General features: G+C 34.7%; 1 protein-coding gene and 1 pseudogene across 2 annotated transcripts; both read right to left on the reverse strand.

The window, feature by feature from the left end:
- Positions 1 to 2,033: 2,033 nt before the first annotated feature.
- NCKAP1 (NCK associated protein 1) lies at positions 2,034 to 105,008 on the reverse strand. Of its 2 annotated transcripts, XM_044242492.1 has the most exons (32): positions 104,797 to 105,008; positions 86,977 to 86,994; positions 85,803 to 85,913; positions 66,772 to 66,864; positions 66,526 to 66,582; positions 65,631 to 65,773; positions 65,459 to 65,549; positions 62,605 to 62,742; positions 61,417 to 61,465; positions 57,484 to 57,640; positions 54,799 to 54,855; positions 52,430 to 52,526; positions 51,899 to 52,005; positions 51,016 to 51,148; positions 48,515 to 48,596; positions 47,014 to 47,072; positions 41,002 to 41,147; positions 38,612 to 38,744; positions 35,154 to 35,273; positions 34,412 to 34,551; positions 33,374 to 33,505; positions 30,698 to 30,916; positions 30,386 to 30,516; positions 30,006 to 30,103; positions 18,452 to 18,545; positions 11,319 to 11,401; positions 10,615 to 10,695; positions 6,955 to 7,048; positions 5,092 to 5,208; positions 4,391 to 4,500; positions 3,925 to 4,014; positions 2,034 to 2,969 (listed from the first exon to the last, which is right to left on the reverse strand). In XM_044242492.1, the coding sequence occupies exons 1-32, from the start codon at positions 104,902 to 104,904 to the stop codon at positions 2,853 to 2,855; spliced, it is 3,405 nt and encodes a 1,134-aa protein (XP_044098427.1). In that variant the 5' UTR covers positions 104,905 to 105,008; the 3' UTR covers positions 2,034 to 2,852. The 2 variants fall into 2 exon arrangements, with proteins under 2 accessions (XP_044098427.1, XP_044098428.1); XM_044242493.1 differs by lacking the exon at positions 86,977 to 86,994 and having other exon boundaries at positions 104,797 to 105,007.
- LOC122903692 lies at positions 38,081 to 38,170 on the reverse strand (annotated as a pseudogene).
- Positions 105,009 to 121,068: the final 16,060 nt, after the last annotated feature.

The following is a 121,068-nucleotide window of genomic DNA, read 5'->3' on the forward strand; positions in this document are numbered from 1 at the left end:
CACACAATTATAGGAGTAAAACTGATATAATCTTACTGGATTATTATAATCTTATTGGGAACTAATATTATGTATCAAAGTTTAAAATTTGTACATCCTGGGGCGCCTGGGTGGCTCAGTGGTTTAAGCCTCTACCTCCAGCTGCGGGTCATGATCCCGGAGTCCTGGGATCAAGCCCCCATATCGGGCTCTCTGCTCAGCGGGGAGCCTGCTTCCCCCACTCCACCCCCGCCTTCCTCTCTGCCTACTTGTGATCTCTAAATAAAAACTTTAAAAAATAAAATAAATAAAATAAAATTTGTACATCCTTCCACCAAGCAATCTTACTTGTAAGAAATTATCCTAAGGAGATAATAGGCCAAATTCACCAAGATATAGACAGAAGATATTTAAAATGAAAAACAAGGAATTTCCTAAATGTTCACTAAATTACTAAATTAGTCATGGCATATATGAGGCATTGAAGAAAAAAAACAAAGACATCTTCTATTGCTGAGTGAAATAGCAGAGTATAGGACTAGCATCCATGACATGACATGATTGTGCAGAAAACAATAAAAACAGTGTGCTGTAAAGTTTAGAGTAAGAACATTACATTAATACAAAAAAAAAGTTAGGACAAACAAAATGTTAGAAATAGTACTGTCAGTTTACTTTTAATTCTCCAAGTTACCTTTTTTTTTTTTTTTTTTTGGTCTTTTTTTTTGAAAGAAAGATTGTCTTCAAAGAATAATCAGATACCACACCAGTCAGTCTGGGTATGTGAGAAAAAAACTGAGGCAAGAAAAACTTCACATGACTATGAAGGAGCCATCTTTTCTTGGCCTAAATAGGGTTCAATAATGGCATATGGACATCTTTATGGCCTACCACATTACCAATCTAAGTGCATATATTCAAATACCTACTTTACCTCTCAGGGTATCATTACCAACAAGTTACTATCACCCTAGGATACTAATATTTCAAAACAAACAATTTAATTTCAACTGTTCACTGAGTCATCAGGCTATTTCAAGTCTATAAAACCACTCCATTAAAAAATTTCTTTCCTTCTTCTTAAAAGATTTATTTTGAAAGAGAGAGAGAAAGAGCACATGCAAATGAAGGGAGAGGCAGAGGGAGAGAAAGAGAATCTCAAGTAGATTCCCCACTGAGTGTGCAGACTGATTTGGACTCAATCCCAGGCAGGACCTGGAGATCAATACCTGAGCCCAAATAAACAGTCAGACATTTAATCAACTGAGCCACCCAGGCAACCCAGAAAATTCCTTCCCTTTTCAAAAATCCTCACTGAACTACTGAAAATTCCCAACAGATAGTGATAACTATTCCCTGCTTTAAGTATAGACTGGAAAAAATCATATGCAAAATAGCAACATGATAATCTTGTGGCACCTCAATTTCATTCTACTCTTTATATCTGAACAAAGAAGAACATTATATAACTGTGTTCATAGTAGCTTTCTTTTCTCTTGAGATTTTACTAGGGTATGCTTAAGAAGCTGTGAGAAAAAGCTCTATTTGAGACCCAGATACAAAGCTGCTGAGTAGTAGTCTTTATAACGTCAATCAAAGAACAAAACATTTGGTTAGTTTTTAAACAAAATGAGCTGCTCTGCCCACCATGCCAACCCCTAAGCAATAGGTCTTTCCATTCATTACTCACTGATGTAGTTCTCAACAACATTTTATAGTTTCATATCATTCATTTTATTCCCATTCTTTCAAGTAACTCTGTCCATTTGGTCACATACACAACTGCAAGCTGATGGCACATGAGTTTCCTTTTAGTTCTTAATTCTTAAAAAATGTTATGTAATTTTATTTCCCAATTATATTTATTTAAAAATTTTTCCCAGTGGAATGTTTTTCAAAATATTTAATCAAATATTGTTCCAGCTGACCTAGTATCAAATGCTAAATTTAGACATTCCTAAACTAAAGCTTATTTTAAACTAAACTGACACTAAAATATTCATATTGAATAAATTTCTGGAGATCCAAAATTAAAGAAATAATTCAAAATGTGATACAGTCTAGTGTTTATTTTATGTTATGGCAGGTACACTTGAATTTCAAAAATTTAAAACATATAAAAAGTGGTTAGGGACTAACATTTGTATCAACAGTTGATAAATGTCTAAGATTGTTTATTATACAGCAGGGTACAATGGTAGTGCTAATGCCAGTAGGGCACTATGGAAGTTAGTCTAAAAATTATCACCAGGCTTTATACAAGCAACAACATATGCTGCTGTTTTAGAATTTCCGGACATAGTCTGCTTCTAATGTTAAGCAGTCCTTTAACATTTTTAATGTTATACAGTGTTACAGTATTTAGTTTGGCAAATGTTTCAAAATAAAGTAGAAATGTATTCATAACATCACAGAAATGCACATCCAGTTTTGTTTTCATTTAGAACCATAGGTACAGATCAGAACTCTTCCCTATATGAAATAATTTACACACAGATGAATGCTATAATATCACTATCTAAAATAATCACTAAATACAATTCTTTTTCAGAAATAAACAAGCAAAGATTTTTTTCTTCATTTTCAAATATCAAAAACATAGAGATAATGTATGTTTTTCAAACAATGATATTCTAAAATTATAGGAATAACTTTAGTGAATTCAGTGAATATGAAACCTAAATCAACCAAGTATATTGTAGTACAACCATATTAAATGAAACAAATGATCAGAAATACAACCGTATGAAAGAAATTTATAATCCACAAAACTGTTTTTCAGGCCTTAAGGTAAAATAGTTCCACAGTTTACAGGTAAAACCAGAGCAACAAAAAATGCGTGCTTGTCTTCAATAAGTAGATATTTTATGATTTTATGCAGAAGATGTCACACTTTGCTTGTAGACAGCATGGTATGCATTTCTCAGCAAGACATAAGGAAAACAAGATTCCAAAAGATCCATTGTCAGGAATGGGGATTCCTGCACAATCTGAAAAGTAGCAAAAATGCATCACAGAATTGAAATTATTTGTAATCAGAACATTACTCACAGCCACTAAATCATAATTTCTATACTGTTCTTACTAGAAATAGTTAGAAAATTATTTTCTTTTTACTTTAAAATGTGAAATTTAAATGTGCCAGTATTTTGCTATCAAAATCTTTAAAATCACCACTTTTCAATTAAGTCTACTAATCATAAGAAAAGATTGAGCACTTTCATTTGCCCTCAACTGTATTCTAGACATATAAAAGAATATAAACATATTTAAAAATATGGTCCATAGCATCAAGTTTAACTGGGTTCCCAAGATTAAGCCAAAAAGCCAAATCAAACATAAGACCAACTGTAACTAAGTGGAAAGCTAGAGGAGTTCAAAAGGGATGAAGATTAATGTGAGCCACAGTAATCAGGAAAGTCTATCTAGAAAAAGATTTTAGCTATGGGATATGCCAAATCATAGGATAGATACAGATCTCTGCAGGAAAAGGAAATTACTCTAAGCGAGGGAAGAGCCACAGTGTAGAAGCAAGCATAGCTGGTTCAGATAGTGAAGAGAAAGAGTTGGCCAGGCTCAGAGAGTCACAGCAAATTGTATTAGATGGGTGGAAGAGAGTCAAAATGTAGAAAATTCAGAAAAACTAGGCGAGTTGAAAATGACACACTAGGAAAATATAAGGCCTTAACTGATTCCCAGGTGGTTAAAAAACTATTTATAAAAGAATATCCAATAGGTAATACTTATCTTTCATTCTATTGTTTCCTGGTATGATTACCATATGATAAAATACAAGTAATGTTAGTCTTTCAAGTGGTATTTAGAAAGTGTGTAGCTTGAGTGGACTGAACAGAAGGTACTTCAGTTCATATTGTTATTGAAACACTACATGCCAAGAAGACTATCAAGAATGTTCTTGTTGATAAAAAATAAAATGAGACTTACCATATCTAGCAGTAAATAAACAGATTCTCTATTTCTTGTTGTTGTTTTATCTGTCTCCTGGCCAATCTTCAGTAGACTGGAAGATGCAAGCTTAAAAGTATATAAACATTTTAAGAAAGATTTAATGAAATGTTCATAAGTTACTTATTTTCACTATGCTTCAACCTAAAATAATACATTTCAATCGTTCAGTGTCTATATATAAGATAATGGGCAAAATTCAAGGCAGTACAAAGATCAGCTTAGAAAAAAAAAAAAGGTCATATTGCAGAGATTTAGAAATGAGAGATTTCTAAGGGAAAAAAAAATGCTAACTGGCTCCTTGATTTTAATGCCTGCCTTCTTCACCTGGTCCTCCTTACAGAGGGGGAAAAAAAAAAAAAGAATTTATTCTGTTATATCTGATAGTTATCATTTTAATTTTCCTTATAAAACATCGTAAGTTCTGCTATTTGACTACACCTACCGCCAGAAATTCTTTAAGACGGTCTTCAATGCTTCCCTTGTGAATTGTAAACAAAGCTGCAGCGATCTGGTTGATGGCCTTGGCCAAACAATGTATGTTGTTGCAGTGCCCTGAGAAAGTGCAAATAGGGTTTTTAGTTTTTCTGGATGACCCCAAAATTTCAAAGAATACATAAACAGCAAGTCTTTAATCATGTCACAACCTACATAAATAGTGACATTATTAAGAATTGGGAGATTACCTGCCTTGCTCTCCTTTCATTTTCAGGAGGATTAGTGCTTTTAAAAATATTATAGCAAAAAAAGTTATGAATGATGTTTGAATTAAAAAGGCAAATTTTCAAAAAATCCCAAGAGAAATCATATATCAATTTTATATTGTCTCTGAAACTAAAAAAGATGTTTTTAGCTGCTTTACATTTTGTCATTCAATCGTTAAAATAATCTTAGAGTTGGATACTCCTTCATCATCCCCTGCCACACACACCCAGGCACCCAAAAGCTCACACATACACGTTTCACTTATCAGGACACTGGGGCTTTTGAAAAAGAAAAGTCAATTATTCAAGGTTATAAAGCTAGTAGTAAATAGCTAGTAAGTTCATCTACATTCTATTATAAATGAACATTAATTACTTGAAGAGTATCTATTATATCAAAACTCTTGACTTCTTCATTACCAAAGCAATTTTAAACCATTACCTTCTATAGCAGGGCTATACTGAGACATCACATTACTAGCCAATGTTGGCAAAGAAACTGCCACAAAGACCATAAGGAGGCAGGCAATTTTATATTCTTCTTCCGGACTTATGTTTTCTAAGGGAGAAAATTAAAAATAAAACCAAGGTATTTCTTCAAGATCAGTTAAGAGCTATCAATCTAAACCAGAAAATGCAAATTTCAATTTTTATACTGAGCTTCTACAGAACTAATCACAACTTGGTTATAAGTGATACAGAAGTAAAATACATTATTATTGGCTATTATCAACTCCCCAAACATATTTCAAGGACCTCTAAAAAAAAACACTGAGGCAAAATAAAATTTTTAATTTTAAGATTATAGGGCAAAAAAATATGAGTAGGATAAGTGGAATCCTAAAATTTCCTAACTGAAAACTGATGATAAATTATTTTATAAAAATATTCTGTGTACTACAGTTTAGAAAATTATCGCATAAATTACTCTATGAAATAATCAAAAAAAGCCTTTTTTTTAAACATGTAAATGTGATCTAAAGTTACTATTAGTATTTGAAAGCTATAAATGTGGAAAGTGGACTAGATGTCCAACCTATTTTAGAAGACAGAAGGAACCAATGATAAAATGAAAATAACTAGCACCGCCATTAAGTCTTTTAAGACATAATCCTTTCTAAAATATTTACTATAACGTGTATTAAAATTCTAGGGTTACCTAGGCAGTTGAGTCTGGTACCTGGGAAATTCCAGGTATTCTATTATTCACCTACCACATACATGTAAGAACTGAACTTAAGAGCCAGAACATGTTTTAAAAATTTGGCTATGAAAAATATAGTTGTAGCCAAATGAGTAATAGTGGCAATTACCCATGTGACTATAATTAACATACTGCATGAATGATGAAACAAAAAGGAATGTTAAATAAAAAAAGAACTAATGAACCCAGACAAACATGCTAGATACAAGGGGATAGGGATGGTTATTTTAGTATCAGAAACAGGTAAAATGTTATTTACTTTGTAGACAAATCTAGAACATTCTGGGTACTACATTTCAAAGAGCTAGTTTTAAAATCTTTTAAATGTTTAACACAATACAATGATGCACTCATTCATGGTAAACAACTCTAGTCCAGTGAAAATAAGACACTCTTTCCTAGATACCAATTATGCTACCTACTGGACCATCTCCATCAGTATTCAAATTCTGTGACTCTGTCACCTGAAAAAAATCCTTCTCTTGATTTTATTCCTGCCTCTAGCTACTATCATTTCATTTCTTTGTTCCCCTTTACAGTAAAACTCTCTGACAGAGTTGTTTTATACTTATTATTTCCCATTTCTTTCCTCCTATTTTCTCTTAAGCCCTCTCTATTCAGCATTTTGCTCCAAAAATTCCACTGCCGCTCTTTTTATCAGCATTACCCAGTTCTACATAGCTGATCATTCCCTCTCCACTTTGCTGGAAGTGCCTCTTTCCTAGTTTTCCTTCTCTTTCACCCATCCTTCTCTCAGTTTCTTTTTTAGTAGTTCCTCCTCTTCTCCCTGAGTTCTTAAATTTGAAAGTGTCCTAAGGATCAGACCCTGATCCTCTTTCTTTTGCATCTATGTTAACTAACCTTGGAAATTCCATCTAGTCTTATGGTTTAAATATTGTCTGTATGATGACTACACTATAACATAAGCTCCAGATGACAGGGATTTTTGTCTTTTCTGCATTGCTATATTCCAACTACCCACCCCCACCCCCCAAAAATTTGACATTAAGCAGGCATTTGAATAAATAAGTACCACACCTGTATCTGTGTTGCCCTGGTAATTTTAACTAAGACTAATACATATTTACCAATGCATTTTACCTGATTTTTGTGAAGAGAGAGCTACCACCAAGGCAGGATCAATCTCACAAGGTAATCCAGCAGCTGAAGATAACTCATATACATTCATTGCAACCTGACAGAATATTTAAGAATTACAGAGTAAGAAATATTTTGCAAATTTCTAAGAAATCTCACTTTAGTAAGAAAAGACATTAAAATTAAAATCTACCTATGAGAACACTAGAGTATTTCAAACTTGGCTGAAACAGGAACTACAGCATAACTAACCTACAATGAAAAATTGAGTTATTATTTTATGATGTGCTGCTTATTAGAACTTCCCATTGTTAGGCCAAAGAAAATCTGTATACTCTCTGTGGCAAATGCCAATAAAATCATACTAACATTACTTTTCTTGGAAGCATAGATGTAAAAATATCAAGCCAAAAGAGACGAATAAAGGAACAAAGTGAATCAAAATTGCTCAACTTATATTTATATTCATACTTACTTAATGAAAAATTGTGGTGGTTCAATGACTCATCATATCATAGCTATAAATATGGTAAATTAATCTCTTTATAACAGATTTTTTTTTTTTTTTTAAAGCGAGCTCTAATGCCCAATATGGACCCTGAACTCACAATCCAGAGATCAAGAATCACATGCCCTATTGACCGAGCCATGCAGGGGTCCGGTCCCATGAGAGATTTTTAAGGAATATAAATTTAAAGTCTGATAAAGAAATTTCTAATGACTAAAATAATTCTTTTTGGTATCATATATCGATTTCAAGTATGGTATTCTGACTACTCAATACCTCAGTTAAAAACCAATTACATAGTTACATAGCATATCTTTGCTATCGCTACCAAAAAAACCTCAGTATAAAATGTGAAGTAAAACTGTGTATCTTAAAATAAATGGAAATTGCCATGGATTAAGTTCTAGAAAAACATTTTTTTGGGGAGGCGCCTGGGTGACTCGGTTGGTTAATCACCCAACTCTTGATTTTGGCTCAGGTTGTGATCTCAACATTGTGAGATCAAGCCCCCCCCCCATCAGCAGCAAGTTGGCTTGAGATTCTCTCCCTTTCCCTTTGCCCCTCTCCCTGCTCATTCACGTACTCTCTCAAATAAATCAATCTTTAAAAAAAAAAAAAGAACTTTTTTTGTGTGTGATCCAATACTCGCTTCCAACCCATAAATTAACTCAAAATGGATCATAAACCTAAACACAGAAGCTAAAATTATAAAATTCTTAGAAGAAAATGTAGATATAAATCTTTATGACTCAGGTAAGGCAATGGTTTCTTAGGACACCAAAAGGAAAGCCAACCAAAGGAAAAACAGACAAACTGGACTTCATCAAAACTAAAAACTTTTTGTGCCACAGAGGACGTTATTACAAAAATGAAAAAAAAACAAAAAAACAAGCCACCCACAGAATGAGATTTGCAAATTATGTCTATGTTAATGGACTTGTATCCAGAATATATAATGAACTCTTACAACTGAAAATTAAAAAGGCAAACAATCCAAATGAGCAAAGGATATGAAAAGAGATTTTTCCAAAGAAGATACACAAATAGTCAATAAGCACATGAAAAGGTATTCAACATTCATCATCTTAGGAAAATCTTTAACAAAACAATAAGATATCATTTCATACATACTAGCATGGCTATAATTAAGACAACAATAAATATTGACAGGATATCAAGAAACTTGATTATACTTAAATCCACTGAACTATATACTTTAAATGGGTAAATTTTAAGATAACTGAATTATATCTCAATAAAGCTATTAAAAATATATATATTTGGAGAACAGGTGGTTGCCAGAGGGGAGAGGGATTGGAAAACAGATAAAGGGGAGTAAGAGGTAAAAACTTTCAAATGTAAAATGAATCACATGAATGAAAAGTACAGCATGGAGAATACAGTCAACAATGTTTTGGACAGTTAGTCCCTGTATGTAGTGCAACACTGTAATAACTTTGTATGGTGACAGACAGTAGCTACACTATCACGGTGAGCACTTCATAATGTTTATAAATGCTGAATCACTATGTTGTACACCTGAAACTAGTATAATATTGTATAACAACTATACTTCAGTTAAAAATAAATGTTAAAAATATGTAAGTTTTAAAAAAATATTAGTGTTGTTGAAAGTTTGCTAAAGGGGCGCCTAGGTGGCTCAGTGGGTCCTGGGATCGAGCCCCGCATCGGGCTCTCTGCTCAATGGGAAGCCTGCTTCCCCCCTCTCTCTCTCTGCTTGCCTCTCTGCCTACTTGTGATCTCTGTCTTTTATATAAATAAATAAAATCTTAAAAAAGAAAGAAAGAAAGTTTGTTAAAAACTAAACGTAATTATGTCAGGTGCTCAGAGAACTGGATGGTTGCTCAGAATACTCTCATAATCCATATACCATTGTATTTTCAAGGAATGATTCATCTTTACTGTTTTCTTAACTTTTTTCTACAGTTTTTCCATTTAACAAGTTTGCACTAATCACACATGGTTTTCAAACATAAAATCATAGGACAGTCATTAATTTCAAATGTTTACACTATGTAAAGCACTGTAGGAGACAAAAAAAAATAAAACAAGGTCTTCAAAATGTTTATAATCTAGTAAAAATTTAAGAGAAAAAGCACAATTATAATACAAAGCAGAAAATATTTAACTCTGCAATGGATAAACAAAAAAGTTTCCTGATAACAGTAGGAAAAAAGAAATCCTTTTCTGCCTGGGGATCAAGGAATGTTTCTCAGAATACAGCAATTGACTCAGACCTGAAAACATAAGCAGGACTTCAAAAGGCGGAAATTAGAAAAGGGCAGGATTTTCAGGTAGAATAAATTGGAGGATGAAACAAACAGATGTGAGAATGCACACAGGAAGAACTAGTTACCTCATGGGATACATATGACAAGAAAGATAGAGTAAGAAAGGTAAAAGCATGGGAGAGGGATGGAACAAGCCATGGAAAATAAGCCTCAGAAAGTGAATAGCATCAATTTGAGAAAAAACTTGAGTGTCATACAAAAAAGAGTTTAGACATAACTTTTTTCAGACAGTGCATTTCAAAACACGTGAAACAGAAAATAAGATCTTTTCAAGACACATGAAAGCTTGGAAAACATACATATGAGGTCACTTACTGGATGTGTAACCACTGGTTAATTATTGCTGGGGGTTATATAAGTAAGTTGGATTTCACGATCAAAATATTTTCAAAACAAAAACTGTAAACTCACATATGGCTACTAATATTCTTTAATTTCTAAAACAGGGTATTAAAATTTTTTAAAATTATACCCTATAATTGAAATCCTTTTACACGACTTTTAACATTAATTTTAAAAAATTAAATTTTACTAAAACAACTCTTAGGTCACTGGCTTGTCTTTCTAATTCTGCTTATGTATGAACAGCTATCAGTATAAGAAAAGATCAATACCAACCCATTTTACATTGCTATAGGTGACCAAGGAAGATGAACTTTCAAAATGCCTATGTAGCATTTTGGTGCTGAGCTCTCAGAGATGCATTTGCAAAGGTAAGCATAATTAACTGATCACTCTAAAATATAAACTTCACAGGAGTTTTGAATTTATTAAATTTTACTTCATATGTAGCTCAAATATTTCATTTCAGAAACTGTAAAATCCAAATAGAAATTTTATTACCTTCATATCAGTTTCCCTTGGAATATGATCCTTGAAATCTTCAATTGAACTTACAAGAAAAGGAATGTGGTAAGATAAGACCTAGGCAGGGTAACAAATAAAAATGAATTGTTATTTTTAAATGATGAACCCTAGGGGCACCTGGGTGTCTCAGTTGATTAAGCAGCTGCCTTTGGCTTGGCTCATGATCCCAGAGTCCTGGGATCAAGCCCCACAGCAGGCTCCCTGCTCAGCGGAGAGCCTGCTCCTCCCTGTCCTTCTGCCTGCTGCTCTGCCTACTTGTGCATGCTCTCTCTCTGTCTCTCTCTCAAATAAATAAATCTTAAAAAAAAAAAAATGGTGAACCCCAAATTTAATTATAACCATTCAATTACTTCTAGTTTTCACAATCATTATTTAACTTTTCTATTTTCACATGATTTTCTGAAGTACTAAGAACAGTACTTAGAATGCCAAACTGAATATAGCTGAAATGGAAAACACTTCAATGAAGAGTAAAGTTGAAAAAGTAGTACAATATCCTGGCAAACTAAATCCCCACCCCAATTTCAATGCCAAGATAAAAAATAAGTTTAAATAACTCTTATTTCTATATATTTGATATTATATAATTATGAAAACTGGAATTTTAAGTAATGTTTAATTTCTGGGAAATTAAAAGGGATTATTTAACTATAGGATATGTACTTAAAATGGTTTCTTACATCTCTAAGTGCTTCCTGTGCCAATGATCGGAAGGATAAAATTACACCAATTATTGTCATCCTCTTCAAGACACTGTCAACAGCTAAATTGGAAGAAAAGAGAAGAGTATGAATTCAATTCTTCCTTAACGCTGAAGAAAACTCCTAGTCATAAAATTCCCAAGATAAAAGATATGACAGCAAACTGACTACAATAAATAATTAAAGAGGGAAAAGTACTGAATGATATTAAAGTAAGGAAATTACAGTTTACTTCATATGGAGCACATACTATTCTTTAAAATGGTTTAGATGGTACACCAGAATCTTGAAATAATCACTTAAGTAGCCACCTGTATAATCCTCTCAGAAATGGCAGAAGTAGGAGGAAGGAGAGAGAGACTAAGGGAGAAAGAGGAGTTGTCAGAGTGGACAGGAGTTAAGTCCTCAAATGGTCCCAGAACTCGGAGATGCTAAACTCTTAAACTGTTGAGGTCTGGAGAGTCAAGGAAAAAAAAAAAAAAATGGCTATTGAGATCACACACAGTTTGGGCAAGACCAGGTTGCTGAAGACTATAAATGACTTAATCATTCACGTTCTGGTTAAAAAGCATTATTCTGAAAATTATCATGATATATTCAATATTAAAACTTAGTTAACAAAATTAAGGGAAATTAGAATTGGAAGGATCAATACCTTCATATTTTAAAAAACCAACAAACATTTATTGAATTACTCCCAATATACATAGTACTGTATACTAAGAACACAAATATAAACAGAATAATAAACTAGACCATAACTAAAAGTCTAAATGAACTGTCAAGAAAACTAAGAAAATACAACCCTATTTATATGAGACAAAAAGATACACAACTCACCCATGAACCAACACAGATTTGAAGTGTGCAGGTCCACTTATACATGGATTTTACTTTGGTAAATACAGTAAATATAAATTCTCTTCCTTATAATTTTTGTAATAATATTTTCCCTTGCTTACTTTGTTGTAAGAATATAGTATATAATACATATAACATATAAAATATGTTAACTATTTTATCAGCAAGGCTTCCAGTAAACAGTAGGCTATTAGCAGTTGAGTTTTGGGGGAGTCAAAAATTACATGCAGATTTTTGACAGCACAGGGAATCAGCACCCTTAAACCCCATGTATTTCAAGAGTCAACAGTATATACATACATATATTTGTATATATATAACAAAACTCTAGAAAGATGTATAGATAACCATTAACCATAGCTACCTTTAAGGAGCAGGAATGGAGAGAATGTTTGGACTTTCTACCTCCTGTGTGGTTTGCTTAAACCCTGACCATACCATCTTTTATTAAAACAGTACTGTTAACAAAATGAGGTAAGGCACAAATATGTTATACCTCCCAGAGCAGAAACCAGTTGAATCAACCAATTTTTTTTTTTTTTTAAATCTTTCTCTGGTACTTAGTAGTGTGCCGGAGACTCAGAAGACTAGACGTTCAATGAAAAGGTTATTCAAGAAATGAGACTATGTTACCATCCAGAAAAGGAGAGAAGAAAGAAGGATGAAATGAACTATTTCTCTGGGATAATGTTATCGAAGCTGGTCATAAAGAAGACAAAAGCATTCCAGGCCAGGGAACAAAACAAAAGGGAAAATAGAAAAAGGAATGCAGAAAATAAGGTGAATAATCAGAAAATAAGTAGTGTGGCATAACCATATATTTTCCAAGGGATGATACTGAGAATTCAATCAAGTAATTTTGCCAGAATTATATCCTACAACCTTCTCTTGAATATATATAACAATAATGACACATTAAAAGTTCTGAGAAACTTCATTGTAAGAACTGTTGTTTAACTTATCATTAATGGATTACTTGGCATACCTTTTTAAGCACTGGTACCTCCTCTAATTCCCCAAAATTTCCATTAACATCTTGCTATGTTCTGAACGTTTATGTCCCTACAAAATTCATGTATTAAAAACTGAAGCCCCCAAAGCTGATGGTATTAGGAGGTGGGCCTTTGAAAGGTGCTCAAGCCATGAAGGTGAAGTCTCATGAACTTGACTGCTGCCTTACAGAGGCTTCAGAGAGAACCCTATCCCCTTTCAGTCACGTGAAAACACAGCGACCAAAATACTGCGACAAGTCAGCGACCCTGAGGAGGTCCCTCACCCAACCATGCCAGCACCATGATCTTGAACTTCTAGCCTCTAGAACGATGAGAAATAAATTTCTCTTGTTTATGTACTACCCAATCTGCGATATTTTGTTGTAGTAGCCCAAAGAGACTAAAGCATATCCCAAGGAACTACCACTTGAGTGGAGACTATGTGGATCTCAGGCCAGGCAAGCAAAAAACTGTAGCGGTAAAGAGAGGAAACAATGGCTGGATATAAGGTTATCCAAATAATTGCTTTTGAATGCCATTTTGATAGAGTTTTGACTATCCTCTAAGCAAGGAGAGGGTAGTTCAGGGGGGTTTTTTAAAATATAAAGAGTGATATGAAAAGAAATCTTTGGAAATATAACTGAATGTGGGAGAGGGTTAGACTGAACACATTAGGAAGCCAAGATTATAGTTCATGAAATGACAAAGCCTTAAATGAGAACCATGGGAATAAAAGGAACAGATTCAGGCATTACATTTAAGAGATGGGATCTGCAGCAGGAGTTACAAGTTCAGTATCTATAGCAAGTAACATAAAATAAAGAAGTAGTCTAAGTGAAAGACAGAATAGTGAGGGGGAAAAGCTGGAGAAAAACATTTCTGAAGGAGACAACTGCTCCTTAGCTCCAGGCAATCACTGCAATGTGGCAAAATACTGTCCAGGATTTGGGGGGAGGGAAAACCAAAAGTTTGGATATTTATGCAAAATCATCCATTTTTAAAATAATGATCAAAAAAATGTTTTGTTTTGTTTTGTTTTAACTTAATGGAGCACAGAGCCAAAAAAATTAAGTATCTCTGGGCCAAATATGACCCACCAACTTGCAAACTCTGATCTGGAGGACATAGCTACTAGATATGGAATACGACAGGAAAAAAGTCAGATAGCATAACCAAGTTTCCCTCTGAGAATCACTGGGTGAGTGGCATGGGAGCTAATATAATGGTCAATAACAGAATATCAGGCTTTCTCGCCCCACCCATTTGTATCTCCCATCAGAATATCATTCCTATTCCAGAGATGCTGCGAAGTATCTGTGCGTCAAACATCTAACAATATTTCCCAAACTTCAGTGCAAATCAGAATCACCTGCTGGGCCCCAGCAAACTGATTTAGTAAGTCTGGAGTGGAACCCTAATAATTTACATTCTTAACAAACTCCTATGTGGTGCTTTTGATTGTTGCTTCGGGTCCATAGACCACACTCTGATCAAATTAGCACTTGGTATTAAATACCTGAAGCGCCATAAGGAGAGTCAGGCTGGGGATGAATACTTTAAAGACACACTGATAAATAAGACTGGATACATTTCCCCAAAAGGATTATTTTTAAAAAGTCTTAAAAATTGTAAAAGTATTGACAAAGAGAATGAAATTTCAATAAAAAGGGGAATAAAAGAGAGAAAGACTATAGAGAAATCAAGTAGAATAAGAGGAAAGAGGACCAGATTTTAAAAATGGGTAGTCACTAATGATCTCTTCCAGAAAGGTTTCAGGCATAGCCACATTATAGTGTACTGAGAGTAGAGAACTGGAAAGACAAACAGTGAATACAAGCTAGTCAAAAATTTGGCAATATGAAGAATGGTAGAGTGAATAAGAGGAAGGCTTAACAACAGACTTTAACAAGTGTTACTTTGCAAGCAGTATCTGGCCTCCACGGAGCAGGAGATTTTTCTGGGATCAGAGAAATTGCTTAGAATGATGAATGTAGCAAAAAGTCAAAGAAGGGGCAGCTAGGTGGTTCAGACGGTTAAGCGTCTGCCTTCGGCTCAGGTCATGATCTCCAGGTCCTAAGATAGAGCCCCATGTCTGGCTCCCAGCTCAGCAGGGAGTCTGCTTCTCCCTCTCCCTCTGCCTCTCCCCTGCTTGTGCTCTCTCTCTCTCCATCTCTGTCTCTGTATCTCTCTCAAATGAATAAATAAAATCTTAAAAAAAAAAAAAGTTAAAGATATGATAGCACAAAGGAGAATGCAATTAAAATCACTAAGTTTTAAAGTCCATAATGGGTAAGGAAGTAAAGCCAGGAAGAGGCTGATTAGAAAACTAGAGAAACAATGTTTCAATGAACTAGAACAAAAAATTTAATAGGAGTGAAGGAGTGGGAAAGCTTGAAGACATGACTGAACTGAGAGTCAAGTTTCAAATTCAGGATCTTATCAGTGCAACAATTTAAGGTGATAATAACATTCAAAGTATTGCTAAAGTAAAGGTCTTTGGAGGCAACTTACAGATTTGTAGACGGTTGCAAGGTCAGGGCAAAAGTGTATGGAATGAATTTTAAAAAGGAAGATTTATTAAAGGAAAACTAGAAAAATTAAGGTCTATACTAAGGGAGTCAATAAAGTGATGAACCTAGACCCCAGAGACACACTGTCAGAAAACAGGAAGCAATACAGTATTAAATTTGCTCAAATAGCTTAAAAGTCTTAGAACTGAAAATTAATTACAGATTACCTCCCAATTCAGAGCAATTTTTTTAAAGATTAATTTATTTATTTGAGAGAGAGCAAGCATGGATGGGAGGGACAGAGGGAGAGAAAATCTCAAGCAGACTCTGTGCTGAGCATGGAGCCTGATGCAGAGCAGGCTCCCAGGACTCTGAGATCAAGACATGAGCAGAAATCAAGAGTCAGAGGCTTAACTGACTATACCATCTAGGTGCCCCAATTAGGGCTACTTTTAACAAATTACATGGCTTTTAAAAGGCATTAAAAAGAATATAGTTGTTGAATATGAAAATCAGACTCTTATAAAAATTTATCAACCTCTGGATATGGGATGAAGGAGGCACAAAGATGGGGATCTGAGACAAAAGAGTGTTTTGAAAAATATTTCAACTGAAAGAATAGCTTTCTCTACTCCCCTACATGAGCCATTCTCAAGCAGAATTTTTCTGTTTCCAAATCACAAAAAAGAATAAATAAATTCTATTTGAAGGCAAATTTGATATAGATGGGCCATTAGGGTTATGGATTTTATTCTGAAATTGTATGAACTTTGGAATTTTAACAAATTCCATTTTGTTTCAATTACACAAATAGGAGAGTTAAAGTAACAGTAAGCAGGCACTGAACAATGCAGTGGATTAAATGCCTTTAACCAGATGATACAGTCAAAATATTATTTACTAGTAAGAAGTTAAGTAGTTAAGCTGGTTGGGTGATCAACCGAGTATTAAAAAATAGGAGAAGCAGGAAAAAATAATTAAGAATAAAGAAAACAAGACTGGTAAATTTAAGTATATAGTAAAACAATGAACAAAAGAGATCAGGTAGAAATTTAAAAAAATAATTTCCTTCTAAGTATTTATGCATACTCTACCTCCCTAGAATACTACCAAATCAGTATTTTCATTTTTTTAAATTTTAATTTCATTTTTTAAAGTACCATACAGTAAACATGATGCTCTTTCCCCCTTTTGGTACAGCTCTAGGAAAAAATTTTAACATGTGTAGACTTGGGTTACCACCATTGCCCTTGTGGTCAACAAGTTTCATCACTTGTTGCTTTCCCAGTTCTGGCAACAACTGATCTGTTCTATAAGGCAACTATCATGTAGTTTAATTTTATACTAATTTTTATTATATAAGTTTATATTTTTGAAGCTGGATAAGATAGCCTAATAAAGTGATTCTCTAAATCATTTTATACTTTTAAAATCTGATATAGGGCACCTGGGTGGCTCAGAGGGTTAAGCCGCTGCCTTTGGCTCAGGTCATGATCTCAGGGTCCTGGGATCGAGGCCCGCATCGGGCTCTCTGCTCAGCAGGGAGCCTGGTTCCCTCTCTCTCTCTGCCTGCCTCTCCATCTACTTGTGATTTCTCTCTGTCAAATAAATAAATAAAATCTTTAAAAATAAATAAATAAATAAATAAATAAATAAAATCTGATATAGCTGCATAACATTTAAAAGAAAATTCTCCAGGGGGAAGTATTAAGTAAAATATACACATGGCTTTAATTTTTTTCAGGATTATTTTTTATTTGGGAGAATAAACTGTGGTTTTCTCAAATACAAAATTTTTTTTTGGTATTTCATTAATTTTTTAATGCTGGAAAAGCTTTTAAATGAATCAGTAAGAAGTATGACTTCAGAATAATTTTTAATTATACAAGTTCAAGTACAAAAGCAAATGAAAATAAAATTAATTCAAGTGCACCTAAAATAGTTACCTAACTACTATGTTTTCATACATTTTTAAGACTCACTGCTATTGCACAATATACCTCCTACAAAGAATCAATGTCAAGAAGACATTAAAAACGAGTTTTTTTTAGTTGTAGGGCTCAGATTTTCATGCAATGACTACTAGATCACAATAAAAAGAAACAGATTACTGATTCACATAACATAGCTGGGTGAATCTCAAAAACATACTAAGTGGAAAAAGACAGGCACAAGAGTATATACTGTGTGATTCCATTTATGTAGAGTTCTGTAACAGGCAAATTTAATCTATAGTGACAGAAATCAGATCAGTTTTTATCTATGGGGGATATCAAGAAACTGACTACAAAGGGACATGAGGCAACTTCCTGAGGTGATGGAAGTGCTGTATGTCTTGACTGTGGTTAACGGTTAAATGGATATATGCATTTGACAAAAATCCATCAAACTGTTCACTTACATGTGTAGATTTCATTGTATGCAAATTATACCACAATAAAGTTGATTTTTAGAAAGCTATAGACTCAAAAGTTAATTCTCCTTCAGTCTAAATTAATAGACTTACTTGTATTAAATGAGTTTATGAACTAATTGATAATACTCATTAAATATTTGATACATGGTATTAAAGCTATGGTAAAAAAAAATGTGAAATAGATAAGCCATATACTCAAAATATCCTTTGACTGCAACTATTTTCTGCTCTCTTCATAAGCTCAGGAGTAATTATATTTATGTTTAAGCAAAGGCTAAATACTGAGTGTCAAGGTCTTCTTAATGCTTATAGAAAGTTTCATGAGTTACCCACATGATAATCTTTTAAAGAGTGCGGCCATCTGGTCTGGTTTGTCAAAGCTGGTCCTCATTTGTGTTAGCACATCAACATTCTCCACCACAAGTTTCTAAAAAAAAAAAAAGAAAGAAAGAAAGAAAAAAAAATAAAGATCCTAGGTTAAGCATAGACCACCTTGCGTTAATGAGATAAGAGCATGCTTGGAAATCATAATCCAGCAAGTAGGAAATACAATTCATGAAATCCAGATGTTCTATGCTATATACTTTTGTTGTTGGCTTAATAAAAGAATCTAAAAATTATTTACATAGGATTAATGTTTTCCTTCAATTTTCAAATTCAAGAAGGGAGAGGATGGTTTAGGAAAAAGCAATAAAGATAAGCAGTAGGATAAGGGATTACCTAATGCTTAGACACAGAACAGCATCAATAATAAAAAACAGACACTGAAGAAGATATAGAGAGCAATAAATTCCAACCAAAATAAAAACAACTTGCTAAAGTTAAAGCTAGCCTACAGTTAAAGAGAGCCTACAGTTCATCACTGGATGTGTATAATCAGAGGGAGAATAACTTTTGTACTATTTCATATGTATGTACTCCTTCATGGGGCTTATAATAGAGCAAGATTTCCCACACAAATTATAAAATGGAAGTGTTAACTATCTACCTTCTCTTTCAGAGACCACAGAAAAAGGAAGAGAAGGAAGAGATACAAATAAGGGAAGGGAGTAAAGAATAGCTATTCAAGGAAAGTATAAGTCATTGAAGAATGTTTTTCTTAAAAGATGCTTTGGAAAAGTAATTAAGTTTGAAATTAAAATGAAAAAATAATTAATTTGATTCCGGCAGAGATAATGTCTCTATGTATATGGAGAGCCTGGATGTAATATTTAAATATCCAGGAATAAAGCCTGGGTATATTTCAAAATACATACAAATCCAACCTTCATCCTCAGATATTTCAATTTAGCAGGCCTGGTTGCAAAGACTTAACAGCAAGCATATTGTTAAAGTGCCATGAGGATTTTGTTACAAGCCAAAGGCTGATGACAACTGATTTAAGGGAGGATGAAAACCTATACAGAAAACTTATAAAAATCAGTTTTCCTATACTAGTATGAATTTTGTTTAGGTTACTTGATATTACAGGCATACCTCAGATATATTGCAGATTCGGTTCCAGACCACTGTAATAAAGCAAATACCGCAACAAAGCGAGTCAAATGAATTTTTCGGTTTCCCAGTACATGCAAAAAGTTATGCTGACACTACACTACAGTCTATAAATGTGCAACAGCATGTCTAAAAACCAATGTTTTAGATTATTAATTAAAAAATACTTTATTGCTAAAAACGCTAACCATCATCTGAGCATTCTGAGTTGTAATCACTGATCACAAATCATTATAATGAATATAATCGTACTGAAAAAGCATGAAACATTGGACGAATTACCAAAATGTGCCACCGACATGAACAAATACTACTGGAGAAATAGCACCAATATACTTGCTAGACACAGGGTTGGCCACAAACCCACAACTTGTAAAATTGCAGTATATACAAAGTGCAATAAAATGAGGTATTCCTGTACTTCAGATTATTTCTCTTTATGCTCCCAATCAAATATACACTTCCAGTCATATCTGTTTGCTAAATTCAACTTCTACAATGTATGATTAAAATGCCTACTTCTCCTGGGGCCAATTTAATACCTGTCCCAGGCTAAAACCTGATTCAATCAATACACACTCAAATACATGCTCAATCCTGACAGTGCTCCTATACCTTGAACATAATACCACACATATCACTGAATCAGACACCACTGAGTTTTAAATGCACCATTACCTACGCTCCATTAAGAGAGAAAAAAGAAAACTTTACCAAGTAAGCTGACACAATGTTTCCTATCACATGACTTTAAGATCCCTACAGTTATTAATACAGAATAACTGTGCTTGAGAATCAAAAATTATAGTATTTGTTTAATGGTAAGGATATAACAATCACTTTTTAGTTCCCATACCAGGCAATTTACAAACAACCCCATTTACTTGTTCTACACAAGAGAGGTGATATTCCAACTTTACAAACTGAGGAAACTAAACTAAGGCTTGGAGAAATTAGGTAAGCAGTCCAAAGTTATAAAGATATGAAATGGTGAATTTTGGAATTATAATTTAGATACATCTAATTTAAAAATCCATGCTCTTAATCCCTAAAGAAATGGTACCCGATTTTTAGTGTACGGAACAATCTAGAAGACTTATTAATTAAAACACACATTGCTGGGTCCTAGTCCCCACAGGTTTTAATACAGCGAGTCTGAGGCAGAACCAAAGGCAGAATTTGTACATCGTTAACAAGTTCTGAGGTAATGCAGCTGCCGCTGATCTAAAGACCATAATTCAAGAACCTAAAGTATTTGTTTGCACATTATTCCTTTAAAAAAAAAAAAAGTTAATACTGTCTCCACTTTAAAATAGTTTATATATTTAATTTTTTTTCTTTTCTCCCTCAATTGCATGCTAAAACAGAGCTCTCTAAACATTTTAAAGCCACTGATTAATATCACTGGCCAATGGACTATAAGCCGGAAGTAATACTAGTGAATACAAATCAGGCAAAACATACGAAGAGTACTAAAAATAAATTTGGTTTTCAGTTAATAAGAAAGTGTTAAATTCTTGGCACAATTCATATTTAAATTTCCTACTTCATTTGGGGGCGGGGAGGCTCTATGAGGGAACTAGAAGAACTGATCTGTAAAATGCCAAAAACGATTCTTTTGGCAGGATTAGAAGGAGACATTGTCTCAATGGGCACACCACCAAATGAAACACCTCAAGAATTTTAGTAGGAAAGAAGACTGGCTGTTTTCTTCTCCAGAGAGCAATGAATGCGCTTTACCATGAGTATGCATGCATAGTGTTGACTATGTCTGACACATGATTTATTCAGGATCATTAAATATAAAGAAGTTCTCCTTTTTTTCTGACACACAAACTTACTCTACGAAACAAAAAAGTCCCAAGCTAAAATAGAAACTAAAACGATGAACGTCATCTTTAAGATACAAAGAAAATATGCTGCCAAATATTTAGTTTATGTCAATTTAGATTAATTTTAAGAAATAAAAACAGAAAAAAATAAAAGCTAAGGAATCACAGAAATGATCTTTAAAATATTATAATTTCCCCCAAAATATTTTATGTAACTAGTTTCATAAAGTTTACTTTTAGTAATTTCTACACCCAATGTGAGGCTCAAACTCACAACGCTGAGATTAAGAGCTACATGCTCTCCTGAATGAACCAACCACATGCCCCTTTATGCACTAATTTAAAGACTAAAGTGGAGGGCATCTGGCTGGCTCAGTTGGTAGAGTTCCTGATTCTTAATCTCAGCATCTTGAGTTCAAGACCCACGCTGGGTGTTGAGCCTACTTGAAAAAAAAAAAAAGAAAGACCAAAATACTATTAGAGGCATAATCATATTTTAATATGAAGAGTGTGAGTTACAATCTCTTCAGAGGGATATTTGGCAATATTAGAAAATATGCAGACATCCATATCTTTTGAATCACTTTCAGAAATTTTTCCTATGCTCAAATAAGTTTGTAAACCATGTGAAGTGTTGCTTAAATGTTGAGTATTTTATACATATGTCTAAAACTCTTCTTCCAGAAATCCACTGAAGTGAAAGGAAAAGAATAAAAAAGAATAAACCTATAATAAAAAAGAAAACAATATAGGAAACAAGACCAAATGAGAGATGTCAACAAACTTCCAGAAGATGGAAAATGGAGCAAAGAGTAAGTAGAGGTAAGAAATGTGACCAGCAAATTCCTGCAGGGGAGATACAGTATGGAAGGCAAGCTGATGCAAGCCTTAGGACCCAGGCAGGGCACAGAAGTTGTAAGCAGTGGCATAGAAAGAAAGACTGGAAGATGAAAACAAGAGGGTTATTACATGTCTGTATTGGGAGCTGTTACACACCTCTCACCATCTTAAGAGGTGATGCCAACAAGGACAACAGTTGCAAATCAGGAGCAAAAGCTGGCAGTAGGGAGGCAGGGGGCAGAAAATGACCCAAGGCAGCCAGCCAGATGTATTGAACATCCTACCTCCACACTCAATCTCTGACAGATTTCCACTCTCTTGGTGGAGGTTACTGTTTTTGAAAAATGATTGTAGGACTCATTTGAAAACTATGATGAAGATTTCTCTAAAGAGTATTTGTTAGCTTCTTCCAAGCACTTTGTGGCACTACTAATCTAGGACAACCTCAATCCAGGTTTAAGACTATAGATTCCTTGGACAAAATGAGCAACACCAAAAGAGCTGGATATCCTGGGGAGGGGCAAATCATTTCCAGTCCATGATTACCCTGGAGATATAACCCTTTGGGGTATCTGTGTAAAAAGGGTGGAGAGGAATTTAAGTAGATTTCCCACTCCTCACTTTAGACAGGCTTCGGCTTTTATTACAGACTCCCCTACCCCTACCCCACAAGGCCATAAAACCTATGTATTACTCTTATAAATGTTGCTTCTGGATCAGCAAATGTCTTCAGATCAAAAGTGGCTTCTAGTACTAGGCTCATGTCTCTGAGTTCCCACATTCTTCTTGATTTTGGCCTACCTTTTTAGCTTGTTTAAAAGAAGAATCTTTCTTTATATATCTTGCCAACTTTTTAAGATGTCCTTAGGAGAAAAGATGGTCTAAATAACCTACCCTACCAATACTTGAAGCAAAAATCTGTATGTTATTTTGTTTCTATAATTTCATAAATTAGATCATTCTAAGGAAACTTAATAGGGCATTAAAAAATGCAAAACAATTAGAACCATCACTGACAGACTGAGTACTTTCGGAGATTTATCTCAATGAGATAGAATACGATACAATACACTGAACTTGTCGATATAAAATACCATTATATTATGACCATAAGATTGTAATGATATATGTAATAAAATACAAGAATACACATGGAAGCATGTCTCAGTATACAGAGGCTAAGAAATGGAAGATGGGGCACCTGGGTGGCTCAGTCAGTTAAGCATCCAACTATCCAACTCTTGGTTTCCACTCAGGTCATGATCTCAGGGTCCTGGGACTAAGCCCCACATATCCGGCTCCATGATGAGTAGGGAGGAGCTTGTTTGTCCCTCTTATACTCTCTCTCTCAAATAAATAAAATCCTTTTTTAAAAAAAGAAACTGAAGACAACACAAAGAAATGGAAGGACATCCATGCTCATATACTGAAAGAAAATTATTAAAATGTGTATTACTATCCAAAGCAATCTACACATTTAATGCAATCCCCATCAAAATACCAAGAACAGCGTTTTTCACAGAACTAGAGTAAACAATCCTAGAATTTATATGGAACCACAAAAGACCCCAATTTACTAAAGCAATTTTGAAAAAGTAAGGCAAAGCTGGAAGAATCACAGTTCCAGACTTCAAGTTATATTACAAAGCTACAGTGATCCAAACAGTAGGGTCTAAGAAACAAACACACAGATTAACAGAATAGAATGGAAAACCCAGAAACGAACCCACAATTGGTCACAATACGGTGAATTAATCTTTGACAAAGCAGGAAAGAATATCCAGTGGGAAAAAGACAATCTCTTCAACAAATGGTGTTGGGAAAACTGGACAGCAATATGTGAAAGAATGAAATTGGACCACTTTCTTACACCATACACAAAAATAAATTCAAAATGGATTAAAGACCTAAATATCAGACATGAAACAATTTAAATCCCAGAGGAGAATATAGGCAGTCACCTCTCTGACATCGTGTATAGCAACTTCTTTCTAGAAATGTCTCCTGAGGTAAGGGAAACAAAAGCAAACATAAACTACTGGGACTACATCAAAATAAAAAGCTTCTGCACAGTGAAGGAAACAACCAACAAAACTAAAAGGCAACCTACTGAATGGGAGAAGATATCAGCATATGACATATCTAATAAAGGGTTAGTATTGAAAACATATAAAGAACTTATATAAACCAACACCCAAAAACCAAAAAACCCAATTAAAAATGGACAAAAAAGCTGACATTTCTCCAAAGAATACAAACAGCCAACAGACACATGAAAAGATGCTTATCATCACTTATCATCAAGGAAATGCAAATCAAAACTACGAGATCTCACCTTACACCTATCAGAATGGCTAAAACCAAAAACACAAGAAACAACTGGTGTTAGCAAGTGTATGGAGAAAGGGGAATCCTCTTGCACTGTTTGTGGGAATGCCAACTGGTGCAGGTGGCCACTCTGGAAAACAGTTATGGAAGTTCCTTAAAAAGGTTAAAACTCCATGGTACCGTAATTGCCCTACTATTTGCCCAATAAATAAAAAAATACTAATTCAAAGAGATACATGCACCCCAATGTGACAGCAGCATTTTCGACAATAGCCAAATTATGGAAACAGCCCAAATATCCATCCTGATGAACAGATAAAGATGTTATGGTCTGTGTATACACACACACACACACACACACACACTCAAATATTACTCAGCCACAATAAAAAAAAAAAAAGAAAGAAAGAAATCTTGCCATTTGCAATTGTAATGCGGTGTAATGTGGATGGAGCCAGATAATATCAGGCTAAGCAAAATAAGTCAAAGAGAAACAAATACCATACGATTTCACTCATATGTGGAATTTAAGAAACAAAACAAATGAGCATGGGGGAAAGGGAGAGGCAAACCAAAAAAACGCACTCTTCACTATAGAGAACAAACTGACGGGGACCAGAGGGAAGGATAAATTAAACTGGCGATAGAGATGAAAGAGTGTATTGGTTGTGATGAGTACCAGGTATTATATGTAAGCGCTGAATCACTAAATTGTACAACTGAAATTAATATTACACTGTATATTCACTAACTGGAATTTAAATAAAAACTTAAAAAAATAAAAATGCTAAAATCAAAAGTTTTAGAAAAAAATGTTTAGTATTCTAAACCATCTTGGTTTTGGAGTATATTGTATTTAATGAGAAATCCAAGCTAACTTACATTCATGCACCTCAATTATTATGAATCTGAGTTCTTAACACAGAAAGTTTCTTTTGTCTAGGTTTTTCACTCAAGATTAATATTATCAAATATTCAAAAGAGGATCCACCCAAGAAACAACATTCTTGAGTCAGAAAATTCAATAGCATTAAAAGAAAGATGTCAACATTATTTATACTCTCATCAAAACCTTAAATTAAATTTTAATAACATTCAAGAAAAAAATAGTCACTCCACCATACAGACAGAAATGTTAGACTTAAGCTCCTCCCATTTCCTTTCAAAAGTAAGAATGTAGGTAGGGGTACCTGGGTGGCTCAGTGGGTTAAGTCTCTGCCTTTGGTTCAGGCCATGATCCCAGGGTCCTGGGATCAAGTCCCGCATCGGGCTCTCTGCTCGGCGGGAAGCCTGTTTCCCCCTCTATCTGCCTGCCTCTCTGCTTACTTGTGATCTCTATCTGTCAAATAAATAAATAAAATCTTTAAAAAAAACAAAAAAGAGTAAGAATGTATTTGAGAACAATACTTAAGGAAAGAGCTAAGAAAGTTAAGTTTATAAATAAAGTATTACTAAAAAATTATGACAAAATCTGAAGTCAAAGTGATCTGGAAATAATAGTACCTAAGAAGACAAAATTTTTAAAAGAACAATATCGCCAACACTTGGGTCTAAAGAAAAAAAACGTACAAAATCTAAGATGTGGAGAGCCATGGTTCAAGGTCAGTAAGTGAAAAGAAAGGAGAAAATTTATGATCACAAGTTGACATGAAAATATTATGGTATAGCTACCAAAAGTATCAATGCAATCTTAAACAGTACTAGTAAGTACAGTACCCAGAATAAGTGTACCTTCACTAACCAGATCTCTAGCTGAAGTTTATTCTCAGTTTCAAGGCACTATATCCAAGGGCTTTACACAAATAATTTCAATAGAATCTGTATAAAAGAAAGAAAGACTAACACGAATGTATTTCACATGGGGAAGACAAAGGCAAAACACTACAAAAGTTCTTAAATATGTAAAGGTAATCTTGTCAAAGGCAATCTCTACCTCTTGATGTAAGAATGAAAACCTGTGTGATCTTCCTGCATCAGGTAAGTATGTGTTAGATCGCTGCTTAGATCCTTTTTATTGCTAAAAACAGATAACATGGTACCAGTATAAGCTCTAGGTCTAGACTGACTACACAGGCTCAAGTTTTCGTTTCACCACTTTTAAGCATGAGAGTCCAGACAAGGTACTTAATATTTCTTGGTTTCGCTTTCCTAATTTGTGAAACAGGGACGATATCAGTTTTATGAAAGCAGCTTAGAAAAGTCCCAGGACAAAGTGAAGAGTCTACCTATTTTTACTTCTGCATCCAAGAAATATTAAGCAAGTATCTTCTATGTGTGGACACTAATTTAGTACCGAAGTTTTAAGCGAGCTTATACCTGAGTTTTTATTTGAGTGACAGTGACATAAACAAATACATGACATGAAAGGTCACAAGTAAGATACACAGAAAGCTGAATAAAGAGAATAAAAAGTGATGTTTGCTATTTTAGGAAGTGTGGTGAAGAAAGGAAATTCTGATAACACAACAATTTGAAAAATAAATGAATATTATGAAAAGGTAAGCTAAGACAATAACTCAGTGAAGAATATTTTGAGATAACAAGTAGGCCAAACAGGTTGGAGGAGTTATGGAGGTAAGAAAAGAGAAAGGCTAGGGACGCCTGGGTGGCTCAGTTGGTTAAGCAGCTGCCTTCGGCTCAGGTCATGATCCCAGCGTCCTGGGATCGAGTCCCGCATCGGGCTCCTTGCTCGGCAGGGAGCCTGCTTCTCCCTCTGCCTCTGCCTGCCATTCTGTCTGCCTGTGCTCGCTCTCTCCCTCTCTCTCTCTCTGATAAATAAATAAAAATCTTTAAATAAAAAAAAAAAAAAAAAAGAAAAGAGAAAGGCTAGATCTTCAGGGGCAGCCTTCCAGTACTGTTAAGGACATTAAATGCCTTTAAACTCTCATAGATATGGATACAGATACAGGCTAATTTGTGTTACTACATGACAATATTCAATCTACCACATTAAATGGCAAAGAAGCACTAAAAATACTTAACAATTCTAGCAGTCCCTATTATTCAGTCTGAAATTTTAAAAAAAAAAAAAAAAACAGCTGGTAAAAGCAAAATTCTTTTCTAGAAGTCAAGAAAAAAAATCTTGTCATAATTCTTCTTTCATACCAAAAAGAACATAAGAAAGTATAATGAGGATGAGAAATTTGTCACCTAAGAACAATAAGATAGGAGAAAGACTATGTATTTATAGGTGAATGAGTCTAATAAACAGCAATGATATTGCTTGTAAAGAACCACAACTGTCACTGCAATGTTTATGCATTCAAAACTATATAAAACATACAGTTTGTATATTTAAAATCCACATTATAAAGTATCAAAAAGTTGACTTTTATACAAGAATTACAGAACACTCTTTTGAAAAACAACATTAAGAGGATAATGGACATGCTGAATACCAAGTACTATTTTACTCAATGTTTATTGTGGGTCAAGAACTATGCTCAGTACCTAAGTGTTTGACAAGTATTATCTCATATAATTCTCTCAAAATAAAAGCTTATTTTTAAACTTTGCCCAAAGTCAAAGCTCTTAAATGAGAGGACTGAAATTCAGGATAATTAGTCTTTAAAGGTTTGAATTCTTAGGGTGGCTCAGTCAGCTGAGCATCTGACTCTTGGTTTTGGCAAAGGTCCTGATCTCAATGTCGTGAGATTGAGCCCTACACCAGGCTCCACACTGCACAGAGTTGACTTGAGATTCTCTCCCTCTCCCTCTGCCCCTCTCCCCATTCACGCACTCTCTCTCTAAAATAAAATTAATAAAAGCTTTCTAAAAAAAGTTTTAAATACTGGGTACTACCACCTCCTCTTGTCACACTCTTGCTACTTTTTTCTTTCAGCAAAATATTTCTCACCTTGCAGCAATCGACTTAAGCTATATATTTGTTAAATTTTCAGTATGTCAGATTGCCACATTTAGACTTCTAAGTGCTACATTTAAAATGCAAGCTACTTATCGGTGCTATAACCATATTCTTGAGAAATTAAAAATGCAAGGCACAAGTAACCAAAAAAATTCACAAAGAGCACATTATTAAATATTTTTTTTAAGATTTTATTCTATTTATTTATTTATTTATTTTTAAAGATTTTATTTATTTGACAGAGAGAAATCACAAGTAGGCAGAGAGGCAGGCAGAGAGAGAGAGAGGGGAGAAAGCAGGTTCCCCGCGGAGCAGAGAGCCCGATGTGGGGCTCGATCCCAGAACCCTGGGATCATGACCTGAGCCGAAGGCAGAGGATTTAACCCACTGAGCTACCCAAGCGCCCCTTAAGATTTTATTTTTAAATAAACCCAAAGTAGGGTTCACGCTTACAACCCTGAGATCAAGAGTCTCATGCTCCACCAACTGAGCTAGCTAGGTGTCCCTAAAAGGGCATATTTTAAAATATGCCTCTTCTATTCTGTTCTTAAGTTGAAAAGTCTTAATGGCTCAAATTCAAATTCTTTCAAAAACTTAATAGCTACTATATACACAGACTAATTCAATATAAATCACCTTAACACTGGGATATTTCTAAAAGGCTTTTTTAAAAAAAAGTCCTTTAAAATGCTGTTGCTTCAGCTCTTTTACATCTTTAATAAAATGCTAAGCATTCTAGGGGTGCCTGGGTGGCTCAGTGGGTTAAAGCCTCTGCCTTTGGCTCAGGTCATGATCCCAGGGTCTTGGGACCGAGCCCCGCATCAGGCTCTCTGCTCGGCGGGGAACTACTTCCCCCTCTCTGTCTGCCTCTCTGCCTACTTGTGATCTCTGTCTGTCAAATAAATAAATAAAATCTTTTTTTAAAAAATGCTAAGCATTCTAAAGACATTTTTTATCCAGCTTAAAGGGCATAAGATAATTTAAAAGATTACTTAAAAATAGAAAAAAACCAATGAGCTTAGGGGTGCATGGCAGGCTCAGTTGATAAAGCATGTGACTCCTGATCTCAGGGTCATGAGTTTGAGCCCCACATTGTGCATAGAGATTACTTAGGGAAAAGAAAAAACCCCAATGAGCCTAAAATTGTTTGTAATATAATCTGTATAAAGTAATACATTCAAACTACAAATTTAAATAAATGACTTTGGCCGGAATTTTGACCAGTCATTCAAAAGAACAGTGTCATGGTACAAAAGCATGAAAATATGACCAAAGGCCAAGAAATCAATCTGAGTTTTAGTCTCCTCTAGTAAATCATTTCACTTCTCTAGGCTCTCGGTTTTTTCAACTGTAAAAGAGAGTACTGAATGAAAATGCTACTGAAAGGCCATGCTAGCTCTACAATTTCATTCACATATGAGAACTTCCATGTTGGATTAAACTAAGATTCTAGGCTTGAGGTTCATATTTTTGAAATGTTTTTCAGGAGTTAACGTTTCAAAGCTAAAACTGATAAAAACTGTATTACCTTAAGTTCAGCAACTTGTGATGAAATATGCCACATTAGGCTCTCACTTAGGAACTTCATACCATATGGGCCTAGTAGTTCTGATAACGACCTCATTTCTGAAAGGAAATGTAGTTAATTTTATACTTTGACAGAGCAAACACTTTCAGAAAACGAATATTAACATACTGGAATGTTCCATTATAGAAGCAAATTATTAATACAAAAATCCTTAGACAAGTCTCCAGAATAAAAAAGGTAGTAACACAAAGGTAAGTCTAAGATATAATGTATGATGATTATGTACTGAATGAATGTAATTGAATGAACATAGTCATAATAATCAAAAGCCAAAAGAATCAAGGTTTCTTCACTCTATAAAACATGTCAGTTTCATTCACCTGATATGTCAGAATATTCCTCTGCATTGAATGTTAATTCATTTTCTGTAGGTAAGTTCACAAATGCTTTCATTGCAGGGAAATAAGCTATATGACCATTGCTGACTTGTCTTAACAAAGTTTCCAAATACCTAAGGAGAAAAAGTAAATTTATAAAAAGAAGAAATCAATTCAAAATTTATTATGGTATACATTCCTACATAAGTTGACTGATAATAAAAATGAGCACTCATTGATTAAAAAAAAATAACTTCCTTAAGCAGCTTATTTTGAAGTAACTTTTTATCACTCCTAATTTCTAAATGTGCTTACCAATTTGTATATAGACTTGTAATGGTTGGTTCTCCATGACTGTCTAAATGTTGTGTTTGTTGAAGAAGAACATTATTAAATACTCTTGTAATATCAATTTGCACATAGTTTTCTATTGACTGCAGTACAGTCATGTATGCTCTTACACTTGTCAGAAGCTCTGATGGTTTTGCAATTTCCTGTGTGGCTTGATTATACATAGTCATTCCAACAATTGACCTGGTGGGAAGGGAATAAAAGAACGGACATTGCATTTATGTAAAAGCCATTCAACATATTGATCTCTGATTATATAAACAATAACAATTTTAAATACAATTTGTTTCAAAGCCATGTAATTACTATCATTATCGTCCAAAAAAACAACCTTAAAAAAAAAAAATGAACACCTAAAAGCTAAAATGAGGTAGAAATATGATTTTAAAAATTCTAAGGATATCAATATTAAAATGATTTAACAATAAAGATGGTTTTAAAAAAACTTCTTTAACAGGATACACTGTCTGTAGTAGATACAATGAACTGTTTAATGCATAGCTCAAATTCATCTGGCACTATTACATGCCAGTAGTTTTTTTTTTACGCTTTATACAGATCATCCTCATATTTAATAACCCTATGGTGTAGTTATTATCACCGCCATTTCAAAAATTAAAAAAAAAAAAAAAAACAAAAAACACCTAAGGCTCAGAACTCAAGGAAACTGAGTAAGTTCACTCTTTTTGGAAGTAGTGGGTCTAGGGTTTAAGCCCACATCTGCCTATAGTGCTGCCACTCAACAAAATGCATGACAGTTAAAACAAGGCAATAAACAAAAAACTTCATGGTTTTTTAATCATTGGCAGCACATAAAACACAGCTGCATTATGTTTATATCCCAATAAACTGTACGCCTAAAAGGAAACACAAATTTTGAAAATATTTTCCAACCTGATCTTTTCCTCCATTGACCACCCCTATCTTACCATCTTTAAAACTCCCTAAGCGTTAGATATGTAAAGATCTTAAACTTGTATCTCTAAGGATAAATCCTTAAAGAGAACGACAAACTCCATCAATAGAAAATAATCCCAGACATGCACCTGGGTGGCTCAGTAGGTTAAAGCCTCTGCCTTCAGCTCAGGTCATGATGGAGTCCCCGCATCGGGCTCTCTGCTCAGCAGGGAGCCTGCTTTCTCCTCTCTCTGCCTGCCTCTCTGCCTACTTGTGATCTGCCTGTCAAATAAATAAATAAAATCTTTAAAAAAAAAAAATCCCAGAAGACCAACTCAAGGTTAGTAACTGCTATCTTTGTATATAACCCCTAAAGCCCTAAAACTGTGCTCAAGTGATCAGCAAATATCAACCAACTAATACGAGCTATTTGTTTTGGCATAAAAATCTTTCCCAGGTAAACAAGTTTATAGCCTGGCCTTGATTCTCATAACTAAGTAGATGTTTTGTCAAACGAGTATCTGTTTCTCTGTGGATTAACAGACCAGACTACGTACAGAGAAAAAAAAAGGGAGTGGAAAGTGAACCCTCTCTTCCACCCACCACTCTAACAACCCCCACCAAGTTGAGAATATTTAATAAATACCAGAGTGCATAATAACCTTTTGGTCTAAATGCTATTCTGGGTTTCACTGTCAGGATGCCTGTCTTACTAAAGGAAAGCAACAGAGAGTCTTAAACACCTGACTACGCAACTGATGACTTAACACACAATTTAGTGCCACTTATATATTCTCCTATTTTGCTCTCCAATTGTTGTAGTCTTCTCATGAACTGTAGCTCTAAGCTTTATACTAGTTCATTACTACTTATAGTACTTAACACAATGTCAAGCATATGGTACAAATACTACTTGTTAATGACTATAAAACTGTGAAAAATCCTTGGCTAAATTTTGTTTTATAAATTGCTCTAAGGCCTTCCAAGAAAAACTTCCCAAATCAATAGACATTTTCTTCAATAATTAAGTGTATAACTTTAGAAAAAAGGTTGGAGCAACATTTTTGAAATTGAAAGGTTTCTGATATCACAGACAGTATGACTTCAAGAAACATATATAAGACTTAAAAATCTCTAATTAGGAATGCCTCGAGAGTCTAGAATTCTACTGGTCTAAGAGCATACATGTGAATTCAGAAAAGATAAGAATTCACCTAGTCCTGATGTTTTCAAACATTTAACTGTAACCAACTAAAAGATAAGCATTTGGCATCACGACTCAGTACAAACATACACATGTGTAAGTGAAGAGTTTCAAGAGCAGTATTTATACTCACTTATGTGCAGTGCATGGATTTTTTTCTTCTATTCTTCCCTGTTTCTTTTTCTCCTTGCCTCTTCTTTCTTTTTTTAAACACTGACTGCAACTTTATACATTGACCTCATGACCCTACTTGGTTGTTACCTGTCAGGTGAAATACACTAATTTGCTCCAGTCTTCCCATTTAGCTTATAAGGAACCTAAAGCACACAAAGAGTAACTGGCTTATCCAGTGTTACAACTAGTTAATAACAAGAATGGGACAAGAATCTGTTCACTATTCTCTGTGGTTCCCCATTCATTACTCTTCGTACTGTATCAGTTCTAATACTTTTCCTCATAAAAGTAAACACTGTATGGATATGAAGAACATAACAAACTCATTAACTGAACCAACAAAAGTAGTTTATAGTCTTTCTTACTTAGTAAAGCGGATTTCCAGATGAGAAGTCAAATATTCTCGTGGGGTAAACGTATGCTCCCAAACTACCATGTTTGGTACATAATTTATAGAGAAACACAATTCAGAAAGTGCAGTGTGCAATTTATCAAGGCTGAAAAAATATTAATAAACAATAAAATTTTCAACATTTCATCATAGCAATACAAAATTACTTTTATAAACACATCAGACCTTATTTGGGGATAATAGTTGCAGAATTCAGTTTTCTTCTTTCCTAAACTGACAAGTTCAAAATCTTAAGGGATATTACTAACATGAGAGCAGCTTTTTAAAGACAGTGTCACTCATTTGTTTCTCCATTCGGATGATAATAACTATAATGATTTAATATAAATAAGAGCTATCACATGCTCATAAAAACGATCATTTCCAAACCTTGCTATAGTCTCTGTACCGGAGAAAGAAAGTTGTTTACAAAATAGCCAACAGCTTGCTCAACATAAAAAAAGCAATTAAGTAGGAAATTACTTTAAACAAAACACATGTTCATGTATTACTGCCCACCATGCCTACCCTCCAAACAAACAAACAATCTTTAATAATATCTAGTCTGATATATTCACTCTAAAAATGACGTAGGTTCTAATATAATGCATGCCAAAATAAAGTCTCAGGCTATCTGATTTTAAATAAATGGAAAACTATGGCTTGTTTTTATAGCATACCCCCCAAATTTTTAGACAAATTCTTTGCCTTCAGTATTCAGTATAGACAAATAAAGTATTCAGTACAAATAAAGTATACAAGTATAAATAAAGTATACAAATAAAGTATTTAGTAAAGGCAAATATTACCTACTACATGAATTTTCTTCAAAAATCCAAAATCTGTTTTTGGAAATAAGCATTAACTATTCGAGTTCACAAACATAAAATAATAATAATAAATGAGAAATTAAGAATTTACAATTACTAGCCTTCCCTCAGTACTAATGCCATACAAAAAATGAGAAACTTCTACCTGTAACAAAAAGATAAAATAAAAGTGGATGGCTTACTTGGTCACTACCAGCCTGTTTTTCCTCATACTCTCAACTCCTGGCTTTTCCCTTTCAGGTTCCCCTTTCTTACCAGTTTGTTTTTTTGACTTCTTATTCACTGCTTGACTAATGGTTTTGGCACAATGCTTGGGTAGCAACTATTTAAAAAGAAATGAAATCTTACATTAACTAATTATTTTGAAAAAGCACTAACAATTTAAGCAAACCTTACGTGAATCCAGACAATGTAGCAAATACCATCTAGCACTAAGGTGAGATGTAGTTCACCTAGCTAGCTTGGGGAGCTCACACAGTTTGGTAGAAAAGAGAAAATAGGTAAATCTTATGTGAAGAAAGCTTCATAGAGGAAGTTATTATCAAAGCAAAAGTTTAAAGGATAAGTAAAAACAGACTAAGCAAGCAAAGAATGAGAACATTTTACTGGAAGGAAAAGTTCAAAATTTAGTGAGAACTACTAGGTGGTAAAAAGCATCAAGTACAGGGTGAAGTAGACAGTTTGAGCTATGAGGAAGGTATATGAACACCAAGCTACGGGCTGTCTTTTAAATAGTAAATAATCCCAAAGACAGTGGCAATTTTTTTAAAAACCTAAAAATAGAGTTTTATAAGAATGAGGTAATGAGATTTACTAAGAGTTTAATGAAAAAGACAGAAAAATTTAAAAATAACTGGCTAACAGTTAATTTTCTTGACTTCACACACAAACTTCCTGTCTGTAAGAAAACATGTGAATTATTACCTGGTCACTAAGAGTACACTGTTCTGTGCAAATATCAGTGATGAGATTTCGAGCTTGTTTGGCCATTTCATCCAAGAACATATTACATAAGGAAAGACTGCGATCTCCAATATGATGTCGCTGTCAAAGCAGAATAATAACAACAATAATAAAAGTTATAAGAAAGCACTTTGAATTAAATATTTTTTAAATAAACATGGAAAATAAAGTCTATTGTACACTGAGGAGTGGGGGTAAGGAACATTCTAGATCACCTTTATCTCTTGGAACAACTAACCTACCATATTGTATTTATATAGCTGATGTAAAGTATTTGGTGACTGTACAAGTTTTAAGTATGATTAGAGGGATCTTAGAGTATTGGTATTTTCTTTAACATGAAAAAAAACTACTAACTTAATTTTCAGTTTTTGCAAGGTCCTACATCTGGGTCTTAAAAATTAAACTATCAAACAGAGGATGTGAAAGAACACATTTAGAGTAATGTTTTCTAATCTTAACTGATACACACATAAACACACATATATATTTATTACACATACATAAGATCTTGACACAACAAATAACTTCCTAGTTATAGAAAAGCTTCAATATTTAATTAAAATTGTTAGACATGAGGTCAGTAAAACAAAGAAATTCACAAAGCATTCAACTCCCTAAAATCAAACTCTCCAAACCAGAGGAGAAAAAAAGCTAACCATGCATTTTCTGAACACAACTTGGCGGGGGTGGGGGGTGGGGGGTGTGGGCAGGGAGCATTATTTTAATTTTCAAGAGATGAGATATGTGTACATAGACATATACTCAAATTCATCCATCTCTCTCTACAGGATTCTGTAACCAAAACCTTTAGTTTTGGTGGCTATCATAATAATTTAATAGGTTTTTCTTGTCAATGATAACTGGAAAGTTGAGTATATAATGCCATAAAATTTTGCACTCTCAAATTTATACTTCATACAGAGAGAAATTTTTTAAAGTTTACCTTACCAGATCTTCCATAATTACATAACAAATATACAGTTTACATATAGCATTTCTATGTTGCTAATAAATGTAAATATATAATATAAATATAAATATACAAATATGAATGTAAATATAAAATATATAAATAAATGTAATATATAAGAATATAAAAATACTTAAACATCTAAAGTAACTGTTCCTAGATGATCTATCATGATATTTTAATGTATTTTATTATAAATGCCCCTGAATACTTTAAAAGGAAGCCAAATCAAAAAGAATCCCCAGCTCAGATACAATTAAATATTGGTTCACTTTACTTAAGGAAAGTTTTCAAATTATAAACATTCAGGGCTTTATTTAATCAAATTCTGACTCCTGAACCCCTTGCTATCATTTATTCCTCAAAACAATACAAAACACTGAATTAGCATTTCTTCAAATTTACTAGACTTATTTAAAATACAAATCTGATATCACTATTCCCCTTCAATGCTCAGAAATGCTGAAATTGGATGAAAAACATAACAACTGAACTCTCTCCATGATCTTCCTCAGCCTCTGGCGACAATACTGAAAACAGATTTGGGGAGAACAATGTCAAAGCAGAAAGACCACTTAGGAAACTACAACAATAGTGCAGGAAAAAAGATGTGGCTTTGACAATAATGATAAGTGGTAGGAGTTTGGATATATGAAGCCCAAAGGCTGAAAAGGCTTCAAAGGATGGTGATGGGGTAACATGCAGAGTATCATGGACATGTTACATTTCAGATGGCTAAAAATACCTAAATTCCAGCAGAATATCCAGAAAATCAAGATCTGAAAGCTCTGGGATGGAGACAAAAATCTCGGAGACATTAGAAATACACTAAGTTAAATAAACCAGATACAAAAAGACAAATACTACATGGTTCCACCCATATAAACCACCTATACTAACCAAATTTTTTGACAGAAAACAGACTAGAGGATACCAAGAGTTGGAAGAATGAGAAATTACTACTTAATAATTATAAGGTTTCTGCTTGGGATGACAAAGTTTTGGAAATGATATTAGTGGTGGTTGCACAACACTGTGAAATTAATTAATGCCACTGTACTGCACATTTAAAAATAACACACGGCACACTTTTAGGCCATATATAACATTAAATATCTGTCTGTATGCAGACAGATACAGACAGATTTTAATCACAGTTTTTTAGAAGAAAAAAAATGGGAACAGAGTGCAAATTGTTGAAGATTTAAATGCCTGGGTGAGAAATTTTTACCTTTTCCATATGCAAGAGACAATCACTGAGGATTCTTCAAGAAGGAAAGAGACACTCTGGTGGTAGTGTATTAGACAGTCTTAAAGGCAGAAATACTGAAGGTAAGAGAATTATTTAGGAGTACATATGAAGAGTATTACAAATTTGAGCTACAAGAGTGACCAAAGCAACGGACAGTAGAAGACAGATTCAAGAAATGAAACCAGACAAATAAAATTAAGAGGACTTCATGGGTAATTTAATGGGAAGGATGATTATGAGGAAGAGTTAATATTATATCTTAGGTATAAAGCTTCAGGATAAAATCTATTATACCTAAAAACTGTATAAAAGTATTAAATTTGGTGGTGTTGATATCCTCACAGGTAACAACCCTAAAAGCAGTCCCTACTAAACTTCCTGCAGGTTAACCTTGTCTCAGAGTCCGCTTCCAAAGCGCTAGTGGAATACAATCTGCAACAGATGTTACCTAATGCTTCAAGATAATAATAATGCTACTGCTTGTCAGTTTCTTTTCTCCAAGTTCTGTAGTTCTAAGGAATTCAACACTAAGTTAAACTATAAAGAAACAGACCATTTAATTTTAATATATAGTCTCACCACGCTTACAAAGTAACATTTCTTCTTTAAAAATCAGAAGAAATACTGAGTACATATTTGATACTTATTATTGATAAAAATACTGAGTAGTCCAATTATTTAATAACTATGTGTGTCTGTGTGTATGTCTTACAAATACTACACTTGATCTGAGCCAAAAGGCCAAGAAGCAATTGTCTTACTAATGTTAATTTTGTTTACCATATCTATCATATTAACAAGTGAGTGAAATTCCTCTTTGACACGTTTATGTTTAGGCAGTAATCTATACACTCAATTTTCAACTCTTTTCAATTAACAGTTTAAGAGAAAAAGTAAGCATACAAAATCAATTACTGTATATAACTTTACCATAAATATGAATACCCTACCTGTCATTTAATAAATGTAATTCTAAGTGACATTATGATATGTTCTTAAAAATAAGTATGTGCATTTATCCATCCATGCAAATAAACACTACATTTATTTTAATCTAGTCAAACATCGTTCTGATTCTGCATAAAGAGAAATTAGGTAGGAAGCTAGATTAGGTAATTATGAAATCTAGCCAGAACATGTTTGGTCTAGTATACTCTGCATACCACATAAATCACAGTACTATCCTGAAATTACCTCTTCTGGACACAGTTCATGTGTGCAACTCATAAAATGAGTGCAAAGTAGTGGAAATGCAATTGAATATCTTGACTGAGAGGGTAACTCCAAACACTGTTGAAACATCTTCTCAAAAGCACGGCTATAAAAACTATATGAGGAAACAAATTAAAAATTAGAATCACCATTTTTACAGTTAAAAATTTTATGATACTATATTTAGTTAATTTAACTGGATTCCAGGGAACAAAAGTTATCAACTGGTAGCCTTTATTTCCTTAAGAAGAGAGTAGTTATTTTTCCAAAGAGTATCTTTTATATACCAACAATCATTACAGAGTAATAAAAATATAATTTTCATAATAGTTAAGTTTTAAAATAAAAAATATAAACAAAAAATAAACCATATCTATGGCTTATGAATACAGGACATTCAAATCTCACACTACCAAATCTTATCAAAGGCAAGTCACTATCAATTAGTAAGAAACACCACTATTTTATTGTACCACCAAGAAAGAAAAACACTGTTAATTAAACAATGCTGTACCATCAATTTCAAATTATTTCCCAATTTTGGAGATATTAAACATAAAAGAATATGAGTCAATAAAATATGTACATCTTGGAATAGTAAGACAACCAGAAGTAGTAAACATGTATTTATTTTGGATGTAACAGATAAAATAGGAAAGTGATGAGAAAAAAATGGATAAAAGTTACTTAGGGATAAAACTTAAGTATGACTGAAAATCACAAGTTTTAAACATTACTCAAAGTATTTTTATTTCCAAGGAAGGGGAACAGGATTTTTTAATTGCAGTAGCTTCCTTTTACCAAAAGGAACCTTTCTGCAGCTCAAATACATGTAAACATAAAATATTCCATTTTCTTTCCAAGTCAGACAACAGTATAGGATTCCAAATAATCTTAAAATTCTTGCAAATTTGTCATTGATATATTTTGTTTCAGTGACAAATTATGTTTCAGAGGTTTTTTTGTTTGTTTGTTTGTTTTGGTTTGTTTGTTTCAGTTTTTTTAAGAAACCTCTCATGCATTCCCTATCTGGTGATTTGGATTTCTTTTGCAATACTGCTAATTAAAGCTATTTTAACAAACTGCCCAAATCAATGTGGACTGGAGTATCTTCCAAAATAAAAAAAATGAGAAGCTGTTTGTAATAACAGCTTTTCAATACACACAAACAACTACCACTATCCACTGAGATTATCTCAGCATTGTAGAAATAAAGGAACACACTAGGTTACTCCAATTAGCTTCCATAGAGGGAAAAAAACCAAGAAGATGATACAGAGCTGATACTGCCCAGCTTTGGAGCCAGAATAATTATGTATGAAACCTGGTCCTACTCTTTATTAGTCTGATCACAATCAAGTTCATTTATTCATTTAAACATTTATTAAACACCTACTATGGTAGACACTAAAAAACCAAAAACCTGACCTGAACTTCCTTCAACGACCACCTTATGTGGGGGGAAAGAGAGGGAAGAAAAGGGGCGCCTTGGTGGCTCAGGGGGTTAAGCCTCTGCCTTCAGCTCAAGTCATGATCTCAGGGTCCTGTGATTGAGCCCCACATTGGGCTTTCTGCTCAGTTGGGAGCCTGCTTCCCCTTCTCTCTCTGCCTGCCTCTCTGCCTACTTGTGATCTCTCTCTCTCTGTCAAACAAATAAATAAAATCTTTGGAAAAAAAAGAGAGAGAGAGAAGGAAGAAAATAATTAAAGAGGCTATGACAGGAGCAAAGGAAAACAGAGGAAAATGGAGGGAGTAGTCACCACATCATCATAGCATTAATATCTAATTACTACAGAGTGAAATTACTTGTTATTTTATTTCCGACATTTGTTCTACTTAACCCTGAGTCACAACTTTTTTTTCCTTAATCTAACGATGCAAAAGAGGATCTTAAGGCAATCTGAAGTGACAGTTTTTTACCTCCACACAAAAAAGTGTAAAAATAAATTCACAACAGTAAGCACTGCTCTTACATAGAATTTTTTTTTTAAAAAAAGGTCCCTACTTGGTAGACTTCCTTTTGTTGTCAACTATTCCTTTTTTTTTTTTTTTTTAAGATTTATTTTTATGTAATCTCTACATCCAACATTGGGCTCAAACCCATATTAAGATCAAGAGTTGTATGAGCCAGCCAGACACCTCTATTCCCTTTATTCTTAAGAGTTTGTTACTGAGGGGCACATGGCTCTCTCTCTCTGCCTGCCTCTCTGCCTACTTGTGATGGCTGTTTGTCAAATAAATAAATAAAATATTTAAAAAAAAAGTCTATTACTGAAGGTCTCAAGGACAACACTATCATAACAACAATAAACAAAGGTATCTTTGCATACTAAAAATGTCAAATTCTGATACAAAAAAAAATTATCACATACCAAAATATGGAGAGATCTGATGTTTCCACCAACATTTCCACCAAGGAATCTACCATCTTTGTATGAAAAATTATTGTATTCATCATCTTTCCAAGTTCTCTGTGATCTGCAAGGCTAAGTGAAGCCTTAGAAACACTAGTATATGCCTGTGAAAGTAAAAAACAAAAGTAGTTTAAGCAAAGACCAATGACTTTGGCCTTGACATTCTACAGGGAAAAAAAAAAAACACATTATCAAAAATGTTTTGATGTTTATTTTGATGTTGTATCAGTAACATCACCTTTTTAAAGCTGTCAATAGTGACTCAAACTTGAAATTCCTATCAAAAAATTCCTTAAATAAATAGAAATACTACTGCCAATAAAGTAAAATCTAATATATGGGTCATTCATCTAGAACCCCAAAGGAACAGAAGTTATAATATCAAAAGTATAAAACAGTGCATTGTCAAGCTAGATCCACCGAAAGAAATTTTCAATCTAGTTTGAGAGAAAAAATACAGGTGATACACACTCACATGAAAGTAAATATTGTACATGTTAATTCACTGAGGTTTTAGATTATAGTAATTAAAACATACTATACTAATTGATGAATTCTAGAAAAGAAATGAAAATCGTAAAAATTAGTGTAGGTTGAGCAATGTGATAGAACTTAACCAAAACCATCACAATGGGTTTATAGGGAAATAAATTCTACTATAAGGGTACCAAATCAAGAGGGAAAAATCTGTCCACGGACAGTGGGCATTCCAGAAAGGCACAAAACAAGAAGAGAAAGAGTGTCTATAGAATAAATACTGTTCACTATGGCTACAATTAAAATGAAAAGAGGAGAAATAAAATGGTGTAAGAAGAGATTCAACCAGATCATGTAGACCCCTGCAAAACACATTAAAGAATTTAAACCTTTTGGTGAACCAAAGGTTCTGTGCAGTGGTTAATTTGTGTTTTAGAAACATTATTCTATGTGGAGGAGGGAACTAGGGAAAGGTGGACAGAAAGGGAATAGGAGGCAGTCGTGGCAATAATCCAGACAGGATTATGATGGTCTCTTCTACAATGGTGGTAGTTCAAAAGTTTCATCTGGGAAATCATTAGATAGGCGGGCAACAGAAGAATTATGAATGATGGCCAGGATTCTGGTGCTGTGAGATACTCCTTCATGGATCTCACGTATGCCTACCCATCTTCGATATGTAAGAATTCAAGGCTCACAGTACTCCCTACTCAGGCCATTTCTGAGAGTACTTGTACTTTGTACCTGCAAGTGGCTTTGTACTTGCAGCTGCAAAACTTGAGGAAATGAGGCAGTATCTACCTCTGGATCAAAGAGCTAGTATGCTTACTGTTGATACAACAGAGGGTTCATCAAATTCAGTGTTCCTTAGCTGCAACAGAAACCTACTGCATACATAGCATTCATCTGGGTCATGGAAGCTAGAGAAAAAAAAAATGATACATATATGTTGATGCTCATGCTGCTTCCTGTGCAATGAATAAAATCCTTTGTCCTTGATGCAGGGGCCCCATGTCTTCTGCCAATTTCTATCAAAGAGTAGAGACTAAATAATTATTTCCTTGTGAACTGTATAAAAATAAAATCTCAGCCCCTACAATGGCAACATGGATGGTGACAAAATGACAAAATTAATTTAGAAGACTCATTTGAAGTATTTAACAATAATGAAAGAGAAAACAGGTCATTTAAAAAAAAAAAAGGTTTAAATAAAAGTAAGGTAAGAACAACCTAAGTAAATTTAATGACAGAAGGGAAGAAGATAAATGAAAGTAACCAAAGATGATTAAGAGACTAGGGAATACATAAAGGAACGAGATGCCTGAGGAAGCAGGAAAAAAAAATGACAAAAAATACAGGGACAAAGAATTTTTCTTTAAAGACTAGAAAAAAGGAGAAAAATCAAAATGACCTAAAAAAGACCAATGACTTAAGGATTAAATTCGGACTCCAGCGGAAGGCAAAACGCAATTCTAAAATTCTCCAAAGGCTTACCCTTCTGGTCCTGCACTACTCAAGAATTACTGATATCTAGAGAACTGTGTACCTGTCTGGCCATGTGCTTATACTGAACTCTTATCCTTATATCTGATCATTGAGTCTGATCATTCATCGCTCTTGTAAAGATTTGTTCCTTCTTGTAGTAATATTTAACACTAGAAAGTTTCTTTACTTGTCCTTTCCTCATTGTTTGCCCTTTTCCTGTGTAAGCTTATTTTCCTATTCAATTTCTACCCATCTTTCAATGGGCAAAATGATGCTTTCTCTATAAAATTATTATTAGCAATTCCAACTTGAAAAAAGCTTTCTTCCTTCTAAGAAAACTACAGTTAATTTATAATCATATTCTGCCAGCATCATCTTTTAAGTTAATCTTTTAAATTTTCAACTGCTATTTAATTTTTCATTATCTTTAATGCCTGTTTCCACAACCAGATTTATAACATCCTTAAAAGAGGATCTGTACTCTTCTCCAGATTATCTAATACTGCTCAATATTTTATTTCTGGAATCCTATGGCCTAGTCTGTAGGTGTGGAACTTTTCTTCATCACCTCTGCTAACGTTCTGGATTCTGGCTACTACCTCACAACTTGCATTTTTATCCTTTCCCTCAGACAAGACTTCTCTGGCTTACTTATATGCCCCACTATTTTCTTCCTTAGTATGCTTTAGCCCGTTGTCACTAAAAATTAAGAGTTATGTAGTAGAAAGTGGCTATATGTCCCACTCATGATTATGAGCAATGTTATGGGTTAAATTGGGTCCACAAAAAATATGCTGAAGTCATAGTCCCCAGTTTCTCAGAATGTAACCGTATCTGGAAACAGGGTCTTTACAGAGGCAATCAAGCTAAAAATGAGGTCATAAGAGTGGACCCTAATCCATTATCACTGGAATCCTTATAAAAAAGGAAAAATTTGGGACACAGAGATATGCACAGAAGACTGTATAGAGACAGGGACAATGCGATTAGAGTGACTCATCTACCAGCCAAAACACATCAAAGTTTGCCAGCAAATTACCAGGAGCTAGAAAAAAGCCTGGAAAAGATTTTCCCTCATAGCCCTAAGAAAGAATCAACCCAGCTGACACCTTGATTTAGGACTTCCAGCTTCCAGAATTATAAAATAATAAATTTCTGTTGTTTAAGCTACCAGCTTTGGTACTCTGTTAGGGCAACCCTAGCAAACTAATAAAAGCAAGAATACAACACACGAAAGAATCATACAGCAGGTGATATTATTATAATAATCTCATAAAAATTTAGAAAAACTTAGATATACCAGTTCTATACTCTTAATGCTACAGAAATGTTTTATATTCTGCCATATAACTAAACAACAGATAAATTCTCAAGTGAATCCTTCAAATGAGTAAGTTAATAATCCCAAAAGTATTTAATAAGGGCAAATTCAAAATGTACCTTAACTCTCTAAAATTTTCTAAACCCAAATGTTGGTTTAGGCACTCTCACAAACTGACAGCAGGAGACTTAAATAGTTCAAGCTTTTTAATGATGAGTGACTTTCCAAATTTTTAAATGTGTACATCCTGTAGCACAGCAATTTTACTTTTATTTTCATTTTATATGCTCTTACTTCTATACTGTTTCACAGCTTTTGTTAAAATAAAATGTTAATATCTAAACTTTATTTTTTTTTAAGATTTTATTTATTTGACAGTGAGAGACAGCGAAAGAGGGAACACAAGCAGTGGGAGAGGAAGAAGTAGGATCCTACAGAGGAGGGAGCCCGATGCGGGGGGCTCGATCCCAGGATCACCCTGGTACCCCAAACTTTATTTTTAAAGGGGAAAAAAAAAACTATTATATATACACATTTAATATTTTGGGGTGGTGGTGTTTTAAGGAAATCCTCCCTGATTTCCCACTAACCAACTCTGCAAACTCAGGCAAGTTACTTAATACTAGTAGCCTCACTTATAAAATCACCTCCTAATGTATACAACCATAGAACAAAGAACAAGTGTGAGAAAAATTCCTTTGTATTTTGAGGTTGGAAGGAACCTAAGGGCAAAATTACCTCAGGTAATAGAAATGTATGCTCTTTCTAAGAGTCCTTCCTGAGACTGAGTTGATCTAAAAATCTCTTCCACCAACACATATTGGTTGATAAAAATCTCTTCCACCAACACATTTTACTTTTTAATTAAACAAATAAAAATTAATTTAAATTGCAGAACCATGGGTGTGTATAGTACAATTCCATTTACTATTTGAACACCTAACTGGATATAAACTACTTATTAAAAGCATTTCTGAGGTATGAAAGTGGGAAAAGTACAAACTACTTTACCTCTGGGTATTCTGACATCTTATAATGAGAACATACTACTATTATTTTAAAATACACAAAAAATATTCAGTTACTTAAAAACTGCGCCACAGTTTTCACATAATTACTAGAAGAATTTACAGGGAATTTAATTTCATTATGAAATTTACAGTTATAAAAGATTTTAAGCTTGAATTTTAAAAGTCCTCTAAAACTGGGGCACCTGGGTGGCTCAGTGGATTAAAGCCTCTGCCTTCGGCTCAGGTCATGATCTCTGGGTCCTGGGATTGTGCCCCGCTTCGGGCTCTCTGCTTGGCAGGGAGCCTGCATCTCCTCTCTCTCTGCCTGCCTCTTTGCCTACTTGTGATCTCTGTCTCTGTCAAAAAAAAAAAAAAAAAAAAAAAAAATTCTAAAAAATTAAAAAAAAAAAAAAAAGTCCTCTAAAACGATTTATGTGTTATATATTAAATGAAAACTTTTAAAGTCTACCACCATTTATTTCTGCATTTCAGAAAAATGAAGCTTTTGGCACTATATCAGGGGACAGTAAACTACAGCCTGTGAGCTGGATGCTTGTTCTTGCTCCTTCATAAAGACATCTAGATAGATCTAGATAGCTAACAAGAACATGAAAAGGTGCTCAACATCATTGATCATCAGGAAAATGCAAATCAAAAGTACAATGAGATGTCACATCACATCTATTAGAAAAGCTATTGACAAAAACACAAGGCAAAAATGTGGAGAAAAGGGAACCTTCATGCACTCCTGGTGGGAATGTAAATGGATGCTGCCACTATGGAAAACAGTATAGAGACTCCTCAAAAATTTAGAATTACCAAATGATCCAGTAATTCCATTTCTAGATATTTATCTGAAGGAAACGAAAACACTCACTCAAAAAGATATCTATAAACCCAAGTTCATATGCAGCACTATTTACAACAGCCAAGACATGGAAATAGCCTAAGTGGCAATCAATGGATAAACAGATGAAGAATTGGTGGTGTAAAAACACACACACACACGGGAATATTATTCCAACAAAAGAATGGGGTAATCCTGCCACCTGTGACAATATGGGTGGACCTGGAAGGCATTATACTAGGTGAAGAAAGTCAGACACAGAAAGTCAAAGACCAAATGAACTCATTTATATGTGGAATTTTAAAAAAAAAAAAACACCAAATACTTAAAACTAAATGTACAATAGACAACGGACTGCTGGTTGCCAAAGGTGGGGAGCCAGAGTTGGGCAATATGACTGAGGGTAACAAAAAGTTACAGACTCCCAGTTATAAAGTAAGTCCTGGAGATGTTATGTACAGTATGATGACTGTATCAGTAAAACTGTATTGCATATTTGGAAGTTGCTAAGAAAAGTAGATCTTAAAAGTTCTCAGAAGAAAAAAAATTCCTAATTATGTGTGGTGATAAATGTTAACTAGACTTATTATGATCATGTTGCAATATGAATGAATCATTATGTTGTAAACCTGAAACTAATATATTGTTATATGTTGATTATATCTTAATTAAGAAAACTGTTTCTTCTATGAGGTAAAAACTATAGTTAGTTAAACAAAACTAGTCTTTTCAACAGGTATACAACAATGAATATTTTTATTAGTATTTTCATGTTAGCTAAAATATCCACTACCCAAACGGAATGACAATGAAAATTAAGTTATTCTTACCTGTAATCTAAACCAATCTAATCTCATTCCTCTGAAATCAAATACTTCCCCATCTTCAACTACAACAGAAAAAATATTACAAAGAAAATTAATGTTTCACAAATATACAATCAGTTTTAAAATTTAAGATCTAAAACAATTCCACTTATGGCCATATTTACAAAAGAATTATAAGCAGAGTCTTAAAGAGGTATTTGCATACCATGTTCAAAGCAGCATTATTCACAACAGCCAAAAGGCAGAAGCAACCTAAATGTCTATCAATAGAGGATAGATGAAAGAAATGTGGTACATTATTCAGCCTTTAAAACGAAAGAAATTCTGACACATGCTATAGTGGGGCTGAACCCTGAGGACATTATGCTAGTGAAATAACTCAGTGACAAAAAGGCAAATACTGCACGATCCCACTTAATGAGGTACCTGGAGTAGTCAAACTCATAATGGTAGATGTCGGGGGCAAGAGGTTAACAGAAAGTGTTCTTTAATAGCTATGGAGTTTCAGTTTTCAAGATGAGAAAGTTCCAGAGATGGCTGCACTGCTATGTGAATATACTAAATACTATTAAACTGTACACTTAAAAAAACAAAAGTAATTGAATAGCTAAGAGTGAAGTCATTCTCAAATCCTATAATGATGTTGATATAAGGAGGGAGTTATGCTAAGAGAAGTGTAAAGTACAGACTTCTCTCCTAAACTATTTCTCAGTGTGCTTACATACCAATTTTGAAAAAAGCTAGAAGAAAGCTTGAGAAATCCTATAAACAGAAGCTATGGACAGCATGGTGAAACTCCTCAAAGTAACTCTTTGTACAACTTCACAATAACTTCACTACTTAAGTGTGATAAAGATTGATTAAACTAAAATGTATTTATTACTCAGAAATGTTCAAGGTTTTAGAATCTTTTACTCAAAGATTACAACACTGAAACATCAAAGCAATCTGCTGGAATGAAGTATTCAAATAATGAAGAGGCAGTCGAGTATACAACATTTGGGATTGATAGACCTGAAATTAAAATCCCTGCACTAGTAGGGACACTTAATAACTGTTAGAGCTTGGCAAAATCGAGTTAACTCTCAAACCTTGAGTTTTCAAATCTACCAAATACAACAGCTTTCTAAAACTGATGTGAATTAAATAGGATAATATTTGAGTGCCTGGTACTTTTTTAAATATAATTTCATCAGTGGTACCAACTACTGTCATAGGTGATGCTTAGACCGCATATATACTTCATTATATTTTGGGGTTTTTTTTCCCCCACCTACTGAATAATAAGAAATTTCAAGCCGTAATTCTCATTATTTTTATAAACATCATTATACACCTATTTTGGCAACTTTGCTTCAGAGAGAACAAAGCTAAGACAAAAGAAAACAGAGTAAATGTGTCCAAAATAAATGAGACTAGAAAAATTAACTGTTAAATTCCCCCCTTAATAATCAAATCTGAAAATCTAATTAGGAGAAAATATGCTTTTATTTGGAAGACTTACCTTGTTTTACACTCAGGGAAGTCATAGTGTTAACAAAAGAGGACATGATAATCGATTCATCCTCAGGGCAAACAGAAAGATTCTGAAAAAAAAATAATAATAATAATAATGTTAAAAACATCTAACTGGGGAAATAATTCATAGGTCCATCAAGTGGCAGATGGATAAACAAGCTGGTATATCCATACTGTATTTTTCAGCTTTAAACAAGAATGAAATGATACATACATTATATGAATCTCAGAAACACTATGCTAACTGAAAGAAATCACAAACAACAGATTATATAGTATATGATTCCATTTATATGAGAAAAAAATGTTTTTAAAGGCAAAAGTGACTAAAAGCAGATGAATAGTTGCCCGGGATTTAGAGAGAGAATCAATTATGAAGGTACACAAGAAAACCTTTAAGTAATGGAAACTTTCCATGTCTTGACTGTAGTAGTACTAACATGGACGTACAGCTGTCAAAATTCAAATGGTATGCTGAAAATAGAGGACTTTTATTGTGTGTAAATTATACTTCAACAAAATAGGACCAAAATATCCCTCTCAAGTCAGCTAGAAAAATGAGTACCTTAAAAACTGCATCTGAAGTTGATGCTGAATAATACAATTTTTTTAAAAGTGAATGCTTAGCTCACAAACAGTATAATTTTCAAAACCTACACAGCCATGTGAATATACATAATTTCACTACACTGTCCACTTGAAAATGGTTAGCAAAGAAAATTGTATGTTATGTATATTTTACCTCAATAAAAAAATTTAACACCCATTACAATGAACTATATTAGCAGGTTAATCTTGGTTCTAAATTTAAATCCTAGTAAATGGTTAAAAACACCATGCATGTACTTTACAACAGAAGAGGATATAAAAAGCTCAGACATTGGAGTAAGAGCCTGCACTCAAATACTGGCTCTATTACTCATGAACTCTATGATACTGAGCAAGTTATGTAAATTCTTCTTTCATCAACAAATGGTAACTACACCTAACCTCTGAGGATTGTTGCACAGACATAATAAAATACACTATCAATAAATCTGACAATTATTAATACTAGTATTACTGCTACTAATATTATAATTCCAGAAAAAAAAACATTAATTTCCCTAGTATTGTAAAATACAATTGATGCAAAAGACACCAAAAGAGATGGAATGACTTAAAATTTTAATATTATGTAACATAAATCTACATTTATTAATTAATATCCAACCAGCCACAGCAAGTTCCAAAATGACATGAAATCAGGAGTCTGGTTTATTTTTTAAATTGTGATAGCACAAAAGCCTCTGGTTTATCCAGTAAGTAGTAACTATTTAAATAAAAGTATAGCAAAGTTGGGGTGCCTGGGTAGCTCAGTGGGTTAAAGCCTCTGCCTTCAGCTCAGGTCATGGTCTCAGGGTCCTGGGATCGAGCCCTGCATCAGGCTCTCTGCTCAGCAGGGAGCCAGCTTCCTCCTCATTCTCTGCCTGCCTCTCTGACTACTTGTAATCTCTGTCTATCAAATAAATAAATAAAATCTTTTTTAAAAAGTACAGCAAAATAATAACATTTTAGGGATAAAAATCAGTTCTTCTATTCCTGTTTTTAATAGACATTCTAGACAGAAAGCATCTAAGCTCCATCTAGTGGATAAAGGAAAAAATACACCAGTTCAGGATAGTAACCTATGAGGTATATATATAATTCAAGGTAAACAATTACATGAACAATTTTTTATTTTCTTACTTGCACCTTTTAAGTAGGTTTGAAAAAAAAAATCAGGATATCAAGTATAGTTATTCGTCTGGGAAACCAGTAATTTTGGAATACAGAGAATTTGTGTTGTTCTTTACACTATATGTTAGTAAACTAACACATAGTATAAAGACATCTTGATTTATAAAATGAAGCAAAAAAAAAAAAAACCCCATTTCCCTTACAGTTAGCTTATTTGGAATAAAGATAAAATAAATTTATATTAAAATGAAAAAGACTGAATAAAGAAATTACAGACACACACAAAAAAATTAAGACTAAAAATCAACAGATGAAAATCCAAATTAAAAATAAAATTAGAACATTTAATCAAATTAGGACATCTAGATGAATTTAAAAAAATAAAAAGATCTTCTAACATAGTGTGCCAAAGGATTTATCTTCTGATTTTCCTCTAAAACTTAGTTGTATCTGATTTATTACTATCCTCTTTTGCAAGGTCCTCTTTAATTTGGTCACTGTACACCTCCACTGCCAAAATAAAGAAATATTCCCTGCAATGTGTTCACTCTGAACTTGGTACACATTTAAGCATAACACCTACTATACTCAACTACAACTAAGTGTTTTCTCCCCTCTAGATTATGATCCCCTTGACAAGACAGGACAATGACTTACTTACATTTGTAGCTCCACCACTTGGCACTAGATTATACTAAGCAAACAAATCAGTTACTAGAAAGAAGGGAAGCAAAGAACAATAGAGAGAATAGCATGATATAGATTTACCTGCACAAGTTCATTGAGAACAACAGCATCAAAGCCAGAAAGGTACTGCACATAATACCTCTGCATTACAGGTCCGTATTTTCTTACATGTGCTCTAAGCTCTTCCATATAAAATATTAACTCAGCAATGTGCCTTTTTAAAAAATTCAAGAAAAGTATTTCAAAAAAGAAATTCATCATTATTAAGGAAAATATAAAATGCCTTTGGTATTACTACAAGAAGATTTTTTTCTTAGAAAAAGCACTGCTAAATATCATTTTATGTCAATTACTTTCTAAAGACATTTCCATGATGGAAAACAAAAATAAAAAAAAAACAGCAAAACAACTATGACTAAAAAAGTTGATAAAGGAAAACCCAAAATGAAAATAAAACTAGGGTATCTCATAAACTACATCATTACCAAAAAATCACAAATGAAAGAGGATTAGAGGATTAGAAATAAGATTTTTCTGTATGCTCTTATTTCTCTGCTTCATTTATCTAAATCCTATTGAAAGACTGTGGACTAAAATGATAGACATTTCAAATCACACACTTGGTTGCAACTCTACTTCGGAAGGATTCTTTTTAAATTTTTGCATAGTAAGTCATCTTAAAAAATGAATTCCAAAGAAAACAGTACTGGTTATAACAAGAAAACAGGAATTTATGACAACCTAGAGTATTAGAAAGGAAACAATAAAACCCTAATATTAAGCTAAAGTAGACTCTGCATTCTAATTCATATCATCTAATGATATATTACAAATATTCCTTTATTATGAAATATGAAAAGCCCTTAAAAAGGTCTTTCAAAATAATCTAACCCCAAGTTCCCAAGTTCTACATCCCATACATCAAAATATTTAAAAAATAACTTTTTAAATGTTGCTAACTTACTTGTCTATAAAGTCATCTGCACTCTTCTTTGGCATGTTATCTGCATGACGAAGTAGCCAGATAATTTCATCACGGGCAAAGGATAATGCCATAAAAACAAAAAGTGCCTAATTAAAAAGAAATAAACAATGTTGCTTATTCTCATGCCAAGCTTCTAAGTTAAACCTACTCACAATCTTTCTCTAAGTGAAAAGTCACTGGCAAGAACTGATGAAATCAGGTTCAAAAGGCAAAAATGAAAATACAGAAGAAAACCTGGAGATATGTATCAAGAAAAGTACATATATAAGAAGTGAGAAAAATGGAGGAAGGTATGCTATATGTATCAAGTAAACAAATTCATTCTCAGTTATATGTAAGTTTTAGTAAAAGTTCAAATTCTAGTACAATTTCCCATAGAGAATATTTTTTAAATTTTAATACAGCACACATATAGTTAAGAAATTAAATCAAATTTTAATAAAACTTCACACAGAATTTTTCCTTTTAATATGGTGCACCTGTAGGTAGAACAAGAATTAAATCAGTTACCTTCGGACCTAGCAAGCCAGGTTGATCAGAGAGGACAGTAGCCAATTCTTTCAGTGCAGACCTTAAAAATTTACGTCTTTCTCTGTGCATTGAACCACTATAGGGAAAGACATCATTATAATTTATGTTTCCACTAAAATCATTATTGACAATTAAATAACTTATCACTTCAGGTCAATTTCCAAAGTTGTTTTAGGAAGAAGCCCCTACAAGTATCTTCTATGGTATGTCATTAAAGGACTTTCCAATCCTACGTTTATCCTTGCCTTTCTTATGCTGTTTTTTATGACCATCTTTATTCTGTTATTCTCCACCTATCAAAATCCTACCCAAACTTTAAGACCAATCCTTCAAAAAGCATTTCCCACTATCCAGATTTCCACTTCTAAATAATTTCTCCAACTCTAATACCATTTAGCCTAGCACTTTAAGAACTGGACTGTGAAATCCTTTGTATACTATGTATACTATGTATACATTTCTGTCATCTCCACAAAAAAATCAATGAACACAAGTTAATAAATATCTGATAATCCATATCCAATTTATTAACTACATTCCTATTAAATATATAAGACTTACTAAAGAAGAGCTATATACAATAAAGATATTGGGATGAGATCTCTTGGCACTCTTCAAAAACAGAAAAGATGAGAAAAGGAAAAGGTAATTATAAATATTTATTACTAGGTATTCTTTAAATGAAATACAAATTTTTAAAAAGAATTACTCTCACATAATAACATGGAAAAAAAAATCACAGAACGTTTTAAGTATTCCAACTTCTCACAGTATGAAAAATATACAGTCCCAATTTTAGGTTTTAAGATTTTGATAGGTACAAAAAATGGCACCACCGCCCTCCCACACACACACAATATATATATATGCCAGAAAAACAACTATAAGGGATATAGAATACCAGAAATTTGGCCAGGACCCAGTAGAAGACACCGATTAAAATCCAACCTCTGCCTAGCAATCTTAGGTTTCACCTCTCCTAGTATTAGCCACTCATCTATAAAGCAGGGACGATGATACCTGCCTCAAAAAATAAATCGTCCATAATGGCTGAAACACAACACTTTCACAATGTTAGGTTAATTCCAGTAACAAGCTCTTTTTTATCTGACAATAATAAAGTCATCTTATGCAATTTCCAAGAAAGGGGTCAATGTTATTTTGACTATTTTGCTACACAGAGTAGCTACAAGGTGCCTGTGGTATTATTTATACAGAGAGAAAATCTATAGATTTTGCAAAATCTATAAAGTCCTAAGCCTGGATTATGGGAATGAGAAATTCCTATGAAAAATTATTGCTTATTACTTATGGTTGCTTTATACAATAAATAAAGGGGGGGAACGTCTTACCTTTGGAAGAGTTTCATAAAAGATAGCTATGACACCATATATGTGCTTACAACAGTGTCTATCCAATGAAGTGATAATCATTTGTATGTCAAGATAGGAATTCTAACACACTCCAAAGTATGTTATTTATACTAGAAAATAACTTTTTAATAATATAAGCATTTCATTCGAGTGAAAAAATATGCATGAGGAAAATGATACAACACTGACAGCAATAAATAAAGATGGTTTAAATTCCAAACATCCATCCCATAGCTTAAACCTAAATTCTAAAACTTCTTGTGGTTTTATATTTTTATCAGTGGCGGTGATGCATTATCTTCTCTCTGGCTTATAGAAATACAGATGGCTCAAATAATAGGTAGGTAGGTAGGTAGAAATACAGATGGCTCAAATAATAGGTAGGTAGGTAGGTAGGTACTTCTACCTAAGTTCAGTAGAGAAAATTTTCTATACAAGTATACCATATATATCAATTAAGTTGAAATATCAAATTATTTATAATTCTTTCATGAGAAAATTGAAAAGCTATTCAAAGATCTTAAATATGCTAACTTTTAAGTTATTCTGTATATTTACTAATATAAAATATTTATTACAATTCAGGAAAGGCATATTTGAAAAGTAAATACTACTTAGGAGAGTGTGAAAATATGTCAATTTTCATGAAATAGTACAAAAATCATCACAATTTGCAAAGTATTGGCACAAAAGCATAGTAATGGTAAAAGACTTAAATGATACCTAAAATAAAAGACCTCTGTACAGTACTTTCTTAGAGCATTTATATCAACACTTCAAAAATATTTAAGATCTGTCTGTACAACTTGAAGCTTACTAGATACTAAGGACATATACCTATTTTTCATTGACTGTAAGTCTCTCACTTCTATCACATCTTGTACACATTAATCTGCCATCATTTCAACAAAATTGTGCTTTAAGAAAGAAATTCTTCTTGATTTTAAGTTCCACAGATAAGATAGAACTACTTACGCATGTGACACAGCTGCCTCTTTGCATTCTCTTATGTCATTAATACGCTTATTATAGCTATGTGAAAAAAAATTAAAACCACATTAATCTTAATTTCATCAGTAACAGTCAAAATGAGTTAGCCAAACACTAAAAGTCAATTAAAATTTTCTACTAGCAACAAGGAAAACTGGCCCTCAAACTAAAAATGCATGAAAGAAATCCACCCACCTCCTTTCCTGGTTCCTTATATTACTCAGTTAAGTCTTCTTAGAAAAAGAGTTCTCATATTATATTAAATCTAACAAAAAAATTAAAGCTCACTATGTAGATCTTGATTAACTATACCTCATTAAGCCCTCATGGAGTTATTAAAAATTATACTTCCAATGAAATTAACAGTGGTTTCCCAAAATCTAAAGCAATAACAAAGCTATTACTTCTGATTTTTATGCTATTTCATAAAAAAAAATTCGAAAGGACAGAGTGAGCAACACTAGTTAATGTTTGGAGATAGGGGTTTTGTGGCAGATAAAACTAGGGCAGGAAAGCATGAGACTACTTTAAATCAAAAGAAACAGGACACGAACATCAAAAACTTTAAAGATAACACTTGAAAAATAAATGCTAATAAATATATTATTTTCATAAATGCTATATACAAAAACTCAAAATTTCTAAAACGTTAAAGAAAAACTATATTCCTGACAACCCAGCTACGGCTAAAACCAGTTACATCAAGAATTCCAAACTCTAAATTAAATACTCTAAAATTTATGTGTTCTTTGAGCAAATGTTGAAAATAAGCTAATTCTGTAATCACTGCCCTTAATAATTCATAAGCCTTTATACTTAACGATCTGCCGTGTAACTACTGGAAGTCATATTTTAAATTGGTCACTTTTGATTTAATAAAAAAAATTAAGACTCCTCAACTCTAAATATGAAGATTCTTATATGGTTAAGTTTCTTATTAGAAAAGCATAAAAAAAAAAAAAGAAAAGAAAAGGAAAGCATAACATCAAAGCAATCAGTCTCATGGTGTCATTAAGTTTACGTGTATCATACATAAGTTTGCTCAATATATAGACTACCTGGTTCTAAATGCTTACATATATTTAAATACTATTCCACAGAGAAGCTATCAATATGCTAAAACAAAATACAAGTTTCATGACTTTCAACCTGAATCAATTACAAAATGAAAATCAATTAGAAGCTATCCCATATGGCATGGGGTATTTCCAGATATTTCACCACCTAAAATAAAAGCCGAATAAGAGCTGTAAAGTACATACAGCACTAGACCTCATTTTATGACCAAGAAACTACCACAAGAGAATGTCAGAAACAGCGAGCGCCTGGGTGGCTCAGTTGGTTATGCATTTGCCTTCAGCTCATGTCATGATCCTGGAGGCCTGGCATCAAGCCCCTGCTCACTGGGGAGCCTGCTTCTCCCTCTCCCTCTGCAGCTTCCCCTACCTGTGCTCTCTTTCTCTCTCTCTCTCTGTCAAATAAATAAATAAAATCTTTAAAAGAGAGAGAGAAACAGAGAAAGAATGTCAGAAACACCCAGAGAGAAAGAAATCAAAACAGGGGTCTCTTGACCAAAGGACTAGGAGGTAAATTACGGTGGCAGTAGTGACCAAAAGGGGCACAAATCAATTTTCTGGAGATGATGGAAATGTTCTGTATCTTGAGTAGGTGATCACCTAGAATATTCATAAACAAATTTGTTGACACCTAAAATTTATGCATTTTTGTCAGTAAATTTTACTTCAAAAATTAGTAGGGGAAAGAGGGCAGATTCCTTTAGCCTCTTCAAGATACAGATATAGGAAATACAACTTAGGGATGATGTCCAGGAACCTGTAATTCTTACACACACTAAAATGTGAGGCTTAAATTGATAGGTTAAACAGATCTTTATTTTTTAATAAATAACAGATGCTTCATCTCAATTTCATCAAGACATTTCTAAACTGGATATGAAATAAATGTAGGTAAACTTTATTTCTATCTGAAACTAAGAAGCCAAACATAATCATTCAACACCTTCAGGTAAAGGGGATCCCAGAATATTTTAGACACTCCTAATTTCAAAAGATTTCAAAATTGCTACCAAGTATGAGTTCAATCTGTCGTTAATATACTGTCTATAGAACCTCATGTGGAAAGAAATGTAGGCATTAAAAATTTCAAGGAAACAAATTTGTATGAACTGCTCGATTTACAGGGAATTAATATACATGAGTCACTTGAAACAACTTATTAAAAGGAAACATGTTTTCTTATGTGCCATGGTCTGACTTCTATAATTGTTATAACTAAGTAAGAGCTTTTGACTGATTCATGTACTTTTAAATAGCACTACAAAAATGTCAAAACTCTGAAATGTATATGGTACTTTCAGCAATATTTATGTCTAATTCCATATCATGATTTGCAAAAGAGAACACATCTTCTTTATCCTAGAACACAAACTTTGAAAGGGCAGAAACACTAGGTATTTTAATCTACAAAGTTACCTATATAAATGATATGAATACTACCATATCAGGATGATTGTTAAAAACAACTTGCTATGGCCAGTAAGATAATACAGGTGATATCTTCTTGTATGACATGACCCTTCTCTATTATCAACTTCAATGAAGATAGTCCTACTCTTCTTCCAAAAAAGCAAGATAAATGAAAATGCCATACCCTCGTATGTTTACAAATAAGTCTTCTGCAGCTTTGTGAATGTGGAAAACTTCATCCCGAAAGAGAGAGAGGCAAGAGCTACTTTGAAGAGCTAGCTTCCAAAGGTTCAATGCTGTCGCATCAGTATTTAGAATCCCATGGCACAAAATGAAGCCAACTTGAAAAAAACACAAGTAAATACAAAGATAAAAGTAAAAAAACATAAGCAAATACAAAGTAAAAGTATTCCAAAATTATATTATTTCAGTTACAAAGTAGCTTTCAAATTTTTAGAAATATAAACATAATCACTAAATTGAGGATTTCAAGTGACAGATAAAAATTCATATACATACAAGATAGCAACAATATTTCTCTCAACAGTTTTCTGTATTCTGCAAAATAAGTTCCTTCAACCCACACTGATGAGAAAAAGAAATGTTGCTTCTGGGTAGTATAAGAAGTCATTTTTAACAAATGAGTAAAAGGCATTTTCAAAAACCTTTACAAAATATTTTAAGCCAAAGGTCAGAAGTTACTAATTAACACACAATACAGCAATCATTACAACTATTCAAATAATTGAAAAATAAGACTAATCTACTTTTCTAAATCACCAGAAGAACTGCAATAGCATCCTACATTTTCATAGCAATACACAGTTTACTAAATAAGTTTTCACATATATTATATCACATGATTCTGTGGAGTAGATAAAACAGATGGTATCCTTCTCTTTCATAGTTTAAGAAATGAAGGTTCAATGACTTACCTAAAGTTATACCATTAACATGTTAGAGCTAGAGTCAGCCAGCCTCAAGTATTTACCCTTGAAGTCTAAGATTCTTTCAATATATTATGCTGCTCTCTAGTATACGGATTCAAATCTCTCTTTCATCTTCTGTTACCTACTTTGGAAATCCTACACAAAAATATAATTATATATATGTTTGTGGGTGCCCTCTCTAGCCATCCAGACTAGGCCACAAAACCTCATCTGTCCTTCATTCAACATTTACTCAGTGCTGGCTATACAAAAGGTATTGTAGTGGGCCAGTTACAAACCAATCTTATTTCCTGTCAAATTTCCCTAGGATTCTCAGTAGTCACTCCCACCTCTAAACTCCTGAATCATTAACATACAACTTGCCATTTATCTTTTTACTCTTAGCTCAACCTTCTTTTAACAGGGCCACTACACAAGCAAGTTAACTTTTTAAGTTAAGTAGGCATATACTGTGGAGTCTTATGTGCAGACGTGTATTTAAATTTCCTGAAACACATAAAAGTATTTTTAACGCAACAGGACCCCTAAACACAATTATATGATCTGGTGCACAAGCAAAGACATACAATTCATGTATGGAAACTTAAAAAGAATCCTCAAGAGAGACTGTAAAAGATTCTTGCCTTATATAATGATTTTTACTCTAAACCCCTGAGTAAAGAGATTTCATTTAGTGTCTTATACCTTGTTGAATACTTAGATTCACAAAATTGCTGCTAACAACAAAAGGTTTCTCTAAAAATATTAGCAATTATATTATGGGTTACCATATGTTTTACTTTTTTAAGATATGGATTACCTTTGAATTTAGTATATCCATTTGTTTATGACAGAATCAAAAAAGGTAATGTAATTCAAATTCGACTGCCCAAGATCAGGATGGTTTATTAAATTAAATATTACCCTCCTTTCCCCACTAACGTCCCAATAAAAGGACAGAAAAAAAAGTTTAACTTTTTAAGCCACAAAAAATGTTGGAAACAAGACAAAACACCAGTGCTAAATAAGAAAATTAGAGAATATCTTTCGAGATGGAAAGTAGGTAGAATTTAATTTAAAAGGAGACTGGACTTAGTAACCCAAAACTCCAGAGATGAAAAGAGATCTTTCCCAAGGAGTCCAACCAATATAGCAAGAATAGACCCTGAAAAGAACACCAGGATAAGTTATTTTATACTGCATTCCAAATAGCTGAGTCTTTAACATTCCAGACTCTCAGTAACTCTTGGCCAGGCTATAATATAGACCCATGATCCTCAAACTTTAGCTTGCATCAGAACTACTGGAAAGGCTTATGATTTTTTAAATCATATTGCTAGGATTCATTCACAGTCTAATTCAGCAGGTCTAAGGTAGAAATCAAGATTCTGTATATCTAACAAGTTCTAAGGTGATGCTGATGACCCAGGGACCACACCTGAACTAATCTAAAGCAAAGTGCTGAAGAAAGTAGACCACCTTCTACAGAAATGTCCTACTATGAGTATCGAGGTCAAAAAGTACAGAGTTTAAGGTAATTCTTAACGTAATTCTTAACCTGTTACCTCTACTCAAGGCTCAATTACATGAAAGCTGCAAAACTCAGAGTAAACACCTTCCTTATTTTGGCAACTGTGGTCATTCCACATCTCTTTGCCTTCTCTATGTCCCTATATCCCCAATTAGGGTAGCCTACCTTCTGAACCACTTCCCTGCTCATCATATGAAGACCTGCAATCAGCATTCCTGTACAGACTGGCGCAACTAGTTTTAACTCTTGAGATCACCCATGCCACCTAAACTACTAACCACCTCTACTCTACAGCCACACTTCCATTAACATGAACCATCAAGGATCACAATACATTTCAGCAAAACCAATATTTGTAAAGCTGGCTTTTGAGTCAACTAAGAGAAGGGATTAAAATCTTAACTATCATTATAGAAGAAAATATAAATATTACAAAACTGATCAATGTAAAAAATATAATTAATAAAAATGGCTAAGGAGGACATCTGGATGGTTCAGTCAGTTAAACATCCAACTCTTGATTTTTGGTCATTATCTCAGAGTTGTGAGATCAAGACTCGAGACAGGCTCCATGCTCAAGATTCTCTCTCTCTCTCTCTCTCCCTCTGCCCCCACCCACTCGCATGTGTGCACACTATAAATCAATCAATCAATCAAATCTTTCTTTAAAAAACGCTAAGGATAGGAAGCATGTGCTCTCCTTCATTCTAGTAACAGTGCCAGGACTATTCAAAGTGCCAGGGCATGATGAGATTAAGTGAAGAAAGAGAGTACTTAGCAACTTTCAGAAAAATTTGGTATTTAGTAGGAGCAGAAACCTAGTAGTAATAATCTATTTGTCAGACTAAACTGAATCAAATAATTTAAAATGTGAGTTTTTATTTTGTGTCTTTATTACTTTATTTCTGGTAACTCTAGTAATTCACTTTTAGTTCTTAGTAAAGGTTTAGTAATCCGTATTTTATATAAGTATCAATCCAAAACAATTAAAAAAAGAAAAACTGGTCCTTCATTATAGTTTGAGACATGCTATAATGAAAAGACAACAAATACTACCTAATGGTTAATAAATCAAGTAACAAGAACTAGAGGAAGTTAAAAAAAATGCTCAAAATTATTTCCCTCTGCCACTGGACTTCAGGGTGGTAGAAGTAATTGTATTATAGCAATTCTCATTCTGTATTATATCTGTGGGTCACTGTGTCTATTTTCCCTACAGTTTGTGAATTTCTCAGGAGCACAACTAGTACTTTTATCCTCCATGTATCTAACTGCCAACCATGAGTCACTATAGTATTACTGAAATAAATCAAAATCAAAAACCTTAGCTGAATAAATACAATATTTCTAAAAATCATTAAAAACAAAACAAAAATGTAGTTTGACAGCCACTCTGAGAGGCAATCTATGTACCATGAGCCTTGGCATTAGCCTGGGTTATTTTGTCTTGGTCACTTATTAACTATGTGGACGAAGCTTTAGATTCCTATCTATAAAGCAGACTATCTATCCTGACAGGGTCAGTATGAGAGAACTGAATGAGGTAAGGCACTGAGAAGGTTTAGCGCACTGCTTGGCATAGAAGTAATCCATGTTATCTATTATTTTTTCTAAAACTTAGAACCTGAGGGGTGATTACAAAACTAATTTTACTTACAGATAATCCATTTTTCCATTGCATCCAAAGAGAGATATTCACAAGGCATCTTAAAAAGAAAATACAGATGTCTGATTAAGGAAATTCTAAAAAAACAAATCCTGTACTAAGTCACTGTCTCTCTCCTAAAAATTCTTACTACTCAATTCATGGCTCAAATACCACCACAACATATTTGAAAAGTTGAATAAAGGTCTTATAATTTATATTTAAATGTGCAATCCCTAAAGGACAATGAGAGCTGTGCCCCCTTCACATTTACACTCCCTGAAATCTCCCTTAAAATAATATTTCGCAAAAATGTCTTCAATCCCAAGTCTATTTTAGAGCTTGTAATATTCCAAAGGATAATATATTAATCAAGTTAAAAATGATTTATGTACATAGATGCAGTCTCACCCAAATCAGTAATTATGTGTGTGTGTGTTCTCCATTTGCAGAACTTCTATGTTCATAAACACAGAAGAAAGACTGAAAATACAGTCAACCCTTGAAGAGCATGAGGGTCAGGAGTGCCAAACTCCCTCCCTGTAGCTTAAAATTCACCTAAAATTTTTGACTCTTAAAAACTTAACTACAAATAGCCTACTATTGACCAGAAGCCTTACCTATGACATAGGATCAATTAACATATATTTTATATTACACAAATTATATAATATACTCTTACAGTAAATTAAGCTAGAGAAAAGAAAATGTTATTAAGAAAATCTTAAGGAGGGCGCCTGGGTGGCTCAGTGGAGTAAAGAAAATCTTAAGGAAAAGACATTTATAGTATTTATCAAAACAATCCAGGTGTAAGTGGACCCACACAATTCAAACCTGTGTTGTTTAAAGGTCCACTGTGTGAAAGAATATAATGATTTTCTATAGTCAGTGAAGACTGAGGTGATATTCTGGTTTTTTTCTTTAAAATCTTCTGCATTTTCCAAATTTTCTACTATACCAGAACAAAACAAACATTTAAATTTTAAAAGAAAATACTTAACACTAATTGTATTAACTCAGCATCAAAATTTAGAAATAAAAAAATTCAACAGTACGACTTAGCATCTTACAATAATATCAATTAGAAGAAAATCAGGCTAATATCAATTAGAAGAAAAACTGCAACAACACAGCATAACCGATATTTTTTAAAAATCAACTTTACTATTTCCATTCAAAAAGGGAAAAAGAGAACCATACGGTGTCAGACTGTGCAGGATTAAGCATTGTACTAGGTGCACTGATGAGACTCAATAGTTGGGCATTTCTCCACTGGTCAGCTGAAAGATTCCTTCGAGGATACACCATCTGAAGAGAAATCAGTGCATCTGAAAGAGACTAATTAAAATGGGAAAAAAGGAAGCTGAGGAATAAATTTTTTTTCCATTTAAATTTCAGATATAACTGCTGTGTGTTTCTAACTGTATCATCCTAAAACAACAAAGCCTAATTACGACTATGCTCCATATAATATCTGAGGTGGGTCCAGCTATCTCCTCTCAAGTTTTTTTTTTTTAATTTCATAAAAGCAACATAGATTCTGCATTTCTGGAGAAGATCTTAGCTCAGGAAATCATGTTACTTCCTTAGAAATTAAAATGTTTGGCAATCTTGGGATTTTTTATTTCAGAAGAGGTAGGAAGCCTAGTTTCATTCTTTTGTACTCTGGTAGTTCTCTGAAATAACAGAACATTAGGGTTATATGACTAAGTGTTAACAGAACTCAACATATTTCATATTTATCCAAAGAATGCCTTATTAAAAAATGTACTCTATCTTAATAAATTACTGTACTTCTATTTGCCATTGGTCTGTTAAGTACAGCTTTATCATCAAGGTATTTAATGTTTCTTCTCACCTGCTTTTTGTTTGCTTTTAACTGGGCTTTGGTACTTAGCTCTACTTCTTCTTCTTCTTTTTTTTTTTAAGATTATATTTATTATTTGACAGAGATCACAAGTAGGAAGAGAGGCAGGCAGTGGGGGTGGGGATGGGGGGGGGGAAGCAGGCCCCCTGCTGGGCAGAGAGTCACATGTAGGGCTCAATCCCAGAACCCTGAGATCATGACCTGAGCCAAAAGCAGTAGCTTAACCCTCTGAGCCACCCAGGTGCCCCATCTCTGCTTCTTAAAATTTCTGTACAAGAGTGATTTTTTTAATGATATATTTTTTAAGATTTTACTTATTTGACAGAGAGAGCCAGGGAGCTCAAGGCAGGGGTAGGGGGGAAGGCAGAAGTAAAAGGAGAAGCAGGCTGATCAAGGAGCCAGAGGCAGGGCTCAACCCTAGAACCCTGGGATCATGACCTAAGCCAAAGGCAAATGCTCAACCAAGTGAGCTACCCAGCCATCCCTAAGGGTGATTCTTTAATCTGGCTGCACATAAACTACCATGGGATTTGTTCAGAAAACAGAAACCAGGATTCTACCTAAAATCATCACCTAAGTGGGAAAAGAAACAAATTTGCAGTGGGTAAAAACAAGGCCATACATAACTGGCAAAAAGTCAGAAACGGATCCATGGAAAAAACAAGGGAGGAGCAAAGAAGACCATTCTAGGTGAGGAAAAACCACTACCAAAATCAGAGACAGATGACTAGGACATGCTCAGCACTCTGAAAAATCCTGACACTTCCATCTATAATGCTGACTTTTACTTCAAAACTAATGTCATCCATTGGCTTCTTTCTAACTAATAACTCAACTAACTTCAAAACATTAAACCCATATAAATGTGTGGGATAATACAGCTATAAAAAAATTAATTGCAAACACACCTTCTATAAATGCATCTTCAGAATTTGCACAGGAATAAGAAAACTAAAGGAAAAATCTTGGCATTAATAGATTCATACAAAATAGTGTATTATTAAAACGTCTAACTCTCATCACTCAGAGAATGAACCAAGATTCTGAAATCTTGGGCTTTAGTTCTGGTTTTGCCACTATTACTGCCAAATGACTAATCATGTCACTTCTCCAGCCCTCAATTTCCTTATATATAAAGAGGACATATGAGATACCTATACATTTCCCTGATGTGCTTAGGAACATTTGAATCAGCCCTACTGTGGAGAACACATACAGCAAGACTCCTTTGAACCAAAATTGTTTCATTAAGAACTATTTTTTTGGGGGCGCCTGGGTGGCTCAGTGGGTTAAGCCGCTGCCTTCGGCTCAGGTCATGATCTCAGGGTTCTGGGATCGAGTCCCGCATCAGGCTCTCTGCTCAGCGGGGAGCCTGCTTCCTCCTCTCTCTCTGCCTGCCTCTCTGCCTACTTGTAATCTCTCTCTGTCAAATAAATAAATAAAATCTTTAAAAAATTAAAAAAAAGAACTATTTTTTAACATATTATAAAAGACTGATGTTTCAAATTATTTTCACAAAACTCTTGCAATTTTTTTCTCATTAAGAGGTTTTATTAATAATATAACTAAAATGTACCAAATACTATGTATCCAAATACTTTTGTGAATAAACTCATTTAATCATCCTCACAACCATATGAAGTAGGTACTATTATTCCGTTTTTACAGATAAGAAAACTGAGATACAATGAAGTTGGTTAAATGACTTACCCAATATTACATACTCAGTAATTGGCAGAGTTGGGATTAGAATCCAGGTAGTCTGGTATGAGAGGAGACATTCTCAAATACTAAATTTCACTACCTCTCTACCCTATACCGCATCTAAAAACTATAATGAATGATCCCTGAGTCTCCAAATACTATTTGGGAGTCTAACTAATTAGAGTTCTCTGGTTCACTACTGGATAAAACCATACATAGCTATTATTCACATCCCATTATGTTTTTCATAAAAGTTGATAATCACTCTAAATATTCACCCTTATACCATCTCGTACGCCTATTTATTTATTTATTTATTTGAGAGCAGGCAAGAGAGTACTCATGCGTGAGTGGAGTAGGGTGGGCAGAAAGAGAGGGAGAGAGAGAATCTTAAGGAAGCACCACATGGGCTCAGCACGGGGCTTGATTTCCTGACCCTGTATCTCACATGCCTACTATGTGCATCTAAAAACCAGACTTTACCTTGCTATGGGGTACAAATTCTTCCATCATCTTCTTTAAAGGGTTTTCATAATCCACAATCATCTGACCAAGGCGTGGATATTCTCGGTCACTTAAAACAGACATACCAAATTTCAGGGAGGTGTTAGCCATCAAACAGAATTTCACAAAGATTTGTATAATGTGGGTCTACCTTGCTCCATGGGTCATTTCATGAGCATAGTTATATAATCCAATGATTGCCTTTCTTTCTTCAATTCGAGACAGCAGTATCATAAGTGTTGTATAGGTTATGATCAAATCTAAGTAGTTCTTTGTTAAATCAAAGTTTACAGTCTAGAAAACAAAAATCAAGGTTAACTCCTTATTTTACAAAACTTTTAAACACACACACACACACACACACACATCTTCACAGCAGCTATTGAAAGCCAATAATTTTCTATATTCATTTTATCCCATTTCTAAGATTCTAATTCCTTTCACCAAAAATATACCTAAAATTTGGAAGTTACAGGTAACAGTTTTGTGCTATTGACAAACTTTTATAGATGAAAAAAGTTTGTTATTGCCTTAACTGATGACAGTTTAAAGGGATAAACAAAACCAGAAAAAGAAGGAAGATAGAGCCAATCTCATTAAGAAAAAGGAATATTATACCAATAAGTAATAAAATTCACTGAATAAGTAAACTGTCAATGGAGACATTTTTCACTTTGATTTCCTGTATCTAGAAATTATCATACCTAAGAAAGATTCCATCAAGTATGTCTTTCACAGAGAAAAATATTATTCACTTAACTTTTAATTGGGTCTTCTAAAATAAAATACTAAAAGTAACTACTTCCCAATATGGGCAAAACTTATACCCAGTGACAAATAAAACAAGTAAAACTCCTTACCTTAAAAACTCCTTATAACTCCTTACCTTAAAAAAAATGCTACAAAATATGCCAACTTAACAATGCTAAAATTTCACACATTAGACACGTAGATTTTTTTTTCTGAAGAAAAATATTCAGTCCCCTTAGTTCTATTAGAAATTCAGATAGAAGAGAATCGGAAATTTTTCTGAAAATAATACTTACAATATCAAAGAAGACTTGGCAAACGTCAATAGTATTCAGCAATTCACAAACATGGTCCTGAAAATAAAGCTTATTTTAATCTCTCAGCTATATAAATGATACTAAATTTAGAAAACACACAAATAAAAAGTATTATAAGTTTTAGTTCTAGAAGAAGTCAAATTTTATTATATACAAGTGATAAAGCAATTTATACAATTAACAAACATCATTCTATGTTAAATTTTACATATTAAAATACATTACCTTAAACTCCATAACATCTACAAATGTGAAGTAGTATAATGCCAGATTTTTCAGAATCTCTGATTTTTCTTTCTGTAGCTGTGCAAGCTGTTGCTGTAAAAACAAAACCAGAATCCATTATTCATTCAGAAAAAAGATACTTAATTTTACTACAAACTATCTTCTTTTATGATTGCTATATGGAAGCACAAGCTCTTAGAACAATATCTCTAAATGATTACGGCTTTTTAAAAAACCAAAATACTTGAGACAGCAACTGCTAATAGTGATCAGCAACTGACAGCGTGAAGCTATAAAACCAATGAAAGCAGGTTAGTATCAAACTGCACTACTATTAAGGAAAGTTGGAAAATGTTAGGAAAAAATATCAAATGAACTCTTTAAAAAAAAAAAAAACTCATGAGCATGATCACATTACTAGAAGTGAGAGGGGAAAAAAGAAGAAAAACACTGTAACTTACACTACAAAAAAATAATATGCTTTATAAATTTGGAACTTACCAAAAAGAACATCCAGGCAAAGCCACGTTACGCATGCAAAATAAAATGTAGATACAAACATAAAATACAGTAACGGTTCCCTAACCAGATCCACAAAACATAATAATACATTAAACAAAAGCAAAAAACCACAACAACAAAAAAAGAAATGAGAAAGAAGCAAAATTAGGATTAAGACAAAGGTAGACATGAAAGAGGGAAATGTGAATACAAAAGATAAATATCATTCAATCAACTGTATTACTAGATTTACAAAAGTCCTAAGGTTTTTTTTTAACTATCAATATAAGTTCTGAAAGAATCCAGCCATATTTAATGTCCTGTGTATCCAATAAATGTGAATTCCAATAAACTTCCTAGAACATTTGATACTGAGTGTAGTCCACAGAACAGCAACTCCACATCATTTAGGATAGCTTATTAGAATAGCAAATTCTCAGGCCCATAGCAAATCTACTGAATCAGGCCCATGGCAGATCTAATAAAATACCGAGGTGATCTGAATACACATTAAATGTCTGAGAATCACCTAGTCAGAATATGAGAAAACTAGAAAATACAGGAAAAGTGGCTTGAAATAACAAACTTGCTACCAAATCCACATAATTCTGAGGCTCTCATGCAGTTCTTACTTATACAGGAAGGTTGTGGGAAAAGATGCCTCTCCATGTAATTGTAATGAACCATTATAAGCCAGAAAATTTACAGCAGTTAAAACATTAAGGGAAGACTTTAAAAAATAAACAAAAAAACTGTAACAAGACTAATTTAAAACAGCAAGCACAGGGTAAACTACCCTCAGACTTCAGTCCCTGAAGACATTTAAAGAATTCTGTCTAGAAAACATGTGCAAATGAGGTACCTCATTACTTCCTCTAAATGCCATATTAAAGTGTATACTTACAGTGATGTGTAACTGTTTTTAGCTTTATCTACGAGAGTAACTGCCTTTATTTTGAAGAATACATCTGTTTCAAAACAATTCCATGTTCATACGCCCATTTTTAATCATTACCACTCATAACATCAAGCAGATACTTATTTAAAAGTGATTCTATTTCCAAGGTGTGGCAGATGGTAAAAATGGTTGAAGGGGAGTAGGAGGCATATGCTTCCAGTGATGGAATGAGTTTAAGTCATGGACAAAAGGTATAGCACAGGGAATATAGGCCATGGTGTTATTATAATAGCACTGTATTGTGACAGATGGTTAGCTACCCTTGTGGTAAGCGTAGTATTAACATACAAACTTACGGAATCACTATGTCACATACCCTGAAACTAATGTAATACTGTATGTCAACTATACTTCAATTAAAGATAATTAATTTTTAAAAGCTTCTATTTCCTCAGATTATACTACCTTCACCTTGTTCAACATTAAACATTTATGATTAATGTCTTAGTCCTTTTTCTTGCTGTTCAGTACTTTAAATTTGAGTTTTGAAACATAATAGGTGAAAGACTCATTAAGATAAGCAAGAATATAATTCAGTTGCGACTGGGCTTAATTATTAATCGTATCTTTCAATTTCATCATCCGATTTGGACAAAAGAAAAAGACACAGTCACCATCTCATTATGGCTTTAATGATTCTTTATACAAACCTCATTTTACATACTGATAACCTAATGTACACAGAATGTAAAAGAACTTTTCCAAAGTTATAGAACTACTTCATGGCAGGACCAGAATTGGAAATCCCATTTCCTCATTCCTAATAAAGTGTTCTTTGTACCATTCTGCATACCCACCAATTTCCCTTTTTAATAACAAAATCTCATTGTGGTCTAAATTTCTCATTCAATTTATTTCCCCCCAAACCATATGTAACTAGCTTCTACAATGACCAAAAGAAATGAACTCAACTAATGAATGTCTGAATTCAAAACAGTCATGTTTTCAAAGCCCTACACAATTTGGTCCTAAATTTAATTTATCTTTCCAATCTTAAAATTTCCCCTACATTCATTCACACACAGTAGCCAAAACAAATTATTCACTATTTTCCTATCTCATGTTTTCATTGTTTCCTCTACTGAGATGTCCAAATCCCACTACTCCCAAATCACTTGGTTTAAATGTTAACCTATTTTCAAGAAACCATCCCTGAGGGCACCTCCTTTGCTCAGTTGGTTGAGCAAACATCTGACTTTTGATTTAGGCTCAGGTCATGTGGGATTGAGCCCGATAATGGGCTTCACACTAGGGCAGAGTTTGCTCCAGATTCTCTCTGCCGCTCACACTGGCTCTTTCTCTTTCTCTCTCAAATAAATAAATAAATAAAATTTAAAAACAAAAGCAAAAACAAAAACATCATTCCGGATTAATCTTCTTCCCTGAATGCAAGCAACACCTCCATCCTCTAATTGTGTCTAATTTCTAATAATATCATTTTCTTCCATGTATCACAGCTATCTCCAACACTATAAGATAGTGTATGCAACTCATTTCTTCAATCTCCACAACCTATATCATATAGCTCTGCACATAAGAAATTATGCAATATAAACATCTATGAGAGGAGTGATTTTGACAAATTAAAAGGCCTTTATATGTCAATGACAGATGACAGGTTTGGGTAGTTTTGTTAGAAAGCCTACCTCTTCATGGAGCACTGAATGTGGTGCATAAACAATAAATCTTGGAACACTGAAAAGATAAATAAATAAAAAAGGAAAGAAAGCCCACATCTTACTGCACAACGATGATTATATGACTTTACCTCTCAGAACCTAACTCCTACTCTTATGATGTGCCAAAATAAAGTACATAAGAACATCTAACAATGCCTGACACCCAGAAGCTACCCATTAAATATTAAGTAAGTAACAAAGGAGGCTCACAGACTACTTCTTCAAAACAACCAAAAACAAGGCTATTTTAAATAATCCCAATATTACTTATAGTACTTCTAATAAGAGTTAATATTAAGTGAGCATGCACTTTTTGCTAGGCATTGTTCCAAATATTCTACAAGCATCTCACTCAATCATCTCAACTATGTACTCTATTTAATGAAAATAAATTATATAAACCTATAACAAAGAACAAAAGTGTCTACAATTTTCAGACTTCAACCACAAAAAATGCTACCACTTAGTTCCTAAAGTGAGGGAAAGTAGATACTACCAAAAAGTACTTAATTTTAGGTTCAACATCCAGAACAAAGTTTTCTTAATTCATCACCTCATTGTTTTATAGCGAACAAAAAGCAGGAAATAGTTTAAGAACATAAATTAGTAATAAATTGTTTAATGTTACATAACAGAATATTAGAAAAGCACAACTCTGAGAAGAATGCATTCTATTCATTAATACTTTAAAAGCATATCATGGATTCATAGATTAACTATATACATTAGCAAAGTATATAGTTACAAAATGCTTTCTTAAAATTTCAAACCATGGATCATTATTCTTACCATTCAAGTAAAATTCTTACCATTCAAGTAAAAGAGTAGCCACGCAGATCATAAAATAAGATACCTTTGCAATGAAAAATCTTGGTAATTGATCTTTGTCAAAGTAAGAAGCATTTTCCACACAAAGTATCTAAAAACATGACTGACATCTAGTATTTACTAGTTTTCATTCTTTCAAAGAAAAAGTACTGACAATTTACAGCAAGGAACCAAGACCTAAGAGAGCTACTCACTGATTTTCAACACAAAGAAATGTGGCTATCGTTCTTTATTCACTTATTTCAATTATTACCTTCTTTCATTAACAAAGTTGCTTATGCACAGTATTTTTCTTCGTCTAAATTATGCTAGTATTTTGTTCCTCTTAAAAAAACAACCAAGTATAGGAGCTTGGACTTCAGGGAAAGCTTTGTACAGTTTCTTAGTATGATATTCTAATCCAGGCTTTTAAAAGTACGAGTCCCGAAGAAGCTATTTGGATAAACCTCTTAAGGAACTGTCAGCTACTGCGTTCATCAACTCTCATCTAGATCTCCACACTAGCCTCCAAACCGGACTCTATACTTCACCTCTTGCCTCTTCAGTCTTCTCCACATAGAAGCGGGAGAGTGAGAATTTTAAAGAAACACGCTATCTAAAAAAACTGATTCCAATAATGGTTATGCAAGATATTAATACTGGGTAAAGAGTATATGGGAACTCTCTGCATTATTTCTGCAAATTTTTTCACGTCTAATATTATTTCAAAATAGAAGGCTTTTAAAAAATTCCAATGGTTTCCCATCACACTTAAAATACAAAGTCCCTACCAGAGCCTCAGAATCAAATTTAAATAGCAGACCTGCCTACCTTTAAGACCTCATCTCCCTTCATACTCTTCTACCTCACTTAGTAGTTAACGTTTTGGTCTTCTCCCTGCTCTTTTTTTTTTTTTTTTTTTTCTCTCCCTGCTCTTTTAATCAACTTCACCAAGGTTGGCCCTACCACAGAGCCTTTGCACTTGCTCTTCTTAAGTCTGGGGTGCTCTTTTCCACTTCTTTGCATAACTCACTCCACACTTCTCTTCAGAGAAGCCACTGTTAAGCATTCTTCTCTAAAATAGTCTCCTTTTCCTCATTACTCTCTAACTCCTTATTCTACCACTTATCTCCAATCAAAGTATGTATTTATTTCTCTTGTTTGTTGTCTAAAATCTCAACTTGAACTTAAATCCATGAGAGCAAGGGCATTTGTATCATTCTCTGCTGTATCGCCAGCATTGAGATGGACATAGCACATAGATGGACAATCAATCCATCACCAATCCTCAAGATTCTCAACATAAAAATCATGAAGTCAATTTTCAAATTACACTGCTGACTGTAAATGAATGTAGTATCAGGCATCAACTCGTGCCTCAAATGAGTTTATGTATCCTAACACAGAGTGGTGATTTAATCCTTTGAACAAATCCTCCAAGTTGGGCAAAATATTTCATTATGTCTTTCCAGGATAAGAAAGCATAAAAGAAGGATATGAAACATCTAAAGAGAATGACATATTCCATCCAATATAAGCAAATCTCTTAAGATTACCTGAAAATCCAAATTCACACAAAAAGTACACAATTTTTTAGAAAGGTTCATAGGATTTTGTAGGATTCTTTTTTTATCATATATAAGACGATTCTATTGGTAGTCAATTATATCAGAAATGCATTTTTCTGAACAAAAAGTAAGTAAGTTTTAGGGAAAGTAACCCTAATCCCTCCCACTCTATCCTGTCCACCCCCCTACCCGCAACTGTGGTCTCTTTCTCTAAATGAATCTTAAAAATATACATATACTAACATAGTCGGGCAACCATCACTCCCATCTATCTCCAGAACTTTTTTCTATTTCCCAATCCAGGTATATTTTTATATTCACTTTCCAGATACAGAAATAGACCATAAAAGGGTAAAATGCCAATACAGGTCAAATTTCAAAGCCCAAACACCTCTCCAATACACTTCAACATTGAAGCTGCCCTACAATGACACAAAATTAGACTAGGAATAAGCAAAGCCAAAGCTATTTTCAGAAAATACTTGTATTTATTTGTAGCCTCATCAGACTGAAGCTTCCAAGAATTTCTCTAATTCAACCTCTTCATTTTATATATAAATCCAAACTTTTTCCAATTATGCTAGTCATCTGTTCAATTCTGAAATGCATAATTTTATATTTTAAAGAATAGAAAGGCAAAAAATATTAAAGCCTGCTTCTTTTGTAATGGGACTTTAATCGCTCCTCCCATCAAGAATTACAGTCTATTTTTCCACCCTTACAATCTCAACTGGTCTTGTAACTTGCTTTGACCAACAAAAAGCCACAGAAATAACACTCTTAACTTGAGGCCTTATGGCGTCCAATTTTCCTCTCTCGGGAACACTGTCCTAAAATGCCATGGGTGAAAAAGCCTCAAATATCGTATCATGTGGAAAGAAGTTGTTCAGCATTTTGCTAAGCCCAGCTAGGCCCATCCCCAGCCAACTCACTGCTAAATGCAGCTGTGATGTAAGACTGGTGAGACAAGCACAAGAACTACCCCACCTATGCACAAAATGATAAGAAATAAGTTGTGTTTTAAGCTCAGCAAAATTTGGGGTGGTCTGTTATGTAACACTAGGTAAATTAAAACAATCTCTATTTGACCACCTCAGTGCATTAACTTGCATCAGAAAAAATCCTGAAAGTTTAAGATTTCTGGTTACAAGATGGTCAAAATTAATGCAAACTGATGAAACTACTGTAATTTTATCATTACTACTAGAAAAATCATTAATTACAGATCCTAGTATAGTGTGGTTAGGCATAAAACTAACAGGTTTATATAAAAGACAGCACACTGTGTTAATAATACAATATACCTCATATAATGGCACCATTTTCTAATATAAGTAAAAATATAAATGAAGCTAGTTCCTTTACACTGAATTTTAATAACTAATTTTTATAAATTTTTCTAGAATATGTGATAACTTTGCTTTCATAACCTGGGGACACAGAAAGAAATCAAGCTTTTCTTACTGATTAGATGTCATCACTGTAATCAATAATTATACCGAGCTATTCATGTCAAGATAGCCTTAGGTGCTACTAACATATACAAGGTAATAAGCTAACATTAAACAGTCCTTGCTGGCTATACTTTTCACTTTTTAAAGTTTCTATTTCTCTTCCTGTCAATTATCATTTGCTCCTGATAAGAGTACCTTTAATGTACAGTGCTTTAGAAAATAGACTTGTTACAATTTTGCCTAAGTAAACTCAACAAGCTTGACATAGTGAGAACCAAAAGGCTTATTTCTAAATAAGCTTTATTTTTTCTAAAATACCAATTCTGGCTGCTCAAAATTATTTGTTTTTCATAGCTTTATTGTGGTACAATTTACCTACCATATCATGATAAATGAACGATTAAATACTTTGTGTAAATTTAGAGTTGTGCCACTACCAACCTTATTACTTTAGAAAATTTTCAATATCCCTAAAAGTTCCCTTGTACCTACTTACATTAACCTCACTCTTATCCCCACTACCCTCAGTACCACGCAACTACTTATCTACTTTCTGTCTCAACAAATCTACTTTTTCTAGACTTTTCCTATAAAACAGAATCACACAATATGTAGCTTTTTCGATCTGGCTTCTTTCACTTAGCCTAAATGTTTCTGGAGTTCAAGGATACTACAATATGCATCAGTAGTGTGTTCCCTTTAATTGCTAAACAGTATCTCATTAAGTGGATATAGCACATTTTATTTATTCGTTGATTGCTAGGCATTTGAACTGTTTCCAGTTCCAGGCTATTACAAATAATGAATGCTGCTATAAACATATCTATATGTGGACACACACTTTTTTTTCTTGGGAAGATTTTTTTTTTAAGATTTTATTTACTTATTTGAAAGAGCGAGCATGAGTGATAAGAAGAGGCAGAGGGAAAGGGAGAAGCAGACTCTCTGCTGATCTGGGGGCCCGGCACAGGGCTCAATCCCAGGACCTTGAGATTCCGGGACCCTGAAGATCATGACCTGAGCCAAAGGTTCAGCTTAATGGATTGGGCCACCCAGGCTCTCCTCTTCTTGAAAGTGGAACCGCTTCCTTCCTAGTTCTCAGAGGTATTCAAAGAGGCAAGTGATATGAAAAGTAGCCTCTAGGAAAGTGAAGAATTACCGTAATAAAATAGTATTCATTTTGTCAACAAATATCCCAACCTATTATTATCAGGCAACATGAGGGAGCTGGGGATAAAACTATCAATAAAATGATAGCCCTCTAAATGAGTATATAATCTAGTGAGGGATATTTATGTAGTAATTACATGAAATTATTTATGTAGTATTATTTATATAGTATGTAGAAATTATTTATGTAGTATGTAGATATTTATGTAGTAATTACACGAAAGAGGTTTAAAACACAAACACAAACACATCTCACTCACTCTAGTTTGCAAAAGACCACAAAAGAATTGCAGAAGTTTCTAAGGGCAGTGAGGATGGTAAAGAAGATGGGGGAAGTTAAAGGAGATCCTAAAATACAGAAGGCTCCCAGGAATTATTTTTCTTACATACTGACAGAGAGTGGTGGCTCATGTTAAATTTCCTCAATCTACAGGCCTATAAAGAGGAATAACGTTAATGCTTAAGCTGCCGTGGCTTCTTTCTGGCCTTTTTGTTTATCTGTTGTTCTTGGGAGATTTGAAGACAAGGTAAAATAGCATCAATGGAAGAATAACTCCCACTTAATACAGATAATATCCTCTTAATACCTTTACATCTTCATCAATTCTTTGAACTCTGAGGCACCCCCTATACATTTGCCCTACAGTCTTTTCATTCATCATCTCATGCTCTATTTCTATTTTTATCCATCTTAAAATTGAATGCCCCCCCCCAAAATGGAAAGGCCCGTCATTGTATTACACCCCTGTCCCTTTCTCCCTCTATCATTATTGCCTGAAAAAAAACCCAGTGAGAGAAAGAATATACACAGGCTGACTTGATCTCAACCCTACTTCATGATCATAAACCATAACTGAGTAGCAACATTACTCCATTTTCACTGCCAATTTTTACTGTCAATTCATTCTCTTGCTCTCAATGATTATGCCACTCCTCCTCTCCATTAAAACACTTAACAATTTCTCTTCAACTTCTCAGCTTCATGCTACATATATGAGCTCAATACTTATACATAGACTTGGCTACTCAAAATCTCTATTCAGTTTTGCAGGCCCCTCAAATTTAACATATCTAATATTGAGCTGGTGAGTACCACCGCTTCTTTATTCCCACCGCAAACCTGTTCCTCTTATGTCCTCTCCCAAGTGAAGCTTGATATCTGTTCAAACAAAATCTTCAGATCCTATTTCTCATTGTCCCCCATCAATGCATCAGCAAATTACTCTAGATTCTATCTTCAAAATGCAATTCTAGTATCTGAACATTTCATGGCTCAGTCTCCAAAATAATTGAGAATTTGAACATATTCCACCTCTACCATTCTAGCTCAAGTCACTATAAGCTCTCATCTCAATGACTGCAAATTTCATCCTCCTCAGAATAGCATTCCCTGGTCACCTTAAGTATCTCCCCACTATCACTCTGCTCTGTTCTTCTTAGAACTCATCTTTACCTGATATTATATTCATATTCTTTTCTATCTCTACCCAACAGAATATAAGCTCTACAGGGGGCAGTATTTTGGTTTGTTTATTCACTGCTGGATCCCCTTTCACATAACAGAACTTGGCTCACAGACATCATTCAACAAACCTTTCAAATAAGTGAATAAAGTAAATGATAAATGGAGGGAACTATACATGCAGCACATAACCTAACTGGAAGGGTTAAAGAAAGTTTCTCTGAAATGTGACATCTAAGCATAAACCCAAAAGACAAGATGAAGTTAGCCTAGTCAAAGAATATGGGAATAAAATATTTTGCCAGATAGTAAAGACAGCAATAAAGAAAGGCCTAGAAGCAAAAGAAAGCATGGCCATTTGTGCCATGAAAAGCATAAACATACTCTCCCAAAACAAAATACTCCTTAAAAAATAAGCAATTAAGGGATGCCTGGGTGGCTTAGTTGGTTAAGCATCTGACTCTTGATGTCAGCTCAGGTCATGATCTCAGGTTAATAGATCGAGTCCCATGTGGAGATCAAGGCTCAGTGTGAAGTCCACTTGAGATTCTCTCTTTCCCTCCCTCTACCCCTCCCCCCACACTCATGCGCTCACGCTCCCTCTCAAATAAATAAAAATTTAAAAAATATATAAGCAACTAAATAATTTTCCCGTGTTCTACATTCTATCCAACACTAGACAGAAGACTAACATAGTATACTATCCTATTTATTTGTGGCCAAAGACCATGGGTATACATATTTAAAACAATTTTAGCCAAGATTACTGCTAAGAAGAAAAAAGAAAATAAGTGATTTCGCAAAAATCTTCTCATTTACTCCATTATAGTTTCTTTTGTTGTCTTTTACTCTGGATCTTGACAAATAACTTCTGATCTGACCAAAGGTAAGACCAGGCCTGCCATGATAAGCAATAAAATACTATGCTAAGGGTACTCAGAGGGTACAGGCTAAAAGTGGCTAGAGCCCCCTTGAACAAATGACAAAGAAAATAAAAATTAAAAATCAACAAGTTATTAGGTATTCGTAACATCCTTTGTTATTAGATAAGGGATCATAATTACCATTGCGGCCAAAGGGATTCTTTGAAAGACAGCTGAAAAACTATCACTAAAGGCAAGATATAACTTCAGGAAATTTGAGGAAAATAGATGATTGCAAATGCCAGGAATGTATCTCCTTGGGGGCTATACTATAAAACCCCAGTAAATGTCCACTGACAGCCTCATTTGCAGGAAAACAGCATCAGTGAGCTGAAGAGGGTATGCTTACAGTATAGTATAATGAGAATATACAATATACAAGATTATGATTTCAAAAGAGATGTGTTTGGGGATCAAAGAATCATCCCTGAGATTACAATAAAAGCTCAAAATTACTTTCCCACTCAAACTCGGTACACAATTTCAGGACATTCCCAAACTTTATGAAAACTTTATGAAAGCCCTGGTAGAACAACAGAGAAGATTTCCCAGGACGAAAGCTATACAGCAGACATAAGCAAACTGTCCAGAGGGGGGTCAGAGGCTGCAGGTTATAGAAGAGTGGGCTCCATAAAAAAAGGAAAGCTGATCAATGTGATTATTAGGACAGGTAAATTTAAGAATTCTATCAAGGCACATAACTATAAGTACAGAAAATTATGATGCATCTATGAAACAAATCTAACTATGAAATAATTTTGGAAGAAAGAATCCATTTCATTTTAATGCTATATATATTATATACATAAACATAAATACATATATGTAATATAAATTATTCTAAGTTCAGTGTGACAATGGAGTGAAACAATGCAAACTAAGCACACAGGTCTTTACTAGTTTTAATTTTTAGAATCAGTATATAATTCAATTTCAGAACACTTTATGATTTCAAAAACAAAGGAAAGCACTAACAATTTTGACAGCATTAAAGTATAAATGACTGTGATTAGGCTATAAAAATAGAGAACTATATTTAAAGTTTAAAAATTAGGTAACCAGGGGCGCCTGGGTGGCTCAGTGGGTTAAGCCGCTGCCTTTGGCTCAGGTCATGGTCTCAGGGTCCTGGGATTGAGTCCCGCATCGGGCTCTCTGCTCAGCAGGGAGCCTGCTTCCATCTCTCTCTCTCTGCCTGCCTCTTCGTCTACTTGTGATTTCTCTCTGTCAAATAAATAAAATCTTTAAAAAAAAAAAAATTAGGTAACCAATGATCCAAAAATATTAAGAAAAAAAACCTACTGAATATCAAGAAGAGGAGAGTGAGTAAGGAGCAAGAAACTGAATGACCCAAGTTCTTCTGTAGCAGTCTACAAAATTCTTTTGTAGACTATAGATAGTGTCTAACATTGGTAAATGAATTTATAAAAGAAAAATAAGATATTCCTTATACAAGTTCCTTCTGAGAAACATGACCAGGGTAGGAAAGAATGGAATAGGAGATACAATCACTTTTCATCCTAAATTCTTCTGAACTATTTGACTCATTACAATACATTCATATTACTTTTGGTAAAAATTGAAAGATAAATTAAACAAGTTTAGGTAGGTTATTAGTGCTAATGCAATTCCTGCCAGTACTTGACCTATTTCAAATACTTTTCAAATGTATCAAAGCATGGCTTAGTTGTATCTACAAATCAGGGTTTCATTCTTTTATTTATTCTGTTTATTCAAGCTACAATAAAAAGACTATTATATGAAGAAAAGATATTAAATGAATGTTGATGATACCTTTTTAAAAGAATAGACACTTAAGTTAGTTCTCACTATTTTTTAATTTTGGCAGAGTTTAATCAGTCAAGACCAAATATTTCCTTAAGCTTCCATTAGAGTATATATAGAGACATATTGACTAATGACAAAATACACCATCAAAATACTGTTACAATGGGACAGCTGGGTGACTCAGTGTGTTAAGTGTCTGCCGTTAGCTCAGTCATGATTCCAGGGTCCTGGGATCAAGACCCACATCAGCCTTTGTTCAGTGGGAAGCCTGCTTCTCCCTCTGCCTGCCACTCCCCCTGCTTGTGCACTCTTTCTGTCTCTCTCTCTCTCTCTCTCTCTGACAAATAAATAAAATCTTTAAAAAAAAAAAAAGGCTAAAAAATTGTTACATTATCTTATTATAATTTTCTTTTAAAACCAAAGTGTTATTTGTTGGCCTACTATATCCTACTCAACAGGATTCAAAGATGAGTACTTGGGCCAGGAAAACAGACATGTGAGTTACAACAGAGAAACAGATTAGTTTTGTTTTGTTTGGCCTCCCCAGTGTGAGAGATGGGGGGTGGCAACATGAGGAGAGATTGGAAAGGCATGAAAAGCAGTGTTTGGATTATCATAGCATTTCTCCCAGCAGGAGATGCAGACCTAAAGGTGGGGGGAATAAATTCAAAACGTTATGAAAACTGGCAAGTATTAAAACTGATGAGCCCTAAATGACTAACGTGACTTTTTCTAAAAGTCAAAGGGGTTTCAGAAAATTCTAGTTTAGGTAACAAAGTGGAAGATAATGACTCAAGACAAAAAGAGACTCAAGACAAAAGAGAAACAAAATGGAAGATAACCATGTGTTCAATACTAGATGAAAGTTTGCTATTTAACTTGTGCAGCTGTCCAAAAGGTAGACGGAATTCAGATCTAGAACCCAGAAAAAAGAAGACCGTTTGTTACTTAGTTGAAGCCATGAAGTAAATGTTTTCATACATATATACTGTAGGCAGGGGAGTACAGGAGGGAGGAGGGCAGGAAGCCATCTAGAAACACCCACATTATAAAGGGCAGCTAAAAGAAAAACCAGTGAAGTAGGCCAAAAAGCAAGGTAATGTAAGTAACAGCTTCCATTTTTCAAAAGCAATTTGTCACACAAATTTGTGAAGTACTTAGTAGATATTAAACTGATTCTTAAGAATTGGTATTACCATCATTTTAGAGATAAGAACAAAGAAGATTTAAGATATGAAATGACTATGCTCACTTCAGCAGCATATATACTAAAAAAATGTGAAATGACTTGGGGCACCTGGGTGGCTCAGTCAGTTAAGCATCTGTCTCCAACTCAGGTCATGATCCCAGGGTTTCAGGATCCAGCCCCAGTTGGGCTCCCTGCTCAGCAGGGAATCTGATTCTCCCTCTTCCCTCTGCCACTCCCCCAGCTTCCACTCTTGCTCGCTCACTCACTGTATCTCAAATAAATAAATAAAATCTTTTAAAAAAAGAAAAAAGATGTGAAATGACTTTCCCAAATCATTCAGCTAGAACTCAAATTCTGGTTTACTAGCTCCAAAGTCCGTCTTCTTAAGTACCACATCATAATGGAAACCATGCCAAGACAACAAATGCCCTCTTAGAGATTAGCTAGAAACAAGTAAGTTTCCTTACCCTTTCCTTCTAACTAAACCACTAAACCAGTGCATAATGGCATGTGTCAGAGCTTCCCTACTCCCATCCTTGATACCAGCACCCGACTCCCAAAACATATTTATGTTTTTAAGAAGCTGGAACTCCTGTTCTTATTCCAGTTTATTCTCAGTAGTATTATTAATGAGACATATTTGTGTAACTCTACTAAAAAGGATAGTTACATTTTAGTTAAGAATATAATGAAATTAAAAAAATATTGCTACGTTGGGTTCTGACATAAATTTAAAACAATAAAGGAAATTTTATTCTCTCATCAAACATTTATTTATTGCCTCTTATGTACCATGCACTAGGGATAAAATGGTGTTTAAAAAACAAAACCTGGGTGGCTCAGTCATTAAGCGTCTGCCTAGGGCTCAGGTCTTGATCCCAGGGTGCTGGGATCTAGTCCTGCATAGGGCTTCCTGTTCTGCGGGAGCCTGCTTCTCCCTCTCCTGCTGCTGCTCCCCCTGTTTGTGCTCTCTCACTTTCTCTCAAATAAATAAACAAAATCTTCTCTCTTTTTTGTATTTTTTGGTTTTTTATTTTATTTGTTCAGTGTTAAGATTCATTTAAACAAAATCTTCTAAAATTTTTTTTAAAAATTAAAAAAAAAACAGATTCTAAAGCCATGTCTCACAACCAACAGTATTAGAGTTGCTTTATTTTGTCTTTCCTTAAGTGATGCTGTAAGCTAAAAACTTTAATTTATTACATAGTATCCTGTAGTACTGGGTTCCTTAACAGAGGAGATAAGTAATACCTATAACACAAAATACTCCTCTAAAAACTTAATTTTCTAATTATTTCAATAATGGCCTATATCTCAGTCCAGAATCTCAGTATGGTTCTTGTGGCACTCTCCTCACCAACAATGCCGTCAGTCTTAAGCAATTAAGACCTGATTCATTCAACATATACAGGGCAGTAATTTTTATCACTTTCCCATTAATTTGGGAATCAAATAAAAAGTTTTACACTAAAATGTACAGTAAGTAGACAAATCTTACAATGACACCTTTGTGTTAGATATTTTTACTGTTTTAAAAAACACAAAGTAGCTTTTAGATGGAAATTTAACATCAGAACAAAGGGAGGAAATTAAAATATTTAAGGAAAAATATTTCAAAAGAAATATTTTAACATATATACACCTGAACATTTCCTTAAAATGCCCCTTTAGAATTTCTTGGACAAAACAATTTTTACCTGTTAAAAATATAAGAAGTTTCTACTATTTTCTTTATCTAGGAAAATTACAGATTTCTCTCTATATGCTCATAAGAAACTTACAGGAAACAAATTATAAACCATCTGGCAGTCACTTTCAAAATACTAGAAGATACCATGTTATAGTTATATTAGACAATCTCTCAGCTCAGAAATGCTTTCTTTAATCTAAAATTAAATAAGAAAAATAACTCTATTAAAATACATAGCCTGGCACATATTCGACACTCAGTAAATGCTGCTGTAATTATAAAACTGGTATCACTTTTATTCAGGTGACTTTTACCCTAATCAACCTGCTTTGAAGCCTATGAGGCATCCAGTTCAAAATCACAACTCAGAAAACAAACAAAAACAAAAACAAAAAAGAAACAAAACAAAACAAACATTCCTTGACTTATCCTGACTCCAGAATCGGGAGAGTACAAAAGTTTCTACCAGATTACAAAGGGGCTGAGCAAGACAGTAAAATTAACTCAACAGAGTCCAACATCATCACTGTTAAAGCACTGTTAGGCACCAATCTGGGCGTATCAGATAATAGTGTCCTCCTTTTCTCAGAATACCAGATAACCAGCTATCTGTGAGCACACAGGTAGCCTTTTTTTTTAAAGAATCAAATCTAAATAAATTTGTGCTTAATTTTTACCAAAACAATATTTTTATGATTGCCTTTTCTGAAACTGAGGACAAGTGGTGCTTACCTGAATCAAAACAAAAACAGTGCTAACCAGTAATTCCCCCTGATGCATGAGATAAAGTAAGCATGCTCTGTGACACATATTTATACAATGACTCAAGGACCCAAACACAAAGGAAAAAACCCGACTATGATATCAATACCATTTCTTCAGCATACCTAACAGCCAGAAATCTGCAAATTTCTATCATTCCCAGATGGTACTAAGGAAAGTTGCTAGTCCTTAAACCTCCATTAACTACTTCTATGAAATTTAAAAAAAAAAAAAAAAAACTGAACTCATTTCTCATTTCCTAACCCAAGTTTGCCAGGAACTTTTCACCAGGATTTTAGCAGGCTCAGATCAAAACTGAAATCACAAAATTTCATAAATACCTAGTACATAGTACTTCAGTAGGCAAAAAACAACAGAACAGCATTATACAGAATAGTTTTAAAGGCTGTATGACAAAACTCAGACTTTGCAAACAGAACCCAGAGTAAATTCTATAAGCAGCGTAACATTCAACAATACTATATAACTAATTTCACAGGTTTAACAAAAAATTACCACATGACCCAGCAATTCCACCTCTAAGTATACACATCCAAGAGAAATGAAAACATAAGTTCACACAACTTTTACATACATGTTCACAGCAGCATTATTCATAATAGTAAAACAAAAAAAAAAGCAGAAACAACTTAAACATCTATCAATTGATGAATGGATACATAAGATTTTATTTATTTATTTGCCAGAGAGAGAGAGAGAGCGAGTGTGCGCGCACAGGCAGGCAGAGTGGCAGCAGAGGCAGAGTTGAGAAGCAGGCTCCCCGCCGAGCAAGGAGCCCAATGTGGGACTCGATCCCAAGACGCTGGGATCATGACTGGAGCCGAAGGCAGCCGCTTCATCAACTGAGCCACCCAGGCGTCCCGATGAATGGATACATAAAAGGATATATCCACACCATGGACTATATTTTGGCAATAAAAAGAAATGAAGTACTAATATATGCTACAACTTGCATAAACCATAAAAACATGCTAAATGAAAAGATGCCAGTCAAAAAACACAACATGTTATATGATACTACTTATTCCAAAGCTCCAAAATAGGCATACAGAAAGAAAGAAGATTAGAGTTTATCTAGGGATGGGGGATTGGCAGGAGTGAATGCTAATAAGTCTAGGGTTTCTTTTTGTGGTGATGAAAATATTCTAAAATTGATTGTGGTACAGGATACACAACTCTGTGGATGTACTAAAAACCCACTGCATTGTACACCTTAAGTGAGTAAACTATATGTATGTGAATTATACCTTAATAAAACTGTTGTTTTAGGGGCGCCTGGGTGGCTCAGTGGGTTAAAGCCTCTGCTTTCCGCTCAGGTCATGATCCCAGGGTCCTGGAATGGAGCCCTGCATTGGGTTCTCTGCTCAGCAGGGAGCCTGCTTCCCCCTCTCTCTCTACCTGTCTCTCTGCCTACTTGTGATCTTTCTTTCTCTGTTAAATAAATAAAAATAAATAAAATCTTCCAAAAAGCTTATTTTAAAAAGTCAATTTTGTGCTGCAGAATTTGAGAAGGGAAGTAAAATTATTAAAAAACAAAAAACAGCAGCATTATTATAAAGTTTGCCCCACAAATCAGGAAAAGCAAAGATTCTTAATTTACTCTTCAACAAAAAATATTAATGTTACAAAAACAGTGAACATGTATTTAATCAGATCTTACTATTTTTCTAAAAAAAGGCCTCCTATTTAGGAACTATGCTTATTTTCACATAGAACTTTACACACACAAACACACACATACTCACACACACAAATTAAACTAAAATGATTCTTTGGAGAGCTCATATCACAGAGATTTTATGAGCCAGAAGAAAAAGAAGTATATATAAAACTAAAGGTAGGACAGATTTTCATTACAAAATCTCTCTCATTCAGAGTGGGTAAATTATCTGTCAGATGAGTCAGTTAATTAATGTCAATAACTAAAAAAGATTCTCCATAAAATAATGGTGTTCTTAAGAAGCGTATACTTTAAATCACCCATTTTGTAATCAAAAACTAATTGATATCTTAATATAACAATTATGAAACACAATCGTCTATGAAACACACAAAGACCTCTATTAACCTGTACTCACAAGAAACAGACCTTTTTAAAAATTCTTTAAAAAGCACTTTATCAGACTATTAATTCTGATTGATTCTACATTACAATATTTTTAAATAAAGGTGATCATCAACAGGGAAAATATGATTCTTCAATAAATATACATGATTTGAGGAAACTAAAAGATGACAAAATATTTTTTAAACAGTTTCTTAAAAGTACGGAGACCATATATAAGAGGAAATTTCTAGACTAAGTTTGTACATAAGGAAAAAAAAAGTAAAGATTATAAAATGAGACTACAAAAGAAAAAAAATTTTTTAAAAAGACATGCAGAAAGATTCCAAGTCAACAAAATTTATATGAAAAGACCATAGTGAGATAAAATTAGCTCTAATTTTCTAAAATTAGTTATTTATAGAAATTATTATAAAGAACTACCAAAAGATTATATAAACATATCAGGAAGACTCCGGATATGACTATATTGTATATACTAAGAAAAACTACTCCATCTGAAGAAAGTAATATGGAAAAATAAAGATCCTACACCATCACCTTGTTATATTATTTTTCAGAAATGTCTTCCTCAATTATAAAAATACTAAAGAAATAAATGTACTTTAGAATAAACACAGATAGTTACTAAAAAGAATAAAAATTCTATGAAGACATTTATTAATTTCAAATTAAAGTTTATGACTATAATTAAAAACTCCCCAACCAGTCATGCAAATATTTGGAATATATACATTGCTATTACCTTACTTTCTGTCCCAACTTGAAAGAGAAGAAGTGTGTAAGAAATTAAGATCTTACGTTTTCTATAATAAAATGGTGATGTAGTTCGGAGTCATTTTTTCCAGTTTAGAGATAAGAATATTGTTCCCAAAAGCCCTTAATCAAGTTACATAATTGGCATACCAAAATACAAAGAATTAGACAAATAAGAACTAAACATTACTTTCCCTACAGATTGCTAAAATCAAGCAATATAAAAATTTCTATGACTTACATTGTTGTTGCGAGTTTCTACAGCAGGGAACTTTCTGACTATGAATTTCACAGCAGATTCCAGGTTTTTATCAATAAGGTAGGATGGTTTTGCCTTGGGATCTCCACATGCCTATAAGACAACAGCAATAAAAAAGTGAAATGCATCCTTGTTCTAAAACCAAGTAACAGCAAATCTGTAATCAGAAGTTAGAGATATTTTATTGTTTTTGGTGAGCAGGTGATAAAATGAATAGGCAAAGTGCAGGGATTGTCACAGCTGAAATATGCAATGGGAGACAGTACAGAGATGTTCTTCTACTGAAAAAAAAAATGCATGGAAAGTTTCAAAGCAGTTAGCGCAGAACAGCAGTGAAGGAAAAAGCTCAAACCTAAAAAAAAAGAAAAAGAAAAAAAAAAGTCTTGGTTTGAGGTAGGATTGTATTCATTTGAAGCTAATAAAATATTACAAAATTAAATATTCAGAAGAATACTGGAAATGTTTCTTTCTAAGTGTTATAAAATAATAAGCTTATGTTTAAATGTCTTTTACAAAATGTTTTCCTCATTCACTTTAAACATTTTAATACAAGAGCCCTAGTTCAAAAGAACTGGAAGCTGCTAAAATTATCTTTATATTACTAAAGTGTGTTGCCTATTCCTCTGAACATCTGAGTTACAACAGTATTTTTCCATCATACCAGCAGCACTTCAAACAATGAATCTACATCTGTTCTATATCTCATAAGCACAGAATAAATGGGAATGTTTACATTTTGACCACATCAGCCATACAGCATTCTCTGTAGTAAACTGTAAAGCATTATACAAATGTCAAGTACTACTATTAGAAGGAACTTTTTATCTGAACTATTAGCAATACCAAATACAATCGAAACTATTTAGTGTTTTGTTATGTGACGTTTAATAAAAGACATGCTAGTGAAATGTTATTTCTTAGGGAATTGCTAAAATTATAACATTGTTATTTAACTTCTCATTACATTTTTTTTTAAATGTGTCCTTTGAGAAAGTTTTATCTCTCTACTATGTGTGAGGAAACATACTGCAATTTTAATGTTTTTTTCATTGTTTACTATGGCTATGTTGTGAATTGCAGAGAGAGAAGTTATGAAACATGAAACTGATCTGAAAGCGGGCAAGCGGGCAGAGGGAAGGTGAAAAGCTTTGCAAACCTTCCAAACTTGTCCTTGCTGGGGAAGCATTGTAATAAAAAGAGAGAAAATTACGTGTAAACAATGATTGTCAAACTATGATATACGTTTCAGTAGTTTCAGTAGAGAACTTATGCACCGCAGACTATGAATAACAAAACAAGATTAGAACTATATGGTGCTACAATTTAAAGGTATTCTAAGTAGCGAGTTTAGTATACAATAGATTTATAGAGTTTATACTATTCATATATATTTAAATACTACTGTGTAAGTGTACAACCATGTCAGTTTCTTGGTGCTCTTTCTAAATAAACTTTAAATAATACTAGAAGGAAAATGAAGACTACATGCAACTATAAAAATAGGAGCAAAACCGTCAGTGAAATTTTACATACCTTAAAAAGAAATGGTAGCCAAGAATAAAAATAAAAACCTAAGAAATTTAGAACTTCATAATCCTTAACCAGATTGACACAAAACAACTATGCAAATTCCATTTCAACATGGTAAATACTAAAATACATCTGCCTTTTCCTCAGAGTAGACTATCATTTGTTTAAAATATGACTTCTCATAAACTAATTAGCCAATTAATTCACTTCCCAAAAAATAGTCTACTATATATAATAAGAATAACTCAGAACCACATACTAAGAATTTGTCCAAATAGAAATAGCTACAGATTAGCATTTCCTTACACCAATGATACAATGAAAATCAAGTTCCCTAAATATGCCTGAGGTGGTGCAAATCCTAAAATGATTCCAAATAACCTTCAGTTTTTTATTTTTTATTACAGTTTTTTTTCCACTTGAATTATTTATTCAGTATTACATTCAGTTTCTTAATGTTATGTTTTATCTTCCATATTATAATATTTAAAAATTTAGCTATCCAGTCTAACATTATTCATGACTACTGAATAATGAAAATATGATAGACTACCATATGCATTTCCCATGATCACAAATTTTACTGTGTAAGAATTTAATCAAATATCTGAAAACTAACATACATGTATTCGCATATATATAGATGCATGTATATATACGAGGAATTCTTCTTTCTTACGCTGAAAACATAAAGAATGAAATTTCGTTTCAATGGAAAAATAAATGGTTGTATAATCTTTTTGTGGAATTGATTTACCTTTTTCCACATTGCTCAATGAGCCATATCCAAACATACTATCCTGGGAGGCAGAACAGACTCTAGAATAAGACTTACTGGGTTTCAATCGTCACCACTTATGATCCAAAGGACCTTGAATATACTACAAATTATCTCCTAGTCTGTTTCTACATGTTTAAATGGGGAACTTAGTACTTACCTCAGAGGGTCATTATGAGGATTAGAAAGGAGACAGATAAACCATGTACAGTATTTAACAGAAGGGCTACCATATGTGTGTTCTAAAATGCTCTAAAAATGCTAGCTGTTGTCAATAACAGCCTCAATAATTATAATTACCCAAGTAAAAGTCTCAGAAGAGTAACTGCAAAATAGTCTTTATCATAGTATATAAAATAATGACCACAATTCCCTTTTCCAATCACACATTTCCTTCATTTGTTCTCTAAATGCCAAATATGTTGTACTTATAGAAAGAGTTTAGCCTCCTAGTTAAGAACATGAGTTCTAAGATAGGCTGTCCCATGTTCATATCCTAACTCCATCACTTTTTAACTGCCTAACCATAAGCAAGTAAGTGATTTTACTCCTCTTTGCCTCAGTTTTTCCATCCGTTAAATTGGTTGATAATAATTGCAATTTACCCTAAAAAGTTTTCAGGCCCATTACTTGTGTGCATGCATGTGCTTGTGCAGTTAACATAGATATTTGGAATACCATGAGCAGTCAAAAATGCCAATAAAACATACATGGCTCATAGATACTATATAGAAGTACTAGCCCCTATTTCATTTTTTCTGGTCAACCTGCTTGATTTATTTACTTAATACCAACAGAAACACCGTGTAAGGAACACTCACGCAAAAAAGAAAAAGTACAAGAAAAAAAATAAAAACGAGTTGACTAAAAACTAATATCTAAGTAATTAACATCTGACAAAAAGCCATACATAATAATTCAGTTAAAAAGGGTTTCCTCCTGTACCAAAGCAGTATAGCAAAATTCCAACCAACTAGGGGCATCTGGGTGGCTTAGTGGGTTAAAGCCTCTGTCTTCTGCTCAGGTCATGATCCCAGGGTCCTGGGATCAAGCCCCACATCAGGCTCTCTGCTCAGCAGGAAGCCTGCTTCCTCCTCCCTTTCTCTCTCTCTCTCCCTCTCTCTCTCTCTCTGCCTGCCTCTCTGCCTACTTGTAATCTCTGTCAAATAAACAAAATAAAAAAGAAATCCAACTAACCAGATACTCTCATTTAATAAAAATCAATATTCTTCTCCAACATCACTCAAAGCATTTCAGTTTCAGGACACAGGACAAAGAAATCATAAAATAACAACCTATATTTCAAAAACATTGTCTGCAGTTGGTACATCTGAAACTCTACTTCATTCTCCTGTAACTATTATATTATACAAAATTAATCTCTCACTCTCAAAAGTATCACCCTTTGAAGTGCCACATTTAAGAAAACAACGAAGGGGCACCTGAGTGGCTCAGTGGGTTGAGCCTCTGCCTTTGGCTCAGGTCATGATCTCAGGGTCCTGAGATGGAAACCCTGCTTAGGCTCTCTGCTCAGCAGGAAGACTGCTTCCCCCCTCTCTCTGCCTGCCCTCTCTGCCTACTTATGATCTCTCTCTGTGTCAAATAAATAAATAAAATCTTAAAAAAAAAAAAGAAAACATATACTACTATAGTTAGTTATTAACAAATTTTAGACTATTATGTGTCAGAAAGGCTTACCAAAAGGCCTAAATCAAACGAAATTTTAAATACTTCTACCTCCCCAACACCAAAAAAGAAAAAGAGGAAAAGAAAAAGTGAGTACAAGGCAAAACTGCACCTAAATAACTGACGCTTACAGCCTTATCAAAAAAAAAAAAAAAAAAAGCTTTTTTGCATAACTGGCTAAGAGCTATATCACTAGACAAAAAGTAAATCATTTCTGAGCCACAGAACTTAAAAAAAAAAACCCACAACCCTGAAACCATGTATTTTACTTTATCTTGACTCAGCATGCTTTCATAATGCAAACAACACTGTAATTTAGAATTCCAGAAGATATAAAGGAAATTTAAATATTTATGTACTTAAATTTCCAGTTCTCACAATTGCAACTTTATTTTCTATGAATATTCTACTTGTCTTTAAATTCAACAAAGTTATGCCTATTTAATGTAGAAAATGAAATTGTACTAATGTTAAAGGGAATACTTAAATATAATAATTAAGAAATCTGAGTCAAGGAGCTCGGCCTATATCCCGGCAAGCAGTTTAATCTCTGAACCTCAGTTCTCTAATTCATAAAAGTAAGGGTACTAATACTACCTACTCCCCAGGGTAGATTGTTCAGATTTTTATTTGAACAATCTTCCATTTTTTAAAATAAAATTCCTTAAAACACATGAATATCTATAGTGAGTTCCCAATTATTAAAGTAAAATTTTCCATTTAACCAATTCTAGCTCAGTATTATCAGCCAACATCTCCAAATTCATTTTTTTCACAAAACATAAATATAATATTATTACCAAAAATAAAGAACAGAGATGTTTTAGAAAACCACACAATATTTCATTCAGGCCACAAAATAAATATCTGTGACCAGAAACCTCAACACCAGACTTTGTGTGATTTCAACTTCAAAACAAATTTTTCTGCCAATCTACCACCAAAACCCTTTCCCCCAAGTCCTTTCCTCAAACCGATTACATAACACAGATTAACTTTACATGGCTAATGCTACATATTCTTCCAAAAACTTAACATGATATTACAAAAATCAAATACAGAAATAATCCTCAATCTATTCATAAGAGATTAAGCAACAATCAAGAAAAAGAAAACAAAGACCCAAGAGTGGGGAGTGAAAAGAACATTTACAAGCACCTGTTGTGTGTAAAAACATATATGCTTTTGAAACTGCCTAAAGCATCTCTCAACAGAGAGGAAAGGAGCGTCAGAAAAATTAAGTGACTTGCTCAAGGTTTAGCTGTGAGCACCTAAAGATTACAAAGCACTAAAAATGCTTATCTAAAAATATATGCACAGAAAAATAGTTAAAAAAAATAGTTCCATTCTTTCAACACCTCAATGCTCAAAACTTTCACTGGAGTAATTACTATCAAAGGAAAAATCTGCTTTAGTTTCATCAGTTTTGTTTTTTAAGTTCTAGTCTAACTCAGCAATAAAACACATTCTTTTGCCAAAATACTGCAGAGCAAACCAATTTTTTAGATATAGTAACGTAAATAAAAAAACATGAAAAAAATCCCAGAGTTCAGAGTAAGAATGCTATTTGTGAAAGTACAAGAAAGAAACTAGCCCTATCTGAATATGTCAGGGAAAAAGAGAAAAATGCAAAATATGACCAATTTATGCTAGAAACAGGAAGTTAATTTTTACTCAATAAATAAGAAAAACCATAGATTTTAAAGCATGTTTTGCAAATTTAAAAGCATACCAGGACCAGAGCTCCTGGGTGACTCAGTGGGTTAAAGCCTCCACCTTCCGCTCAGGTCATGATCCCAAGGTCCTGGGATCCAGCCCTGCGTCGGGTTCTCTGCTTGGCGGAGAGTCTGCTTCCCCACCTCTCTCTTTGCCTGCCTCTCTGCCTACTTGTAATCTCTGTCAAATAAATAAATAAAATATTTTTAAAAAAGCATACCAGGACCAAGATACTCCCTTGAGTCTTCAAGGAAATTAACTGACATTAATGCCAAAAGACGGACATCACCTAAATTCATGGACTACAGAAAATAATTTAGCTATCATTCTTTTATTGTGTAATTTTTTTATTGTGTAATTTAAAAAACGAAAGTAATACAATGAAGTTTCAATAAATACTGGAAAATCTATCAAGAGCAAAACAAGACTTAAGTCTCCCATTAGTGGTTTTGTTTTCAATTATTTTGTTTTTTTGTATATGTCACCTATATTTTGGCCAACCAATGTGCTTTGAACTTCCCCTCAAGCTTGGATATGTGGGGAAAAAAAAGCAATTCACTGCTAAAATTTAGATTAAGAGGCTTCATAGAAAATATACTGGAATTATTGGAAATGCTTTAAAATTAATGCAAATTTATCAATAATTACCTGTTACCTGGAGCCAATTAACAGCCAGTTTAAAAATATATATTTTAGGGACGCCTGGGTGGCTCAGTTGGTTAAGCAGCTGCCTTCGGCTCAGGTCATGATCCCAGGGTCCTGGGATCGAGTCCCACATCAGGCTCCTTGCTCGGCAGGGAGCCTGCTTCTCCCTCTGACTCTGCCTGTCTCTCTGTCTGCCTGTGCTCACTAGCTCTCTCTCCCTCTGTCTCTGACAAATAAATAAATAAAATCTTTAAAAAAAAAAAAATACATATATATATATATATATATATATATTTTAAGGTTATTGCTTTCCAAGCACAAATTCTAGGAAAATCACAAACTTAAATATTTCAATGCATTAGGTATTTCAAAATTCATTTTTTAAAAAATCGTAGTGATTTAAATGAGTTACTAATTATTATTCAATTCACAAGAAGAAGTGTATTTCACTATAGGTTTTAAACATTTTTCAGCTTGCAATATAGAGAAACATCTCAATTTACAAAAAAAAAAAGGTATTCTATAGTTTTTTCCTAAGTATTATATGTGGCCACATTTTTACTGTTTTAAAAAAGCTGCTCTTGGGGCCTCTGGGCAGCTCAGGCAATTAAGCATCTGACTCTTAATCTAAGCTCAGGTATTGATCTCAGGGTCTTGAGTTCGAGCCTCGTGCTGGGCTCCAGTTTATTTTATAAATCAATCAGTCAATCTGTTCTTTAAAAACCCACTGACAGGGTGCCTGGGTGGCTCAGTGGATTAAAGCCTCTGCCTTCGGCTCAGGTCAGGATCCCAGGGTCCTGGCATCCAGCCCCACCTAAGCCCCACATCCGGCTCTCTGCTCAGGGGGAAGCCTGCTTCCTCCTTTATCTCTGTCTGCCTCTCTGCCTACTTATGATCTTTGTCTGTCAAATAAATAAGTAAAATCTTTTAAAATAAATAAATAAATAATAAAGGCCCACTGAAGAACACACTCCTGTAATAAAAATACTTATTTTGGGGGCACCTGGGTGGCTAAGTGGGTTAAAGCCTCTGCCTTTGGCTCCGGTCATGATCCCAGGGTCCTGGAATCCAGCCCCGCATAAGGCTCTCTGCTCAGCAGGAAACCTGCCTCCTCCTCTCTCTCTGCCTGCCTCTCTGCCTACTTGTGATCTTTGTCTGTCAAATAAATAAATAAAATCTTTTTTAAAAAATACTTATTTTGTAATAGCAGTAAATAGATATCAAACTATAATGTCAGAAAGTAAAAAAGGAAAAGTTAAGATATGTTTCCCAGAGGTGGTACTGAGCTGGATTTAACAGGGCGGGGGGGAATGAACTTATTAATTGTCTACTTTGTTTCATGCCCCAGAAACAGATAGCCTAAACTTACTCATTTCTTACTCTGTGTCAGGCACTGCACTAGCACTTCAGATGAATTAACTCACTCAACCTTCTAAGGTTAACTAAAGAGTACTCTACAGAGACAGGAGAACTGGAATATCTATAAAAATTTCAAGACTTTCACCACTGCTATTCAACATAGTACTAGAAGTCCTAGCCTCAGCAATCAGACAACAAAAGGAAATTAAAGGCATCCAAATCGGCAAAGAAGTCAAATTATCACTCTTCGAAGATGATATGATACTCTATGTGGAAAACCCAAAAGACTCCACTCCTGCTAGAACTTGTACAGGAATTCAGTAAAGTGTCAGGATATAAGATCAATGCACAGAAATCAGTTGCATTTCTCTACACTAACAACAAGACAGAAGAAAGAGAAATTAAGGAGTCAATCCCATTTACAATTGCACCCCAAACCATAAGATACCTAGGAATAAACCTAACCAAAGAGGCTAAGAATCTATACTCAGAAAACTATAAAGTACTCATGAAAGAAATTGAGGAAGACACAAAGAAATGGAAAAATGTTCCATGCTCCTGGATTGGAAGAATAAATATTGTGAAAATGTCTATGCTACCTAAAGCAATCTACACATTTAATGCAATTCCTATCAAAGTACCATCCATCTTTTTCAAAGAAATAGAACAAATAATTTTAAAATTTATATGGAACCAGAAAAGACCTCGAATAGCCAAAGGGATATTGAAAAACAAAGCCAAAGTTGGTGGCATCACAATTCCGGACTTCAAGCTCTATTACAAAGCTGTCATCATCAAAACAGCATGGTACTGGCACAAAAACAGACACATAGATCAATGGAACAGAATAGAGAGCCCAGAAATAGACCCTCAACTCTATGGTCAACTAATCTTTGACAAAGCAGGAAAGAATGTCCAATGGAAAAAAAGACAGCCTCTTTAATAAATGGGGTTGGGAAAATTGGACAACCACGTGCAGAAAAATGAAATTGGACCATTTCCTTACACCACACACAAAAATAGACTCAAAATGGATTAAGGAACTCAATGTGAGAAAGGAATCCATCAAAATCCTTGAGGAGAACACAGGCAGCAACCTCTTCGACCTCAGCCAAAGCAACATCTTCCTAGGAACATCGCCAAAGGCAAGGGAAGCAAAGGCAAAAATGAACTATTGGGATTTCATCAAGATCAAAAGCTTTTGCATAGCAAAGGAAACAGTTAACAAAATCAAAAGACAACTGACAGTGCTCGCTTCGGCAGCACATATACAAAAGACAACTGACAGAATGGGAGAAGATATTTGCAAAGGACATATCAGATAAAGGACTAGTGTCCAAAATCTATAAAGAACTTAACAAACTCAACACCCAAAGAACAAATAATCCAATCAAGAAATGGGCAGAGGACATGAACAGACGTTTCTGCAAAGAAGACATCCAGATGGCCAACAGATACATGAAAAAGTGCTCCATATCACTCGGCATCAGGGAAATACAAATCAAAACCACAATGAGATATCACCTCACACCAGTCAGAATGGCTAAAATCAACAAGTCAGGAAATGACAGATGCTGGCGAGGATGCGGAGAAAGGGGAACCCTCCTACACTGTTGGTGGGAATGCAAGCTGGTGCAACCACTCTGGAAAACAGCATGGAGGTTCCTCAAAATGTTGAAAATAGAACTGCCCTATGACCCAGGAATTGCACTATTGGGTATTTACCCTAAAGATACAAACGTAGTGATCCAAAGGGGCACGTGCACCCGAATGTTTATAGCAGCAATGTCCACAATAGCCAAACTATGGAAAGAACCTAGATGTCCATCAACAGATGAATGGATCAAGAAGATGTGGTGTATATACACAATGGAATACTATGCAGCCATCAAAAGAAACGAAATCTTGCCATTTGCGACAACATGGATGGAACTAGAGCGTATCATGCTTAGCGAAATAAGTCAAGCGGAGAAAGACAACTATCATATGATCTCCCTGATATGAGGAAGTGGTGATGCAACATGGGGGCTTAAGTGGGTAGGAGAAGAATCCATGAAACAAGATGGGATAGGGAGGAAGACAAACCATAAGTGACTCTTAATCTCACGAAACAAACTGTGGGTTGCTGGGGGGAGGGGGATTGGGAGAAGGGGGGTAGGGTTATGGACATTGGGAGAGTATGTGCTTTTGGGTAAATTGGAAGGGGAGGTGAACCATGAGAGACTATGGACTCTGAAAAACAATCTGAGGGGTTTGAAGTGGCGGGGGGGTGGGAGGTTGGGGTACCAGGTGGTGAGTATTATAGAGGGCACGGCTTGCATGGAGCACTGGATGTGGTGAAAAAATAATGAATACTGTTTTTCTGAAAATAAATAAATTGAAAAAAAAAAACCATAAGTGACTCTTAATCTCACAAAACAAACTGTGGGTTGCTGGGGGGAGGGGGTTTGGAGAAGGGGGGTGGGGTTATGGACATTGGGGAGGGTATGTGCTTTGGTGAGTGCTGTGAAGTGTATAAACCTGGCGATTCACAGAACTGTACCCCTGGGGATAAAAATATTGTTTATAAAAAATAATAAATTTATAAAAAAAAATTTTCAAGACTTAGTATCAAAAAGATTAACATGGCTTAGGAAACAAAAATATACAGCTTAGAATGTAACTGAAGCTGAGAATAAGTACTCTGTAGATGATTTTGCTAGTAAAAAGTCTACATGCAGCCCAGTATACCAGAAATTTATTATTACCCCAGAAAACAAAATTGTATCACTACTGTGAGTAACTGCCTGAGAAAGAAATCACTCTTGCTCTCTCTCTCAAAGAATTAAATCTTCATGGGGCTCTAAAACTTACATTTTACTTATTTCAATGATTCTTAACATCAGAATCATTTCAGGGGCTTTTTCTTAGTAGGTTTATGTCAAGATACGGATATATTTTTAAAAACCTTTTAAAATATTATATTGTCTGGGGGGAGGGGGGTTGGGAGAAGGGGGGTGGGGTTATGGACATTGGGGAGGGTATATGCTTTGGTGAGTGCTGTGAAGTGTGTAAACCTGGCGAATCACAGACCTGTACCCCCTGGGGATAAAAATATATGTTTATAAAAAATAAAAAAATTTAATAAAAATAAAAAAAAATCTAAAAAACAAACAAACAAAAAATTTTAAAAAATAAATAATAAAATAATTATATTGTGTATCCCTGGCTAAGAAACACTGGTCTCCTCAATTTATAAAGAAACTATGACCAAGAAAAATTAAATAACTTGTCCAAAGTTTAAAAGACAGGATCAGAGCTTTATCTGGAATCTAGCTCTCTCAAGCCACAGAATATATTACAAGAACGAAAAACAAAAGAGAAGTTTAGAGGCCATATGCCAGCAAGGAGGGCATTAGACATTACTAGGGTTTTTATAACCTTATATATTTTACATCTCTATATATTCTGCTGAACAAAAGTTCTGGAATCCTAATAATGATCGACTACACCTTGTCACTGCCTACCCGAAGTTTCTATTCATACTTCAAAATCAAGCACAAAAGTCAGTATCTCTTCTTCCCCAGAATGGAATCTTCACTGCCCTTCTCAAGACTCTCATAAGCACACTTACACAACACATTTTAGGTAAATACCTCTAAATCTCTCAACCTACTAAAATGTGAATTTCTTGGCATTGGAGACTGCATCTTAATTTATCTGTCTCCCCAGTGTCTATGAAGACATTCAGTAAATGCAGAGCAAATGAATGAATAAAAAAACCCTCAATATCTGGAACTAAAAGAAAAGTTCATACGATTTAAAAAATACTTTTTAAAATGCAGTTTTATTACTGTCAAGTATCTAAAATAATCAACTATGCAATAAGAAAGTATTTTCCCGGGGCGCCTGGGTGGCTCAGTGGGTTAAGCCGCTGCCTTCGGCTCAGGTCATGATCTCAGGGTCCTGGGATCGAGTCCCGCATCGGGCTCCCTGCTCAGCGGGGAGCCTGCTTCCTCCTCTCTCTCTCTCTGCCTGCCTCTCTGCCTATTTGTGATCTCTGTCAAATAAATAAATAAATAATATTTAAAAAAAAAAAAAAAAGAAAGTATTTTCCCAAACAGACTTTCACTTAAAACAAGAAATTTCTTTGAAACTGGCACATGTACAAGCCTACTTACAAATTAGCAATTCAAGAGCTTATGAAGTTTGTTAACTTATTTAAGTAAAACACTGCAGTATAATATTATTTTAAGAAATTATTAACCAGGAGATTGTCTCATCACTGTCAGATTAAGTAAAAAAAAAAAAAAATCTACCAAAGTCTAATTATAGTACTGCAATTTCCTAAAAGGATCAAAAGATTTTACTACATTTACTGATAAAGGCAATCGTAAAAACAGCCAACAACAACAACAAAAAAACCCACATATTGAGAATAGAAAACAGTACTACTAATTTACTAATTACTAATTTCTCCCCAAGACAGAAAGAAACAAACTTACTGGTGTACTTTATTAACTATATTTCTTATATTTCATGTCACAAAATTTTCAGTATGAGAATGTTACCATTTAACTTTATGTAAAATTTAAAATGAAAAAGAACATTAGAAATTCCAAATTTAGGAGCCCCAGGGTGGTTCAGTCAGTTAATCATTCCACTCTTGATTTCAGCTCAGGTCATGGTCTCAGGGTCTGGGATAGAGCCCTAGGTTGGGCTCCTCACTCAGGGGGGAGCCTACTTAAGATTCTCTCTTCCTCCCTTTGCCCCTCCCTGAATTCACTCACTCTTGCTCTCTCTCTCAAAGAATTAAATCTTTGTGGGACTCTATACTGGGTAGGGAGCCTGCCTAAAATTCTCTCTCTCCCTGTGTCCCTCCCATCTCCCCCATATCCTGCATACTCACTCCTTCTAAAAATTAAAAAAAAAAAAAAAATCCAAGTTCAATTTGGAACAAAATATACCTTCAAGTGGGGAAATGATAGCATGTGCTCTTAACATTAGGAAAGACAAATGATACTTCATTGTTCCTTTCAGTTTACACTTCTCTTTCTGCTTTATACTCTTCCCCCAATTTAAAACAAAATTTCCGATTTCTTTAGTATTATTTTTATGGTTAGTCCTTCCAATTTTTCTATTTTAATAGCAGAGACTAAATTTTAGAAATAATCACAAAGGAAAAATGCACAGAACATGAAAAGCTAATAAAAAATATATTTCTCCAGGGACGCCTGGGTGGCTCAGTTGGTTAAGCAGCTGCCTTCGGCTCAGGTCATGATCCCAGCGTCCTGGGATCGAGTCCCACGTTGGGCTCCTTGCTTGGCGGGGAGCCTGCTTCTCCCTCTGCCTCTGCCTGCCATTCTGTCTGCCTGTGCTTGCTCTCTCTCCCTCTATCTCTCTCTGATAAATAAATAAAATCTTAAAAAAAAAAAAAAAAATATATATATATATATATATATATATATATATATATTTCTCCAAAAGATTTTCAATAAATTGAATTTTAAAATTCCTAATTCTAAACTATTTCTCATTTTAATACATTACGAAGCTAAACAGAAGTCTCCATTAACAATCACTCTGGGCAGGCACGTGGGTGGTACAGTCAGTTAAGTGGCCAGATCTTGGTTTCAGCTCGGGTCATGAAATCGCGCACTACATGGGCACCATGCTGAACACAGAGTCTGCTTAAGACTCTCTTTCCCTCTCCCTATGCCCACTGCACTCTTTCTTTCAAATAAAATCTTTTTTTAAAACAATAATTCTGGTACACTGAGAGTATGAGCTCAATGATCTTTTCATACAAATCCATAGAAAGTTCATACAAAAGTAACCTACAGTAAAAATAAAAATTATTTCTGTAATATAACTGCATATCTCTTTAAGGTTACTATGTGTCCAAAATCTAATTCTATCTACCACAAAAATGTCAATAATCACTATAAATCTAATGGCAAAAATAATTAAATCAGAAACCATACTTATAGTTTAATAAAAAAAAGTCACCAATCTAAATTCTTATTTTCTAGAATAAGAAGTGCGCAGGGGCACCTGGCTGGCTCAGTCGGAGAAGCATGCAACTCTTGATCTGAAGATCATGAGTTAGAGTCCCGCATCGGTTGTAGAGATTACTAAAACATAAATAAATAAACTTTAAAAAAAAGGGATTTGGGTAAATTACTTAACCTCTCCAAAGTCAACTGCTTTAACTATAAATAAGTACAACATACACCTAAGGACAAATTTAAAGAATACAAACAGCATACATTAATTTCATTACACATTATTTTTACTGGCCAATAAAGAGATGAAACTTTTTAGTTCTAATAACATATAAAGTATACAACTACTGGAACTGACCCAAAATTACTGCTATAACTTAATATTACTGCTATTACTATTATAATATTACTGCTATTACTGCTATAACTTAATAAGAACAATCCCTAGGAAATTATCAAACAAAAATATGGAGTAGATTTTTAATTATCCCAAGCACTAAGAACAAGAACTTTCGACCCTGACATACTTTTCTCATCTGGGCTCCTTCATTTTTTACATATTGGATATAGCTAGCTAAGTATGTTCGTTCCTTTAACTTTCTTACAGTGTAAGTATACAAGCAATAGATTAAGGACCCTAATTTCATTTATATGTAAACTGCACCATGCTGCTTCAATTTTATTTTGTGAAGTCTAATTTAATCAAAATATAATAAAATATGCATGCACATATGTTAGCATTGGTACAGAAAAGGGTGTAAATATAAGGCTTATTTTTAAAAGTGGGAGAAGGGCAGGCAAAGAATTTCTGAAGTGACACAAATCTCTTAATGTTTGAGTTTCTGATAATAAACATGTATTCTTCTTGTAATCATTAAAAATGCTTAGTATTTAGTTAACTAACCCACAAAGAATAATCTATCACTGCCACTTGAAAAAATAAAAATAATTTTTTCCGAAGTATTTTTCATTTATCTCCTCAGCCTACCATCCAGCGTAACAAGAAAAAAAATTATCAAATCCTCATTTTTACAAGCAGCTTTCCTGAAAAATAAAGTTTCAAATGGACATGATAGAATCTGTTTAAATAAATAATATATATTATTTAATTCAGACTTATGGAGAGATGTTTCCTTCTTACCATGTTTAAGGCTCTTAATAATGAAACCCCACTGCAGGGGGCATGGGGCGGGGGGGGGGGGTCTCATACTAATAATAATTATTAGTCTACAATTTGCTACAAACCAATCTTTGGAGCACATTTCTGCTCCTGATTAAGGAACAGAGAAAATAACACCCTAAATGTAGATAAACATAACAGTGAAAAGGAAAACTAAAGCTGATTCCCCTCCCTTTGCCTTGCATTACACCCTTCCCATGCACCCTTTTTTTTCTCCATTAAATATACAGATACCAGCTAAAGACTTTCAATTTTTTACACTGCTATTCTACCCATTTTTCCTCATAGAATAAATATATCCAAAATTATGAGAAAACACTATTTTTTTCAAAAGCCTCTAATACGAAAAAAATTTTTAAACAAGTGAAAGTGCTTTGAAATCTGCAAACAAATGCCATTCAAAAAAAAGTCTGCAATAGCTAGGTGGGTCTTCTTTTCTGTCCTTTAGAATTAAGGCAATAATGTAACAAAATTATGCAAGTATTAACTGAGACCTTTTTGGTACAGAATTATCAAGTTCATGTTGATGACAGGTAAAAAAGGAAAGGAAACAAGAAACAAAATAGATATATTTCTGAACTCAGCAAAAATGTTTTGGTATTTGTGAATATGTTTGCTAATAGCAGTAAAATTTCGAAAAAACAAATGTTGACCAAAAAAGTTGCTGCGACTCCTAAATAAATACTACCTTACATTCACAGAGGTTTTAAACTATTTTCACATTATTGTCTTTTATCTTCATGAATAATCCTGTGATGTAGGCAGAGAATGGATTACCATCTCTATTTTACAGAAAAGTATACTGAATTCAGTTACTATTTAAAATGGGCTATGACTACTACTTGTAAAGATAAGATAATCAGAGCTGGAATGGACTTTAGCATTCCTTTTACAGTTAATTTTCCCCTGCTTTACAGAATGAGTAAAAAATGAAGTTCAGAGAAGTCAAGACACCTCCCAATGTTACAAAACTCAGTGACAGACTGAAGACTGTAACGAAGGTCTCCCAAATCCTGGCCTAGTACTCCACTTTCACAACCACACTGCCTGCCATGCCACAGTAACAATATAAAAGGAGCTTGGAAAATGTTAAAAATCAACATATAAGTGAGCAGTATTATCAGGTCTGGAAAAAGACATGTTTTCAATTTTTAAGGATTCAAGAAATAACTTAAATGTAAAACTACCTACCGCGTTCACGTCTTTTCCCTAAAATCCTCCTTCATGTGTTTTCACATCCCTGATTAGTCTATAAATTCCTTAAAATTTCCGTAATCTGTACATATTAAGATTCAAAAATTTTTCAACTGATGAAATTTTTTTTAAAAAGCAAAACGATTTCAATAATCATGTTACATTCCTGTTATAAGCATCAAAGCATATTATTTTTGATTCCAGTAACCTATGAAGTTATTTTACTCAGGTCACTTAAGTATTTTCATGGTGTATGCTCATTATATTCCCATACAGACTTTCAAGTGAAACAGAGTAATTGAATCTAACAATATAATGCACACATGAGTTAATAAAAATGCAATAACTGATTGATAGACATGTATTATGTAGTGGAAGGGTTTTGGGGTTTTGGGGGTTTGGGGGGGTTTTTTGGGTTTTTTTTTTTTTTTTGAGGATTTTAAGAGATTGGGATTGAAAAGATTAGGTAGCTCATACTGTTATAAAAATGCAGACTGCATGAACCTTATAAACACGTGGTGAACAAATCTTACTCACTTTTTTTGGCAAGATTTTTGAACAAATGTTTCAATCCCTAGCCAGCCAGGAAGATATGCCAGTCTTATAGACAACTCTATAGGCTAAAAGATTCAAAATCTATCTGATGCATTTGTATGCAAAATTACACAAGGAGAGCAAACCAAAAGCTATTATTAAAACTAGAGCAAGATTATGCACACACTAATACATTAAATATACACTTATAACATACATTGTATATTTATCCATTCAATCGTGACTTAACTGAAAACTTCGTGGACGAGGTAAGACCCTAAGTGCTAGTAATTCAAAAATGAGTAACACTCTCCCTGCCCAGAGGGAACTCACAATCACAAGGTGGACAAAATATTTATCAATAAAGTGCTGCAATATAACGTTTCAGTAACTCAAAATATTTGACACTTGGATTTAATAATCACATTCAACTCATTCTAAATTTCACTAGCTCAGTAATACAAGAGCCTGAAGTTTCTCAAAACAGGAAGTGAAAAAATAATGCTTTTAAGGCATTGAACTGAAATTGTAAGTTGAAATGAATAAAATTTAACCTTATGTACTTTATGAAAGTGGAATAAAGTCTGGTTGTATTTATACCATAAAAATGTTTAAATGCAAGGTTAAAAAGGTATTGTCGCCAAATACCCAAATCACTTTTGATGTTACTCTCACTTCCTCTTCTGAAAACCATCATAACCATTTCCTTTAACCACAATACCACAGGTCTAGTAATTTTTAGTACTGCTTGCCTTGCTCGATTTTTGGACAAAGTTCATATAGGAACGAATTTCAAAGTTTGTTAAAAAGCATAATCTCACAAAAAAGTTTAGGTCGATACAACCTGTAAGTAGTAGTACCAAAATTAAATTCTTTGCAACCACATAAATTTATAACCAAGGCCCTTTGGTAAGCAGAGGGCTTCTTTGTAATGATACTGAGTTCCTGCCACATATGTAACAAACTGAACAGACATGCTGCAGATACTCTCCAGATTTTACTGTGTTTAGAGGCAAACTAATCTTGCATCCAAGTAGGCAACAGGAAAATAAACCATCCTTATAAAAAAACTTATCAATATTAAGTCAGGACAGTCTTCTTTAAAATTACAATATCTACATCAAATTGCTGGAATAAATCAGTTTTATACTTGAACCTCATTATATGGACTTCAAAAAATATATATATTATTTCTTCAGCAGCCCTAATTTACACACAATTCTACTATGGTTAAGCTAAAGGAAATATTCATGATTTACTAAAAAGCCAACAAAAATAGTTATGAAGACATGACATCAAATACACATTGGAAACTCAAAGGATGTAGACTGTACCCAAAAATCTCTTTAATGTTCTCTTAACCAAGTTCTTTGAAACTTACTAACCCTGCCTTAAAAGGAAAAAAAAAATTGGTTTTCTCTTAGGAGGAATTAATATTTATTCTATCTTTACATCTATTTCTCTTAACTCCAACTCAGCTTTCCATTTCTTAATCTGCTGAAGCCATTTAAAGACTTTCAATGGGCCTATTAGCTACAACTACAAATTTTCCTTATATGCTATAAACCAGTAATAATAGCAACATATTTACAGTTTTAATTTCGTACCGACACAGAACTTTAAGAAATGTGTTTAGGTACTATTAGACAAGGCTGGAAAAACTAAGATGAGGAGGTGTAAAGAGGGATGGGAGAGAAGGCTGTTATTCCTGTTCTAGTGACTCACAGCCCAGAAGTATTTCAGATGAAAACTGGTTCCTCCCTCACCTCCCCCTCCTCTCCACCCTCAAAATGAAATAATTCCAAATAGTCAGCATGCTCTCAAACGACTATTATTTAGCTATCTAAAATAAAGTGGCAAGCGGAGGAGATGCGGGGTTCACCGTGATGAGCAATTCCCTTCCCACATACAAACACCAAAAAATTGGCCAAAAATCGCTACCATCTCCGCCAGATTCCCACCATTCAGCCTCAGTTACGGAACACCCAAGTTTTCCTATGCTCTCCCCGTCCCCATCTTGCCTACCCTCCACCCTCCCTTTCCTGTTGACCCCGTTCCGGGGGCGGGGGCGCAGAGGAGGGGGCGACAGAGGCGCCCCGCACCCTGTGCCGGCCCCGCCAGATCCCAACGCTGGGAGCGGGGAAATGGCTTCTCTCTGCCTCCCGCCGGCCGCCAGTCGCGGGGCGAGGCGCCGGGACTCCGCATTAGGCCGCGGCGCATTTCGGCGACCCCGGGCCGGGCCTGACTCGGCATGGCCGTGATTTCTGCCGTGGGCGCCGCCCGCTGCCCCCACCCTGGGTTCTCCCCCGCCGCCCGTCCTTCCTCCGCCCGCCCGTCGCCCCCGCCGCGGCCTCGTCGGCCCGTGCGCACCTTTTTGATGTTGTAGAGACGAGTCAGCATGCCGACGCCCCGGTCGTTGAGGATGGTGAGCTTCTCCGCCAGCTTCTGCTGACTGGGCTGCAGCACGGAGCGCGACATGGTGGTAGTCGTGGTGGTGGTGGTGCCGCCGCCGCTGCCGCTGCCGCCGCCGGCCGCCTTGCGCCCAGTCACCGGCCCGCGGCCTCCGCGTCAGCCTCTCTCGGGCCTCTTCCCCCCCCCCGCCCGCGACCTCCGTCTCAGGGGAGAGCGCCCATGACCCTTGCGCCCCAATCCCGCGCGGGTGACAGAGCGAGGCTCGGCAGACGCCTCGGGGTCCCTTCCCCCGCAGCAGCCCGCGCCCCGTCAGCCCCCTGCCTTCCGCCCGCCGCCCTTCCGTCCCCACCCCCGGCGCTCTCCGCCCCAGCCCCCACCGAGCCGCCTTCCCCGGCTCCTCCACTAGGTGTGGCGGCGGCGGCGGCGGCGTCTCCGGCGGCTGAGAACGAGGCAGCTTCCCGCAGCCCCGGACGAGCGCTCGGTCACCTGATCCGCCGCGCCGGCGCCCCCGCGAGGCCGGACGGGGAACTGCGCCGGGGGGGCCCTAGTCGCCCCTCCCGGCCTGGTCGCGCTGCGGCAGCGGCCGCTGGAGACCTGACTCCCGCCCCAGACCCGACCCTTTCTCTGAACGCCCACTGCGCCGGATCCCGGCAGGGGAGTCCTAAGCCAGGACCGAGTGAGGTCGCTTTTCCATGCTCGTCCCTCTTCGGCCCCCACGCCTCTCCTACAAGTTCCCAAAAGTTGGCTTTCCGCACCACCTCCCTAAAGAAACCAGGAGAAGCCCGGAGGGCGGGAGGGGAGCGTTTCAGGAGACTTTTGCCTAAGAGTGGGCTGGTGGCTCTAAGCTCTTTTTCCTCCCACTGCTTGACAGACGCTCCCGGCTGAACACAGCAGATGTTGTGCTCCGCGAGGCGGGCGTCGCCTCTCCCATCCTCCCCATCCCACCCCTACTCCCCTGCCTCCAGGCAGTTTGTGAGAGAGGAGGTCGGAAGTGAGGGCAGCTCAAGTTCCTAAGATAATCGGAATCCGGAATTTGTTGACTCGTGGCACCCATCCGGAGAAGACTCTAAATAGGCCCTGGCATGAGGGAAGCAAAAAATAAATGTTCAATGAAAGAACGATCGCTTTTTTTTCCCTGGCTTCCACCCTCAATCCCAGCCTTTCTTGGAACCCTTCTACTTTTCCATCTCATTGTGGTTTTCTGTTTTGTTTTTTTCCTGATCAGTTTCTTCCCGGCCACATTCCGAGACTACTCCCTTTAGACAAATGTATTAGACTTGGTTCCAAAAGTGAACGAATCAAGGATTTAGGTAATTGGCTTGAGGAGTTCTAGCCAAGAGGATTCACACTGCCTTGATCATTTCTGCCCTTAATTTACTTCAATGTGTTAATCTTTCTGTTATATTCATTAATTTTAAGTGAATGACAAAATGTTCAACCACCTTCAAAACAACATTCTAAGTAAATAAGCTATCATTGGATTTATCAAAACGCTTTGTGAAAAGGAAATTGTGATGAATAGCTTTCAAAAAGAAATTTAAGGGATGTCTGGGTGGCTCAGTGGGTTAGCCTCTGCCTTCAGCTCAGGTCATGATCTTGGGGTCCTGGGATGGAGCCCCCTCTTGGGCCACCTGCTCAGCCTGGAGCCTGCTTCTCCCTTTCCCTCTGCTCCTCTCCATTGTTCATGCTTTCTCTCAAACAAATAAATAAAATCTTTTAAAAAATACATATAGGGGCACTTGGGTGGCTCAGTGGGTTGAGCCTCTGCCTTTGGCTCGTGTCATGATCCCAGGGTCCTGGGTTAGAGCCCCATGTCGAGCTCTCTGCTGGGCAGGGAGCCTGCTTCCCCCCCTCTCTCTGCCTGCCCCTCTGCCTACTTGTAAACTCTGTTAAATAAATAATTTTTTTAAAAAAAATACATATAAAGCTGGGGTGTGTACTATTTCTACAGAAATCTTTATTTTAATATCCTGACAAGAGGAAGGAAATGGACTGAATGCATTTGACTTAAGTGACATTAAAGAAGTCCAACATCCAGCACAGTCAATCATACCTGAATGAAGGCTTTGAACTTAAAGACTCCTTTACTTTTATTTATTTAGAGGCCGTTAGAGGCCTCAAGGAGATGACCTTTTGAGCTATTTTAGCCAATAACACGTTGGGGGATTTGATTTATCTGGTCACTTTCCAACCTGATAGTTAAAATTTTAATTTAGAGGAGGCAAGCATCTGGAGCCTGCTACAGTGAGAGCAGACCGACCTAGGAAAAGCAAAGCTGCATGAGGGGGTTGGGACAGCCACATAAGAAAACGGAAAGATGGTGAACGTTGAAGGAAAGATGTGCTCTTTCAGGGGACCACAAACAAATTTACGAGGAGCAGATCTACAGAGTCCTACTAATGAAAGTTCACATCATTTTCTAGTTTTTCCAAAGTGATATATAAAGAGAACAAAAGGGGCGCCTGGGTGGCTCAGTGGATTAAGCCACTGCCTTGGGCTCAGGTCATGATCTCAGGGTCCTGGAATCAAGCCCCACATCAGGCTCTCCGCTCAGCAGGGAGCCTGCTTCCCCCTTTCTCTCTGCCTGACTCTTTGCCAACTTGTGATCTTTCTCTCTGTAAAAACAAAACAAAAACAGAAAAAAAAATAAAATAAAGAGAACAAAAAAATGGTATCATATTATAATTTGAACACAACTATTATTTAAGAAAAGCCACTGTCATGTTTCCATACGAACTTGAGCACTTGTACCTGATTATAATTCAGAATACACAATACAGGGAGACTCTTTAGATCTAGTCCAGTATTCAGTTTTTATTATAATTTCTAGACATATTGACCCTAGACTGAATGGAATATACCTATTTGAGTAAAAGAGATTAGATCTAGAGGAAGTATTCATAATTCTTGCATTTTTTTCTACATTTTGCATCAAAAAGCATCTTTTTCAACCCTTTCGGTATTTGCCTATTTATATAAAAAGCATACTATCAGAACTAAGGTAATTATATGTTTTGCCATGTACATATAATTTTATGGCAGTCGTAATTAGTATATATCATTTTATATTTTCTTTCATTTCTTCAGTCATTGAAAATATGGTATACCATGTTAATCAGCCTATAAAACTATTACAAAAAATTGTGCCTGTTGTGGTTTTTTCCTACCATAGCTTTCTGGGAAAGCATAAAATTTTTTAAATGATTAGGAAACTAAGTTTTAAAAGCATTATTGGAGATTTTACTTCCCTCATCATATAAAGCATAGTTTTAACAGTTCATTTGGTACTAAAGATTTCCAAATAGTTTCCATTCAGTTAAGAGATTCTACTGTTTTTCCCTAGAAAATATTCAGAGATCATTAAAATTATAAGCCTTCAGAGATATAGAAAGTAGATAATAGCTTCAAATCTGTAGTAATCTTAAAAAACTAACTAGTGAAATTACTTAGTAGAGACTAGTATGCCTAAGAAAGTGTGGATTTTATCGTATGTAAATTATCTCGGGGTGCCTGGGTGGCTCAGTGGATTAAAGTCTCTGCCTTCGGCTCAGGTCATGATCCCTGGGTCCTGGGATGGAGCCCCACATCAGGGCTTTCTGCTCAGCAGGGAGCCTGCTCCCCGGGGGGGGGGGGGCACCCCTCCCCCACCTGCTGCTCTGCCTACTTTGTGATCTCTCTCTCTGTGTCAAATAAATAAATAAAATCTTTTTTAAAAATTATCTCAATAAATCTGATTCTTAAAAAGTTATATATCTACATTTGAAAAAAAATTTTTTTGAGGCAAGTATAATGGTACTCACTCTAAGGAAGATAAGCATTTGGAAATGTAAACTTGAAAATATTAAAATTAGAGGAAGAGTAAAGTTGGCTTTACAGAAGAATTTATGTTACAATTATAATTTGTGGTCTCCAAATATATTTTACAATGATTCAATTATAAAATTCTCACAAAATTTCAGAAACTATAGCACATAGCTTCTTATATAGGTGTTATAAAACATTTGATCATTTACAGTAACAATTATGGATGGCTTTAAAAATTATCCAGTTCTATATAATACATAACGAATCAAATACTTAAAACATGCAGAATACTACTCTACAGAAGGAGATATGAAGCTGTGTAAGATACAGATTTTCATCTCCTTGAACTCACATCCTGATAAGAATAGAAATGTACATAAGGAGATCTAATACGTAGGATCTAATACGTGGGTAGAAGGTTACAGAAGACCTAGAGAGAACAATTTCAAACTGAAGCTTCTAAAAGCCCTTTTCCAAGTAACTTACATTTGGCTTTTGTGAAGAGTGAAGTATTGGACTTATAAACTGTAGAAAATTACATTCTATGCACAAAGTTCAACCTTAGTAAATGCAAAATAGCAGGCAAATAACAGGAATGCTCATTACATACACAAAGACAGGATGAGAAATAAAGTTGGAAAGAAAAGTGGGACAGAAAATATATAGGCTTATGAATGCTAAAGCAGGAAAAAAAATTCAATGGAGAAGAAAGATTTTTTAAAAATGGGAGAACAAAAGGTAACTTTGGGGAACTTAAGGATAATAAAGATAGTTTGAAAGAGTTGCTGACTGTGACAAGGATTTCAGATTATCCTTCAATATCTATGGTCTCTTTCTCCCCTAGAAATAAAACTACATTTCCCAGCCTCTCATGCAGCTCACTGTGGCCATATGACTGATGTTCTGGCCCATAGAATGTAAGCTTTCAAGAAACTTGCTTAAGAGACTGCTGCAACTTTTCTTCTGCCAGTTCTACACTTACTTCGTTCTGCCACATGAAACAAGGATGCAAAGACCACTATTTTGGACCGTTAAGACAATGGCCACACACTAAGGATGGCAAAAATCTACATGAAAGATGTATGTGGGCTTTTTAAAGCAGAACTTCCATACTAAACCTTGTCTATCCTGATCCTGATTTTTGTGAAAGAGAAACTTATATTTAAGCTTCTTTTATTTGGGGTTTTTTAAATTATTATTACAGCCACACCTGATCCCAAATATTGTTTTTTGTGGCCAGTATTATAATATCTCTACTAGGAATCAAATAAAGAATACTAATAAAATTTAACATTCATGTGTTGTTGCACTATGTGTTAGGTGTTACTATTTGAGTTACATTTTCTGTTCTATCTGTCAACAATCCTTTGATATATTATCATCTTCATTTTACAAATGAGGAAATAGGAATGCAGATAGGTTTTTTAAATTGCCATAGAAAGTGTTAAAGCTGGTATTGGATCCTTTATCAGTCTGACCAAAATTCATGCATACTTTTAATTACTGTGATGTCGCTGAAGAGCAGTTGGATGGCATAAATTTCTCATGTATCCCAGTGAACATGACTCTACAGTTATTTATAAAGTTCCTTAACTGTGCCTAAACCTTTATAAATAATCCGTTCATTAAATTTCCTTCAAGGGTTACCTGGGTGGCTCAGCCAGTCAAGCAACTGCCTTCAACTAGGCCCATGATCTCAGGGTCCTGGGATGGAGCATCATGTCAGGCTCCCCCTCAGCAGGGAGCCTGCTTCTCTCCCTCTCTCTCTGTCTGCCTCTCTGCCTACTTGTGATCTCTCTCTTTGTCAAATAAATAAATAAATCTTTTTAAAAAATAAATAAATAAAATAAAATCACTTATGTGAGCCAGCCTCCCTACTTAAAGCAAGAAGAGAGAAAAATTGACAAAAGACATCTTTTTGAGCTCTTGGGATAAAGCCTTTTGATTAGGATGTTTCTTGTCAAAGATAATGCTTCACTTGTTTTTAAAGACGGTTGCAACCTTTGTCCCCCATTGGACTTCAGAAATAGATTTCTCACAACCTGAGAATGGTGCAGCAGGTATATATTGGTTTTTCTGTCCTCCATCCCTTCCTTTGGGAAACAGCTACATTCGCACAGAATTGAATGCAGAAAGAGAAAATGAGTCAAGCAATGGGAAGGGTCAGGCACATATAAAATAGAAATTAGTAGGGACGCCTGGGTGGCTCAGTTGGTTAAGTGTTTGCCTTCAGCTTGGATCATGACCCCAGGGTTCTGGGACCAAGTCCCACATTGGGCTCCTGGCTCAGTAGGGATCCTGCCTTTCCCTCTGCTTATGTTCTCCCTCTCTGTCAAATAAATAAATAAAATCTTTTTTTAAAAAAGAAAAGAAAAGAAATTAATGGAGTTTTGCAAAGAATTATCATTTTTAAAAATTGTTTCAAAGACTACATGTAACTGGACAATAATGCAAACAAAGGAACCAACTCTGAATAAAGAAGTGTGGAGAAGGACGATAGAAGATTTCACTGTTGTTTAACAATGGTCATAGAAAGGATAGACAATAATATATATGCTAAATCAATACTTCAAGTTCTGTTCCCCTACATCCAAAACAACCAGGTACGAAAATTTACTCTACTAGAAAATAATTAGGAAAGAGAACAGGAAAAAGATGGAGCAACAGTATCCCAGTATCTGTAGTAAATGAAGTAGGGAGTTAAGACTTAGCCAGAGATTGCAACTTGGTATTGCAAAGGTGTAACAAAGACAGGCCTAAATGAAACATAAGATGTCTCCAGTAATCAGCAGAAGAGATGCCAGAAATAGAACCGATCCAGTAAGTTCAAAGAGAAAACAATGAAAAATTAGTTACAGTCTTGATCTCGACCAATCACATCCAATTAGTTTCATCTTTTGGCTTGACAGGTCTTTGATAATGCACTTCACACATGTGTATTTGCTTCTGTTCTGCAAAACTAATGATATAATGTCTTTCCAAAAAACTTCAGTTTTCCCTGTAGAAATACCCTAATGTAATGCAAATTTTTATTTTATGATTGATTTTAATTTTTCTTGGTTATTTTCACAGTACAAAGGATTTGTGAAGTTTTTGGTTTTGTTTTAGATATGTGTTATGCTTTGACTTAAACTTTAATAATGGATGATGAAATACAAATCAGTGTATACAAATATAAGTGAATCTTTTTAGTTTAATCTTAAGTCTTCTTTAAATATGAGAATGCATAGAAAATTGACAAAGTCAATGGTAATTCAACAAAACTTGAATTAGAATACAGGATAAGACTATTATGATACTCAACTTCCAATTGAATATATAAGACCCAAAATGTTTACATTTAGTCAATCCCAAAAGTAAACAGTCTTTCAAAAATTTGGAAGGATATTGAATATACTGAACTGGACATCCAAGGAATGGCCTAGACTGTAGATACAAATTTGGGATCACCAGAATATGCATGTTATTTGAAACCATGGGAATAGACGAGATCATTTTTGGAGCAAATAATTTAAAAAGGAAAATAAAACCTAGTCTAAAGCGCTTAGGAACTCTAACTTTTAAGAATCAAGAGCTAGCAAACTGAGACTAAATAAAATTGTGAAAGGGACCAGAGACTGGGGTAACACCTTGAGGAGTTAAGGGAGGACTTTTTGTTTATTTTCAGTAGGTAGTTGCCAAATCATCTTGTAGAAAGAGATATTTATAACTCAGTACAAAGAGATAGGATAATCAAAAGAGCAGAAACTTTGGGGTGCCTGGGTGGCTCACTTGATTTAGCCTCCAACTCTTGGTTTCTCCTCAGGTCTTGATCTCAGGGTCCAGAGATCGGGCCCTGCTGTGCCCCCTGCCCTTGCCCCCAACTTCCCACTCAGCATGGAGTCTGCTTGAGTTCTCTCTCCCTCTACCCCTACCTCCTCTTGCCATGGTCTGGCACATGCGTGTGCGCTTGCGCTCTCTCTCTCTTTCTCTCTCTCTCAGATAAATAAACAAATAAGTAAATAAAATCTTAAAAAAAAAAAAAAGAAGAAGCTTTGCTAGAACAGGAAGGAAAGAGATGATGGGGAAGCAGATGAAACAGAGCCAGACTGATATTTGATTGGGTGTTATAGGGAGAGACAAGATAATGATATTAGCTAACACTTACTGGGTACTTGCAATGTGTCATGTTCTATTCCAAGTGCTTTTCAGGCATTAATGTGATTCATATTCATAACAACTAGTTCATTAGCCTAAATGGAAGGTCATGTGTCAGAAAATGTTAAATTTTCCTTTGAGTTTGGTGTTATGTATTTTTTTTTATTTTTTTTACGATTTTATTTAATTTTTTGACAAAGAGAGATCACAAGTAGGCAGAGGAAGGCGGAGAGAGAGAGAGGGAAGCAGGCTTTCTGCTGAGCAGAGAGCCCGATGCAGGACTCGATTCCAGGACCCCGGGATCATGTCCTGAGCCGAAGGCAGTGGCTTAACCCACTGAGCCACCCAGGTGCCCCAGTGTTATGTATTTAAATGGATCGCAGAACAGAACCTTAGCTTTGAGGTCAGACTGATCGAGTTGGATCCCGCCTTTGCCACCTATAGCAATGTGATGTTGAACATCTGACCAAAGCTCTCTAAATCTGTTTTTCACCTTAAATTGGTATATTTGTACCTATCTCACTAGATTGTTGTGATGACTACAAGAGGTAATTTTTAGCACTGCACCTTATACAATTCAGTGAGAATAAATGTTACTGGTCATTACTACTATTATGGCTATTGTCATTGCCCCAGTCTGCTCAGTTGTGTAATTTCCTATGTTGGTAATAGCACAAAAAAGATGGAATGTCGTGGATTTCTCTTTTTTTAGGTGAGTACAAAAGAGAGAGAAAGTAGCAAAGTTGTTGAGACAAGTGGTTAGGGAATAATATAGCTAACTCATTGTGCTTTAGCACTCGACAAAAAAATGAAAAGCCTACCTAATTGTATTAACATTGCTTTGCTTGACAAATTCCTATTTCAAAGTAATAATTTCTGAAAATGATATTTTCACTATTTCATGTTAGACACACACCATAATCATTAAGCTTCTAAGTGTTGATTATGTGCAAATGTTAAGGACTTTAAATTTGTTCTTATTATAAAATATACATTATGCTAAAATATTATAAACTCATTATAAGATGACTTTTTTGCCATTAAAACATCACTGAAGTCTAAATGTTTACAATAAATCAGGTGTTCGCTGATGCTTAAATTCAAGTTTGTATTCCCACTTAAATTCAAATCCAGTGTTGCTTAACACTGTCACAAAAACTAAGCTGCTATTGTCAAATCCTTTTTTTTTTCTGCTTTAAAACTATGAATATACAGCTGCTCCACCTGGATTGTTGGCATGTCAAACAATTTCTTCTATTATTCTTACCATTTCTTCTATTATTTGTAATTACTTCAACTGATTACTATTTTCATGACAAAACTTTACAATCAGAGTTTACTCAAAAATTTTTCATACTTCTTATATTTCTCCCATTCTTAATCGTTATTTGTGCCATATTTGAAATGATAGGAAAAGCAATTAACTTTCAGCTTATAAAGAAAGGAAAACCATTTCTTCTAACTAGTTTTATATTATCACTTATTTTACATAGTAGTTTCTGTATTTAAAATATCAGGAGCACATTAAAGCAAACTTTTGCAATACAAGTATATGTATAAATCCTCTCTCATGTTAGATTTTAATTACAGAATAGTTTGATGCAACAGTAAACATCAGTAAATTGATTTAAATAGAAAATAGTTATGGTAGTTCTGCTATCTAATATATCAACTAAAAAGGCAACCACTCAGATATAAACTATAGAACCTCTAAACATCAGAAGAGAACCTTGACTGTGTAATCAGTTCTGGAAATAATGGAATTAGTCCAGGTCACTCACTTGTTTTAAGAGAGGGTGAGATAGATTTAAAGGAATTAAATCAGAAGAAAGGAAAGAAGTAAGCAACTCATTTTTACTCATGTACTCCAAAGAGTTGAAGCAAAAACAAAACAAAGATACAATCAGCTTTTCTTTATATGTTGGTGTTAATAGACCAGATTAATTCTTTTTTTTAATTTTTTATTTATTTTCAGTGTAATAGTATTCATTGTTTTTGCACCACACCCAGTGCTCCATGCAATCCCTGCCCTCTCCAATACCCACCACCTGGTTCCCCCAACTTCCCACCCCGCCCCGCCCCTTCAAAACCCTCAGATTGTTTTTCAGAGTCCATAGTCTCTCATGGTTCACCTCCCCTTCCAATTTTTCTCAACTCCCTTCTCTCCATGTCCCCTTGTCCTCCATGTTATTCCTTATGCTCCACAAGTAAGTGAAATCATATGGTAATTGACTCTCTCTGCTTGACTTATTTCACTCAGCATAATCTCTTCCAGTCCCGTCCATGTTGCTACAAAAGTTGGGTATTCATCCTTTCTGATGGAGGCATAATACTCCATAGTGTATATGGACCACATCTTTCTTATCCATTCGTCCATTGGTTCCAAGAACCATCTTGGTTCTTTCCACAGTTTGGCGACCGTGGCCATTGCTGCTATAAACATTGGGGTACAGATGGCCCTTCTTTTCACTACATCTGTATCTTTGCACGGTAGTGCAGTTGCAGGGTCATAGAGAAGCTCTATTTTTAATTTCTTGAGGAATCTCCACACTGTTCTCCAAATTGGCTGCACCAACTTGCATTCCCACCAACAGTGTAAAAGGGTTCCCCTTTCTCCACATCCTCTCCAACACATGTTGTTTCCTGTCTTGCTAATTTTGGCCATTCTAACTGGACCAGATTAATTCTTATTTCTTTTTTTTTTTTTTAAGATTTTATTTATTTATTTGACAGAGAGAGATCACAAGTAGGTAGAGAGGCAGGCAGAGAGAGAGAGAGGAGGAAGCAGGCTCCCCGCTGAGCAGAGAGCCCGATGCGGGACTCAATCCCAGGACCCTGAGATCATGACCTGAGCCGAAGGCAGCGGCTTAACCCACTGAGCCACCCAGGCACCCCTAATTCTTGTTTCTAACTTAAGTTCCTAATTAACTTTGGATCTTAGACCCCTTTGTAAATCTAATGAAGCTATGCATCCTATCCAGAAAAATATACAAATTTTTAGCACAATTTTTTTTAAAGATTTTATTTATTTATTTGACAGAGACAGATCACAAGTAGGCAGAGAGGCAGGCAGAGAGAGAGAGGAGGAAGCAGGCTCCCTGCTGAGCAGAGAGCCCGATGCGGGACTCGATCCCAGGACCCTGAGATCATGACCTGAGCCGAAGGCAGCAGCCTAACCCACTGAGCCACCCAGGCACCCTTTAGCACAATTTTAAAGAGTGCATGGTCTCATTAAAGCCTCTATACAGCTTCATAGACCCAAGAGTCAGAAACATTCTGGATTATGAGTCCACCTGAAGAGGCACAACAGGAACAACTGTATATACAAATAATCATGTGGCTAAGTGTCTAGATTTAACTTGGCATAAGTGTTTTTTAGACCATCATCCAAAGGTATAAAAAGTATTTTTCCTTTTTCTTTTTTTTTTTTTAACTAGTCTCCATGCTCATTGGGGAGCCCAATGCAGAGCCCAACGCAGGGCTCAAACTCACCACCCAGAGATCAAGACCTGAGCAGAGATCAAGAGTCGGACACCCAACCTCCTGAGCCACCCAAGCACCCCTAAAAAGTATTTTTCCTTACCAATTCAATGCATCATGACCAACTCCATGATAATCTTTCCACAGGCCTCATAGTGTAGCCTTCGTAATCTTATATCAGGACTAAATATCCCACTGCAGATGGTTGACTCATGTTCTCTCTTTATCTGCCTCCTCTGGTGGCCGGAATGTTGGCATCTCCAACAGCAGGTGGGAAGGAGAACTGAAACCAGGAGACTCAAGTTATTTTGTTTTTCTTTCAGTTGAATACCTTGACTAAACAGTTTAGTGCAAGAAAAAGATGGAAACTGGTGTTTAGCAGTAAGTCTTTGAATTGTATGCAAGTTATCATTTGCCTACATATCCCTTTCTCCTATTGTTATATGTAGTACAGGGTTGGCTGCCTCCTTAATGAAATGTGCAGTGCTTTAAAGAGATCCTGTGGCTTCTGCACATTACATAAACCATAGTTAGTCGGCCTCGGAATGATTGCAGAAAAATCGTAAATTTAGTCTCAGAACCCCGCTGCTTAAAGCGGACTCAGCCAGCTTTTCAGTTTTCAAAGCTGCTCTGTATAAAGTGGCACATTTGGAAATCTGTTGCTGATACACCCTATTCATACTCTATTCATAAGAATAAGACTTCACAAACTTCACTTGAGAAAGAAAGGGACATAGGATACATGAAAGGCTCACAAAAATGGAAGAAACAATGAATTCCAAGAAAATCCAGTATTGGTTGGTTTTCAAATACCTAGACGTTAATATGACTTTGCATGAAATAATCCCTCTCTTGAATTCTATGCCAGGTGGCAAATTCCCAATCTACCAGCTTATAATTGGCCCTATGTTTCATGCTGCTAATGCTTTTCCAAGTAAGCAAAACGTAAATATAAGTAAATGCAACCGCCACTACTACCAGCATCATTTAACATTAAATAACAGTTTGACATAAAGCAATGGACTTGACTACAATTATCGGAGTTAGGTAAGGTGCCTCAAATTCTTTGATGTCATGTAAATATATAACCAAATATTAGGATTAAGGGATTTTTTTCCCTTTCCCTCCATGAGGAACAGATTAATTTAATTCGATTTATTTTTCTTTTAGGTCTCTTTTAATTCAGGAGATATTTCAAGAGGTACTTATTCAAAGGGAAGGTTTTTAAAATTTTAACTTATTACAAATGGTTGCAAACATAAAAAGAGTAGAGAAGGTATAATGACCTCCCATGTATCCATTACCCAGGTTTGACACAATATTTTCCAAAACTTAAATGTAAAGAGTTTTAATTTGTCTATAATCTAAACCAGAATTTTTTGATTTATGATAAATAATAAGTGATTATAATATAAATAATAAGTAACTAGGAACTCTTCAAGAGATCACTTTGAATTATTTCTTTTCTTTTTTAAAAATTTCAATTCAATTTAATTAACATATAGTGCATTTTTAGTTTCAGAGGTAGAATTTAATGATTCGTAAATTGCATACAACACCCAGCACTCGTTCCATCAAATGCCCTCTTTAATGCCCATCACCCAGTGACCTGATCGCCACACTTTTTTATTTTTTATTTTTTATAGATATAGATACAGATATAGATATATATATCTATGTAGATACAGATATAGAATAATTATAATTATTTTTAAAAACTATTTAGGGGCATCTGGCTGGCTCAGGTAGTGGAGTATATGATGCTAATCTTGAGGTTGTGAGTTTAAGGCCAGGTTGGGTGTAGAGATTACTTAATAATAAAATCTTTAAGCAGAGTGGTGCAGCGGAAGCATGCTGGGCTCATAAAATCTTTAAAAAAAAAGACAAATAATTATTTTTCCTCAGGAAGTATCTGAATATAAACAGTATTCTCAAAATGGGGTTAATTTGATTTTCATGTTTTTTAGTGGTAATGTTTTGACAGATTTTTAAAAGAGAAGAGTGTGAAGATGAGTATCAAAGTGGCATGCCTAGCAATAACCGAACCAAGGGGCAAAACTTAGCTAAGAGCAGTTAAATTCGTATCTCTTTATCAAACTGAAGCTAAGCTAACAGCATGTGCTATCACAGCTCTCTGAGTAGTGCTCCCTAAATCTTGGTTTGATCAGAAATGCAAATAATAAATGCACTGAATACATTCATTGTGCTGAATCACTGGGTTGGAAGAAAGATAAGCCACCTACTGAACAATGACACATTTTTCTTCTAAGTGATTTACAAGTCTCTGAGGACCAGCAGGTCTAAAGCCTCCAGGTCTTGTGTTAGTCTGTCCTGTCTACAACAATACTCACCAAGGGCTTGTTCTCAAATTTTGATCTCAGGCAACTTTGATTATGAGAATTTGTTTATGTAAAAAGCTCTCTGGCTGGTACGTAGGTGAAAGTAAAAGAAAAAATTTTTTTAATCAGATAATATTCAGAATCATAGCAAAGATTTTGTTAATCAAAACCTTTTCAGGTTAGTATTAAACATTTGCTGGGTATTTACACTAATTGACAAGAAGATTACAAAATCATTTTGACTGATTCAGTCTAAGAACAGTTTCTCCTTTTTTCGTCTCCAAAAAAATGACGGAATACCAATTTTGCTGGCAATATTGGCTGTAGCTTTAGGAAGTTTAACTTATTATATTGACAAGCTTGATAAATATACTCCTCATTTATTTTTTTGTTCAGTAAATTTTAAGTTAAGCCTAAGAGTCATTGTAAGAAAAAGACCTACAACAAAATAGAGAAATATTAATCTTTATAATTTCATGTTATTGATGATATCAAATGCCTTTTCCTCTCTAAAACACAAAAAATCCAAACTGCATTTTCTTTATGAATTTACAATATGGGAAAAAAGGAAATCTCCAAAATTTAGAGCAGCAAGACTTCATACTTTGGAAAAAAAGAAAAATTAACTTTAAAAGTAAGTTGGTTTTGAGGTAAAAAGACCACTTTTATACAGTGCTATAACCCTTTTGGAGATCAGTTTGGACATATGTGTGAGAATCGTTTAAAATATCCAAGACTTTTAAATACAGATATATATATATAGATATATCTAGATCTTTATGTATCTATATCTATGTCTACATCTATGTCTATATATATAGACATATATATTCACAAATTGAATATTTGACTCTTGGAAATATTCCCTAAGAAAAAAAATCCAAAATAAAAAAAAAATTTGTGTGTGAGGATACTATTTATAACTACATAGATTAGATACAGCCTAAATCCTTACAGTTACAGGAATTATAGCATATTCATACCAAGAAATTTCTTTCTTTTTTTTTTTTTAAGATTTTATTTATTTATTTGTCAGAGAGGAAGAGAGAGAACAAGCAGGGAGAGTGGGAGACAGAGGGAGAAACAGGTCCCCACAGAGCAAGGAGTCTGCCCTGGTAAGAGAAGGAGGAAGTTTTCTCTCACTGAAGTATAGTGTTAAAATTCTGCCCCAGGGTGCTCTGAGAGAAAGTTTAGGGAAATTCCCTCTTCCATATCCGTACAAATCTTGGAAGACAGAGAATGTATGGGCCCTGGGGGTTGTTGGGGTAAGGGAGGAGGAGTGGTAGAGAAACTAAAACCCGAGGAATTAGCACTCTATTTCCCAAGAACTGAAAGTGGGTTGGAATCAGCCCTGCTTTTCACCATTCTCTCCATTGACTTAGATTCTGACCCAGCCCATCTGAGGGTCACAGAGACTTTCCCAGTCCCTCAGAGGACTCAGATATTGAAATGCCAACAGAGAAAATGGAAGGTGTATGTGTGAAATAAACATCTTTAAAACTATAGAAAGGATTTTCCCCAACGTAAGAACTTCATCAGCTTGACTACATTTTAGAAAATTAAGATATTCTAATAATGGTTAAGAAAATGTAGACAACTTACATAGGAAAAAAAGACTAAATTTTTGGAATTTATAGGAGCAGCAATCCAGTCATTATGATGACTAGTTTTTTTCTTTTAAAGATTTTATTTACTTGAGAGAGAGAGAGATCACAAGTAGGCAGAAAGGCAGGCAGAAAGAGAGGGGGGAAGCTGGCTCTCCACTGAGCAGAGAGACTAATGCAGGGCTCAATCCCAGGACCCTGAGATCATGACCTGAGCTGAAGGCAGAGTCTTAATCCACTGAGTCACCTAGGCACCCTTATAGTAAATAGTTTTAAAACTCTCCTTTAGAGGGGTTCCTGGCTGGCTCAGTCAGTAGAGCATACAGCTCTTGATCTCAGGGTCATGAGTTCAAGCCCCATGTTGGGCATGGAACCTACTTAAAAAAAAAAAGTATGAAAAGGTGCATTGCTAATGAAGAACACTCTTACAAAACAAAAAACCCTCTTCTTTATCTAACCTAGGAAGGAGAAAAAATTGCCTGACTTGGGTTTCAATTGTTTTTACTTTCCAAACTGGTGTTCTCATAATGTCTCAAGTTGAGTAGAGAAATCATAAAATCATAAAATCTTAGAGCTGAGAGAGACCTGCAAGATTGATCATTTCTTCCTCTTCATTTTATAGCCAAGACAGTATATCCATATACCCAAAAGGATATCCATATATCAAAAAGAATATATGGCTAAAATATAAGAAGTCAAAAAGTTGCAGGAGAAGCAATAAGTATAGATAGTTCATAAAATGAAAATGAGACTGAACAAAATCTTGAATTTATTATAGAAATTGTTATTGCACTTAACCACAGTTTCTCCAAAGATTTGGATATATATATGTTTTCTCTCTTTCTGTTGGTTAAGGAATGGATCAA

This window comes from Neovison vison, chromosome 3, assembly GCF_020171115.1.
Source record: "Neovison vison isolate M4711 chromosome 3, ASM_NN_V1, whole genome shotgun sequence".
NCBI lineage: Eukaryota > Metazoa > Chordata > Mammalia > Carnivora > Mustelidae > Neogale > Neogale vison.

Excerpts from the sequence above, each read along its gene's own strand:
- NCKAP1 (XM_044242492.1), bottom strand. The coding sequence starts at position 104,904 with ATGTCGCGCTCCGTGCTGCAGCCCAGTCAGCAGAAGCTGGCGGAGAAG. Across the intron at positions 66,583-66,771 it reads TAGATGTTATGGAGTTTAAG|GACCATGTTTGTGAATTGCT; the intron begins GTAATGTATTTT and ends CTTTATTTTCAG. Across the intron at positions 30,917-33,373 it reads CTGGAAATCCGCTTTACTAA|GTCAATTGTTGGAATGACTA; the intron begins GTAAGAAAGACT and ends CCTTCCCACCAG.